Source organism: Ranitomeya imitator, chromosome 10 (genome assembly GCF_032444005.1).
Source record: "Ranitomeya imitator isolate aRanImi1 chromosome 10, aRanImi1.pri, whole genome shotgun sequence".
Classification (NCBI taxonomy): domain Eukaryota; kingdom Metazoa; phylum Chordata; class Amphibia; order Anura; family Dendrobatidae; genus Ranitomeya; species Ranitomeya imitator.
Window position 1 is genome coordinate 92,172,620 of NC_091291.1, and position 144,179 is coordinate 92,316,798.

Genomic DNA, 144,179 nt, shown 5'->3' on the forward strand with positions numbered 1-144,179 from the left:
ATGCGCAGTGCGCCGGCCGGCACCGGGAGAATTTTTGGGGTCTCGGCTGCCGGGGGTAGCCGAGACCCCAAAGAGCATGATCGGGGTCGGTATTACCGACCCCTGTTTTGCGATCGCCGGTAATTAACTGTTTACCGGCAACCGCAAAAAAAAAAAAAAAAGTAAAGTGTAATTCTCTGTCCTCTGATGTGATCGCACATCAGAGGACAGAGAAATAGGGGGATTCGGGGACCCTAGCATACTCACCTAGGTCCCTGGATCCTCTTGCTGCTCCTCCTGGCCGCCGGCAGCAGAACATGGCGGACGCATGCCCAGTGCGCCCGCCATCTGTCTCCATCTGCCGGCCGGCAGGAGAACAGCAGTTGGGGCTAAAATTAGGGTTAGGGCTAGGGGTAGGGTTAGGGCTAGGGGTATGGTTAGGGGTAGGGTTAGGGGTAGGGTTAGGGGTAGGGTTAGGGGTAGGGTTAGGGGTAGGGTTAGGGGTAGGGTTAGGGGTAGGGCTAGGGTTAGGGCTAGGGTTGGGGCTAAATTTAGGGTTAGGGTTGGGGCTAAATTTAGGGTTAGGGTTGGGGCTAAACTTAGGGTTAGGCTTCTTTCACACTTACGTCGGTACGGGGCCGTCGCAATGCGTCGGCCCGACATACCGACGCACGTTGTGAAAATTGTGCACAACGTGCGCAGCAGCTGTAGTTTTTCAACACATCCGCTGCCCAATCTATGTCCTGGGGATGAGGGGGCGGAGTTACGGCCACGCATGCGCTGTCAGAAATGGCGGATGCGATGTACAAAAAAACGTTTCATTGAACGTTTTTTTGTGCCGACGCTCCGCCAAAACACAACTGATCCAGTGCACGACGGACGCGACGTGTGGCCATCCGTCACGATCCGTCGGCAATACAAGTCTATGGGCAAAAAACGCATCCTGCGGGCACATTTGCAGGATCCGTTTCTTGTCCAAAACGACGGATTGCGACGGAATGCCAAACGACGCAAGTGTGAAAGTAGCCCTAGGGCTAGGGTTAGGGTTGGGGCTAAAGTTAGGGCTAGGGTTGGGGCTAAAGTTAGGGTTAGAGCTGGGATTAGGGTTAGGGTTTGGATTAGGGTTGGTATTAGGGTTAGGGTTGGCATTAGGGTTACGCTTGGGATTAGGGTTAAGGTTAGGGTTGTGATTAGGGGTGTATTGGGATTAGGGTTAGGTTTGAGGTTAGGGTTGAGATTAGGATTAGGGGTGTGTTGGATTTAAGGTTTTGATTAGGGTTATGGTTAGGGTTGACATTAGGGTTGTTTTGGGGTAAGGGTTGTGATTATGGTTAGGGTTAGTGATTAGGATTATGGATGAGGTTGGGATTAGGGTTAGGGGTGTGTTGGGGTTAGGGTTGGAGCTAGAATTGGGGGGTTTCCACTGTTTAGGTACATCAGGGGGTCTCCAAACACCACAGCCAATTTTGCGCTCAAAAAGTCAAATGGTGCTCCCTCCCTTCTGAGCTCTGCCGTGCGCCCAAACAGTGGGTTACCCCCACATATGGGGCATCAGCGTACTCGGGATAAATTGGACAACAACTTCTGGGGTCCAATTTCTCTTGTTACCCTTGTGAAAATAAAAACTTGGGGGCTACAAAATCTTTTTTGTGAAAAAAAAAAATATTTTTTATTTTCACGACTCTGCATTCTAAACTTCTGTGAAGCACTTGGGCATTCAAAGTTCTCACCACACACCTAGATAAGTTCCTTGGGGGGTCTAGTTTCCAAAATGGGGTCACTTGTGGGGGGTTACTACAGTTTAGGTACATCAGGGGCTCTGCAATCGCAACATAATGCCCACAGACCATTCTATCAAAGTCTGCATTCCAAAACGGCGCTCCTTCCTTCCGAGCTCTGCCGTGCGCCCAAACAGTGGTTTACCCCCACATGTGGGGTACCAGCATACTCAGGACAAATTGGACAACAACTATTGCAGTCCAATTTCTCTTGTTACCCTTGTGAAAATAAAAATATGGTGGCTAAAAAATCTTTTTTGTGGAAAAAAAAAATATTTTTTATTTTCACGGCTCTGCATTATAAACTTCTGTGAAGCACTTGGGCATTCAAGGTTCTCACCACACATCTAGATAAGTTCCATGGGGGGTCTAGTTTCCAAAATGGGGTCACTTGTGGGGGATTTCTACTGTTTAGGCACATCAGGGGCTCTCCAAACGCGACATGGCGTCCGATCTCAATTCCAGCCAATTCTACATTGAAAAAGTAAAACGGCACTCTTTCTCTTCCAAGCTCTGCGGTGCGCCCAAACAGTGGTTTACCCCCACATATTGGGTATCGACGTACTCAGGAGAAATTGCACAACAACTTAAGTGGTCTAATTTCTCCTGTTACCCTTGTGAAAAAAAAAATTTGTGGGCAAAAGATCATTTTTGTAGCAAAAATGCAATTTCTTTTTTTCACGGCTCTACGTTATAAACTTCTGTGAAGCACATGGGGGTTCAAAGTGCTCGCCACACATCTAGATAAGTTCCTTAAGGGGTCTAGTTTCCAAAATGGTGTCACTTGTGGGGGGTTTCCACTGTTTAGGCACATCAGGGGCTCTCCAAACGCGACATGGCGTCCAATCTCAATTCCAGCCAATTCTACATTGAAAAAGTAAAACGGCACTCCTTCTCTTCCAAGCTCTGCGGTGCGCCCTAACAGTTGTTTACCCCCACATATTGGGTATCAGCGTACTCAGGAGAAATTGCACAACAACGTTTGTGGTCTAATTTCTCCTGTTACCCTTGTGAAAATAAAAATTTGTGGGCAAAAAGATCATTTTTGTGTAAATAAAAGCGATTTTTTATTTTCACGGCTCTACGTTATAAACTTCTGTGAAGCACTTGGGGGTTCAAAGTGCTCACCACACATCTAGATAAGTTCCTTAAGGGGTCTAATTTCCAAAATGGTGTCACTTGTGGGGAGTTTCCACTGTTTAGGCACATCAGGGGCTCTCTAAATGTGACATAGCGTCCGATCTCAATTCCAGCCAATTCTGCATTGAAAAAGTCAAACGGCGCTCCTTCACTTCTAAGTTCTGCGGTGCACCCTAACAGTGGTTTACCCCCACATATGGGGTATTGGCGTATTCAGGAGAAATTGCATAACAAAATTTATGGTTACATTTCTGTTTTTACACTTGTGAAAATAAAAAAAATGGTTCTGAATTAAGATGTTTGCAAAAAAAAGTTAAATGTTCATTTTTTCCTTCCACATTGTTTCAGTTCCTGTGAAGCACGTAAAGGGTTAATAAACTTCTTGAATGTGGTTTTGACAACCTTGAGGGGTGTAGTTTTTAGAATGGTGTCACACTTCATTATTTTCTATCATATAGACCCCTCAAAATGACTTCAAATGTGATGTGGTCCCTAAAAGAAAATGGTGTTGTAAAAATGAGAAATTGCTGGTCAACTTTTAACCCTAATAACTCCCTAACAAAAATAAATTTTGTTTCCAAAATTGTGCTGATGTAAAGTAGACATGTGGGAAATGTTATTTATTAACTATTTTTCATGACATATCTCTCTGATTTAAGGGCATAAAAATACAAAGTTTGAAAATTGCAAAATTTTAAAAATTTTCGCCATATTTCCGTTTTTTTCATAAATAATCGCAAGTAATATCGAAGAAATGTTACCACTAACATGAAGTGCAATATGTCACGAAAAAACAATCTCAGAATCAGCGGGATCCGTTGAAGCGTTCCAGAGTTATAACCTCATAAATTGACAGTGGTCAGAATTGCAAAAATTGGCCTGGTCATTAAGTACCAAATTGGCTCTGTCATTAAGGGGTTAAACCATATTTTCTTTATTTTCTTTGCTGCAATGTTTATTCCTTATAACACAAAATACTAATAAAAAAACAACAAATCTAGAGATCCCTGTATCAGGAAAAAGTAAAATTAGGAATTTTAGCCTTTCATTAGAAAGTATCATATACATGTTAGGATTTTTTATTAGTTTAGATTTGATTTGTAAATAACAATTAGTAATGAAACGTTGCAGTCGTCATATTGGCCACTAGATGTCAGTATCAGATACACATGTTACAGACTTTTAAACCGCGATTACAATTTTTAAGGTTATGATATTATGTGTTTAAAATGTATGAATTGTGGAGCCCTAGAAAAAATATCTATGCAAAAGAAAATTTAAAAATATTCTTTAACAAAATGCAAATCCTTTTGCCGAAACCCGGGATCGAACCAGGGACCTTTAGATCTTCAGTCTAACGCTCTCCCAACTGAGCTATTTCGGCTGATGGAGGTCTACAATATTCAACGGTGTTAATTGAGGTTCAGAAGAGTTTCAGAAAAGACAATTATTTTTATATCATCAGTAGTTCTGAAGATTTATCATCCTGGTGGAAAAACAGTAAGTTATAGTAGCATATTGAAAGTGATACAATAGTGGACAAGTCGGGGTATAGATAGTCACAATTTATTACAAGACCTTTTTATTATATTTAGAACAGACTAAAATACTAAATTTTACTGTACAGAGAAACACCTTCAAGAGGACCTGTCCCAAGGTCAGAACTGGCCAGTTTTTGCACTTATTTTATTCCCACTGATCCCTTGAGTTTACCACTTTTTAGTTTTTTTACAATTCTCCATACAGTTCCTGAGATACGGGCATTTTTATTTAGTGATCATGTTTATGTCTTTTACAAGGAGCCGTTACTTGCAGGGTAATAATGTAATAAAGAGTAAAGGGTAATAAAGCTGAAGAACCTCATGGCATAAAAGAACTGATGTCAGAAGTGGGATTCGAACCCACGCCTCCAGAGGAGACTGCGACCTGAACGCAGCGCCTTAGACCGCTCGGCCATCCTGACTTTGCTGATTTCTCTTTATTATTAACTGTTTGTGAACCAGATGGTAGAAAGATGATCATTGCTTTGGGTGTATAACAATGTATCATAATTTATTTTTATTATTGATCATTAACCCTTTAGTGACAGAGACACGTTTGAGCTTAATGACCAAGCCCAATTTTTCCAATGTGACAAGTGTCACTTTATGCGTTAATAACTCTGCAATGTTTCAACATATCACAATCATTTTGCAAGTGTCTGTTTCTGACATATTGTCCTTTACGTTAGCAGTAAATTTAGGTCAACATGTTTTTAGCCTTTTTCTGAAAATATCTATAGTTTTGTGTCTAAAATTAGACATTTTAACACTTAACTGTTTTTATCCTTAAGCTAGATAGTCACATCACACAAAATCTATCTATATAATCGTCTAATGGGTACTTCCGTCTGTCTGTCTGTCACGGAAATCCCGCGTCGCTGATTGGTCGCAGCCGCAGCCCGGCCGAGAATTAGTCCCTCCCTACTTCCGTCCAGTCAGTGCCCGGCGCCCGCTCTATACCCCCCTCCAGTCAGTGCTCACACAGGTTTAATGGCAACGTTAACGGTCCGCATAACGCACTCCGTTAACGCTGCTATTAACCCTGTGTGACCAACTTTTTACTATTGATGCTGTCTATGCAGCATCAATAGTAAAAATTCTAATGTTAAAAATAATTAAAAAAAACAAACCTGCTGTTCTCACCTTCAGTCAACCGCCGATGCGCATGCGGCAGCCGCCAGCTTCCGTTCCCAGAGATGCATTGCAAAATTACCCAGAAGACTTAGCGGTCTCACAAGACCGCTAAGTCATCAGGGTAATTTCGCAATTCATCTCTGGTAACGGAAGCTGGCGGCAGCCACATGCGCATCGGGACAGCTTCGCTGAACGCCGGAGGGTGAGTATATAACTATTTTTTTTTAAATTATTTTTGCTATATACTACGTGGGCTGTGTTATACACTGCCTGGCTGCTATTTACTGCATGGGCTGTGTTATATACTGTGTGGGCTGTGCTATATATTATGTGGGCTGTGTTATATATTGCGTGCCTGCTATATACTATGTGGGCAGTGTTATATACTATGTGGGCAGTGTTATATACTGCGTTGGCTGTGTTACATACTGCGTGGCCTGTTGTGAATTCTGTGGCCAAGCTCCCTCCTGTGGTCGAGAGTGGTACTTCGGCTGGTTCTGTCTATGAGCTTCCTTTGGTGGATGAGAGTGGTACTGCGGCTTCTGAGTTTCCTTCCTCAGGTGATGAGGTTAAGTCGTTAGGTGCTGCTCTATTTAACTCCACCTGGTGCTTTGATCCTGGCCTGCTATATTGGTTTTCTTGCTTGCTGGAAGCTCTGAGACGCAGAGGGAGCACCTCCGTACCGTTAGTCGGTGCGGAGGGTCTTTTTGCCCCTCTGCGTGGTTGTTTGTAGGTTTTTGTGTTGACCGCAAAGTGATCTTTCCTATCCTCGGTCTATTCAGTAAGTCGAGCCTCACTTTGCTAACTCTATTTCATCTCTGTGTTTGTATTTTCATCTTTACTCACAGTCATTATATGTGGGGGGCTGCCTTTTCCTTTGGGGAATTTCTCTGAGGCAAGGTAGGCTTATTTTTCTATCTTCAGGGCTAGTTAGTTTCTCAGGCTGTGCCGAGTTGCATAGGGAGCGTTAGGCGCAATCCACGGCTACCTCTAGTGTGGTGTGATAGGATTAGGGATTGTGGTCAGCAGAGTTCCCACGTCTCAGAGCTCGTCCTTTGTTTTTGGTATTTGTCAGGTCACTTTGTGTGCTCTGAACTTCAATGTCCATTGTGGTTCTGAATTACCTGTTCATAACAGTACTGGAGGCCCAAAGTACTAATGCTTCTCAATAGAGGGAAAAGAGAAGTTCTGAGACCATTTTTTTTTCTTTGCACTGTGTTCTGTCTTTCTTTTCCCCTTTACATCAGGGTGGTTCAGAACACAGGTGTGGACATGGACATTCAAGGTCTGTTCTCTTTGATGGATAATCTCGCTATAAATGTACAGAATATTCAAGATTTAGTGGTTCAGAATCCTATGTTAGAACCTAAAATTCCTATTCCTGAGTTATTTTCTGGAGATAGAGCTAAGTTTTTGAATTTTAAAAATAATTGTAAACTATTTCTGGCTTTGAAACCCCGCTCCTCTGGTGACCCAGTTCAACAAGTTAAGATCATTATTTCTTTATTACGTGGCGACCCTCAAGACTGGGCATTTTCCCTTGCGCCAGGAGATCCTGCATTATGTGATATTGATGCGTTTTTTCTGGCGCTCGGATTGCTGTACGACGAACCTAATTCAGTGGATCAGGCAGAGAAAAATTTGCTGGCTCTGTGTCAGGGTCAGGATGAGATAGAGATTTATTGTCAGAAGTTTAGAAAGTGGTCCGTGCTCACTCAATGGAATGAATGTGCGCTGGCAGCTATTTTCAGAAAGGGTCTCTCTGAAGCCCTTAAGGATGTCATGGTGGGATTTCCTATGCCTGCTGGTCTGAATGAGTCTATGTCTTTGGCCATTCAGATCGGTCGACGCTTGCGCGAGCGTAAATCTGTGCACCATTTGGCGGTATTATCTGAGCATAAACCTGAGCCTATGCAGTGCGATAGGACTTTGACCAGAGCTGAAAGGCAAGAACACAGATGTCAGAATGGGCTGTGTTTCTACTGTGGTGATTCCACTCATGCTATCTCCGATTGTCCTAAGCGCACTAAGCGGATCGCTAGGTCTACCACCATTGGTACAGTACAGTCGAAATTTCTTTTGTCCGTTACTTTGATCTGCTCTTTGTCTTCCTATTCTGTCATGGCATTTGTGGATTCAGGCGCTGCTCTGAATTTGATGGACTTGGAGTTTGCTAGGCGCTGTGGGTTTGTCTTGGAGCCCTTGCAGTGTCCTATTCCATTGAGAGGAATTGATGCTACGCCTTTGGCCAAGAATAAGCCTCAGTATTGGACCCAGCTGACCATGTGCATGGCTCCTGCGCACCAGGAGGATATTCACTTTCTGGTGTTGCATAATCTGCATGATGTGGTCGTGTTGGGGTTGCCATGGCTACAAGTCCATAACCCAGTATTAGATTGGAAATCAATGTCTGTGTCCAGCTGGGGCTGTCAGGGGGTACATGGTGATGTTCCATTTCTGTCTATTTCATCATCCACCCCTTCTGAGGTCCCAGAGTTCTTGTCTGATTACCGGGATGTATTCGATGAGCCCAAGTCCAATGCCCTACCTCCGCATAGGGATTGTGATTGTGCTATCGATTTGATTCCTGGTAGTAAGTTTCCTAAGGGTCGACTGTTTAATTTATCTGTACCTGAGCATGCCGCTATGCGGAGTTACGTGAAGGAGTCTTTGGAGAAGGGTCATATTCGCCCGTCATCGTCGCCATTGGGAGCGGGGTTCTTTTTTGTGGCCAAGAAGGATGGTTCGCTGAGACCTTGTATTGATTACCGCCTTCTAAATAAAATCACGGTCAAATTTCAGTACCCCTTGCCGCTGCTGTCTGATTTGTTTGCTCGGATTAAGGGGGCTAGTTGGTTCACCAAGATAGATCTTCGTGGTGCGTATAATCTTGTGCGTATTAAACGGGGCGATGAATGGAAAACAGCATTTAATACGCCCGAAGGCCATTTTGAGTACCTGGTTATGCCATTCGGACTTTCTAATGCTCCATCAGTGTTTCAGTCCTTAATGCATGACATCTTCCGAGAGTACCTGGATAAATTCCTGATTGTATACTTGGATGATATTTTGGTCTTCTCGGATGATTGGGAGTCTCATGTGAAGCAGGTCAGAATGGTGTTCCAGGTCCTGCGTGCTAATTCTTTGTTTGTGAAGGGGTCAAAGTGTCTCTTTGGCGTTCAGAAGATTTCATTTTTGGGGTTCATTTTTTCTCCTTCTACTATCGAGATGGACCCTGTTAAAGTTCAGGCCATTTATGATTGGACTCAGCCAACATCTCTGAAGAGTCTGCAGAAGTTCCTGGGCTTTGCTAATTTTTATCGTCGCTTCATCGCTAATTTTTCTAGTATTGCTAAACCGTTGACTGATTTAACCAAGAAGGGTGCTGATGTGGTCAATTGGTCTTCTGCTGCTGTGGAAGCTTTTCAGGAGTTGAAGCGTCGTTTTTCTTCTGCCCCTGTGTTGTGCCAACCAGATGTTTCGCTTCCGTTCCAGGTCGAGGTTGATGCTTCCGAAATTGGAGCAGGGGCTGTTTTGTCGCAGAGAAGTTCTGATTGCTCGGTGATGAAACCATGCGCCTTCTTTTCCAGGAAATTTTCGCCTCCTGAGCGAAATTATGATGTTGGCAATCGAGAGTTGCTAGCCATGAAGTGGGCATTCGAGGAGTGGCGTCATTGGCTTGAAGGAGCTAAGCATCGCGTGGTGGTCTTGACTGATCACAAAAACTTGACTTATCTCGAGTCTGCCAAACGGTTGAATCCTAGACAGGCTCGTTGGTCGCTGTTTTTCTCCCGTTTTGACTTTGTGGTTTCGTACTTTCCGGGCTCTAAAAATGTGAAGGCGGATGCCCTGTCTAGGAGTTTTGTGCCCGATTCTCCAGGTTTGCCTGAACCGGCGGGTATTCTCAAAGAGGGGGTAATTTTGTCTGCCATCTCCCCTGATTTGCGGCGGGTGCTGCAAAAATTTCAGGCTAATAGACCTGACTGTTGCCCAGCGGAGAAACTGTTTGTCCCTGATAGGTGGACGAATAAAGTTATCTCTGAGGTTCATTGTTCGGTGTTGGCTGGTCATCCTGGAATCTTTGGTACCAGAGATTTGGTGGCTAGATCCTTTTGGTGGCCGTCTCTGTCGCGGGATGTGCATTCTTTTGCGCAGTCCTGTGGGATTTGTGCTCGGGCTAAGCCCTGCTGTTCTCGTGCCAGTGGGTTGCTTTTGCCCTTGCCGGTCCCGAAGAGGCCTTGGACACATATCTCTATGGATTTTATTTCGGATCTCCCCGTCTCTCAAAGAATGTCGGTCATTTGGGTGGTTTGTGATCGCTTCTCTAAGATGGTCCATTTGGTACCCTTGTCTAAATTGCCTTCCTCCTCTGATTTGGTGCCGTTGTTTTTCCAGCATGTGGTTCGTTTACATGGCATTCCAGAGAACATCGTTTCTGACAGAGGTTCCCAGTTTGTTTTGAGGTTTTGGCGAGCCTTTTGTGCTAGGATGTGCATTGATTTGTCTTTTTCCTCGGCTTTCCATCCTCAGACAAATGGCCAGGCTGAACGAACCAATCAGACCTTGGAAACATATCTGAGATGTTTTGTTTCTGCTGATCAGGATGATTGGGTGTCCTTTTTGCCGTTGGCTGAGTTCGCCCTTAATAATCGGGCCAGCTCGGCTACTTTGGTTTCGCCGTTTTTCTGCAATTCTGGGTTCCACCCTCGTTTCTCTTCAGGGCAGGTTGAGTCTTCGGACTGTCCTGGTGTGGATACTGTGGTTGATAGGTTGCAGCAGATTTGGACTCATGTAGTGGACAATCTGACTTTGTCCCAGGAGAAGGCTCAACGTTTCGCTAACCGCAGGCGCTGTGTGGGTCCCCGACTTCGTGTTGGGGATTTGGTTTGGTTGTCATCTCGTTATATTCCTATGAAGGTTTCCTCTCCTAAATTTAAGCCTCGTTTCATTGGTCCATATAGGATTTCTGAGGTTCTTAATCCTGTGTCTTTTCGTTTGACTCTTCCAGCTTCTTTTTCCATCCATAACGTGTTCCATAGGTCATTGTTGCGGAGATACGTGGCACCTGTGGTTTCATCTATTGATCCTCCTGCTCCGGTTTTGGTTGAAGGGGAGTTGGAGTATATAGTGGAGAAGATTTTGGATTCTCGTGTTTCGAGACGAAAACTCCAGTATCTGGTTAAGTGGAAAGGTTATGGTCAGGAAGATAATTCCTGGGTCTTTGCCTCTGATGTCCATGCTGCCGATCTGGTTCGTGCCTTTCATGTGGCTCATCCTGGTCGGCCTGGGGGCTCTGGTGAGGGTTCGGTGACCCCTCCTCAAGGGGGGGGTACTGTTGTGAATTCTGTGGCCAAGCTCCCTCCTGTGGTCGAGAGTGGTACTTCGGCTGGTTCTGTCTATGAGCTTCCTTTGGTGGATGAGAGTGGTACTGCGGCTTCTGAGTTTCCTTCCTCAGGTGATGAGGTTAAGTCGTTAGGTGCTGCTCTATTTAACTCCACCTGGTGCTTTGATCCTGGCCTCCAGTCAATGTTCTAGTATTGGTCTTGCTTCCTCCTGGATCGTTCCTGTGGCCTGTCTATCCTGCATAAGCTAAGTTTTGCTTGTGTTATTTTTGTTTGCTATTTTTTCTGTCCAGCTTGCTATATTGGTTTTTCTTGCTTGCTGGAAGCTCTGAGACGCAGAGGGAGCACCTCCGTACCGTTAGTTGGTGCGGAGGGTCTTTTTGCCCCTCTGCGTGGTTGTTTGTAGGTTTTTGTGTTGACCGCAAAGTGATCTTTCCTATCCTCGGTCTATTCAGTAAGTCGGGCCTCACTTTGCTAACTCTATTTCATCTTTGTGTTTGTATTTTCATCTTTACTCACAGTCATTATATGTGGGGGGCTGCCTTTTCCTTTGGGGAATTTCTCTGAGGCAAGGTAGGCTTATTTTTCTATCTTCAGGGCTAGTTAGTTTCTCAGACTGTGCCGAGTTGCATAGGGAGCGTTAGGCGCAATCCACGGCTACCTCTAGTGTGGTGTGATAGGATTAGGGATTGCGGTCAGCAGAGTTCCCACGTCTCAGAGCTCGTCCTTTGTTTTTGGTATTTGTCATGTCATTTTGTGTGCTCTGAACTTCAATGTCCATTGTGGTTCTGAATTACCTGTTTATAACAGTGGCCACTGTTATATACTTCATGGCCACTGTTATATACTGAGTGGCCACTGTTATATACTGCGTGGCCTGTGTTATATACTGCGTGACCTGTGTTATGTACTGTGTGGCCTGTGTTATATACTGCGTGGGCTGTGCTATAAACTGCGTGGCCTGTGTTACATACTGCGTGGCTTGTGCTATATACTGCGTGGGCTGTGCTATATACTGCGTGGGCTGTGTTATATACTGCGTGGCTGTGTTATATACTGCTTGCCCTGTGTTATTTAATGCGTGGCTGTGTTATATACTGCGTGGGCTGTGCTATATTTTACTTGGGCTGTGTTATATATTGTGTGGGCTGTGTTTTATACTGCGTGGGCTGTGCTACATGCTGTGTGTGCTGTGTTATATACTGTGTGGGCTGTGTTATATACTGCGTGGGCTGTGTTTTATATTACGTGGGCTGTGTTATATACTGCATGGGCTGTGCTAAATGCTGCATGTGCTGTGTTATATGCTGCATGTGCTGTGTTATATACTGCGTAGGCTGTGTTATATGCTGCGTGTGCTGTGCTATATATTACATGGGCTGTGTTATATACTATGTGGCTTTGTTATATACTGCGTGTCTTGTGTTATATACTGTGTGGGCTGTGCTATATTTTATGTGGGCTGTGTTATATATTGCGTTGGCTGTGTTTTATACTGCGTGGACTGTGCTATATGATGCGTGTGCTGTATTATATACTGCGTGGGCTGTGTTATATACTGTGTGGGCTGTGTTTTATATTACGTGTGCTGTGATATATACGGCGTGGGCTGTGTTATATAATGCGTGGGCTGTGTTTTATATTACGTGGGCTGTGTTATATACTGCATGTGCTGTGCTAAATTTCACATGTGCTGTGTTATATGCTGCATGTGCTGTGTTATATACTGCGTGGGCTGTGTTATATGCTGCATGTGCTGTGCTATATATTACGTGGGCTGTGTTATATACTACGTGGCTGTGTTATATATTACGTGGGCTGTGTCAAAATAGTCAATAAATAACATTTCCCATATATCTATCTTACTTTCTATGTCTATTTCTGCATCATTTTTGTAAACCTCACGAGACCGCTAAGTCATCAGGGTAATTTCGCAATTCATCTCTGGTAACGGAAGCTGGCGGCAGCCACACGCGCATCCGGACAGCTTCGCTGAACGCCGGAGGGTGAGTATATAACTATTTTTTATTTTAATTATTTTTGCTATATACTACGTGGGCTGTGTTATACACTGCCTGGCTGCTATTTACTGCGTGGGCTGTGTTATATACTGTGTGGGCTGTGCTATAATTTATGCGGACTGTGTTATATATTGCGTGGCTGCTATATACTATGTGGGCAGTGTTATATACTATGTGGGCAGTGTTATATACTGCATTGGCTTTGTTACATACTGCGTGGCCACTGTTATATACTACGTGGCCACTGTTATATACTGCGTGGCCACTGTTATATACTGCGTGGCCTGTGTTATATACTACGTGACCTGTGTTATGTAATGTGTGGCCTGTGTTTTATACTGCATGGGCTCTGCTATATACTGCGTGGGCTGTGTTATATACTGCGTGGCTGTGTTATATAATGCGTGCCCTGTGTTATTTACTGCGTGGCTGTGTTATATACTGCGTGGGCTGTGCTATATTTTACTTGGGCTGTGTTATATACTGCGTGGTCTGTGCTATATTTTACTTGGGCTGTGTTATATATTGCGTGAACTGTGCTTTATACTGCATGGGCTGTGCTATATGCTGCATGTGCTGTGTTATATACTGTGTGGGCTGTGTTATATACTGTGTGGGCTGTGTTTTATATTATGTGGGCTGTGTTATATACTGCATGGGCTGTGTTATATACTATGTGGCTGTGTTATATACTGCGTGCCCTGTGTTATATACTGCGTGGGCTGTGTTATATGCTGCGTGTGCTGTGCTATATATTACATGGGCTGTGTTATATACCATGTGGCTATGTTATATACTGCGTGCCCTGTGTTATATACTGCGTGGGCTGTGCTATATTTTATGTGGGCTGTGTTATATATTGCATTGGCTGTGTTTTATACTGCGTGTGCTGTGTTATATACTGCGTGGGCTTTGTTATATACTGTGTGGGCTGTGTTTTATATTACGTGTGCTGTGATATATACGGGGTGGGCTGTGTTATATACTGCGTGGGCTGTGTTTTATATTACGTGGGCTGTGTTATATACTGCATGTGCTGTGCTAAATTCTGCATGTGCTGTGTTATATGCTGCGTGTGCTGTGTTATATGCTGCGTGGGCTGTGTTATATGCTGCATGTGCTGTGCTATATATTACGTGGGCTGTGTTATATACTACGTGGCTGTGTTATATATTACGTGGGCTGTGTCAAAATAGTCAATAAATAAAATTTCCCATATTTCTATTTTACTTTCTATGTCTATTTCTGCATCATTTTTGTAAACCTCTTTTTATTTTGTTTAGAAGTTAGAAGGGATAAACGTTTGCAGCAAATTTTCATTCTTTTTTCAAGAACTATTATTACTTTAATATTGATTTTGAATCCCTTACAGGCTAAGCTAATTTTGAGTTTAGTGACAAGAAAGCATCTTTGAGGAGACAATGTTTTCCTCTAGCAAAATGGCGCCGGCGGCTCCTGCGCTGTAGCATTTGTTGGCAATCCGATAGATGCTATTGTGCAGGCACTGTCAGCACCATTTTGACAGTTTTTTTTCTGAATAAATTTATATCACCAAATAAAATAAATAAGTGGACATTATACATGCAATCATGTTACAGCGCAAGTGCCGCCAGCGCTATGTTGATGAAGATAATTTTTTTCCCCCCACAATAATATATGACTAAATCATAAATAAATACATGCATATTATCCATTGTACCATCCTACAGCGCCAGCGCCTGCATGATGAATCTACTTTTTTCTTTTCTAGACAATATTCTATCCAGTATGTAAAATAGGGGGCAGGTCACTGCAGGATCACTGACCTGTCATAAGCCCATACAGATGCAAATGTAAGCATAGAATCACATAAAGCCCCACCCACACACCTCCCACAGCCCCACCCACACACCTCCCACAGCCCCACCCACACACCTCTCACAGCCCCGCCACGGCCCCGCCACAGGCCGCCACAGAGCACGAGGATCTCATTAACTGAAAGCTGCAAATAAAGATAAACAACAACCACAAGACAGATTTCATCACCCAGATATCATTGTAATCAGTATAACTGCGCCAACATGACAGTGTCTGTAGGTTACTGTGCACAAACCTGCTGACAGATTCACTTTAAACCAACTTGTTGCGCCACACAAAATAGTTAATAAATAACATTTCCCATATGTGTACTTTTTGTCAGCATAATTTCTCAAACCTCCTTTTATTTTATTAGAATGTTAGAGACGTCAAAATTTAGCAGCAAGATTTCATTTTCTTCTCAAGAAAATTTCCAAGTCCTATTTTTTACAGATCTATTCAGTTTTGAAGTGACTGTGAGGGGCCTATAGGAAAACCCCCCAGTAGTGATACTATGTGAAAAACTGCAAAATGGCTGTTAGTAAATGTGTTAACCCTTCATTTCGGGTTCATCAGTTTTGGGTTTTGTATTCGGTACCAGAACTGTACCCGAGCTTTCTCCTTACGGGTCACTGCTGTATCACTAGAAACTATATTTGATTATTTTAATTTTAAACTGTAATTATTAATGTAATAAAACAGACACACGGATGGAATACAGATCCGAATGATTGAGTTTTCTGGGTGAAAATAGGATGAATATTCATACGCTCATCTGAACCCGACCTTACGGTAAGTATTCGGATTAATTACTTTTTCAGGCTATTATAGTGATGTCGTTTCCTAATAAGGGTTTTTGTTTTCTTGAATTTTTTGTGCAGGAAAATATATTTGACACTAAATAGCATTTATTGCTCATCTGATTGATCTAATGCCTGATGATATATTTTTGTTACATATTATTTCTCTCAAGAGACATCCTGAGCAGCTAAACCAGTCCCCAAAGTTGGCATTTTGGCAGAATTCCTGAGGGTCCTTGGGGCAAATTTGAAATGTCCTGAATTTTTCTTTTCAAAATAGACTCTGGAAACATCAAATAGTTTTCAGCTTGTCAAAAAAACTCATACTTGGCTGGTTTACTAGCAGGGTCCGAGCCACGATCCAGAATAGTCAGACTGTCTGGTCCTTGGTGGCTTCTCCCAGCCTGCTGCCCGGGGTTTACTTGTTCCCTCGCTGCTCCAGTCTCTATAGCGCCTGCTGCCCTTAGACATCAGAGATCAGAGAATGGATCCTTGTTCCATCATTGCATTCACCTGTATCTTCCTCCATGATACAGATACAGTTGAAAGTGTGATACCGGGCAGGGGGGCTGGGCACTGGCAGTGGACTCCCGACTCACAGGCCTGATAGCAGACACGTAGTTTACCACTATTACTGGTACACCACTGAATTCACGCTAAAAACTTGCTCACACAATGCTTTCACCAAACAAAAAGGAAAATGCAGTAAAACTCCTGCGTTTTTCTATATTTTTTAAAATTTGCAACAATAAAATGCTTTGGGAACACATCATGTAAACACAGCCTTATACTTTATTTTTATGATATTCAAATTAGTAAAGGAATTAACCCCTTACCGGCATCGGACGTACTACGTCTGATGCCGGCTCCCCTGCTTTGATGCAGGGCTCCGCGGTGAGCCCGCATCAAAGCCGGGACATGTCAGCTGTTTTGAACAGCTGACATGTGCCCGTAATAGGCGCAGGCAGAATCGCGATCTGCCCGCACCTATTAACTAGTTAAATGCCGCTGTCAAATGCAGACAGCGGCATTTAACTACTGCTTCCGGCCGGGCGGCCGGAAATGACGTCATCGCCGACCCCCGTCACATGATCGGGGGTCGGCGATGCTTGCATATTGTAACCATAGAGGTCCCAGAGACCTCTATGGTTACTGATCGTCGGTGGCTGTGAGCGCCACCCTGTGGACGGCGCTCACAGCACACCTCCATTTCTGCTACATAGCAGCGATCAGCAGATCGCTGCTATGTAGCAGAGCCTCCCATGGAGGCAATTGAAGCATGGCAAAAGTTAAAAAAACAAGTTTAAAAAAATGTGAAAAAAAAAAACATAAAAGTTTAAATCACCCCCCTTTCGCCCCAATCAAAATAAATCAATAAAAAAAATATCAAATCTACGCATATTTGGTATCGCCGCACCCAGAATCGCCCGATCTATCAATTAAAAAAAAGTATTAACCTGATCGCTAAACAGCGTAGCGGGAAAAAAATTTGAAACGCCAGAATTACGTTTTTTTGGTCGCTGCGACATTGCATTAAAATGCAATAACGGGCGATCAAAAGAAAGTATCTGCACCGAAATGCTATCATTAAAAACGTCATCTCAGCTCGCAAAAAATAAGCCCTCAACCGACCCCAGATCATGAAAAATGGAGACGCTACAAGTATCCGAAAATGGCGCAATTTTTTTTTTTTTTTAGCAAAGTTTGGAATTTTTTTCACCACTTAGATAAAAAATAACCTAGTCATGTTAGGTGTCTATGAACTCGCACTGACCTGGAGAATCATAATGGCAGGTCATTTTTAGCATTTAGTGAACCTAGCAAAAAAGCCAAACAAAAAACCAATGTGGGATTGCACTTTTTTTTGCAATTTCACCGCACTTGGAATTTTTTTCCCGTTTTCTAGTACACGACATGCTAAAACCAATGATGTCGTTCAAAAGTACAACTCGTCCAGCAAAAAATAAGCCCTCACATGGCCAAATTGACGGAAAAATAAAAAAGTTATGGCTCTGGGAAGGAGGGGAGCGAAAAACGAACACGGAAAAATGAAAAATCCCCCGGTCATGAAGGGGTTAAACCATATTTTCTTTGTTTTCTTTGCTGCGATGTTTATTCCTTATAACACAAAATACTAATTAAAAAAAACAACAAATCTAGACATCCCTGTATCAGGAAAAAGTAAAATTAGGAATTTTAGCCTTTCATTAGAAAGTATCACATACATGTTAGGATTTTTTATTAGTTTAGATTTGATTTGTAAATAACAATTAGTAATTAAACGTTGCAGTCGTCATATTGGCCACTTGATGTCAGTATCACATACACATGTTACAGACTTTTAAACCGCGATTACAATTTATAAGGTTATGATTAGTGTTGAGCATTCCGATACCGCAGGTATCGGGTATCGGCCGATACTTGCGGTATCGGAATTCCGATACCGAGATCCGATACTTTTGTGGTATCGGGTATCGGTATCGGATCAATAGGGATGTGTAAAATAAAGAATTAAAATAAAAAATATTGATATGCTCACCTCTGCGGCGACCCCTGGACATCACGCTGGTAACAGGCCGGCTTCTTTGTTTAAAATGAGCGCCTTCAGGACCTGCGAATGACGTCGCGGGTTCTGATTGGTCGCGTGCCGCCCATGTGACCGGCACACGACCAATCAGAAGCCGTGACGTCATTCTCATTCACAAAACTCCTAATTCTCGGAATTAAGGACCTGCGAATGACGTCGCGGCTTCTGATTGGTCGCGTGCCGGTCACATGGGCGGCACGCGACCAATCAGAACCCGCGACGTCATTCGCAGGTCCTGAAGGCGCTCATTTTAAACAAAGAAGCCGGCCGGTTACCAGCGTGATGTCCAGGGGCCGCTGGAGAGGTGAATATATCAATATTTTTTATTTTAATTCTTTATTTTACACATCCCTATGGATCCCAGGGCCTGAAGGAGAGTTTACTCTCCTTCAGACCCTAGGAACCATGAGAATACCTTCCGATACTTGATGTCCCATTGACTTGTATTGGTATCGGATATCGGTATCGGCGATATCCGATATTTTTCGGGTATCGGCCGATACTATCCGATACCGATACTTTCAAGTATCGGACGGTATCGCTCAACACTAGTTATGATATTATGTGTTTAAAATGTATGAATTGTGGAGCCCTAGAAAAAATATCTATGCAAAAGAACACGTAAAAATATTCTTTAACAAAATACCAATCCTTATGCCGAAACCCGGGATCAAACCAGGGACCTTTAGATCTTCAGTCTAACGCTCTCCCAACTGAGCTGTTTCGGCTGATGGCGGTCTACAATATTCAACGGTGTGAACTGAGGTTCAGAAGAGTTTAAGAAAAGACAATTATTTGAATATCATCAGTAGTTCTGAAGATTAATTGTCCTAGTGGAAAAACAGTAAGTTATAGTAGGATATTGAAAGTGATACAATAGTGGACAAGTCGGGGTATAGATAGTAACAATTTATTACAAGACGTTTTTATTATATTTAGAACAGACTAAAATACTAAATTTTACTGTACAGAGAAACGCCTTCAAGAGGACCTGCCCCAAGGTCAGAACTGGCCAGTTTTTGCACTTATTTTATTCCCACTGTTCCCTTGAGTTTACTACTTTTTAGCTTTTTTACAATTCTCCATACAGTACTTGAGATATGGGCATTTTTATTTAGTGATCATGTTTATGTCTTTTACAAGGAGGTGTTACTTGCAGGGTAATAATGTAATAAAGAGTAAAGGGTAATAAAGCTGAAGAGGTTCTTCAGCTTTATTACCCTTTCTGCCATGAGGTTCATGGCAGAAAAAGAACTGATGTCAGAAGTGGGATTTGAACCCACGCCTCCAGAGGAGACTGCGACCTGAACGCAGCGCCTTAGACCGCTCGGCCATCCTGACTTCACTGATTTTTCTTTATTATTAACTGTTTGTGAACCAGATGGTAGAAAGATGATCATTTCTTTGGATGTACAGCAATGTATCATAATTTATTTTTATTATTGATCATTAACCCTTTAGTGACAGAGCCACTTTTGAGCTTAATGACCAAGCCCAATTTTTCCAATGTGACAAGTGTCACTTTATGGGTTAATAACTCTGCAATGTTTCAACATATCACAATCATTTTGCAAGTGTCTGTTTCTGACATATTGTCCTTTACGTTAGCAGTAAATTTAGGTCAACATGTTTTTAGCCTTTTTCTGAAAATATCTATAGTTTTGTGTCTAAAATGTTGGGAAATTAGACATTTTAACACTTTAACTGTTTTTATCCCTAAGCCAGATAGTCACATCACACAAAATCTATCTATATAATCGTCTAAAGGGTACTTCCGTCTGTCTGTCACGGAAATCCCGCGTCGCTGATTGGTCGCAGCCGCAGCCCGGCTGAGAATTAGTCCCTCCCTACTTCCGTCCAGTCAGTGCCCGGCGCCCGCTCTATACCCCTCTCCAGTCAGCGCTCACACAGGGTTAATGGCAATGTTAACGGTCCGCATAACGCACTTCGTTAACGCTGCTATTAACCCTGTGTGACCAACTTTTTACTATTGATGCTGTCTATGCAGCATCAATAGTAAAAAATCTAATGTTAAAAATAATTAAAAAAAACCTTCTGTTCTCACCTTCAGTCAACCGCCGATGCGCATGCGGCAGCCACCAGCTTCCGTTCCTAGAGATGCATTGCAAAATTACCCAGAAGACTTAGCGATCTCACGAGACCACTAAGTCATCAGGGTAATTTCGCAGTTCATCTCTGGTAACGGAAGCTGGCGGCAGCCACACGCGCATCAGGACAGCTTCGCTGAACGCCGGAGGGTGAGTATATAACTATTTTTTATTTTAATTATTTTTGCTATATACTATGTGGGCTGTGTTATACACTGCCTGGCTGCTATTTACTGCATGGGCTGTGTTATATACTGTGTGGGCTGTGCTATAAATTATGCGGGCTGTGTTATATATTGCGTGGATGCTATATACTATGTGGGCAGTGTTATATACTACGTGGGCAGTGTTATATACTGCGTGGCCACTGTTATATACTGCGTTGCCACTGTTATATACTGCGTGGCCTGTGTTATATACTGCGTGACCTGTGTTATGTACTGTGTGGCCTGTGTCATATACTGCGTGGTCTGTGCTATATACTGCGTGGCCTGTGTTATATACTGCGTGGCTTGTGCTATATACTGCGTGGGCTGTGTTATATACTGCGTGGGCTGTGTTATATACTGCGTGGCTGTGTTATATACTGCGTGCCCTGTGTTATTTACTGCGTGGCTGTGTTATATACTGCATGGGCTGTGCTATAGTTTACTTGGGCTGTGTTATATATTGCGTGGGCTGTGTTTTATATTACGTGGGCTGTGTTTTATACTGCATGGGCAGTGCTAAATGCTGCATGTGCTGTGTTATATGCTGCATGTGCTGTGTTATATACTGCGTGGGCTGTTATATGCTGCGTGTGCTGTGATATATATTATATGGGCTGTGTTATATACTATGTGGCTGTGTTATATACTGCGTGCCATGTGTTATATACTGCGTGGGCTGTGCTATATTTTATGTGGGCTGTGTTATATATTGCGTGTGCTGTGTTTTATACTGCGTGGGCTGTGCTATATGCTGCATGTGCTGTGTTATATACTGCGTGGGCTGTGTTATATACTGTGTGGGCTGTGTTTTATATTACGTATGCTGTGATATATACGGCGTGGGCTGTGTTATATACTGCGTGGGCTGTGTTTTATATTACGTGGGCTGTGTTATTTACTGCATGGGCTGTGCTAAATTCTGCATGTGCTGTGTTATATGCTGCGTGTGCTGTGTTATATACTGCGTGGGCTATGTTATATGCTCCATGTGCTGTGCTATATATTACGTGGGCTGTGTTATATACTACGTGGCTGTGTTATATATTACGTGGGCTGTGTCAAAATAGTCAATAAATAACATTTCCCATATTTCTATTTTACTTTCTATGTCTATTTCTGCATCATTTTTGTAAACCTTACGAGACCGTAAGTCTCAGGGTAATTTCGCAATTCATCTCTGGTAACGGAAGCTGGCAGCAGCCACACGCGCATCGGGACAGCTTCGCTGAACGCCGGAGGGTGAGTATATTTTTTATTTTAATTATTTTTGCTTTATACTACATGGGCTGTGTTATACACTGCCTGGCTGCTATTTACTGCGTGGTCTGTGTTATATACTGTGTGGGCTGTGCTATAAATTATGCGGGCTGTGTTTTATATTGCGTGGCTGCTATATACTATGTGGGCAGTGGTATATACTATGTGGGCAGTGTTATATACTGCGTTGGCTGTGTTACATACTGCGTGGCCACTGTTATATACTACGTGGCCACTGTTATATACTGCGTGGCCACTGTTATATACTGCGTGGCCTGTGTTATATACTGCATGGGCTGTGCTATATACTGCGTGGCCTGTGTTAAATACTGCGTGGCTTGTGCTATATACTGTGTGGGCTGTGTTATATACTGCGTGGGCTGTGTTATATTCTGCGTGGCTGTGTTATATACTGCGTGCCCTGTGTTAATTACTGCGTGGCTGTGTTATATACTGCGTGGGCTGTGCTATATTTTACTTGGGCTGTGTTATATATTGCGTTGGCTGTGTTTTATACTGCGTGGGCTGTGCTATATGCTGCATGTGCTGTGTTATATACTGTGTGGGATGTGTTATATACTGCGTGGGCTGTTTTATATTATGTGGGCTGTGTTATATACTGCATGGGCTGTGCTAAATGCTGCATGTGCTGTGTTATATGCTGCATGTGCTGTGTTATATACTGCGTGGGCTGTATTATATGATGCGTTTGCTGTGCTATATATTACATGGGCTGTGTTATATACTATGTGGCTGTGTTATATATTGCGTGCCCTGTGTTATATACTGCGTGGGCTGTGCTATATTTTATCTGGGCTGTGTTATATATTGCATTGGCTGTGTTTTATATTGCGTGGGCTGTGCTATATGCTGCGTGTGCTGTGTTATATACTGCGTGGGCTGTGTTATATACTGTGTGGGATGTGTTTTATATTACGTGTGCTGTGATATATACGGCGTGGGCTGTGTTATATACTGTGTGGGCTGTGTTTTATATTACGTGGGCTATGTTATATACTGCATGTGCTGTGCTAAATTCTGCATGTGCTGTGTTATATGCTGCATGTGCTGTGTTATATACTGCGTGGGCTGTGTTATATGCTGCATGTGCTGTGCTATATATTACGTGGGCTGTGTTATATTCTACGTGGCTGTGTTATATATTACGTGGGCTGTGTCAAAATAGTCAATAAATAACATTTCCCATATTTCTATTTTGGTTTCTATGTCTATTTCTGCATCATTTTTGTAAACCTCTTTTTATTTTGTTTAGAAGTTAGAAGGGATAAACGTTTGCAGCAAATTTTCATTCTTTTTTCAAGAACTATTATTACTTTATTATTGATTTTGAGTCCCTTACAGGCTAAGCTAATTTTGAGTTTAGTGACAAGAAAGGATCTTTGAGGAGACAATTTTTTCCTCTAGCAAAATGGTGCCGGCGGCTCCTGCGCTGTAGCATTTGTTGGCAATCCGATAGATGCTATTGTGCAGGCACTGTCAGCACCATTTTGACAGTTTTTTTTCTGAATAAATTTATATCACCAAATAAAATAAATAAGTGGACATTATACATGCAATCATGCTACAGCGCAAGTGCCGCCAGCGCTATGTTGATGAAGATAATTTTTTCCCCCCACAATAATATATGACTAAATCATAAATAAATACATGCATATTATCCATTGTACCATAATACAGCGCCAGCGCCTGCATGATGAATCTACTTTTTTCTTTTCTAGACAATATTCTATCCAGTATGTAAAATAGGGGGCAGGTCACTGCAGGATCACTGACCTGTCATAAGCCCATACAGATGCAAATGTAAGCATAGAATCACATAAAGCCCCACCCACACACCTCCCACAGCCCCGCCCACACACCTCCCACAGCCCCACCCACACACCTCCCACAGCCCCGCCACAGGCCGCCACAGAGAACGAGGATCTCATTAACTGAAAGTTGCAAATAAAGATTAAACAACAACCACAAGACAGATTTCATCACCCAGATATCATTGTAATCAGTATAACTGCACTGACCTGACAGTATCTGTAGTTTACTGTGCACAATCCTGCTGACCGATTCACTTTAAACCAACTTGTTGCGCCACACAAAATAGTTAATAAATAACATTTCCCATATGTGTACTTTTTTTCAGCATTATTTCTCAAACCTCCTTTTATTTTGTTAGAATGTTAGAGACGTCAAAATTTAGCAGCAAGATTTCATTTTCTTCTCAAGAAAATTTCCAAGTCCTATTTTTTACAGATCTATTCAGTTTTGAAGTGACTGTGAGGAGCCTATAGGAAAACCCCCAGTAGTGATACCATGTGAAAAACTTCAAAATGGCTGTTAGTAAATGTGTTAACCCTTCATTTCAGGTTCATCAGTTTTGGATTTTGTATCCGGTACCAGAACTGCACCCGAGCTCTCTCACTCCTTACGGGTCACTGCTGTATCACTAGAAACTGTATTTGATTATTTTAATTTTAAACTGTTAATGTATAATTATGAATGTAATAAAACAGACACACGGATGGAATACAGATCCGAATGATTGAGTTTTCTGGGTGAAAATATGATGAATATTCATACGCTCATCTGAACCCGGCCTTACACTAAGTATTCGGATTAATTACTTTTTCAGGCTATTATAGTGATGGCGTTTCCTAATAAGGGTTTTTTGTTTTCTTGTAGTTTTTGTGCAGGAAAATATATTTGACACTAAATAGCATTTATTGCTCATCTGATTGATCTAATGCCTGATGATATATTTTTGCTACATATTATTTCTCGCAAGACACATTCTGAGCAGCTAAACCAGTCCCCAAAGTAGGCATTTTTGCAGAATTCCTGAGGATCCTTGGGGCAAATTTGAAATGTCCTGAATTTTTCCTTTCAAAATAGACTCTGGAAACATCAAATAGTTTTCAGCGTGTCAAAAAAAAACTCATGCTTGGCTAGTTTACTAGCAGGGACTGAGCCACGATCCAGAATAGTCAGACTGTCAGGTCCTTGGCGGCTTCTCCCAGCCTGCTGCCCGGGGTTTACTTGTTCCCTCGCTGCTCCAGTCTCTATAGCGCCTGCTGCCCTTATACATCAGAGATCAGAGAATGGATCCTTGTTCCATCATTGCATTCACCTGTATCTTCCTCCATGATACAGATACAGTTGAAAGTGTGATACCGGGCAGGGGGGCTGGGCACTGGCAGTGGACTTCTGACTAGGGTTGAGCGACTTTTCTTTTTATAGGATCAGGTCGGGTTTCACGAAACCCGACTTTTTCAAAAGTCGGGTCGAGTGAAATCGGCCGATCCTATAGAAAAGTCGAGGTCGGGGTCGGCCGAAACACGAAACCCAATGCAGTGCATTGGGTTTCTAATGGTTCCCAGGGTCTGAAGGAGAGGAAACTCTCCTTCAGCCCCTGGGATTCATATTTAAGTGTAAAATAAAGAATCAAAATAAAAAATATTGATATACTTTCCCTCGGACGCACCCTGGTTCTCACCGGCAGCGTTCCTTCCTAAGAATGAGCGCCTGAAGGACCTTCGATGACGTCGCGGCTTGTGATTGGTTGCTTGAGCGGTCACATGGGCGTCACGAGACCAATCACAAGCCGCGACATCATCTAAGGTCCTTCAGGTGCTCATTCTTAGGAAGGAAGGCTGCGGGTTAGAACCAGGGCGCGTCCGAGGGTGAGTATATACCTATTAGGAATATACTCACCCTCGGACGTGCCCTCGGACGCTTCCTTCCTAAGAATTAGCGCCTGAAGGACCTTAGATGACGTCGCGGCTTGTGATTGGTCGCGTGACCGCCCATGTGACCGCTCACGCGACCAATCACAAGCCACGACGTCATCGAAGGCCCTTCAGGCGCTCATTCTTAGGAAGGAAGGCTGCCGGTGAGCACCAGGGCGCGTCCGAGGGTGAGTATTTCAATATTTTTTTATTTTTATTTTTTATTTTACACTTAAATATGAATTCCGATACCGATTCCCGATATCTTAAACATATCGAAACTTGGTATCGGAATTCCGATTCCAGATAAGAAGATCGCCGACCTCATGGCCGACCCCATACAGGGGTCAGGTCGGGTTTCATGAAACCCGACTTTGCCAAAAGTCGGCGACTTCTGAATCTGGCCGACCCGTTTCGCTCAACCCTACTCCTGACTCACAGGCCTGATAGCAGACACATAGTTTGCCACTATTACTGGTACACCACTGAATTCACGCTAAGAACTTGCTCACACAATGAATTCACCAAACAAAAAGGAAAATGCAGTAAAACTCCTGCGTTTTACTATATTTTTTTAAATTTGCAACAATAAAATGCTTTGGGAACGCATCATGTAAACACAGCCTTATACTTTATTTTTATGATATTCAAATTAGTAAAGTAATTAAACCATATTTTCTTTATTTTCTTTGCTGCAATGTTTATTCCTTATAACACAAAATACTAATTAAAAAAAACAACAAATCTAGACATCCCTGTATCAGGAAAAAGTAAAATTAGGAATTTTAGCCTTTCATTAGAAAGTATCATATACATGTTAGGATTTTTATTAGTTTAGATTTAATTTGTAAATAACAATTAGTAATGAAACGTTGCAGTCGTCATATTGGCCACTTGATGTCAGTATCAGATACACAAGTTACAGACTTACCACGATTACAATTTTTAAGGTTATGATATTATTTGTTTAAAATCTATGAATTTTGGAGCCCTAGAAAAAATATCTATGCAAAAGAACACGTAAAAATATTCTTTAACAAAATACCAATCATTATGGCAAAACCCAGGATCAAACCAGCAACCTTTAGATCTTCAATCTAACACTCTCCCAACTGAGCTATTTCAGCTGATGATGGTCTATAAGATTCAACAGTGTGAACTGAGGTTCAGAAGAGTTTCAGAAAAGACAATTATTTTAATATCATCAGTAGTTCTGAACTTCTGAAGATTAATTGTCCTGGTGGAAAAACAGTAAGTTATAGTAGCATACTGAAAGTGATACAATAGTGGACAAGTCGGGGTATAGATACTCGAAATTTATTACAAGACCTTTTTATTATATTTAGAACAGACTAAAATACTAAATTTTACTGTACAGAGAAACACCTTCAAGGGTACCTGTCCCAAGGTCAGAACTGGCCAGTTTTTGCACTTATTTTATTCCCACTGTTCCCTTGAGTTTACCACTTTTTTGCTTTTTTACAATTCTCCATACAGTTCCTGAGATATGGGCATTTTTATTTACTGATCATGTTTATGTCTTTTACAAGGGGGCATTACTTGCAGGGTAATAATGCAGAGCAGCCTAAAGACACGCCGACAGAGAACCCTGTGAGCCACGCACCTTTGTAAAGGACATTAAAATAAGAACTAAACATAAAGATCCCAGATCTCTGGAACTGCATGGCAGATTAAAAAAAAAGATAAATAATGAGAGGAGCAGCGGAAATAAAACAAGGGGGAAAATACGGAAACTTTTGACCTGGTGATAGGTCATCTTTAACCCCTTCATCCCCCAAGCAACTTTTTAACTTCATGACCAGGCCACATTTTACCATTCTGACCAGTGTCACATTATCAGTTAATAACTTTTGAGCGCTTCAATGGATCTCGATGATTCTGAGATATTTTTTCATGACATATTGTACTTCATGATAGTGATAAAATTTCTGCTGGGTCAGCTGATGTGGGTGGCGACCACTCCCACCATCCTTCAAGAGGTCACCTGATGCATCAGCTGACTGTCGGTGTTAGATCATTCTGCAGTGACCAAGCTGGGAGAAGGAGCTTGCTGGGAGCAGTTGTTCTTCAGCTGAGTCCGGTGAATCTGGTGTTTTATTCCTTCTGTGCTTTGCAGCAGTGAGCTAAGTGTTGTTTTCCTTTACCTTGTCTGCCATACCTTCCCTTTGTGTTTTGTTAGTGTAGCGGTTGGACCAGTGTCCTCACTTGCCAATTCCTAACTTAGGGATATGTGCAGGGCAAGCGAGGGTTAAGTATCCTGCTCGGCGACAGGTTGAAAGAACCTGTATAGGGATGTCAGGGAGATCAGGGCACATCCTTAGGAGAGTGCAGGAGGTGTCCATTTCCCCGTTCCCTGTCGCAGGGCCCACCATTGTAATTGTGTCCCCAGTGTTCCCTTGTTTGTTGTGCTGTTGGTGACTGACCTACGGTTGGGTCGTTTCATACCGGGTCAGCCACTTTCCTGACATTAACATTAACTCTGCCTTAGATTTTCTACCAAGATATTAACTCCTTGTAGAAGAGTCGATAATACAATCAGCAGTCCTGGAATTTATAGTGTACTAGCTGAAGAGCCCTGCATTGCCCAGGCACAGAAACAAACTGTGGTTACTTATAACAAATTATAATGATTATCCTCCATCCCATAGTCCCGTGCCCATATTCCCATCATACATATCCTCCATCCCATAGTCCCATGCCCATATTCCCATCATACATATCCTTCATTTCATAGTCCCGTGTCCATATTACCAACAGATATATCCTTCATCTTATAGTCCTGTGCCCATATACCCATCACATATCCTCCATCCCTCAGTTCTTTGCCCATCTACCCATTATGACATCATCTTCGCCATGGCAACCATTCTGACATTATCGTTGCCATGGCTATCTATTATGACATCATCATCACCATGGCAACCATTATAACATAACTGTCACCATTGCAACCTATTATGACATCATTGTTGCCATGGCAACCATTATGATATCATCTTCGCCATGGCAACCTTTATGATATCATCATCGCCATGGCAACCTTTATGACATCATCATCGCCATGGCAACCATTATGACATCATCATCGATACACACAAATACACACATACACAGATACGCTCATTTTTATATATATAGATACATAAATGACAATCACTGGCAAAGTAAAAGAAACTCACTCTTAGTACAAACATTACACTTAACATAATGGAGACCATTTTGTTTTAAGAAAAAAAGATGTTTTAAGAAAAAAAAATAATGTTTTTCTGATCCACCCCAGATGGGACTCGAACCCACAATCCCTGGCTTAGGAGGCCAGTGCCTTATCCATTAGGCCACTGGGGCTTAGCGGTGATTGATTGACCACATTACCTGGACTTCTTTACACCAGACACCGAGCTCCATAGGAGACTGGTGGGAAAGGTCGGTCAGGTTCCCTTTAGATTACATTACCACCAAACACATTATACTTATGAACTGTTAGGTGTTTAGTGCAGAAATTATCCAATTCCTGTGTGTTCCTTATCTATGAAAAGCTGATCTATCTTTGAGGTTACATTAGCTACAGGTGTTAGCGCACATAACTGCACTCTAAGATAAGGAATGTGATCAGACAGGTCGTGATTATCCACAAGGTATGGGGTCTGATCGCAGTATGGAAAGGGTTAGACTTTGTGATATTCTCATTACGGTGTACTATATAAACGGCAGGGGTAGGGTTAAAGGTGTCACACAAATAAATATTATTTAGCTTTCAATTCCTTAGGTGTCTGTAAGAAACCATTGTAGGCTGAAATTAGTTAAAGGAGAGTTAGACAAAAGAGCTGAAGGTTCCTGGTATTGCTGCTTACAAATATAAATTCCATTATGTAATGTAACATGAATAAATCAGTAACAGGAGAGAAGCTGAAGAACCTCATGGCAGAAAAAACTGATGTCAGAAGTGGGATTTGAACCCACGCCTCCAGAGGAGACTGCGACCTGAACGCAGCGCCTTAGACCGCTCGGCCATCCTGACTTCACTGATTTCCCTCTATTAACTGTTTGTGAACCAGGTGGCAGAAAGATCAGCAGTGCTTTTGAGGTATAGCAATGTATCATAATTTATTTTCATTATTGATAATTAACCCTTTAGTGACAGAGCCACTTTTGAGCTTAATGACCAAGCCCAATTTTTCCAATGTGACAAGTGTCACTTTATGCATTAATAACTCTGCAATGTTTCAACATATCACAATCATTTTGCAAGTGTCTGTTTCTGACATATTGTCCTTTACATTAGCAGTAAATTTAGGTCAACATGTTTTTAGCCTTTTTCTGAAAATATCTATAGTTTTGTGTCTACAATTTTGGGAAATTAGACATTTTAACACTTTAACTGTTTTTATCCTTAAGCCAGATAGTCACATCACACAAAATCTATCTATACAGGTCCTTCTAAAAAAATTAGCATATAGTGTTAAATTTCATTATTTACCATAATGTAATGATTACAATTAACCGTTCATATATTATAGATTCATTATCCACCAACTGAAATTTGTCAGGTCTTTTATTGTTTTAATAATGATGATTTTGGCATACAACTCCTGATAACCCAAAAAACCTGTCTCAATAAATTAGCATATCAAGAAAAGGTTCTCTAAACGACCTATTACCCTAATCTTCTGAATCAACTAATTAACTCTAAACACATGCAAAAGATACCTGAGGCTTTTATAAACTCCCTGCCTGGTTCATTACTCAAAACCCCCATCATGGGTAAGACTAGCGACCTGACAGATGTCAAGAAGGCCATCATTGACACCCTCAAGCAAGAGGGTAAGACCCAGAAAGAAATTTCTCAACAAATAGGCTGTTCCCAGAGTGCTGTATCAAGGCACCTCAATGGTAAGTCTGTTGGAAGGAAACAATGTGGCAGAAAACGCTGTACAACGAGAAGAGGAGACCGGACCCTGAGGAAGATTGTGGAGAAGGACCGATTCCAGACCTTGGGGAACCTGAGGAAGCAGTGGACTGAGTCTGGTGTGGAAACATCCAGAGCCACCGTGCACAGGCGTATGCAGGAAATGGGCTACAGGTGCCGCATTCCCCAGGTAAAGCCACTTTTGAACCATAAACAGCGGCAGAGGCGCCTGACCTGGGCTACAGAGAAGCAGCACTGGACTGTTGCTAAGTGGTCCCAAGTACTTTTTTCTGTTGAAAGCAAATTTTGCATGTCATTCGGAAATCAAGGTGCCAGAGTCTGGAGGAAGACTGGGGAGAAAGAAATGCCAAAATGCCTGAAGTCCAGTGTCAAGTACCCACAGTCAGTGATGGTGTGGGGTGCCATGTCAGCTGCTGGTGTTGGTCCACTGTGTTTCATCAAGGGCAGGGTCAATGCAGCTAGCTATCAGGAGATTTTGGAGCACTTCATGCTTCCATCGGCTGAAATGCTTTATGGAGATGAAGATTTCATTTTTCAGCACGACCTGGCACCTGCTCACAGTGCCAAAACCACTGGTAAATGGTTTACTGACCATGGTATTACTGTGCTCAATTGGCCTGCCAACTCTCCTGACCTGAACCCCATAGAGAATCTGTGGGATATTGTGAAGAGAAAGTTGAGAGACGCAAGACCCAACACTCTGGATGAGCTTAAGGCCACTATTGAAGCATCCTGGGCCTCCATAACATCTCAGCAGTGTCACAGGCTGATTGCCTCCATGCCACGCCGCATTGAAGCAGCCATTTCTGCCAAAGGATTCCCGACCAAGTACTGAGTGCATAACTGAACATTATTATTTGATGGTTTTTTTGTTTGTTATTAAAAAACACTTTTATTTGATTGGATGGGTGAAATATGCTAATTTATTGAGACAGGTTTTTTGGGTTATCAGGAGTTGTATGCCAAAATCATCAGTATTAAAACAATAAAAGACCTGACAAATTTCAGTTGGTGGATAATGAATCTATAATATATGAAAGTTTAATTGTAATCATTACATTATGGTAAATAATGAAATTTAACACTATATGCTAATTTTTTGAGAAGGACCTGTATAATCGTCTAAAGGGTACTTCCGTCTGTTTGTCTGTCACGGAAATCCCGCGTCGCTGATTGGTCGCAGCCGCAGCCCGGCCGAGAATTAGTCCCTCCCTACTTCCGTCCAGTCAGTGCCCGGTGCCCGCTTCATACTCCCCTCCAGTCAGCGCTCACACAGGGTTATTGGCAACGTTAACGGTCCGCATAACGCACTTCGTTAATGCTGCTATTAACCCTGTGTGACCAACTTTTTACTATTGATGCTGCCTATGCAGCATCAATAGTAAAAAAATCTAATGTTAAAAATAATAATTAAAAGAACCCTGCTGTTCTCACCTTCTGTCAACCGCCGATGCGCACGTGACTGCCGCCAGCTTCTGTTCCCAGAGATGCATTGCGAAATTACCCAGAAGACTTAGCGGTCTCGCTAAGTCTCGGTTATATACTGCGTTGACTGTGTTATATACTGCGTGGCCACTGTTATATACTGCATGGCCACTGTTATATACTGCGTGGCCTGTGTTATATACTGCGTGGCCTGTGTTATATACTGCGTGGGCTGTGCTATATACTGCGTGGCCTGTGTTATATACTGCGTGGCCTGTGTTATATACTGTGTGGGCTTTGTTATATAGCGTGTCCATGAACATGTCCATGCTTAACTTTCCACCCACCTCTCATCTAACGCTCTCCTTGACAACCTCCAATCTGGCTTCCGCCCCCACCACTCCACGGAAACTGCCCTGACAATAATTACTAATGACTTAGTAACAGCCAAAGCTAACAGACAGTTCTCCATCCTCCTCCTTCTTGACCTGTCTTCTGCTTTCGACACAGTCGATCACTGCCTACTGCTACAGATTCTTTCTTCCCTTGGCATCAAAGACCTTGCCCTGTCCTGTATTGCCTCATACTTATCCAACCATACATTTAGCGTTTCCCACTCCCACACTACCTCCTCATCCCGCCCTCTCTCTGTTGGAGTCCCCCAACTCTCTGTCCTAGGGCCCCTACTTTTTTCCATCTATACCCTTAACCTAGGACAACTCATAAAGTCCCATGGCTTCCAGTACCACCTGTATGCAGACGACTCTCAGATCTACCTCTCTGGCCCAGATGTCACCTCCCTGCTGTCCAGAATCCCAAAGTGTCTGTCAGCCATATCCTACTTCTTCAACTCTCGCTTCCTAAATCTCAATGTAGAAAAAAACGAATTCATCATCTTTCCCCCACCTCACGTATCCCCCCTATACGATCTTTCTATTATGGTAAACGGCTTCACGCTCTCTCCCGCACCTGAAATCTGCTGCCTCGGGGTAACTCTCGACTCTGCCCTGTCCTTCAAACCTCACATTCAAGCTCTTGCCACCTCCTGTCGCCTCCAACTCAAAAATATTGCCAGAATCCGTTCCTTCCTCAGCCCACAATCTACCAAAACTCTTGTGCATGCGCTCATCATCTCCCACCTCGATTACTGCAACACCCTCCTCTGTGGCCTCGCAGCTAACTCTCTTGCACCACTCCAGTCTGTCCTCAACTCTGGAGTGGACATTATACATGCAATCATGCTATAACGCAAGTGCCGCCAGCGCTATGTTGATGAAGATAATTTTTTTTTCCCCCACAATAATATATGACAAATCATGAATAAATACATGCATATTATCCATTGCACCATCCTACAGTGCCGGCGCCTGTGTGATGAATGTACTTTTTTCTTTTCTAGACAACATTCTATGCAGTATGCAAAATAGGGGGCAGGTTACTGCAGGATCACTGACCTGTCATAAGCCCATACAGATGCAAATGTAAGCATAGAATCACATAAAGCTCCACCCACACACCTCCCAAAGCCCCGCCCACAGCCCCGCCACAGCTCCGCCACTGGCCGCCGCAGGCCGCCACAGAGCACGATGATCTCATTAACTGAAAGTTGCAAAGATTTTGAATGGTTAACCTTGTCCAATATTGTTTATTTGATTAGTTAGTTGCAAATAAAGATTAAACAACAACCACAAGACAGATTTCATCACCCAGATATCATTGGTCAAAATAGACTCTGGAAACATCAAATAGTTTTCAGCGTGTCAAAAAAACTCATGCTTGGCTGGTTTACTAGCAGGGACCGAGCCACGATCCAGAATAGTCAGACTGTCAGGTCCTTGGCAGCTTCTCCCAGCCTGCTGCCCGGGGTTTACTTGTTCCCTCGCTGCTCCAGTCTCTATAGCGCCTGCTGCGCTTAGACATCAGAGATCAGAGAATGGATCCTTGTTCCATCATTGCATTCACCTGTATCTTCCTCCATGATACAGATACAGTTGAAAGTGTGATACCGGGCAGGGGGACTGGCACTGGCAGTGGACTCCCGACTCACAGGCCTGATAGCAGACATGTAGTTTGCCACTATTACTGGTAAACCACTAAATTCACGCTAAGATCTCCCCTGACGAAGCCTGGTCCGCCGGGTGATACGCGTGGGGCATCACATCACCAGGTGGTACTTATATGGGAGGTTTCTCCCGTTTATATTGTGTGTCTCAGTTATACTATTATCAGTAGTGTAGCTACTGGGGGGGCAGAGGGGGCCGTCACCCCGGGCCCTGTCACATGAAGGGGCCCACTGAGAGCCGACACTGCCACTTCCGTGATGAGGCACAATACAGCACAGGAGGAGAGCAGTAAAATACCTGCTCCCCTGCCTGACGGAGATTCTGCACGCTGGCAGCACAGTGACCAGTTGTAAATCTCCCTCCTGCACTGTATTGTGCTGACCGACCTCAGGAGCTTCTCCCAGGCTGCAGGTTTCTTCCCTCCTGTGCACGCTGGGACTGACTCAGGGCAGCATGCTGGGTCCTAGTGCCCACCTACCTACATTTCACTCACTCAGACACTTCCTGGTCCTGCTGCAAACGTCATTGGTAAGTGGGGATAAAATGCATTAAATTGATAGGCATGTCATAGTCCCTGGGGGGTAAATGTGAAAGGATGGGGTGTTGTGGGGGCTTAGGTGGGGGAGGGGGACAGGGCACTGGGGCATGAATGTGAGAAGATAAGGGTATTGTGAGGGCTGAGGTGCGTGAGGGGGCGACAGGCACTGGGGGCTGATTATTAGATGGTTACCAGATTAAATGCACTCCATCACGTAATAGTTGTTCTCTAGGATGGGGAGGTAGGGGGCTTATTATACTTACCAGCTGGGTAAGCCATAAGCTACATCACATTTAAGCATCACTCCAGCATTTTTTTTTTATTTGATTGCTGGAATGGCGCGTTAAGGGTATGTGCACATATTGTGGATTTGGCTGCGGATTCGCAGCAGTTTTCCATGCGTTGTACAGTACCATGTAAACCTATGGAAAACAAAATCCGCAGTGCACATGCTATGGAAAATACCGTGCGGAAACGCAGCAGTTTATTTTCCGCCGCATGTCAATTCTTTGTGTGGATTTCGCAGCGTTTTACACCTATTCCTTAATAGGAATCTGGAGGTGTAAAACCGCAGCAGCGTTTGCTGTAGAGAAGATATGAATAATTGTGTTTAAAATAAAGATCTATGTGCCCCCCGCCCTCCCACCCCCTGTGCCCCCCCCCCGCTGTTCTGAAAATACTCACCCGGCTCGCTCGCTGGTTGGCGCTGCTTCCTGTTCTGGCCGCATCTTCTCCTGTATGCGGTCACGTGGGGCCGCTCATTTACAGTAATGAATATGCGGCTCCACCCCTATGGGAGGTGGAGCAGCATATTTTTGACTATAAATGAGCGGTACCACGTGACCGCTGATACAGTAGAAGATGCGGCCAGAACAGGAAGCAGCGCCATCCAGCGAGGGAGCCGGGTGAGTATTTTCAGAACAGCGGGGGGGCGCACATGGGGTGGGAGGGCGGGGGGCACATAGATCTTTATTTTAAACACATTTATTCATATCTTCTCTACAGCAAACGCTGCTGCAGGGAAGATATGAATCGCGGCTTCAGCACCAGTGGGGGGGACAGCGCTTAATGTAGTGCTGTCTCCTGCACGGCACATGGACTGCACACGGACAACGCCCGTGTGCGGTACGTGTTTTACACGGACCCATTGACTTTAATGGGTCCGTGTAATACGTGCGCTCCCACGAACACTGACATGTCTCCGTATTTGGCACACGGAGACACGATCCGCAAAAAATCAATGATATCTGAACAGATGCATTGATTTTAATGTGTCTACGTGTGTCAGTGGCTCCGGTACGTGAGGAAACTGTCACCTCACGTACCGGAGCCACTGACGTGTGAAACCGGCCTATAAGGGAGCAGTTAGCTTATTATACTGTGTACAGGGGAATTGTGGGGGACATCATACTGTATGTACAGGAGCTGTGGGCCCATCATACTATGTATAGGGGAGCTATGAAGGCATTATACCGTGCATAGGTGAGCTGTTGGCCCATTATACTGTATATAGGTGAGCTCTGGGGGGTATTATACTTTCTATAGCGGAGCTCTGTCAGCATAAAACTGTGGGGCTCATCGTACTGTGTATAGGGGAGCTGTGGGCTGATCATACTGTGTAGAGGGGAGCAGTGGGGCTCATCATACTATGTATAGGGGAGCAGTGGTGACATACTGTATATAGAGGAGCTGTGGGATCATCATATTGTGTATAGGGGAGCTGTGGGGGCATTATACTGTGTATAGGGAAGCTGTGGGCTCATCATACTGTGTATAGGGGAGCAGTGGTGACATCATACTGTCTATAGGGGGGCTGTGGGTTCAAAATATTGTGTATAGGGGAGCTGTGGGGTAATTATACTGTGCATAAGAAAGCTGTGGGCCCACCATACTGTGTATAGTCAAGCTGTACACGGAGGCTACTTAGGGGACATTATTAAATGTTAAGTGGGAACTTAAACATTATTGTTTTATGGGCACTCAGAGTACTGAGACCATCAAAATTTCATGTGTGGTATTATTACTTTTTAGGGACAAAATGTGGAGGGCAGTAGCACAGGGCATTAATGTTTTCTAGGGGTGAATTTTATTATCTAGAGAGCACAAAAGAGTCATTATTACTATGTAAGGGGCACAGTGGTGGCATTACTATGTGGGGCGGCATCATTATTGTACCACACAGCAGGTGCTGTAGGACACATACGGCAGCAGCGGCTCCGTATTGGGGTATCAGCAGAATGAGGAGTTTGTGCAGGTTGGGGATAGATGGGGATGGGGCTGGAAATGTGAGAAGTCTGATGTGTCATCATAATTTCTGCAGACGAGTCCTGGGTGGAGAAGTTGTCATGTCGGTCTGGGCCAGATGGGAAAGGCGAGAAAAGTGAACGATTCCATCAGAAAGAACGTTATCTGTAAGTTATTATCTATAACACTGTGCTGTGATCTCTTATATGGTCTGTAGGACTGGTATCTACAAATATATGGTCCTCATATAATAGTATCAGTGTTTATTTTTGTATATAGATGTATTTTCAGTCACAGTGCGGTCAACTGCTGATATTCCCCTATGCTCACAATTAGGGTGCACCATGTAGCTGTAGTCAGGGGTACCTCGTTAGGGGCCCACTCAGATTTTTCGCCCCCCCTAAGCTGAAACCCTAGCTACGCCTCTGACTATTATGTATAGGTGACCTATCAGTTTGCCTTTTTGGCTCGTTGCTGTCTAGTGATTGTTTTGGAGAGTTCTTTGTGCCTGCTATGGCTTGCTTGCTTGGTGCCGTGGTTGCGGCCGTGTGAGCTATTTTTTGCACCGTCCTATTGCTACTATATCTTTGCGCAACACCCCATGAGCCATTAGGTTTTTCTTGGGTTACTTTATTATACTGAGTCATTATATTTGTTTCCTGTGTGTTCTTGATGGTGTCTACATGTTTTTAATTATGTTTTTATTGTCTATGTTGTGTGTTTTGATCTGTTAATAAAATCAGCCTATGTCATTTTTTACATTTATTCATTGGATGGTGTGCATTTTTGTACAGTAATGCTTTTTCTTTTGGCTTATACGCTAAGAACTTGCTCACACAATGCATTCCCAAACAAAAAGGAAAATGCAGTAAAACTCCTGCGTTTTTCTATATTTTTTAAATTTGCAACAATAAAATGCTTTGGGAACACATCATGTGAACACAGCCTTATAATTTATTTTTATGATATTCAAATTAGTAAAGTAATTAAACCATATTTTCTTTATTTTCTTTGCTGCAAAGTTTATTCCTTATAACACAAAATACTAATAAAAAAACAACAAATCTAGAGATCCCTGTATCAGGAAAAAGTAAAATTAGGAATTTTAGCCTTTCATTAGAAAGTATATCCATGTTAGGATTTTTTATTAGTTTAGATTTAATTTGTAAATAACAATTAGTAATGAAACGTTGCAGTCGTCATATTGGCCACTTGATGTCAGTATCAGATACACATGTTACAGACTTTTAAACCGCGATTACAATTTTTAAGGTTATCATATTATGTGTTTAAAATGTATGAATTGTGGAGCCCTAGAAAAAATATCTATGCAAAAGAAAATTTAAAAATATTCTTTAACAAAATACCAATCCTTATGCCGAAACCCAGGATCAAACGGGATCTTCAGTCTAACGCTCTCCCAACTGAGCTATTTCGGCTGATGGTGGTCTGCAATATTCAACGGTGTTAATTGAGGTTCAGAAGAGTTTCAGAAAAGACAATTATTTTTATATCATCAGTAGTTCTGAAGATTTATCGTCCTGGTGGAAAAACAGTAAGTTATAGTAACATATTGAAAGTGATACAATAGTGGACAAGTCGGGGTATAGATAGTCACAATTTATTACAAGACCTTTTTATTATATTTAGAACAGACTAAAATACTAAATTTTACTGTACAGAGAAACGTCTTCAAGAGGACCTGTCCCAAGGTCAGAACTGGCCAGTTTTTGCACTTATTTTAGTCCCACTGTTCCCTTGAGTTTACTACTTTTTAGCTTTTTTACAATTCTCCATACAGTTCCTGAGATACGGGCATTTTTATTTAGTGATCATGTTTATGTCTTTTACAAGGAGGCGTTACTTGCAGGGTAATAATGTAATAAAGAGTAAAGGGGAATAAAGCTGAAGAACCTCATGGCAGAAAAAGAAGTGATGTCAGAAGTGGGATTCGAACCCACGCCTCCAGAGGAGACTGCGACCTGAACGCAGCGCCTTAGACCGCTCGGCCATCCTGACTTCATTGTGTTCTCTATACTATTAACTGTCTGTGAACCAGATGGTAGAAAGATGATCATTGCTTTTGATGTATAGCAATGTATCATAATTTATTTTCATTATTGATCATTAACCCTTTAGTGACAGAGACACTTTTGAGCTTAATGACCAAGCCCAATTTTTCCAATGTGACAAGTGTCACTTTATGCGTTAATAACTCTGCAATGTTTCAACATATCACAATCATTTTGCAAGTGTCTGTTTCTGACATATTGTCCTTTACGTTAGCAGTAAATTTAGGTCAACGTGTTTTTAGCCTTTTTCTGAAAATATCTATAGTTTTGTGTCTAAAATTTTGGGAAATTAGACATTTTAACACTTTAACTGTTTTTATCCTTAAGCCAGATAGTCACATCACACAAAATCTATCTATATAATCGTCTAAAGGGTACTTCCGTCTGTCTGTCTGTCACGGAAATCCCGCATCGCTGATTGGTCGCAGCCGCAACTCGGCCAAGAATTAGTCCCTCCCTACTTCCGTTCAGTCAGTGCCCGTTGCCCGCTCTATACTCCCCTCCAGTCAGTGCTCACACAGGGTTAATGGCAACGTTAACGGTCCGCATAACGCACTTCGTTAACGCTGCTATTAACCCTGTGTGACCAACTTTTTACTATTGATGCTGTCTATGCAGCATCAATAGTAAAAAATTTAATGTTAAAAATAATTTAAAAAAAACAAACCTGCTGTTCTCACCTTCAGTCAACTGCCGATGCGCATGCGGCAGCCGCCAGCTTCCGTTCCCAGAGATGCATTGCAAAATTACCCAGAAGACTTAGCGGTCTAATGAGACCGCTAAGTCATCAGGGTAATTTCGCAATTCATCTCTGGTAACGGAAGCTGGCGGCAGCCACACGCGCATCAGGACAGCTTCGCTGAACGCCGGAGGGTGAGTATATAACTATTTTTTATTTTAATTATTTTTTCTATATACTACATGGGCTGTGTTATACACTGCCTGGCTGCTATTTACTGCATGGGCTGTGTTATATACTGTGTGGGCTGTGCTATAAATTATGCGGGCTGTGTTATATATTGCGTCGCTGCTATATACTATGTGGGCAGTGTTATATACTACGTGAGCAGTGTTATACACTGCGTTGGCTGTGTTACATACTGTGTGGCCACTGTTATATACTACGTGGCCACTGTTATATACTGCGTGGCCACTGTTATATACTGCGTGGCCTGTGTTATATACTGCGTGGGCTGTGCTATATACTGCGTGGCCTGTGTTATATACTGCGTGGCTTGTGCTATATACTGCGTGGGCTGTGTTATATACTGCGTGGGCTGTGTTATATACTGCGTGGCTGTGTTATATACTGCGTGCCCTGTGTTATTTACTGCGTGGCTGTGTTATATACTGCGTGGGCTGAGCTATATTTTACTTGGGCTTTGTTATATGTTGCGTGGGCTGTGTTTTATACTGCGTGGGCTGTGCTATATGCTGTGTGTGCTGTGTTTTATACTGCGTGGGCTGTGCTATATGCTGCATGTGCTGTGTTATATACTGTGTGGGCTGTGTTATATACTGTGTGGGCTGTGTTTTATATTATGTGGGCTGTGTTATATACTGCATGGGCTATGCTAAATGCTGCATGTGCTGTATTATATGCTGCATGTGCTGTGTTATATACTGCGTGGGCTGTGTTATATGCTGCGTGTGCTGTGCTATATATTACATGGGCTGTGATATATACCACGTGGCTGTGTTATATACTGTGTGCCCTGTGTTATATACTGCGTGGTTGTGTTATATACTGGATGGGCTGTGCTATATTTTATGTGGGCTGTGTTATATATTGCGTTGGCTGTGTTTTATACTGCGTGGGCTGGCTATATGCTGCATGTGCTGTGTTATATACTGCGTGGGCTGTGTTATATACTGTGTGGGCTGTGTTTTATATTACGTGTGCTGAGATATATACGGCGTGGGCTGTGTTATATACTGCATGGGCTGTGTTTTATATTACGTGGGCTGTGTTATATACTGCATGGGCTGTGCTAAATTCTGCATGTGCTGTGTTATATGCTGCGTGTGCTGTGTTATATACTGTACTGCGTGGGCAGTGTTATATGCTGCATGTGCTGTGCTATATATTACGTGGGCTGTGTTATATACTACGTGGCTGTGTTATATATTATGTGGGCTGTGTCAAAATAGTCAATAAATAACATTTCCCATATTTCTATTTTACTTTCTATGTCTATTTCTGCATCATTTTTGTAAACCTCTTTTTATTTTGTTTAGAAGTTAGAAGGGATAAACGTTTGCAGCAAATTTTCATTCTTTTTCAAGAACTATTATTACGGTACTTTAATATTGATTTTGAATCCCTTACAGGCTAAGCTAATTTTGAGCTTAGTTACAAGAAAGCATCTTTGAGGAGACAATTTTTTCCCTCTAGCAAAATGGCGCCGGCGGCTCCTGCACAGCAGCATTTGTTGGCGATCCGATAGATGCTACTGTGCAGGCACTGTCGGCACCATTTTGACAGAGTTTTTTTTCTGAATAAATTTATATCACCAAATAAAATAAATAAGTGGACATTATACATGCAATCATGCTACAGCGCAAGTGCTGCCGGCGCTATGTTGATGAAGATAATTTTGTTCCCCCACAATAATATATGACCAAATCATGAAAAAATACATGCATATTATCCATTGTATTATCCTACAGCGCCAGCGCCTGTTTGATGAATGTACTTTTTTTTCTAAACAATATTCTATCAAGTATGTAAAATAGGGGGCAGGTTACTGAAGGATCACTGACCTGTCATAAGCCCATACAGATGCAAATGTAAGCATAGAATCACTTAAAGCCCCACCCACACACCTCCCACAGCCCCGCCCACAGCCCCGCCACAGAGCACGGGGATCTCATTAACTGAAAGTTGCAAATAAAGATTAAACAACAACCACAAGATGGATTTCATCACCCAGGTGTCATTGTAATCAGTATAATGGCGCTGACCTGACAGTGTCTGTAGGTTACTATGCACAATCCTGCTGACAGATTCACTTTAAACCAGCTTGTCACACCACACAAAAAAGTTAATAAATAACATTTCCCATATCTGTACTTTTTGTCAGCATAATTTCTCAAACCTCCTTTTATTTTGTTAGAATGTTAGAAATGTCAAAATTTAGCAGCAAGATTTCATTTTCTTCTCAAGAAAATTTCCAAGTCCTATTTTTTGCAGATCTGTTCAGTTTTGAAGTGACTGTGAGGGGCCTATAGGAAAACCCCCAGTAGTGATACCATGTGAAAAACTGCAAAATGGCTGTTAGTAAATGTGTTAACCCTTCATTTCGGGTTCCTCAGTTTTGGATTTTGTATCCGGTACCAGAACTGTACCCGAGCTCTCTCTCTCCTTACGGGTCACTGCTGTATCACTAGAAACTGTATTTGATTATTTTAATTTTAAACTGTTAATGTGAAATTATTAATGTAATAAAACAGACACACAGATGGAATACAGATCCGAATGTTTGAGTTTTCTGGGTGAAAATAGGATGAATATTCATTTGCTCATCTGAACCCGGCCTTACACTAAGTATTCGGATTAATTACTTTCTCAGGCTATTTATAGTGACGTCGTTTCCTAATAAGGGTTTTTTCTTTTCTTGTAGTTTTTGTTCAGGAAAATATATTTGACACTAAATAGCATTTATTGCTCATCTGATTGATCTAATGCCTGATGATATATTTTTGTTACATATTATTTCTCGCAAGAGACATTCTGAGCAGTAAAACCAGTCCCCAAAGTTGGCATTTTGGCAGAATTCCTGAGGGTCCTTGGGGCAAATTTAAAATGTCCTGAATTTTTCCTTTCAAAATAGACTCTGGAAACATCAAATAGTTTTCAGCTTGTCAAAAAAACTCATGCTTGGCTGGTTTACTAGCAGGGACCGAGCCACGATCCAGAATAGTCAGACTGTCAGGTCCTTGGCGGCTTCTCCCAGCCTGCTGCCCGGGGTTTACTTGTTCCCTCGCTGCTCCAGTCTCTATAGCGCCTGCTGCCCTTATACATCAGAGATCAGAGAATGGATCCTTGTTCCATCATTGCATTCGCCTGTATCTTCCTCTATGATACAGATACAGTTGACAGTGTGATACCGGGCAGGGGGGATGGGCACTGGCAGTGGACTCCCGACTCACAGGCCTGATAGCAGACATGTAGTTTGCCACTATTACTGGTACACCACTGAATTCACGCTAAGAACTTGCTCACACAATGCTTTCACCAAACAAAAAGGAAAATGCAGTAAAACTCCTGCGTTTTACTATATTTTTTTAAAATTTGCAACAATAAAATGCTTTGGGAACACATCATGTAAACACAGCCTTATACTTTATTTTTATGATATTCAAATTAGTAAAGTAATTAAACCATATTTTCTTTGTTTTCTTTGCTGCGATGTTTATTCCTTATAACACAAAATACTAATAAAAAAACATCAAATCTAGAGATCCCTGTATCAGGAAAAAGTAAAATGAGGAATTTTAGCCTTTCATTAGAAACTATCATATACATGTTAGGATATTTTATTAGTTTGGATTTGATTTGTAAATAACAATTAGTAATGAAACGTTGCAGTTATTATATTGGCCACTTGATGTCAGTATCACATACACATGTTACAGACTTTTAAAACAACAATTACAATTTTTAAGATTATAAGTTCATGCTAAAAACATACAACTCTGCCCTTCACCTCTCCAAACAAACCTATTTCAACACCCTCATCACCTCACTGTCCAATAATCTTAAACGTCTCTTTGACACTTTCCAGTCTCTACTCAACCCAAGAGTGCAGGCCCCAACCACGGATCTCCGCGCTGACGATCTGGCCAATTACTTCAAAGAAAAAATTGACCACATTCGACAAGAAATCATCTCCCAATCTCTTCATAGCATGCACGGTCCTCCCTCCCCCACTGCATCTAGTTCACTCTCTGATTTTGAACCAGTTACAGAAGAATTAATCAGGCTCCTTGCATCTTCTTGCCCAACCACTTGCACCAGTGACCCTATTCCGTCACATCTCCTCCAGTCCCTTTCCCCTGCTGTGACCTCTCACCTAACAAAAATATTCAACCTTTCTCTCACTTCTGGTATTTTTCCATCCTCATTTAAGCATGCCATCATACCTCCATTACTTAAAAAACCATCCCTCGATCAAAACTGTGCCGCTAATTATAGACCTGTCTCTAATCTTCCCTTCATCTCTAAACTCCTCGAGCGCCTGGTCCACTCCCGTCTTACCCGCTATCTCTCAGATAACTCTCTTCTCGACCCTCTTCAATCTGGTTTCCGCTCTTTACACTCTACTGAAACTGCCCTCACTAAAGTCTCTAATGACCTACTAACAGCTAAATCTAATGGTCATTACTCCATGCTAATTCTCTTGGATCTCTCTGCAGCATTCAATACTGTGGATCATCAGCTCCTCCTCACTATGCTCCGCTCCATCGGCCTCAAGGACACCGTTCTCTCCTGGTTCTCCTCCTATCTCTCTGACAGATCCTTCACTGTATGTTTTGCTGGTTCCTCCTCCTCTCACCTTCCCCTTACTGTTGGGGTTCCTCAAGGATCAGTCCTAGGCCTCCTCCTCCTCTTCTTTGTATTCTGCCCCTATTGGACAAACAATCAGTAGATTTGGTTTCCAGTACCATCTCTATGCTGATTACACCCAATAATACACTTCTTCTCCTGTTATCACGCCGACCTTTTTAGTAAACACCAGTGATTGTCTTACCGCTGTCTCGAACATCATGTCCTCCCTCTATCTGAAACTGAACCTGTCAAAATCTGAACTCCTCGTGTTTTCTCCCTCTATTAACCTACCTTTGCCTGACATTGCCATCTCCGTGTGCGGGTCCATCATTACTCCAAAGCAACATGCCCGCTGCCTTGGGGTCATCCTTGATTCTGACCTTTCATTCACCCCCCACATCCGATCACTGGCTCGCTCTTCTTATCTGCATCTCAAAAACATTTCTAGAATTCGCCCTTTTCTTACTTTCGACTCTGCAAAAACTCTTACTGTTTCACTTATTCATTCTCGTTTGGACTATTGTAACTCTTTACTAATCGGCCTCCCTCTTACAAAACTTTCCCCTCTCCAATCTGTCCTGAATGCTGCAGCCAGGATCATTTTCCTCATCAACTGTTACACCGATGCCTCTACCTTGTGCCAGTCGTTACACTGGTTACCCATCCACTCAAGAATCCAGTACAATACTACTACCCTCATCCACAAAGCTCTCCATGGCTCAGCACCACCCTACATCTCCTCTCTGGTCTCAGTCTACCACCCTACCCGTGCCCTCCGCTCCGCTAATAACCTCAGGTTAGCATCCTCAATAATCAGAACCTCTCACTCCCGTCTCCAAGACTTTACACGTGCTGCGCCGATTCTTTGGAATGCACTACTTAGGTTAATACGATTAATCCTCAATCCCCACAGTTTTAAGCGTGCCCTAAAAACTCATTTGTTCAGATTGGCCTACCACCTCAACGCATTAACCTAACTTATCCCTGTGTGGCCCATTCAAAAAAACAAAAACATAATCAGGTTCCTCGCAACACGTTCTCATACACTTTATGCAGTTATTAGCCCTCTGTGTCTGTATACTTAGGCAGTTAACTGGTTCATGCAGCTTTACATGAACACCCGAGCCTTACACTATGGCTGATCCAAACAACGAAAGCAATTGTTACCATCCACCTCTCGTGTCTCCCCTTTTCCTCATAGATTGTAAGCTTGCGAGCAGGGCCCTCATTCCTCCTGGTATCTATTTTGAACTGTGATTTCTGTTATGCTGTAATGTCTATTGTCTGTCCAAGTCCCCTCTATTAGTTGTAAAGCACTGCGGAATATGTTGGCGCTATAGAAATAAAATTATTAATATATTATTATTATTTAAAATGTATGAATTGTGGAGCCCTAGAAAAAATATCTATGGAAAAGAAATTTTAAAAATATTTTTTAACAAAATACCTATCGTTATGCCGAAACCCGGGATCTTTAGATCTTCAGTCTAACGCTCTCCCAACTGAGCTATTTCGGCTGATGGTGGTCTACAATATTCAACAGTGTGAACTGAGGTTCAGAAAAGTTTCAAAAAAGAAAATTATTTTTATAAAAAACAGTAAGTTATAGTAGCATACTGAAAGTGATACAATAGTGGACAAGTCAGGGTATAGATAGTCACAGTTTGTTACAAGACCTTTTTATTATATTTAGAACAGACTAAAATACTAAATTTTACTGTACAGAGAAACGCCTTCAAGAGGACCTGTCCCAAGGTCAGAACTGGCCAGTTTTTGCACTTATTTTATTCCCACTGTTCCCTTGAGTTTACCACTTTTTTGCTTTTTTACAATTCACCATACAGTTCCTGAGATATGGGCATTTTCATTTAGTGATCATGTTTATGTCTTTTACAAGGAGGCGTTACTTGCAGGGTAATAATACAGAGCAGCCTAAAGACACGCCGACAGAGAACCCTGTGAGCCACGCACCTTTGTAAAGGACATTAAAATAAGAACTAAACATAAAGATCCCAGATCTCTGGAACTGCATGGCAGATTAAAAAAAAAGATAAATAATGAGAGGAGCAGTGGAAATAAAACAAGGGGCAAAAACTGGAATCTTTTGACCTGGTGATAGGTCATCTTTAACCCCTTCATCCCCCAAGCAACTTTTCAACTTCATGACCAGGCCACATTTTACAATTCTGACCAGTGTCACTTTATGAGTAAATAACTTTTGAGCGCTTCAATGGATCCTGGTGATTCTGAGATATTTTTTCGTGACATATTATACTTCATGATAGTGATAAAATTTCTGCTGGGTCAGCTGATGTGGGTGGCGACCACTCCCACCATCCTTCAAGAGGTCACCTGATGCATCAGCTGACTGTCGGAGTTAGTTCATTCTGCAGTGACCAAGCTGGGAGAAGGAGCTTGCTGGGAGCAGTTGTTCTTCAGCTGAGTCCGGTGAATCTGGTGTTTTATTCCTGCTGTGCTTTGCAGCAGTGAGCTTAGTGTTGTTTTCCTTTACGTTGTCTGTCACACCTTCCCTTTGTGTTTTATTAGTGCAGCGGTTGGACCAGTGTCCTCACTTGCCAATTCCTAACTTAGGGATATGTGCAGGGCAAGCGAGGGCTTAAGTATCCTGCTCGGCGACGGGTTGAAAGAACCTGTATAGGGACGTCAGGGAGATCAGGGCACATCCATAGGAGAGTGCAGGAGGTGTCCATTTCCCCGTTCCCTATCGCTGCACCCACCATTGTAATTGTGTCCCCAGTGTTCCCTTGTTTGTTGTGCTGTTGGTACTCGCTCTCTTGATGCCTGTCGGTACACATGGGTTATTATACCCGCTGAACTTCTTGGGGAGGTGACTGCTGTGCATGCCCTGCTGGTTTTACACGGAATGTATGTGTTCACTTATAGCACTACGCTCCTGTATTTGTGCTGGGACATTCAGGGTTACTGTGCCTGTCCTACTTTGTACTATCTGGGGAATAGGAGTTTTTGGCTATTTTGAGCCTTATGCCTCATCTGGTTGCAATTATTTGAGTATGATTATTGCAGGTGCATTACCTATGGCTGTGGGCCTCACTTCTAGTTCATCCTGAGCTCCCGCACTATACTGCATGTATTGATCTCTACCATAGCATTTTGTTGTGTGCTTTGTATGACGTATTTGCGTTGTTTTTTGACATTACGTATGGTGAAATATATGCTGTCCATATAGTATAGTTAGGAGCATTTGCACATTTATGTCTGTCACCATTATTATTGTGTCTCCCCTTTTACGTGTGTACAGGCATATGCCATTCTCTAGGCATTAGTTCCAATGTGTTTTTAGATGTTTTTAATGTTCTTCTTTTTTCCTGTGTTATACTTTAATAAAGCTGTGTTTTGGAATAAATTTTGCTGACTGGTGATCGCCCATTTTATATGGCCTGTGCTTTTTTCTTTCTTTTTCTGCATATTCCCATCATACATATCCTTCATCCCATAGTTCCCTGCCCATATACCCATTATGACATCATCTTTGCCATGGCAATCTATTATGACATTATCGTCACCATGGCAACCTTTATGACATAACTGTCACCATTGCAACCTATAATGACATCATTGTCGCCATGGCAACCATTATGATATCATCTTTACCATGGCAGTCTTTATGATATCATCATCGCCATGGCACTATTATGACATCATGACATCATCGTCGATATACACACAAATACACACATACACACATACACAGATACACTCATTTTTATATATAGATACATAAATGACAATCACTGGCAAAGTAAAAGAAACTCACTCTTAGTACAAATATTACACTTAATATAATGGAGACCATAAAGAAATGTTTTAAGAAAAAAAAAAGTGATGCTTTTCTGAACCACCCCAGATGGGACTCGAACCCACAATCCCTGGCTTAGGAGGCCAGTGCCTTATCCATTAGGCCACTGGGGCTTATGGCATTTATTTGCACACATAACGTGGACTGTGTGTTTGCTCCAGGGACCGAGCTCCACAGGAGACTGGTGGGAAAGGTCGGTCAGGTTCCTTTTAGATTACATTACCACCAAACACATTATACTTATGAACTGTTAGGTGTTTAGTGCAGAAATTATCCAATTCCTGTGTGTTCCTTATCTATGAAAAGCTGATCTATCTTTGAGGTTACATTAGCTACAGGTGTTAGCGCACATAACTGCACTCTAAGATAAGGAATGGGATCAGACAGGTCGTGATTATCCACAAGGTATGGGGTCGGATCGCAGTATAGAAAGGGTTAGACTTGGTGATATTCTCATTACGGTGTACTATATAAACGGCAGAGATAGGGTTAAAGTTGTCACACAAATAAATAATTATTTAGCTTTCAATTCATTAGGTGCCTGTAAGAAACCATTGTAGGCTGAAATTAGTTAAAGGAGAGTTAGACAGAAGAGCTGAAGGTTCCTGGTATTGCTGCTTACAAATATAAATTCCATTATGTAATGTAACATGAATTAATCAGTAACAGGAGAGAAGCTGAAGAACCTCATGGCAGAAAAAACTGATGTCAGAAGTGGGATTTGAACCCACGCCTCCAGAGGAGACTGCGACCTGAACGCAGCGCCTTAGACCGCTCGGCCATCCTGACTTTGCTGGTTGTTTTCTATTAACTGTTTGTGAACCAGATGGCAGAAAGATGATCATTGCTTGTGATGTATAGAAATGTATCATAATTTATTTTTTATTATTGATCATTAACCCTTTAGTGACAGAGCCACTTTTGAGCTTAATGATGAAGCCCAATTTTTCCAGTCACTTTATGCGTTAATAACTCTGCAATGTTTCAACATATCACAATCATTTTGCGAGTGTCTGTTTATGACATATTGTCCTTTACGTTAGCAGTAAATTTAGGTCAACACGTTTTTAGCCTTTTTCTGAAAATATCTATAGTTTGGTGTCTAAATTTTGGGAAATTAGCAATTTTTAACACTTTAACTGTTTTTATCCTTAAGCCAGATAGTCACATCACACAAAATAGTCAATAAATAACAATTCCCATATTTCTATTTTACTTTCTATGTCTATTTCTGCATCATTTTTGTAAACCTCTTTTTGTTTTGTTTAGATGTTAGAAGGGTTAAACGTTTGCAGGAAAATTTTCATTCTTTTTCAAAAACTATTATTATTTTAATATTGATTTTGAATCCCTTACAGGCTAAGCTAATTTTGAGCTTAGTGAACAGAAAGCATCTTTGAGGAGACAATTTTTTTTCCTCTGGCAAAATGGCGCCAGCGGCTCCTGCGCAAAAGCATCTGTTGGCGATCCGATAGATGCTACTTTGCAGGCACTGTCGGCACCATTTTGACAGAGAATTTTTTTTCTGAATAAATTTATATCACCAAATAAAATAAATAAGTGGACATTATACATGCAATCATGCTACAGCACATGTATGTGTATGTTGATGAAGATATTTTTTTTCCCCCATAATAATATATGACTAAATCATAAATAAATACATGCATATTATCCATTGTACCATCCTACAGTGCAGGCGTCACATATAGCCCCACCCACAGCCCCACCCACAGCCCCACCCACAGCCCCACCCACAGCCCCGCCCACAGCCCCGCCACAGAGCACGAGGATCTCGTTAACTGAAAGCTGCAACTAAAGATTAAACAACAACCACAAGACGGATTTTATCACCCAGGTGTCATTGTAATCTGTATATCTGCGCTGACCTGACAGTGTCTGTAGGTTACTGTGCACAATCCTGCTGACAGGTTCTCTTTAAACCAGCTTGTCGCACCACACAAAAAAGTTAATAAATAACATTTCCCATATCTGTACTTTTTGTCAGCATTATTTCTCAAACCTCCTTTTATTTTGTTAGAATGTTAGAAACGTCAAAATTTAGCAGCAAGATTTCATTTTCTTTTTAAGAAAATTTCCAAGTCCTATTACTTCCAGATCTGTTCAGTTTTGAAGTGACTGTGAGGGGCCTATAGGAAACCCCCCAGTAGTGATACCATGTGAAAAACTGCAAAATGGCTGTTAGTAAATGTGTTAACCGTTCATTTCAGGTTCATCAGTTTTGGGTTTTGTATCCGGTACCAGAACTGTACCCGAGCTCTCTCTCTCCTTACGGGTCACCTCTGTATCACCAGAAACTGTATTTGATTATTTTAATTTTAAACTGTTAATGTGTAATTATTAATGTAATAAAACAGGCACACGGATGGAATACAGATCCGAATGTTTGAGTTTTCTGGATGAAAATAGGATGAATTTTCATTTGCTCATCTGAACCCGGCCTTACACTAAGTATTTGGATTAATTACTTTTTCAGGCTATTTATAGTGATGTCGTTTCCTAATAAGGGTTTTTTGTTTTCTTGTAGTTTTTGTGCAAAAAAATATATTTGACACTAAATAGCATTTATTGCTCATCTGATTGATCTAATGCCTGATGATATATTTTTGTTACATATTATTTCTCGCAAGAGACATTCTGAGCAGCAAAACCAGTCCCCAAAGTTGGCATTTTGGCAGAATTCCTGAGGGTCCTTGGGGCAAATTTGAAATGCCCTGAATTTTTCCTTTAAAAATAGACTCTGGAAACATCAAATAGTTTTTAGCGTGTCAAAAAAAACTCATGCTTGGCTGGTTTACTAGCAGGGACCGAGCCACGATCCAGAATAGTCAGACTGTCAGGTCCTTGGCGGCTTCTCCCAGCCTGCTGCCCGGGGTTTACTTGTTCCCTCGCTGCTCCAGTCTCTATAGCGCCTGCTGCCCTTATACATCAGAGATCAGAGAATGGATCCTTGTTCCATCATTGCATTCGCCTCTATCTTCCTCCATGATACAGATACAGCTCATAGTGTGATACCGGGCAGGGGGGCTGGCACTGGCAGTGGACTCCCGACTCACAGGCCTGATAGCAGACATGTAGTTTGCCACTATTACTGGTACACCACTGAATTCACGCTAAGAACTTGCTCACACAATGCTTTCAACAAACAAAAAGGAAAATGCAGTAAAACTGAGTTTTACTATATTTTTTAAAATTTGCAACAATAAAATGCTTTGGGAACACATCATGTGGACACAGCCTTATACTTTATTTTTATGATATTCTAATTAGTAAAGTAATTAAACCATATTTTCTTTGTTTTCTTTGCTGCGATGTTTATTCCTTATAACACAAAATACTAATGAAAAAAAAACAACAAATCTAGAGATCCCTGTATCAGGAAAAAGTAAAATTAGGAATTTTAGCCTTTCATTAGAAAGTATCATATACATGTTAGGATTTTTTATTAGTTCAGATTTGATTTGTAAATAACAATTAGTAATGAAACGTTGCAGTCGTCATATTGGCCACTTGATGTCAGTATCAGATACACATGTTACAGACTTTTAAACCACGATTTCAATTTTTAAGATTATGATATTATTTGTTTAAAATCTATGAATTGTGGAGCCCTAGAAAGCGTAATTCCTCACCAAATTACCAATCCTTATGCCGAAACCCGGGATCTTCAGTCTAACGCTCTCCCAACTGAGCTGTTTCGGCTGATGGTGGTCTACAATATACTACAGTGTGAACTGAGGTTCAGAAGAGTTTCAGAAAAGAAAATTATTTTTATATCATCAGTAGTTCTGAACTTCTGAAGATTAATTGTCCTAGTGGAAAAACAGTAAGTTATAGTGGCATACTGAAAGTGATACAATAGTGGACAAGTCGGGGTATAGATAGTCGAAATTTGTTACAAGATCTTTTTATTATATTTAGAACAGACTAAAATACTAAATTTTACTGTACAGAGAAACGCCTTCAAGAGGACCTGCCCCAAGGTCAGAACTGGCCAGTTTTTGCGCTTATTTTATTCCCACTGTTCCCTTGAGTTTACCACTTTTTTGCTTTTTTACAATTCACCATACAGTTCCTGAGATATGGGCATTTTTATTTACTGATCATGTTTATGTTTTTTACAAGGAGGCGTTACTTGCAGGGTAATAATGCAGAGCAGCCTAAAGACACGCCGACAGAGAACCCTGTGAGCCACGCACCTTTGTAAAGGACATTAAAATAAGCACTAAACATAAAGATCCCAGATCTCTGGAACTGCATGGCAGATTAAAAAAATATATAAATAATGAGAGGAGCAGCGGAAATAAAACAAGGGGCAAAAACTGGAAACTTTTGACCAGGTGATAGGTCATCTTTAACCCCTTCATCCCCCAAGCAACTTTTCAACTTCATGACCAGGCCACATTTTACAATTCTGACCAGTGTCACATTATGAGTAAATAACTCAAAAATTTCCAAGTCCTATTATTTCCAGATCTATTCAGTTTTGAGGGGCCCTATAGGAAAACCCCCAGTAGTGATACCATGTGAAAAACTGCAAAATGGCTGTTAGTAAATGTGTTAACCGTTAATTTCGGGTTCATCAGTTTTGGGTTTTGTATTCGGTACCAGAACTATACCCGAGCTCTCTCTCTCCTTACGGGTCACCGCTGATTCACCAGAAACTGTATTTGATTATTTTAATTTTAAACTGTTAATGTGTAATTATGAATGTAATAAAACAGACACACAGATGGAATACAGATCCGAATGATTGAGTTTTCTGGATGAAAATATGATGAATATTCATACGCTCATCTGAACCCGGCCTTACACTAAGTATTCGGATTAATTACTTTCTCAGGCTATTATAGTGACGTCGGCATTTTGGCAGAATTCCTGAGGGAAGTGAATGAATACCATTTGACTTTAGGAGCTCAACATTGTCTGGAATCATTAGCATGCCACACCAACAGTTTAAACACCCCACAAGTGACTCCATTTTGGAAACTAGTTGCCTCAAGTAATGTACATAGATATGTGGTGAGTACCTTGAACCCCCAGGTGCCATGAAAATAAAAAGTCACATTTTTACCACAAAAATGTTCTTTTAGCCACAATTTTTTTTATTTTCACAAGGTTAATAGGAGACAATGGACCCCAAAATTTCTCCTGAGTATGCAGATTCCCCATATGTAGGGGAAAACTACTGTTTGGTTGCACAGCAGGGCTTAGAAAGGTTATGCCAAATAAAGATTTAAAATGGTAAATATTATTAATTACATAAATATAAACAAACGGAGAGAAACAATACAAAAAGCTGCCACTACAAAGTCATGTCCTCAGTACAAACAAAGGCCTATGTAGCTTTAGGTAATAATAGCTACCACGAAGTAATGATATATCCATACATTTAACCATCAAGAAACATTAGCACCTGGAACAATATATTCTATCCTAAATGCAAAGTGTAGTACATACCATAAATATCTAGACTCACAGGTGCTAATGTTTCTTGATGGTTAAATGTATGGATATATCATTACTTCGTGGTAGCTATTATTACCTAAAGCTACATTTATGTAATTAATAAAATTTACCATTTTAAATCTTTATTTGGCATATGCTTCCGTAGTTTGTAGGAGTATATATATTGGAAGTGCCTTGGTTAGACCTATATATTTTAGGGCTTAGAAAGGAATGAGTCACTTTTGGAATGGATGCTTTGATGGAATGTTCTGTTAGTGTCATGTCGTGTTTGGAGAGCCCCTGATCTTCCCCACATGTGACTCCATGTTGGAAACTAGTCCCCTTAAGAAATTTATCTTGACATGTGGTGAACAACTTGAACACACAAGTGCTTAACAGTATTTTACAACATTGACCTGTGACAATGGAAAAAATATATTTTTCCCATAAAAATGTCATTTTAGCCCAAAATTGTTTCATTTTCACACAGATAGCAGGAGAATATTGACCACAAAATTTGTTTTGCCATTTTTCCTGAGTACACCAATGTCCCACATGTGGTCAAAAACTACTTTTGAGGCACAGCACAAAGCTCAGAAGGGAAGAAGCACCATATTGGATTTCAGATTTTACTGGAATGGTTTGAGCAGGGGCGTAACAACTGCGGTCGCAGGGGTCGCAGCTGCGACTGGGCCCGAGTGTTTAAGGGCCCACCCAGTCCAGCAAACAAGCAGACAAGTCACGCACCCTGCTAACCACGCCCACAGCTTCCCCAGACTTCCAGCAGTGTGAGGCGAGTGGGCGTTTCCATGAAGGACATGTGACCTAGCAGATGGGTTGGGCGTGTCACTGAAGCTTGACAGAGATGGAAGGCAGCAGCTGGTGAGTGAAGTGGCTGTAAAGTGCTGATGTGCTGCTTAAACCTGACACAGGCGCGTACACACACACCTGTTCTGTGTACAGAGGGCCTGTGATGAGGTCACAGGAGGGGAGGAGTCAGGGGTCACATGATCAGTGTCCTCAGTGTATGCAGGACTCTGCTGTGCTTGATTGTCATGGTGCTGAATGAGGGGATGTTTATGTGTGGGGTCAGGAGGGGTTTACAGTGTGGATGTAACAGAGCCATGTGTGTACAAGGTGTACAGAGCGGAGCCGTGTATGTGTGTAGTGGAGCAATGTGTACAAGGTGTACGGAGCGGAGTCAGTTGTGTACGAGGTGTACAAAGCTGAGCCGAGGGTGAAAGAGGTGAGCGGAGTCGTGTATGTATGGGGTGTATGGAGTGGTGCTGCGTGTTTATGAGGTGTATGGAGCGGAGCCGCATGTGTATGGGGTGGACGGAGCGGAGAAGCGTGTGTATGGAGTGTACAAAGCGGAGCTGTGTGTGTGAGGTGTACGGAGCAGATCCGCGGGTGTAAGGAGCGGAGCCGCGTGTGTACAAGGTGTAAGGAGCAGAGCCGCGTGTGTACAAGGTGTACGGAGCAGAGCCGCATGTGTGCAAGGTGTAAGGAGCAGAGCCGCGTGTGTACAAGGTGTACGGAGCAGAGCCGCGTGTGTGCAAGGTGTACGGAGCAGAGCCACGTGTGTGCTAGGTGTAAGGAGCAGAGCCGCGTGTGTACAAGGTGTACGGAGCAGAGCCGCGTGTGTGCAAGGTGTAAGGAGCAGAGCCGCGTGTGTGCAAGGTGTATGGAGCAGAGCCGCGTGTGTACAAGGTGTACGGAGCAGAGCCGCGTGTGTACGGGGTTCTCGGAGCGAAGCCGTGTGTGCAAGGTGTACGGAGCAGAGCCGCATGTGTACAAGGTGTACGGAGCAGAGCCGTGTGTGTACGGGGTTCTCAGAGTGAAGCCGTGTGTGTACGGGCTGTAAATTTCCGAGTCGGGAAGAATGGTACACGGCTGTGGGCAGAGCCCAGCATGTGCACTGTGGGGGAGTATTGCGTGTACTCGCCAGCGTCAGAATGTGCAGTGTGCATGCTCCGGAGCCAACCAGTACACCCAATACACCCCCACACTGCACAGGTCCAGAAATGACGCACTGCAGCATCATACCAGGAAGAAACAGCACACAGATTTCAAACGATGGGAGTGCGCTTGGAATTAGAGCGAGGGAGGAAATGAACGCCCAGAGTGTCTGCACTTCCGAAGACATCGCCCTAATTAGTATAGAGACATGTTAGTTATAAAATCATTTTTCTCAGCAATTACAGGGCAGTATTAGGTCAGACTATACAACATTGCAACAAAACTATAGCGTGCAAAATGAATAGGGAAAATGTGAATTTCGGTGGGAAATATTTTGGCGCGGGGGGCCCATTTGAAAGTTCGCATCGGGGCGCCTCACTTTGTAGTTACGCCACTGAGTTTGAGGGTACCATGTGAAATTGAAGTTCCAGAAAAGCAGAACCACACATATGATACCCCATTTTACAAACTATACCTAAATGAATTCATCTAGCTGTGTAGTGATCATCTTAACACCACAAATATGTCACAGAATTTTATACTATTGGGCAGTGGAGAAAAAATAATTATATTTTTACAGCAAAAAGTTAGTTTTAACCCCAGATTTTACATTTTCACTATGGGAAAATGGGTAAAAATGACACCAAAATTTGTGACACGGCAAGACTCGGTAGAGAATAGTTTGCGGATTCGATATACAGAACCCCTGAGTACTAGAAGAGCAAAATCCCCCCTCAAGTGACCCCCATTTTGGAAATTGCATTCCTCTACAGATGTATTGACAATTTTTACTCCATGGGTGTTTTCCAGAAACAAGCAACAGTGGATGTTACTAAGTGAAAACTGCCTTTGTAGTACCCATGACGTTATAGTACCCAGTACGTTGTAGTGTCCATTAGGGTTGAGTGAAACGGATCGTTCATTTTCAAAAGTCGCTGACTTTTGGCAAAGTCGGGTTTCATGAAACCCGACCCCTGTGTGGGGTCGGCCATGTGGTGAGAGAGAGAGAGAGAGAGAGAGAAGGAAAAAAAAAATATATATATATATATATATATATATATATATTTCCCATTGACTTTGCATTGGGTTTCGTGTTTCGGTCGATCGTCGACTTTTTGCCATAGTCCGCCGATTTCACTAGACTCGACTTTTGAGATAGTCGGGTTTCGTGAAACCCGACTCGACCCTAAAAAAGTCAAGGTCGCTCAACCCTAGTGTCCATCTTATGCTTCTGGCTTTTTTGTGAATTGATTTGAAGCTTTTATTGGGATCATTTTACATAACTTTTTGGATCACGTTTATCCTGCGCTCTACGCTGAGCATTTACTTTAGCTTTATCATTGCTGGTTGTCAAAAATGGGGGGGAACCCCACAACATTTTTAAATTATTTATTTATGTTTGATAACCAGCCAGGATACAGTTGACAGCTGAGAGTTGCAGCCCGCATTTGTCAGTTTTGCATGCTGGTTATCAAAAATAGAAAGATCCCAAGTTATTTTTTTTTAAATTAATGTATTTATAGTGCAGGCACCAGGTGATGAATACTCCCATTAGCTGTGCCTGCTCTCACTGTTATTAGTGGCAGCAGGTGTAGGCTGATGGGAGCAGTAATCTTACCGCTGGTGTTTCTGCATGACGATATGGCAAACATCTGAAGTTTTGAACACCAAAACATGACATGTGTTCATTGCGGACCCCAAACTTTACTGTGTGTAAATTTATGGCAAGCAAAAATGGCAGCACTCATGCGGCAAATGTCTTACCCACAAGTCTTAGTATGGGTGCTAATGGAAACAGGATGAAATCTTCACCCATCAGAATTATTTATTATGTTACAAATGGGAACACTGAGGCATTATTAGAAATCTGTGATAAAACCAATAAGCTAGACTTTTTTGGCAGGAATCATTTTGTATTTTTCCCAGTTTTGGAGAAGATCCATTGTAATCTGCAGATGGGGATCTCAGTACATATTTGTAAGGAAAGATAATCTATCTAGTCTGCTGATGGGCTGCAGCATTCCCTTGACAAGCAATGTAACCAGATCCCCAGGTAACACAGTGAACAAAGAGAAGTTGCGCTCGTGTGAGATTTTAGTTTTTTTCTTCTTTTATTCTGTACACTTGGAGCATTGAAAAGGGGATAACATAACAGATGAAAAAAATTTTTATCAACCACCCCAGATGGGACTCGAACCCACAATCCCTGGCTTAGGAGGCCAGTGCCTTATCCATTAGGCCACTGGGGCTTAGTGGTGATTGATTGACCACATTACCTGGACTTTTTTTTACACCAGAGACCGAGCTGCACAGGAGACTGGTGGGAAAGGTCGGTCAGGTTCCTTTTAGATTACATTACCACCAAATACATAACACTTATGAAATGTTGGGTACTTAGTGCACAAATTGGCTAATTCCTGTGTTTCCCCTAGCTATGAAAAGCTGATCTATCTTAGAGGTGGGTCACTAACTTGTAGCACTAGCTGTGGACCATCCAGATACACCTTAGTCTGACCATACTGATATCTAGTGGCCAATGTGACAACTGCAATATTTCATTGCAAAGAGATTTTTTTTTATCTTAGCTGATATTCCTTTATTCTTTTAATACCACACAGGGATTGGTTTATGTTGTTTACCCTAACGTAGTGAAACGTTCCATGTCTATATTCCCGTCGTCCATTAGCGACAGGTGTTAGCGCACATAACTGCACTCTAAACTAAGGAATGTGATCAGACAGATCGTTATTGTCCACACAAGGTATGGGGTCGGATCGCAGTATAGAAAGGGTTAGGCTTTGTGATATTCTCATTATGGAATACCATATAAATGGCAGAGATAGAGATAAAGGTGTCACACAAATAAATATTAATTTAACTTTCCATTCCTTAGGTGCCTGTAAGAAGCCATTGCAGGCTGAAATTAGTTAAGAGTGTTAGACAGAAGAGCTGAAGGTTCCTGGTATTGCTGCTTACAAACATAAATTCTATAGAAGATCTCAGTGTTACATGTAATGTAACATGTACTAATCAATAACAGGAGAGAAGCTGAACAATCTCATGGCATAAAAGAACTGATGTCAGAAGTGGGATTCAAACCCACGCCTCCAGCGGAGACTGCGACCTGAACGCAGCGCCTTAGACCGCTCGGCCATCCTGACTATTGTAGATGAGTCTCACTTAACTCTTTCCAAAGCAGATAGCAGAAAGTTGATCACCGCTTGTGATTAATAGAAATGTATCATAATTTATTTTTATTAATGATCTTTAACCCCTTAAGTGACAGAGCCACTTTTTAGCTTAATGGCCAAGCCCAATTTTGCCAGTCACTTTATGCAGTAATAACTCTGGAATATTTCAACATATCCCAATCATTTTGCAAGTATCTATTTGTGACATATTGTCCTTTATGTTAGCGGTAAATTTAGGTGAATATGTTTTTAGCTTTTTTTTTTCTGAAAATAGCTAAAGTTTTGTGAAAATTTGGGGAAATTAGCAATTTTAACACATTCATTGCATTTATCCTTAAAGCAGATAGTCACCCCACACAAATAATGAATACCATTTCCCATATGTCTATTTTATTTTCTATGTCTATTTCTGCATCATTTTTTAAACCTCCTTTTATATTTTTTAGATGTTAGAAGGGTTAAACTTTTGCAGAAAATTTTCATTCTTTTTCAAGAACATTTACAAATAATCCTATTTTATAAAGACCCATTCAGTTTTGAAGTGACTTTGAGGGGCCTTTATTTTAGAAAATCCCCAAAAGTGATACCCCTTGAGTGATTCTACTTTTAGTGTTTGGATTGGCAATGACAACCACAGAGGGCTCCAACAGACGTCTGGTTTTCATGCCGACCCATAGGTGACCTGCAATCATGTGACGGGGTCACGATAGGTGGGATTAGTGATACGCCCAGGGCCGCCATCAGGGCATGACGGCCGTGACTGGCGTATGGGGCCCGGTGAGCAGAGGGGGCCCCATAGAGCGGCTATCCGGGGGCCCAAGGAATTACGCTGGACAGAGATGGGGCAGAGTGCTGGGAAGAGATGGGGCAGAGTGCTGGGAAGAGATGGGGCAGAGTGCTGGACAGAGATGGGGCAGAGTGCTGGACAGAGATGGGGCAGAGTGCTGGACAGAGATGGGGCAGAGTGCTGGACAGAGATGGGGCAGAGTGCTGGACAGAGATGGGGCAGAGTGCTGGACACAGGGGCAAAACGCTGGACAGAGATGGGGCAGAGTGCTGGGAAGAGATGGGGCAGAGTGCTGGGAAGAGATGGGGCAGAGTGCTGGACAGAGATGGGGCAGAGCGCTGGACAGAGATGGGGCAGAGTGCTAGACAGAGATGGGGCAGAGTGCTGGGAAGAGATGGGGCAGAGTGCTGGACAGAGATGGGGCAGAGTGCTGGACAGAGATGGGGCAGAGTGCTGGACAGAGATGGGGCAGAGTGCTGGACAGAGATGGGGCAGAGTGCTGGGCAGAGTGCTGGGAAGAGATGGGGCAGAGTGCTGGGCAGAGATGGGGCAGAGTGCTGGGCAGAGTGCTGGGAAGAGATGGGGCTGAGTGCTGGACAGAGATGGGGCAGAGTGCTGGACAGAGATGGGGCAGAGTGCTGGACAGAGATGGGGCAGAGTGCTGGACAGAGATGGGGGAGAGCGCTGGACAGAGATGGGGCAGAGCGCTGGACAGAGATGGGGCAGAGCGCTGGACACAGATGGAGCAGGATTGGACACAGATGGGGCAGAGTGCTGAACACAGATGGGGCAGAGTGCTGGACACAGATGGGGCAGGATTGGAAACAGATGGGGCAGAGTGCTGGACACAGATGGGGCAGAGTGCTGGACACAGATGGGGCAGGATTGGAAACAGATGGGGCAGAATGGAGACAGATGGGGCAGGATTGGAGACAGATGGGGCAGGATGGATACGATGGGGCAGGATGGGGAGATCATATGGGGCAGAATGGATACTCATGAGGGCAGGATGGGAGAACATATGGCTGGAGCCTGCAATGAGACACACGGGGGCTAGGATGGCGAATATTACCATAGGGGCTAATTAAGGGATATTATTATTGCAGTGATGTATTTATTTTATTTTTTGAGTATACTGTTTTAAATGGGGGGAGGTCCTGTTACTGTGCAGAGTGATACTATGTCACCTTCTTTATGTGGTGTAATGTAGAGGCTGTGAAAATTAAGTAATGTATTCTGCAAGTGGAACTCGAGATAACTGTGTTATTTCCTGCAGAGACGAGTCCTGGCTGGAAGAAATGATGGCGGTCTGTGCTGGATGAAAGATGAAGGACTTCACCTAGAGACGTCACTGGTGAGTCAGTGTTAACTATACACTGACACTATACACTGTATACTATATACAGAGCTCCTGTGTATAATGTCACCGGTGATCACTGTATTACCTGTACACATACACTGCTTACTAATTACAGATCTCCTGTGTATAATGGCACTGATGGTGATAGTATTGTGGTTGTTTTTTTTTTATTACTGATCAGTATTGTAGTATTCAGTCACTATGTGGTGGTAATATGCGGTCTGGTCATGGTGTTATGGTATTTGTTCCTTGTATTTTATATTATTCGATCACTGTGGTGGTAATATGTCATCTGGTCATAGTGTTGTGGTATTTGTTCCTTGTATGTAGTATTATAGGTCATTTTAAAAATTGAAAAATAAATAAAAATATACCTAAATTGTATTGCATATTTTAACAAATATTTAGTAGGTTACAGTACAGTAGGGCCCGGCCAAAAGTGTCTACCGTGTTCTGGTGGCGGCTTAAAAAATCTTTTGGCCAAAACAAAAGCTGCCAGCTATATGTGTGATCTGGTGATGGGAACTGTTAATGTGTGATAGGTGAGAAGTGGAGATTTTCCAAGAGATAGCGGTGGGACTGTGGACAGTTCGAGGGGTGGAGCCTGGAGGCGGGGCTGGGGTGGAGCCTGGGCGGAGTCTCAAGGGGGCCCTGAAAATTTTGCCAGTATGGGGCCCCAAAATTTCTAGTGGCAGCCCTGGATACGCCTCCTGTAAGCGCAACTTATATGCCGCTGTCAGAGAGTGGGTGGATCACTATTCCACCCGTGGCTGTTGCAGGCACATGTCAGCTGTATAGATCAGCTGTCATGTGCCCGGAAAGGTGTGGACTCAACGCAGAAGCCCACACCAAACAGCGGGAGTGCGACATGTGCGTACTATTACGCCACATGTCGGAAAGGGGTTAATCCTCATCATCTTGAAAGAGCAGCAGAGAGAAATCAGACCCTTCATTGATAATAATAATAATAATCTTTATTTATATAGCGCCAACATATTCCGCAGCACTTTACAGTTTAACAGTATCAAACACAACAGACAATACAATAATTAAAGCGAAATAAGATGACCCTGCTCGTGAGAGCTTACAATCTACAATAAGGTGGGGGAGATACAAAGCACAGGTGTGTATTTACATGATGTATTTACAATGATGGTCCAGCCATCATCAGGGGGTGGGGGATAGATGGGGATACTGAATGGGCTACACACACACACAAGCATAAAATGAGTTTGATTAGTGAACGTGGTAGGCCGCTCTGAACAAATATGTTCTGAGTGAGCGCCTAAAACTATGAAAATTGTGGATGGTCCTAATATCTTGGGGTAGAGCATTCCAGAGGATTGGCGCAGCACGGGAGAAGTCTTGGAGTCAGGAGTGGGAGGTACGGATTAGTGCAGAGGTTAGTCGAAAGTCATTTGCAGAGCGCAGCGGTCAGTTAGGCCGATAGACAGAAATGAGGGAGTAGATGTAAGGGGGTGCTGCACTGTGAAGAGCTTTGTGGGTGAGAACAAGTACTTTGAATTGTATCCTGTAATGAATGGGTAGCCAGTGTAACGACTGGCGAAGAGCGGACGCGTCTGAGTAACGATTAGCCATATGGACGACCCTGGCTGCTGCATTAAGGATGGACTGGAGAGGGGAAAGTCGAGGGAGGGGGAGGCCAATTAATAGAGCACTGCAGTAGTCCAGGCGGGAGTGGATCAGGGCGACAGTGAGGGTTTTTGTTGTTTCCATGGTGAGAAAAGGGCGGATTCTAGAGATGTTCTTTAGGTGTAAGCGGCAAGAGTGGGCAAGAGATTGTATATGGGAGGTGAAGGAGAGATCAGAGTCAAACATAACACCCAGACAGCGCGCCTGCTGCCGGGGTGTTATTATGGTGCCACCCACGGAGAGGGAAATGTCAGATTTAGGGCCCCTTTCCATTTGTGAGGAAAACGGACGAGTGCAATCCGATAAAAAATCGGATTGCACTCGGACCAATGTTAATCAATATGTGACACTCCATTTGCGATTTTTTTCCCAGCCGAAATCGGACTGAGAAAAATCTGTGTCGGCTGAGAAAAAAATCGCAGCATGCTGCGTATTGCTGAGATTCTCGGACGAGACTCGCCAATGCAAGTCAATGGGTGCGAGAGAAAAAATGCACAGCACTCGCACCATGCGAGTGCTGTCCGATTTTTACGCACCCGTGTCCTTAGAAAAGCCGGCAATTCAGCGCAGAGTACAGTAAAATCACACTGACAGGTTAGATGAGAGTAGATATATACACATAGAATAGGTATATATACATATATATATGTCAGGGAGACACCTATATATATATATATGTTTATATTTAATGCAGCGCGAGATAGCTTTAAAGCTGGTAATTCAATTACCGGCTTTTGCTTTCTCCTTCACAAACCCGACATGATATGAGACCTGGTTTACATACAGTAAACCATCTCATATCACCCCTTTTTTTTGCATATTCCACACTACTAATGTTAGTAGTGTGTATATGCAAAATTTGGGCGTTCTAGCTATTATATTTAAGGGCATAAATGGCGGAAAAAATTGGCGTGGGCTCCCGAACAATTTTCTCAGCCAGAGTAGTAAAGCCAGTGACTGAGGGCAGATATTAATAGCCTGGAGAGGGTCCATGGTTATTGGCCCCCCCCCTGGCTAAAAACATCTGCCCCCAGCCACCCCAGAAAAGGCACATCTGGAAGATGCGTCTATTCTGGCACTTGGCCACTCTCTTCCCATTCCCGTGTAGCGGTGGGATATGGGGTAATGAAGGGTTAATGCCACCTTGCTATTGTAAGGTGACATTAAGCCAGATTAATAATGGAGAGGCGTCAATTATGACACCTATCCATTATTATTCCAATTGAAAGAAAGGGTTAAAAAAATACACACACACATTATTAAAAATTATTTTAATGAAATAAAAACAAAGGTTGTTGTAATTTTTTATTTAACGCCCAATCCACTCAGTGAAGACCCTCGTTCTGTGACAAAAAAAAAAAATAATAAACCAACAATATACTTACCTTCCACAGATCTGTAAAGTCCAACGATGTAAATCCTTCTGAAGGGGTTAAAACATTTTGCAGCCAGGAGCTTTGCTAATGCAATGCTACTCCTCGCTGCAAAACCCCGGGGAATGAGTCTAAATATAGATCAATGAGCTATATTTAGCTTCATTTGCGGTGAGGCACCCTCTGCTGGCTGTTCATAGATCGTGGGAACTTTCCTTGAAGCTCCCAGGCTTTCTAGGAAAGTTCCCACGATCTATGAACAGCCAGCAGAGGGCGCCTCACCGCAAATGAAGCTAAATATAGCTCATTGATCTATATTTAGACTCATTCTCCGGGGTTTTGCAGCGAGGAGTAGCATTGCATTAGCAAAGCTCCTGGCTGCAAAATGTTTTAACCCCTTCAGAAGGATTTACATCGTTGGACTTTACAGATCTGTGGAAGGTAAGTATATTGTTGGTTTATTATTTTTTTTTTTGTCACAGAACGAGGATCTTCACTGAGTGGATTGGGCGTTAAATAAAAAATTACAACAACCTTTGTTTTTATTTCATTAAAATAATTTTTAATAATGTGTGTTTGTATTTTTTTAACCCTTTCTTTCAATTGGATTAATAATGGATAGGTGTCATAATTGACGCCTCTCCATTATTAATTAGGCTTAATGTCACCTTACAATTGCAAGGTGGCATTAACCCTTCATTACCCCATATCCCACCGCTACACGGGAATGGGAAGAGAGTGGCCAAGTGCCAGAATAGGCGCATCTTCCAGATGTGCCTTTTCTGGGGTGGCTGGGGGCAGGTGTTTTTAGCCAGGGGGGGCCAATAACCATGGACCCTCTCCAGGCTATTAATATCTGCCCTCAGTCACTGGCTTTACTACTCTGGCGGAGAAAATTGTGCGGGAGCCCACGCCAATTTTTTCCGCCATTTAACCCTTAAATATAATAGCTAGAACGCCCAAATTTTGCATATACACACTACTAACATTAGTAGTGTGGAATATGCAAAAAAAAGGGTGATATGAGATGGTTTACTGCATGTAAACCAGGTCTCATATCATGTCGGGTTTGTGAAGGAGAAAGCAAAAGCCGGTAATTGAATTACCAGCTTTAAAGCTATCTAGCGCTGCATTAAATATAAATATATATATATAGGTGTCTCCCTGACATATATATATATGTATATATACCTATTCTGTGTGTATATATCTACTCTAATCTAACCTGTCACTGTGATTTTACTGTACTCTGCGCTGAATTACCGGCTTTTCAAAGGAGACCCGTGCGTAAAAATCGGACAGCAATACGGATGTCATACGGATGTTGCGATAAAAAAATCGCATGACACTCGCATGACACTCGCATGGCACTCGCATGGCACTCGCAGACGTTACATCCGTTTTTTCGGTCCGTAAATCGGACCGTTTTTTTCTCACACAAGTGGAAAGGGGCCCTTAGGGAGGTTAGTAGATGGTGGGAGCAGAAGAAGTTCAGTTTTGGAGAGGTTGAGTTTCAGATAGAGAGCTGACATGATGTTGGAGACTGCGGACAGTCAGTGGTATTCTGTAATACAGCAGGAGTAAAGCCAGGGGATGACGTATATAGTTGTGTGTCATCAGCACAAAGAAGGTACTGAAAGCCAAATCTGCTGATGGTCTGTCCAATTGGGGCCAATTTTGATCACCATGAAAAGGTGTTACAGGTTTAATTATGTGGTTATTTTATTTATTACAGAACAGTGGAAGCTGTGATTTTTTTTGTACTTTTTCACTAAGCTGCGGGGGGCTGCCTGTTATGTTTTCTGGTGTGTAAGTGTCAGAGAATTACACCAGTACACAGACATTGTGGCAGCAATAAGCCTTAGGAGCAGGGGTGTGCAGAGAAGTCATGGGGCCCCATAGGAGAAGTTCTAATTGAACCCCCCACAAATTAAAACATCATGGTAACAGAAGAGCACATCTTACAGATTTGCAGCTCTTACAAAGTAATTGTGCCCCTATTGAAGCCCCTTAATGCTCTCACTCTTTAAGATACTCCTTACATGACCTCCATAAAGTATGATTCCAACAAAAGTACCCCAATCACAGTAAGATACCCCCACAGTTTATTCCTCCACAGCACATGTCCCACGCACAGTATAATGACCCTACATTAACCCACAAAGTATGATACCCCCAGAGTGACCACAACGCAGTATTATGATACTCACATTCCGGCAAACACAGTATGATGGCCCCGATACATTGTGCCTCACAATATAATTGCCTCGCCCAGCCCTCAATACAGTATGATGGCCTTGTATATAGTATATTAGCCATCCATAGAGTATAGTGGCCCCCACAGCCCTTCACACAATATGATGGCCCCCACACAACCCTCCACGCTGTATAATGGCCCATGCACATATACTGTACATTAAATATTATATTATATAAGTAACAATTAGTAATGAAATGTTGCAGTTGTCATAATGGCCACTAGGTGTCAGTATCTGATGCACATTTTCTGTAAACCACAGTTGCTATTTTTAATATTGTAATATTATGTGTCTTTATTATCTCCGAATCATGGAGTCCTGGAAGAAAATCAATGCAAAAGAAAATGTAAAAACATTTTTTATAAAAGGACTCTCCTTATGCCAAAACCCGGGATCGAACCAGGGACCTTTAGATCTTCAGTCTAACACTCTCCCAACTGAGCTATTTTGGCTGGTCTTTGCTTGTGTCCTTGATCAGTGTAAATGGCTGCCTAGAAAAGTTCCTATCAATAAAAATTATGTTTTTGTATCACCAGCAGTTCTAAAGATTAATCATTTTCCTATTGGTAATATAGAAAGTTATAGTTGCATAATGAAAGTGATACAACAGTGGACAAGTCGGGATATAAAGAGCCACAATTTGTTAGAAGACTTTTTTATTGTATTTAGAACAGACTGGCCAGAACCGAACTGGCCAGTTTTTACACTTATTTTATTCCCACCGCTTCCCTGAATGTACTGTTTTTTTTTCTAAATTCACCATACAGGTCCTGAGATAAGGGCATTTTTATTTAGTTATAATTTTTATTTCTTTTACAAGGTGGTGTTACTCACAGGGTCATAATGCAGAGCAGCCTAAAGACACGCCGACAGAGAATCCTGTGAGCCACGCACCTTTATAAAGGAAACAAAAATTAGCACTAAACAAAAAAGGTCCATATCTCTTGAACCATATGGCAAATTAAAAAAAACTGTTATTCACAATTGTTAAATGATGCACAACACATTTTTTTGCAAATTCCTGAAATTACACTTGTCAGAAATGCAAAAAAAAAACAACCCAAAAATAAAAGGATTTTGTTGTGCTCCGACTCCTCCAATCTTTAGGTTCTGAAACAGGAAATATCATTGCCAGCTATGTTTGCTCTCATGATTTTTACATCATTTAGACCCCATGTCCCCCTCTTCCCCCTTCCCACAGGAGAAGCTATAAGGCCGGGATCACACATGTGAGAAATACGTCCAAGTCTCGCATGGTAATACCCGGCACTGCCGCCGTCTCTCTGGAGCGGAGCGTGTGGCTGCATGTATTGCTATGCGGCCACACTCTCCGCTCCTGAGTGACAATGGCAATTCCCGGTATTACCATGCGAGACGCGGATGTATTTCTCGCATGTGTGATCCCAGCCTTAGAGCTAAATCCAGGGTGGGGCTGAAACTTGGCATGTGGCATAATTTTATAGGGCATCTGTGAAGAAAATTGGAGGCATAATTCCATGTCAATCATCTGTATACTATTAGGCATGGAATTAATAAAAATCTTGCAGCATATGATGTGGTAACATGACACCTGGCCAGCTTCAGACAAAGGAATTCACACCCTGCTAGCTAGTAGGTATGCAACCTTCTACATGAAGACCCCCTGTAGATCCGAGCCATGTGGCCTGTGTGCATTGTTCAGCCAGCTAGGATTTCATAAAGGAAATGGAAATACTATACATCCTAGCTGTACATCGCTTATATTTCCAAGATCCCCAGAAAAGGGCAAGCTCCTGCCTGGGTCTTAATATATTCTAACAAGCACGGGAAGGAGATATATAGGAGAGCCACTAGCAGCTAGGTAGCAAAATTGTGTTTAGTTTCTATGAGTAGCAGGGGCCTGGTCGGATCCGATGGCACCAGTGTAGGGGGGTGGTGCTGTTATGGACAGTAAGGAACATGCTGCCACTTTAAGAAACAGCACCCCCTTGTCTGGTGTGATGGAATGTTCTATTCCCCCCTGCAATAGACTGTGTGAATGAACTGCCCTGTGCTGAGAGGAGGGGTTGAGCCTTTAGAGTGTGTGAGCAAAAGCTGCTTCAGAGAACGTCTGTGCTTGTAGCTGTGAAAGAGGACCCACAGCCTGGGACAGAGTGGACTTGTGAAATTGGACACTCTTCTGGTGCAGCAAGGGTGGCTGTCCTGTGCTAGTTTGAGAAGCCATGAAGATACTGAGAAAGGGATTTACAGTTTCCAGGAGCACCTCCCAGACCCAGAAACAAGGAGAAGACCATGTTTCATGGAGCTTGCAAAGAACTGTGCGCACCACTGTACTAGACTGTTGGGGCCCCCCGAAACTGGATCTGAGTCCCCACCATCACCATGAGTTTGTTCCTGTTTTGTGCACATGTCAGGGCCTAGTGTAGGCTTCAACAGACAGAACACGGCAGCCATGTGGCCTGCTTAGAGAGGCAAGGGAGGCTTTACATAGAGTAGCATCATTCTTTGTTTATTGTTTGCATTTGCTTGTGTACGTATATTGATTCTGTAATAGTTGGAGCACCGTGCTATTTGACGGCCGAGCTAAAGAATACAACTCTTGTAAATTATCTTTTGCCATTGCATACCCCTGTTTGCACCTTCCTCTTCCATTTCATTCCTTGCCTTCCAATAAATTTACCCTTTGTTGTTTGCACCTCATCTTGTGTACGGTAGTCTCTCTACACCGTGGTGGTTCCCCGGCAATCGCTTCAAGTAGCACTGCGAGAAGGGTACTGTCACCAAGATGGAGGCAGCAGACAGCAACGGCGGGAAAGGTAATGTTAATTGGGATACGTGGGCATTGGTGGAACCCCTGCAAGGATACTCCCTATGGGCACCATATTTAGTGTGCCACCAAAGTTTGACGGCAATAATATGCCACTGTCCGACTGGGTGTCCTGGCTGCAAAGCACCCTGAAGATTTATAACATCAGCCCAGACCTTGAAGTGGACATTGCTTTAACTGCCCTAGAGGGAGAATCCCTTAGAAATGTCTGCCTACAACCAGAACTCACCCGTAATACCCTGAAGGAGCTAGTGAAGTTTCTGGAAGAGATCTATGGTGAGACTGCTAGCGCAGGACAACTTTGTGCTCAATTTTTCTCTAGGCTGCAGCGGGACGAAGAAGAAATTTCCCAGTATGCAACAGCACTGCAAGAAGAGTTAGCGGAGGTGCAGAGAAATGAGTTGGATGGACTTGGCGGCATGGGCTCTAAAGACTGGATACTCATTCATTCTGGGACTGCACAGCACATCCTTGAGGCAAGCACTGTCAGAAAGGGTCTGGGCAGATCCGGGTCTTACATTTCATCAAATCCTGGCGGAAACAGTGGCCCGAAGAAAAGAAGATAGCTACGTGTCTGGCGTCATGCGTGTCTAGGACACCAATACCAGAGGGGACCCAAACCATCAGGAAGTGCTGGTCCAGGTGGTGCACGACTTACAGCAGTCCCTTGTCAACGTGCAAGAGAAACTGACCCAGGTGGAGCAAAGAGTGGGGGAACTAAAGCAGTCTGACCCATCATACTCATGCAACTATTCTTTGGCCCGACGATATAAGATCAGTGGGAGCAAGCCCCCTCCCATCAGGCATCAGAGGCACGAGGACAGGCTCAAGGTGCTCCCTGGCGAGGTAGAGGCATCCAATGCTGGGAATGTGGAGGATGGGGGCACATTGCTAGAGACTGTCAGAATTACGCTCAAGGCCAGCGGAAGTCGCCGTTAAACTACCAACCCCCGCAGTAGTGTGGCTCACTGCGGGGGAGGCACGGAGAGAGGCCTCTCCGTATCATAACAAACACTTGATTGCTGGGTATCCCATCCTACGTGCTGAATTCGAGGGTGTTCTAGTGGATTGGTTGATAGATACCAGTCACAAGTGATGACAATGCCAGAAACATATTTCAAGCAGCATTTCCAGGCCCTGGCCAAGCCAGAAAAAGAGACATTGATCTGGTTGTTTGCTGCCAACCAACAACTGATCCCGGTCACAGGGGTCATGTGAATGAATATTCGAATCTGTGGGAAAGAAGTGGGGAGAAAAGGTATCCTGCTAGTCCCTGAGCCTATCAAAGAAGATGTGCCTGTAGTACTGGGAATGAATATCCTACCTGAACTCGATCAGATTATGTTTACCAAGTGGTGACCCAGATATTGGAAGAAGGCTACTACGCATAAGCCTACTCAAGAAGCCCTTCAACGACTTATCCACGTCTGTGGAACACAGAAGAGTGTGCCATCTTATCAGACAGTAGGGGTCATCAGGGCTCCTGGTAAAAAGCCTGGATCCTGCCTCCTGAGTGAGAAACTATATTACACCTACCAGTGGGGACTTATCGCAACCTCGATGGATTGGAAGTAATTGTTCAGCCTATGGTAGGCGGAGGCGTGGACCAAGAAGTCATGATAGTTTGTACGATAGCTGTGGTCCAGCGAGGACACGTCCCCATAAAAGCTTTGAATGTGGGCCCCGCGGAGGTCACCTTGCCATGAGGGACAGATCTGGCCCTGGTCTACCTACATAAGGGTAAAGTGGTGAGTCAGAAGGAGATGTCATATCGCCGATAGAAGGTGCGGGGTGGACCCTAACAGTTGCTGCGGGGGCAGAAGAGATACCATCCATCCCCTTTTGGCCCCTCTCTGTAAACCCGTGACACCTGCATTTTCAGCTCATTTGCATAACAATTAAACAGTACATTTCTCTAAAACGTAAACCCAATTTTCTAAATTAATAGCATGGGTGTAATCAGAATTGCAGGGCCTTTATATAGATGACATTAGTTTTGGGTTTAAAACCCTGATACAAGGATCCCTTTTCAGAGCAATTTTCCAGAATTCAATGTAATTATTTATAAGAATCCTGGTAACGGTAAGATGCCGTTTGGCATTAAAACTGCTTTGGCAATTCCTTTTGGTGATTTTCCTCTCTGTAAGGGCAGTCCCACATGTCCAGATAATTCCGGCACCGGAAAAATCGGTACCGGAATTATCCGTGTCCGTGTGCTGGTGCGTTTCTGTGGTACATCAGTGTGGCACACGAGCGGCACACGTGTGCCGCCCGTGTGCCCACTGGGTACCACACGCACCGTGCCGGAGTCAGCGCTAAAGTTTAGCGCTGTCCCCGGCATCGTGCTGAAGCCCCATTCATATGAATAATAGTGTTTAAAATAAAGATCTATCTGCCCAACCGCCCTCCCACCCCCTGTGCACCCCCCCCGCTGTTCTGAAAATACTCACCAAGCTCCCTCGTTGGCTGTCGCTGCTTCCTCTCCTGGCCGCATCTTCTCCTATATGCGGTCACGTGGGGCCGCCGATTACAGTAATGAATATGCGGCTCCGCATATTCATTATTGTAATCGGCGGCCCCACGTGACCGCATACAGGAGAAGATGCGGCCAGGAGAGGAAGCAGCGACAGCCAACGAGGGAGCCAGGTGAGTATTTTCAGAACAGCGGGGGGGGGGGGGCGCACAGGGGGTGGGAGGGCAATGGGCAGATAGATCTTTATTTAAAACACTATTATTCATATCTTCCCTGCAGCAAACGCTGCTGCAGGGAACATATGAATGGCGGCTTCAGCACCAGTGGGGGGGAAAGCGCTTAATGTAGCGCTGTCTCCTGCACGGCACACGGACTGCACACGGACAGTGTCCGTGTGCAGTACGTGTTTTACACGGACCCATTGACTTTAATGGGTCCGTGTAATACGTGCGCTCCCACGAACACTGACATGTCTCCGTGTTTGGCACACGGAGACACAGTCCGCAAAAAATCAATGACATCTGAACAGATGCATTGATTTTTATGTGTGTACGTGTGTCAGTGGCTCCGGTATGTGAGGAAACTGTCACCTCACGTACCGGAGCCACTGATGTGTGAAACCGGCCTAAATCTACGAAAAGAAAAATGGCAGCAATCATGGGGCCAATGTCTCACCCATATGTCTAAGTCTGGGTGCTAATAGAAGCAGGATGAAATCTTCACCCATCAGAATTATATCTTGCAAAGAGGAAATTAGAAATCTGTGATGAATCTGACTAAATAGATTTTTCTTGAAGGAAAATTTGGGATTCTTCCTAGCTTGTGGGAGTAGAAGTGACGTTGGTTCAGGAGGTAAGTATAATTTTTTCTTTTTTTCTGTACACTTGGAGCATTAATAAAAGGTTTTCCAGTAGCGGACAGCACCTTTCAACCACTGAACCGTCCAACCTTACATTTTCTAGCAATGTATTAACTCCTTGTGGAAGAGTTGATAATACAATGAGCAGTACTACAATTTATAGTGTATGAATAACAATCACTGGCAAAATTCACAAAACTTACTCTTAGTACAAACATACGTTAACCATTAACATAATGGAGACCATAAAGAAATGTAGGAAGAAAAATAAATTAAAAAAATGTTAAAAGAAAATGTTTATGAACCACCCCAGATGGGACTCGAACCCACAATCCCTGGCTTAGGAGGCCAGTGCCTTATCCATTAGGCCACTGGGGCTTAGCGGTGGTGAGTCACACACATTACATTATTTTTTTTACATTACATCAATCAGTTGCACTATTGAAAGCAGAATCCCATTTGCTGCTGCTCCTAAGAAGGTGTGATTGAATTCTCTGAAAAGGGTAGATGGAAAGAGAAAGGAAATGATATAAATGTCATCACATTTGGGAAAATGCTCTCAATAAAACGAATATCATGAAAAAAAGTATTTTAAACAAGAAGTTCATTGTGAATCTCTAAACTTTCTTTTATAAGTACAGTGCTGCGAATTGTAAGGTTCTGCTGTCCTGACATGGGAGTCACTGCAGGAGCTTGACTGATATACACAGCCGAGCTCCTGTAGTAACAGCCAGGATCCATCTTCTCACTGATTGCAGCAGTTTAACCCCACATATGCCACTGTTAATAGGGACAGAATCACAGGATTTTGGTATACGGAGAGCACCCAATCTGTCAGCCCATCAATGGTTTATTGGGTGTTGATGGGCTTCTACGGCAAATGGATGCCTGACAGTAGCGTCTGTGTCTCCCGTATGTTACATCAGAATTGTGGGTCTGACAGGCTACTTGTCAGTCTCATACTGACCAGACAAAGTAGTGTTGTGCACGACAACTGAGTGACATTGCAGCAAATTGCATACAACCAATATCGCTCACTTAGAACATTATCCCTGCCGGCCGCGACCGATCAGCGACATTGGTCGCGCACTGTGTTTAAATCCTGCGCCAATCAGTGAAGTGTGGTTCAAATCCTGTGCCAATTCGTGGCCGGACTGTTTTTCTAAATTTCATTTGCTCTGAGGATTTTTTCTAGAACTTCACAATCAAACGACCAAAAAATCACTACATAATCACAATGTATAAAAGTGGTGATATTTATTTATAAGTCTTTAAAATATTTGTAGTGCTGATCTCCAGGCTCAACTGGCCCACCATGGGATGAGGAGTCATCTGGTAGGACCCTAGTCGGGACATTATGATAGTAACTGTGTCCTACGTCATTCCTGCCTACCTCAGTAGCTAGTCTGTGTACAACCGACTTACTGCACTTTGTAAATTAGAAAAAAGTTACCCTGAGCGTATTGTCCGACCGCTGCTCAATACATCCCTGCCGAGTGCTGCACTTCGCTTTTCTGGCCGCCCCATAGATGGTAAATGGAGCAGACCCCCATCAATCAATAGAAGGTGAATAGTTGATCATTTGTTTTCACTGAAGAACTTTTTTATTGTAAATCATAGTTCTACATCCCAATTATGGTGTGGATACAGCACATGTGCAGGAGCTTCCGGTATTATACAGTCGATGTTCCACTATACCGTGGATAACGTCTAAGCGTTACTTAGTTACATACGTTGAAAAAGGACCTTGGTCCATCAAGTTTAACCATTGTTAATTGCATGTAGCTGTAGTGTGGCTCCAAGAGTCAGCTCCAGCTGTGAACCATCCAGATACACCTTAGTCTGACCATACTGATCTCTACTGGCCAATGTGACAACTGCAATATTTCATTGCAAATTGATTTTTTTTCAGTTAATATTTCTTTATTATTTTAATACCACGCACAAATTGGTTTATGGTGTTTATGTAATGAAATGCTGTATAGCTATATTCCTGTCCATTAGCTACAGGTGTTAGAGCACATATAACTGCACTCTAAAATAAGGAATGTGATCAGACAAGTCGTGATTGTCGACACAAGGTATGGGGTCTGATCGCAGTAGAGAAAGGATTAGACTTTGTGATATTCTCATTATGGTGTACTATATAAACGGCAGGGATAGGGGTAAAGGTGTTGTCACTAGTGTTGAGCATTCCGATACTGGAAATATCAGGTATCGGACGATATTCGCTGTATCGGAATTCCGATACCGAGTTCCAATACTTTTGCGATATCGGATACCGGAATCGGAAGTTCCTATAGTGCAATGATGCACTATAATGGAGTGTGGGCAGTGCGTGGGCGGAGACTGCGTGTGTGTGCGGTCGGGGTCTGTGTGTGACCGTGGGGCTCTGTGCGGGCCTGCCGGGGGTCTTTGCCGGCCTGACAGGGCTCTGTGTGGCATGCTGGGGCTCTGTGCGGCCTGCCGGGGCTCTGTGCGGCCTGCTGGGGCTCTATGCGGGCTGCTGGGGCTCTATGCTGGCCTGCCGGGGCTCTATGCGGGCCTGCTGGGGCTCTATGCGGGCCTGCCGGGGCTCTATGCGGGCCTGCTGGGGCTCTATACAGGCTGCTGGGGCTCTGTGCGGGCTGCCGGGGCTCTGTGCGGCCTGCAGGGGCTCTGTACGGGCCTGCCGGGGCTCTGTGTGGCCTGCTGAGGCTCTATGCGGGCAGCCGGGGCTCTATGCAGGCTGACTGGGCTCTATGCGGGCTGCCGGGGCTCTGTGCGGGACTGCTGGGGCTCTGCGCGTGTGTGCAGGCATCGTCCGATGGGACTTTTAGTCCCATCGGACGATGTCTGCTACACTGACAGTGATTGACACATTCGCCAATGATGGGACAGAAGTAGTCCCATCATCCGGCTAATGTGTTGAATGAAAAAAAAAACACACATACTACATACATACTACATACATACTGCATACAGTACATTCATACATTACATACAATACATAAAGTACAGACCAAAAGTTTGGACACACCTTCTCATTTAAAGATTTTTCTGCATTTTCATGACTATGAAAATTGTACATTCACACTGAAGGCATCAAAACTATGAATTAACACATGTGGAATTATATACTTAACAAAAAAGTGTGAAACAACTGAAAATATGTCTTATATTCTAGGTTCTTCAAAGTAGCCACCTTTTCCATTTATGACTGCTTTGCACACTCTTGGCATTCTCTTGATGAGCTTCAAGAGGTAGTCCCAGGGAATGGTTTTCATTTCACAGGTGTGCCCTGTCAGGTTTAATAAGTGGGATTTCTTGCCTTATAAATGGGGTTGGGACCATGAGTTGTGTTGTGCAGAAGTCTGGTGGATACACGGCTGATAGTCCTACTGAATAGACTGTTAGAATTTGTATTATGGCAAGAAAAAAGCAGCTAAGTAAAGGAAAATGAGTGGACATCATTACTTTAAGAATTGAAGGTCAGTCAGTCCGAAAAATTGGGAAAACTTTGAGGGTATGTGCACAAGTCCGGATTTTTAGTGTTTTTTTTTGCGGAATTTCGCAATAGAAACGCTATAAAATCACTAAAAAAACGCAAACATTATGCATCCTATCATTTAGAATGCATTCCGCATTTTTTGTGCATATGTTTGCGTTTCTTTCCGCAAAAAAAACTGCATGCCGCAAAAAAAACGGACATGTTCATTATTTTTGCGGATTTCCCATCAATTTGGAGTGTCCGGAAAAAAACGCAAAAAATCTGCAAAAAATCCGCACAAAAACGCGTCAAAAATGTGCACATTCCGCACAAAATCCGTGCTAACAAAGCACGCGGATTTCTGGCAGAATTTTCAGGATTTTGTCAGGAAAAAATCCTGACGTGTGCACATAGCCTGAAAGTGTTCCAAAGTGCAGTGGCAAAAACCATCAAGCGCTACAAAGAAACTGGCTCACATGAGGACCGCCCCAGGAAAGGAAGACCAAGAGTCACCTCTACTTCTGAGGATAAGTTTATCCGAGTCACCAGCCTCAGAAATTGCAGGTTAACAGCAGCTCAGATTAGAGACCAGGTCAATGCCACACAGAGTTCTAGCAGCAGATAAATCTCTACAACAACTGTTAAGAGGAGACTTTGTGCAGCAGGCCTTCATGGTAAAATAGCTGCTAGGAAAGCAATGCTAAGGATTGGCAACAAACAGAAGAGACATGTTTGGGCTAAAGAACACAAGGAATGGACATTAGGCCAGTGGAAATCTGTGCTTTGGTCTGATGAGTCCAAATTTGAGATCTTTGGTTGTCTTTGTGCGACGCAGAAAAGGTGAACGGATGGACTCTACATGCCTCGTTTCCAGCGTGAAGCATGGAGGAGGAGGTGTGATGGTGTGGGGGTGCTTTGCTGGTGACACTGTTGGGGATTTATTCAAAATTGAAGGCATACTGAACCAGCATGGCTACCACAGCATCTTGCAGCGGCATGCTATTCCATCCGGTTTGCGTTTAGTTGGATCATCATTTATTTTTCAACAGGACAATGACCCCAAACACACCTCCAGGCTGTGTAAGGGCTATTTGACAAAGAAGGAGAGTGATGGGGTGCTACGCCAGATGACCTGGCCTCCACAGTCACCAGACCTGAACCCAATCGAGATGGTTTGGGGTGAGCTGGACCGCAGAGTGAAGGCAAAAGGGCCAACAAGTGCTAAGCATCTCTGGGAACTCCTTCAAGAATGTTGGAAGACCATTTCCGGTGACTACCTCTTGAAGCTCATCAAGAGAATGCCAAGAGTGTGCAAAGCAGTCATCAAAGCTAAAGGTGGCTACTTTGAAGAACCTAGAATATAAGACAAAATTTCAGTTGTTTCACACTTTTTTGTTAAGTATATAATTCCACGTGTGTTAATTCATAGTTTTGATGCCTTCAGTGTGAATGTACATTTTTCATAGTCATGAAAATACAGAAAAATCTTTAAATGAGAAGGTGTGTCCAAACTTTTGGTCTGTACTGTAGATATAGCCATACAGTACATTAAACAGAGTACATACTCACCATTACTTGTCACTTTGTTCCCCGAAGCCAGTGTCATCTGTAAAAAAGAATAAAATAGCAAACAACCAATATACTCCCTGTCCGCAGAAATCCACGAGTGTCCCACGACGATCTCCTTTGGAGAACGGCAGCATCAGCTGATGCGACCGCTCTCTAGGGGCTCCAGGAACACAATGACAAGAGGAAGGTATTCTTCCGCACTGTATTCCTCCGCCGCTGTAAAAAAAATAGTCCCTAGTCTCACTTTTGGCATTGCTGTGTGAGAAATTTTCCCACGCAGCAATTGCCATTAAGTGAGACTTTGTCATAAGGTAACCTCTCAGTGATGCACTGCAGGAGCCATTGTCTCCTGTCAGTGTGTCACTGAGGGTCCTATAGAGCAGTGACATCACCCGATGTACTGTTCTATAGGGGAGATCGTCGTGGGACACTCGTTATTAATCGGACGATGCCTGCACACACGCACAGAGCTCCGGCAGCCCACATAGAGCCCCGGCAGTCCACACAGAGCCCCGGCAGGCCACACAGAGCCCCGGCAGGCTGCACAGAGCCCCAGCAGGCAGCACAGAGCCCCGAAAGGCAGCACAGAGCCCCGGCAGGCCACACAGAGCCCCGAAGGCAGCACAGAGCCCCGGCAGGCCCGTGCAGAGCCCCGGCAGGCTGCACAGAGCCCCGGCAGGCAGCACAGAGCCCCGGCAGGCAGCACAGAGCCCCGGCAGGTCGCATAGAGCGCCGGCAGGCCCACATAGAGCCCCGGCAGGCCCATACAGAGCCCCAGCAGGCCCACGCAGACCCCGCCCGCACACACAGACATGCACAGTGTCTGCCTACGCACCGCCCACACTCTTCCCCCCTCCGAAACAGGATGTAGAAGAACAGAAAGGGCTTTATTTACATTCCAATATATGTGTCCCATTGACTTGCATTGGTATGTGTATCGGTATCGGCGATATCTGATATTTTTTGGATATCGGCCAAACCAATCTGATACCGATACTTCTGGATATCGTAAGGTATCGCTCAACACTAGTTGTCACTCAAATAATTGCTTATTTAATTTTCAATTCCTTTCTATTCCCTGCAAGAAACCATTGTAGGCTGAAATTAAGGGAGTGTTAGCTAGAAGAGGTGAAGTTTCCTGGTATTGCTGTGTTACAATATCATTTCTATAGAAGATCTCAGTTTTATTATGTAATGTAACATGTACTATTAAAGGGAACCTGTCATCTGATTTGGCGGGACCAGTTTTGGGTCATATGGGCGGAGTTTTCAGGTGTTTGATTCACCCTTTCCTTACCCGCTGGCTGCATGCTGGCCGCAATATTGGATTGAAGTTCATTCTCTGTCCTCCGTAGTACACGCCTGTGCAAGGTAATCTTGCTTTGCGCAGGCGTGTACTACGGAGGACAGAGAATGAACTTCAATCCAATATTGCGGCCAGCATGCAGCCAGCGGGTAAGGAAAGGGTGAATCAAACACCTGAAAACTCCGCCCATATGACCCAAAACTGGTCCCGCCAAATTCAGGTGACAGGTTCCCTTTAAGTTACAGGAGAGAAGCTGTACAATCTCATGACATAAAAGAACTGATGTCAGAAGTGGGATTTGAACTGCGACCAGGGGAGACTGCGACCTGAACACAGCGCCTTAGACCACTCGGCCATCCTGACTTCTTTTCATGACTCTGAATTAACTGTTTGTAAACCAGACAGCAGAAAGAAGATCATTGCTTGTGATGTATAGAAATGTATCATAATTTATTTTTATTATTGATCTTTAACCCTGTAGTGACAGAGCCAATTTTGAGCTTAATGGTTATATTTTCTTTCTGGTGCGTGTCAGAGCATTACACCTGTACACACACAATGTGGCAGCAATAAGCCATAGGAGCAGGGGTTTACATAGAAATCATGGGGACAAATAGGAGAAGTTCTAATTGGCCCCCACAAATAAAAAATATTATACATCATGGTAACATAAGAGCACATCTCACAGATTTGCAGCCCTTACAAAGTAATTATGCACCTATTGAAGACCCTTAATGCTCTCGCTCACTAATATTCTCATTACATGGCCTCCATTAAGTATGATTCCAACAAAAGTACCCCAATCACAGTGAGATACCCCCCAGAGTGAATTCCTCCACAGTAAACTTCCCACGCACAGTGTAATGACCCTACAGTTACCCCACAAAGTATGATACCCGCAAAGTGACCCCTACACAGTATTATGGTAGTCACATTCCTCCAAACCCAGTATGATAGCCCCGACACATTTGTGCCTCACAATATAATTGCCTCGCACATCCCTCAATACAGTATGATGGCCTCGTATACAGTATATTAGCCATCCATAGAGTATAGTGGCCCCCACAGCCCTTCACACAGTATGATGGCCCCCACACATCCCTCCATGCTGCGTAATGGCCCGGGCACATATACAATTCGCGGCCAAGACTGCACCTGTCGCTGATTGGTCGCGGTTGGCTGACTGTGACCAATCAGCGATATTGGGGAGGGGTTTAAACACTGCTTCACTTTTCACTATTGATGCTGCCTATGCAGCATCAATAGTAAAAACATATAATGTTAAAAATAATAATAAAGAAAACATTATATTCTCACCTTCCGCCATCTCCACCAGCCTTTACCGCTCCTTGCGACGGTCCGGTCCCAAGTATGCATTGCGGCAATGACCCCAGATGATGTAGCGGTCTCGCGAGACCGCTACATCATCACGGGTTATTGCCACAATGCATTACTGGGAACGGAGCATCGCGAGGAGCATTGCTAAAGGCCTGGGCTGGATCCGGGGCTGCCGGAAGGTGAGTATATAATTAATTTTAATTCTTTTTTCACAGGGATATGGTGCCCACATTGCTATATACTATGTGGGCTGTGCTATATACTGTGTGGGCTGTGTTATACACTACATGGGCTGTGTTATATGCTGCATGGCCTGTGTTATATACTACATTGGCTGTGTTATATATTATGTGGGCTGTAATATACAGTGGGGCAAAAAAGTATTTAGTCAGTCAGCAATAGTGCAAGTTCCACCACTTAAAAAGATGAGAGGCGTCTGTAATTTACATCATAGGTAGACCTCAACTATGGGAGACAAACTGAGAAAGAAAATCCAGAAAATCACATTGTCTGTTTTTTTAATCATTTTATTTGCATATTATGGTGGAAAATAAGTATTTGGTCAGAAACAAACAATCAAGATTTCTGGCTCTCACAGACCTGTAACTTCTTCTTTAAGAGTCTCCTCTTTCCTCCACTCATTACCTGTAGTAATGGCACCTGTTTAAACTTGTTATCAGTATAAAAAGACACCTGTGCACACCCTCAAACAGTCTGACTCCAAACTCCACTATGGTGAAGACCAAAGAGCTGTCAAAGGACACCAGAAACAAAATTGTAGCCCTGCACCAGGCTGGGAAGACTGAATCTGCAATAGCCAACCAGCTTGGAGTGAAGAAATCAACAGTGGGAGCAATAATTAGAAAATGGAAGACATACAAGACCACTGATAATCTCCCTCGATCTGGGGCTCCACGCAAAATCCCACCCCGTGGGGTCAGAATGATCACAAGAACGGTGAGCAAAAATCCCAGAACCACGCGGGGGGACCTAGTGAATGAACTGCAGAGAGCTGGGACCAATGTAACAAGGCCTACCATAAGTAACACACTACGCCACCATGGAGTCAGATCCTGCAGTGCCAGACGTATCCCACTGCTTAAGCCAGTACATGTCCGGGCCCGTCTGAAGTTTGCTAGAGAGCATTTGGATGATCCAGAGGAGTTTTGGGAGAATGTCCTATGGTCTGATGAAACCAAACTGGAACTGTTTGGTAGAAACACAACTTGTCGTGTTTGGAGGAAAAAGAATACTGAGTTGCATCCATCAAACACCATACCTACTGTAAAGCATGGTGGTGGAAACATCATGCTTTGGGGCTGTTTCTCTGCAAAGGGGCCAGGACGACTGATCCGGGTACATGAAAGAATGAATGGGGCCATGTATCGTGAGATTTTGAGTGCAAACCTCCTTCCATCAGCAAGGGCATTGAAGATGAAACGTGGCTGGGTCTTTCAACATGACAATGATCCAAAGCACACCGCCAGGGCAACGAAGGAGTGGCTTCGTAAGAAGCATTTCAAGGTCCAGGAGTGGCCTAGCTAGTCTCCAGATCTCAACCCTATAGAAAACCTTTGGAGGGAGTTGAAAGTCCGTGTTGCCAAGCGAAAAGCCAAAAACATCACTGCTCTAGAGGAGATCTGCATGGAGGAATGGGCCAACATACCAACAACAGTGTGTGGCAACCTTGTGAAGACTTACAGAAAACGTTTGACCTCTGTCATTGCCAACAAAGGATATATTACAAAGTATTGAGATTAAATTTTGTTTCTGACCAAATACTTATTTTCCACCATAATATGCAAATAAAATGATAAAAAAACAGACAATGTGATTTTCTGGATTTTTTTTTCTCAATTTGTCTCCCATAGTTGAGGTCTACCTATGATGTAAATTACAGACGCCTCTCATCTTTTTAAGTGGTGGAACTTGCACTATTGCTGACTGACTAAATACTTTTTTTGCCCCACTGTATATTACATGGGCTGTGTTATATACTGCACGGGCTGTGTTATATACTGTGTGGGCTGTGTTATATACTACGTGAGCTGTGTTATATACTGCATTGCCTGTGTAATATACTACATGGGCTGTGTTATAGACTATGTGGGCTGTGTTATACACTACGTTGGCTGTGTTATATACTACCTAACTCTGCTTTATACTTTTTGGGCTGTGCTATATACTACGTGGCTGTGCAAAATAGTACGTGGCTGTGCTATACACTACGTGGCTCTGTTATATACCACGTGGCCTGTCTTCCATACTGCATGGGATTGGCTATATACTGAATAGGCTGTGCTCTATACTACGTGGGCTGTGTTATATACTATGTGGGCTATGTTATATACTGCGTGGGCTGTGCTATATATTTTGTGGGCTGTGCTATTTACTATGTGGGCTGGGACATATACCACGTGGTTGTGCTATATACTACGTGGGCTGTGTTATATGCTATGTGGGCTGTGCTATGTGGGCTGTCAGACTCTTTCGCCCGGGGCCATCAAAAACCTGGAGCTGGCCCTGGCTTCACTAATTGGTAGCGCCCAGCCGCAAACAATAAGCGACAGAGGCAGTCCGGCTGCAAATTAGCATGGGATTTGCACCACGCTTTGCTAATTCGTCACGCCCGGTCAGCCGAATCCTTTGTATTCATTGTATTATTATGAAATCTTCATAAATAAACTACATACATATTCTAGAATACCCAATGCGTTAGAATCGGGCCACTATCCACTATTATTTAAATAACAATTAGCAATGAAATGTTGCAGATGTCATAATGGCCACTAGGTGTCAGTATCTGACGCACAAGTTACAGATTTTTAAACCACAATTGCTGTTTTTATGATTGTAATATTATGTGTCTTTATTATCTCCAAATCATGGAGTCCTGGAAGAAAATCAATGCAAAAGAAAATGTAATAACATTCCTTATAAAGTAATGCTCCTTATACCAAAACCCGGGATCGAACCAGGGACCTTTAGATCTTCAGTCTAACGCTCTCCCAACTGAGCTTTTTCAGCTGGTATTTTCTTGCATTCTTGATCAGTGTAGACTGAGACCTAGAAAAGTTCCAACAAATGAAAATTATATTTTTGTATCACCAGCAGTTGTAAAGGTTAATAATATTCCTATTGGTAATATAGAAACTTATAGTAGCATATAGGGTTGAGCGAAACGGATCGTTCATTTTCAAAAGTCGCTGACTTTTGGCAAAGTCGGGTTTCATGAAACCCGACCCCTTTGTGGGGTCGGCCATGCGGTATGCGACTTTCGCGCCAAAGTCGCGTTTCAATGATGCGAAAAGCGCCATTTCTCAGCCAATGAAGGTGGACGCAGAGTGTGGGCAGCGTGATGACATAGGTCCTGGTCCCCACCATCTTAGAGAAGGGCATTGCAGTGATTGGCTTGCTGTCTGCGGCGTCACAGGGGCTATAAAGGGGCGTTCCCGCCGACCGCCATCTTACTGCTGCTGATCTGAGCCTAGGGAGAGGTTGCTGCCGCTTCGTCAGAAGCAGGGATAGCGTTAGGAAGGGTCCATTAACCACCAAACCGCTTGTGCTGTAGCGATTTCCACTGTCCAAACCACCTTTTGTTTGCAGGGACAGTGGAAGCTACATTTTTTTTTCCTCAGCGCTGTAGCTCATTGGGCTGCCCTAGACGGCTCCCTGATAGCTGCATTGCTGTGTGTGCGCTGCTGTGCAAACCAACTGCTTTTTTCAAAGCACAAATCCTGTTGTTCCTTCCTTTCTGCACATCTATCTTGTTTGTTTGTCCACACTTTTTATTTAATTTGTGCATCAGTCCACTCCTTATTGCTGCCTGCCATACCTGGCTGAGATTACTGCAGGGAGATAGTAATTGTAGGACAGTCCCTGCTGTTTTTTTTTATTTTTTTTATTCTCCCTAAAAAAATAATTTGTGGGAGATTAAGATTGGCATTTCTGCTAGAGTGCCATCCCTGTGTGTGCCATCTCTCTCACACAGTGGGCCATAGAAAGCATTTTTATTTTTCTGTTTTTTTTTGTGGGGTTTATAAATTCTCCCTGATAAAAAAAAACAGTGGGAGATTAATATTGGCCTTTGGGCTTGTGTGCCAGTCCTGAGTGTGCCATCTCACTCTCAAATAGTGGGCCATAGAAAGCCTATATTTTTTTATTTGGTTTCTAAATTCTCCCTAGAAAAATAAAAAAAATCAGTGGGAGATTAATATTGGCCTTTGGGCTTGTGTGCCAGTCCTGGGTGTGCCATCTCTCTCTCTCAAATAGTGGGCCATAGAAAGCCAATTTTTTTTTATTTGGTTTCTAAATTCTCCCTGAAAAAAATAAAAAAAATCAGTGGGAGATTAATAATTGGCCTTTCTGCTTGTGTGCCATTCCTGACTCCTGGGTGTGCCATCTCTGTCTCTCAAATAGTGGGCCATAGAAAGCCTATTTTTTTTATTTGGTTTCTAAATTCTCCCTGAAAAAATCATTTTTTTTATTTGGTTTCTAAAGTCTCCCTGTAAAAATAAAAAAAAATCAGTGGGAGATTAATATTGGCCTTTCTGCTTGTGTGCCATTCCTGACTCCTGGGTGTGTCATTTCTGTCTCTCAAATAGTGGGCCATAGAAAGCCTATTTTTTTTTTATTTGGTTTCTAAATTCTCCCTGAAAAAATCATTTTTTTAATTTTGTTTCTAAATTCTCCTTGAAAAAATCATTTTTTTAAATTTGATTTCTAAAGTCTCCCTGTAAAAATAAAAAAAAATCAGTGGGAGATTAATATTGGCCTTTCTGCTTGTGTGCCATTACTGACTCCTGGGTGTGCCACCTCTGTCTCTCAAATAGTGGGCCATAGAAAGCCTATTTTTTTTTTATTTGGTTTCTAAATTCTCCCTGAAAAAAAAAAAAAAAAAAATCAGTGGGAGATTAATATTGGCCTTTCTGCTTGTGTGCCAGTCTTGACTCCTGGGTGTGCCATCTCTCTCTCAAATAGTGTGCCGTAGAAAGACTTTTTTTTTTATTTGGTTTCTAAATTCTCCCTGAAAAAAATCATTTTTTTAAATTTTGTTTCTAAATTCTCCTTGAAAAAATATTTTTTTTTGTTTGGTTTCTAAAGTCTCCCTGTAAAATTTAAAAAAAAATCAGTGGGAGATTAATATTGGCCTTTCTGCTTGTGTGCCACTCCTGACTCCTGGGTGTGCCATCTCTCTCTCTCAAAAAGTGGGCCATAGAAAGCCTATTTTTTTTTTTATTTGGTTTCTAAATTCTCCCAGAAAAAATAAAACAAAATCAGTGGGAGATTAATATTGGCCTTTCTGCTTGTGTGCCAGTCTTGACTCCTGGGTGTGCCATCTCTCTCTCTCAAATAGTGTGCCATAGAAGGCCTATTTTTTTTTTTATTTGGTTTCTAAATTCTCCCTTAAAAAATCATTTTTTTTTTGGTTTCTAAATTCTCCCTGAAAAAATAAAAAAAAATCAGTGGGAGATTAATATTGGCCTTTCTGCTTGTGTGCCATTCCTGACTCCTGGGTGTGCCATCTCTGTCTCTCAAATAGTGGGCCATAGAAAGCCTATTTTTTTTTATTTGGTTTCTAAATTCTCCCTGAAAAAATCATTTTTTTTTATTTTGTTTCTAAATTCTCCTTGAAAAAAATCATTTTTTAAAATTTGATTTCTAAAGTCTCCCTGTAAAAATAAAAAAAATCAGTGGGAGATTAATATTGGCCTTTCTGCTTGTGTGCCATTCCTGACTCCTGGGTGTGCCATCTCTGTCTCTCAAATAGTGGGCCATAGAAAGCCTATTTTTTTTTATTTGGTTTCTAAATTCTCCCTGAAAAAATAAAAAAAATCAGTGGGAGATTAATATTGGCTTTTCTGCTTGTGTGCCAGTCTTGACTCCTGGGTGTGCCATCTCTCTCTCTCAAATAGTGTGCCATAGAAAGCCTTTTTTTAATTTGGTTTCTAAATTCTCCCTGAAAAAATAATTTTTTTTTTTGGTTTCTAAATTCTCCCTGAAAAAAATCATTTTTTTAATTTGGTTTCTAAAGTCTCCCTGTAAAAATAAAAAAAAATCAGTGGGAGATTAATATTGGCCTTTCTGCTTGTGTGCCATTCCTGACTCCTGGGTGTGCCATCTCTGTCTCTCAAATAGTGGGCCATAGAAAGCCTATTTTTTTTATTTGGTTTCTAAATTCTCCCTGAAAAAATCATTTTTTTAAAATTTTGTTTCTAAATTGTCCTTGAAAAAAATCATTTTTTTTGTTTGGTTTCTAAAGTCTCCCTGTAAAAATAAAAAAAAAATCAGTGGGAGATTAATATTGGCCTTTCTGCTTGTGTGCCATTCCTGACTCCTGGGTGTGCCATCTCTGTCTCTCAAATAGTGGGCCATAGAAAGCCTATTTTTTTTTTTATTTGGTTTCTAAATTCTCCCTGAAAAAATAAAAAAAATCAGTGGGAGATTAATATTGGCCTTTCTGCTTGTGTGCCAGTCTTGACTCCTGGGTGTGCCATCTCTCTCTCTCAAATAGTGTGCCATAGAAGGCCTATTTTTTTTTTATTTGGTTTCTAAATTCTCCCTGAAAAAATCATTTTTTTTTTTGGTTTCTAAATTCTCCCTGAAAAAATCATTTTTTTAAATTTGGTTTCTAAAGTCTCCCTGTAAAAATAAAAAAAAATCAGTGGGAGATTAATATTGGCCTTTCTGCTTGTGTGCCATTCCTGACTCCTGGGTGTGCCATCTCTCTCTCTCAAATAGTGGGCCATAGAAAGCCTATTTTTTTTTTATTTGGTTTCTAAATTCTCCCTGAAAAAATCATTTTTTTAATTTGGTTTCTAAAGTCTCCCTGTAAAAATAAAAAAAAATCAGTGGGAGATTAATATTGGCCTTTCTGCTTGTGTGCCATTCCTGACTCCTGGGTGTGCCATCTCTGTCTCTCAAATAGTGGGCCATAGAAAGCCTATTTTTTTTTTATTTGGTTTCTAAATTCTCCCTGAAAAAATAAAAAAAAATCAGTGGGAGATTAATATTGGCCTTTCTGCTTGTGTGCCAGTCTTGACTCCTGGGTGTGCCATCTCTCTCTCTCAAATAGTGTGCCATAGAAAGCCTTTTTTTTTTTGGTTTCTAAATTCTCCTTGAAAAAATAATTTTTTTTGTTTGGTTTCTAAAGTCTCCCTGTAAAAATAAAAAAAAAATCAGTGGGAGATTAATATTGGCCTTTCTGCTTGTGTGCCACTCCTGACTCCTGGGTGTGCCATTTCTCTCTCTCAAATAGTGGGCCATAGAAAGCCTATTTTTTTTTTTATTTGGTTTCTAAATTCTCCCAGAAAAAATAAAAAAAAATCAGTGGGAGATTAATATTGGCCTTTCTGCTTGTGTGCTAGTCTTGACTCCTGGGTGTGCCATCAATCTCTCTCAAATAGTGTGCCATAGAAGGCCTATTTTTTTTTATTTGGTTTCTAAATTCTCCCTTAAAAATAATTTTTTTTTGGTTTCTAAATTCTCCCTGAAAAAATCATTTTTTTAAATTTGGTTTCTAAAGTCTCCCTGTAAAAATAAAAAAAAATCAGTGGGAGATTAATATTGGCCTTTCTGCTTGTGTGCCATTCCTGACTCCTGGGTGTGCCATCAATCTCTCTCAAATAGTGGGCCATAGAAGGCCTATTTTTTTTTATTTGGTTTCTAAATTCTCCCTGAAAAAATCATTTTTTTTTATTTTGTTTCTAAATTCTCCTTGAAAAAAATCATTTTTTTAAATTTGATTTCTAAAGTCTCCCTGTAAAAATAAAAAAAATCAGTGGGAGATTAATATTGGCCTTTCTGCTTGTGTGCCATTCCTGACTCCTGGGTGTGCCATCTCTGTCTCTCAAATAGTGGGCCATAGAAAGCCTATTTTTTTTTATTTGGTTTCTAAATTCTCCCTGAAAAAATCATTTTTTTTAAATTTTGTTTCTAAATTGTCCTTGAAAAAAATCATTTTTTTTGTTTGGTTTCTAAAGTCTCCATGAAAAAATAAAAAAAAAAATCAGTGGGAGATTAATATTGGCCTTTCTGCTTGTGTGCCATTCCTGACTCCTGGGTGTGCCATCTCTGTCTCTCAAATAGTGGGCCATAGAAAGCCTATTTTTTTTATTTGGTTTCTAAATTCTCCCTGAAAAAATCATTTTTTTAAAATTTTGTTTCTAAATTGTCCTTGAAAAAAATCATTTTTTTTGTTTGGTTTCTAAAGTCTCCCTGTAAAAATAAAAAAAAAATCAGTGGGAGATTAATATTGGCCTTTCTGCTTGTGTACCATTTCTGACTCCTGGGTGTGCCATCTCTGTCTCTCAAATAGTGGGCCATAGAAAGCCTATTTTTTTTATTTGGTTTCTAAATTCTCCCTGAAAAAATAAAAAAAATCAGTGGGAGATTAATATTGGCTTTTCTGCTTGTGTGCTAGTCTTGACTCCTGGGTGTGCCATCTCTCTCTCTCAAATAGTGTGCCATATAAAGCCTTTTTTTAATTTGGTTTCTAAATTCTCCCTGAAAAAATAATTTTTTTTTTTGGTTTCTAAATTCTCCCTGAAAAAAATCTTTTTTTTTATTTGGTTTCTAAAGTCTCCCTGTAAAAATAAAAAAAAATCAGTGGGAGATTAATATTGGCCTTTCTGCTTGTGTGCCATTCCTGACTCCTGGGTGTGCCATCTCTGTCTCTCAAATAGTGGGCCATAGAAAGCCTATTTTTTTTATTTGGTTTCTAAATTCTCCCTGAAAAAATCATTTTTTTAAAATTTTGTTTCTAAATTGTCCTTGAAAAAAATCATTTTTTTTGTTTGGTTTCTAAAGTCTCCCTGTAAAAATAAAAAAAAAATCAGTGGGAGATTAATATTGGCCTTTCTGCTTGTGTGCCATTCCTGACTCCTGGGTGTGCCATCTCTGTCTCTCAAATAGTGGGCCATAGAAAGCCTATTTTTTTTTTATTTGGTTTCTAAATTCTCCCTGAAAAAATAAAAAAAATCAGTGGGAGATTAATATTGGCCTTTCTGCTTGTGTGCCAGTCTTGACTCCTGGGTGTGCCATCTCTCTCTCTCAAATAGTGTGCCATAGAAGGCCTATTTTTTTTTTATTTGGTTTCTAAATTCTCCCTGAAAAAATCATTTTTTTTTTTTGTTTCTAAATTCTCCCTGAAAAAATCATTTTTTTAAATTTGGTTTCTAAAGTCTCCCTGTAAAAATAAAAAAAAATCAGTGGGAGATTAATATTGGCCTTTCTGCTTGTGTGCCATTCCTGACTCCTGGGTGTGCCATCTCTCTCTCTCAAATAGTGGGCCATAGAAAGCCTATTTTTTTTTATTTGGTTTCTAAATTCTCCCTGAAAAAAATCATTTTTTTAATTTGGTTTCTAAAGTCTCCCTGTAAAAATAAAAAAAAATCAGTGGGAGATTAATATTGGCCTTTCTGCTTGTGTGCCATTCCTGACTCCTGGGTGTGCCATCTCTGTCTCTCAAATAGTGGGCCATAGAAAGCCTATTTTTTTTTATTTGGTTTCTAAATTCTCCCTGAAAAAATCATTTTTTTTATTTTGTTTCTAAATTCTCCTTGAAAAAAATCATTTTTTTAAATTTGATTTCTAAAGTCTCCCTGTAAAAATAAAAAAAATCAGTGGGAGATTAATATTGGCCTTTCTGCTTGTGTGCCATTCCTGACTCCTGGGTGTGCCATCTCTGTCTCTCAAATAGTGGGCCATAGAAAGCCTATTTTTTTTTATTTGGTTTCTAAATTCTCCCTGAAAAAATCATTTTTTTTAATTTTGTTTCTAAATTGTCCTTGAAAAAAATCTTTTTTTTTGTTTGGTTTCTAAAGTCTCCCTGTAAAAATAAAAAAAAAAATCAGTGGGAGATTAATATTGGCCTTTCTGCTTGTGTGCCATTCCTGACTCCTGGGTGTGCCATCTCTGTCTCTCAAATAGTGGGCCATAGAAAGCCTATTTTTTTTATTTGGTTTCTAAATTCTCCCTGAAAAAATCATTTTTTTAAAATTTTGTTTCTAAATTGTCCTTGAAAAAATTCATTTTTTTTGTTTGGTTTCTAAAATCTCCCTGTAAAAATAAAAAAAAAAATCAGTGGGAGATTAATATTGGCCTTTCTGCTTGTGTACCATTTCTGACTCCTGGGTGTGCCATCTCTGTCTCTCAAATAGTGGGCCATAGAAAGCCTATTTTTTTTTATTTGGTTTCTAAATTCTCCCTGAAAAAATAAAAAAAATCAGTGGGAGATTAATATTGGCCTTTCTGCTTGTGTGCCAGTCTTGACTCCTGGGTGTGCCATCTCTCTCTCTCAAATAGTGTGCCATAGAAAGCCTTTTTTTTTTTTGGTTTCTAAATTCTCCTTGAAAAAATAATTTTTTTTGTTTGGTTTCTAAAGTCTCCCTGTAAAAATAAAAAAAAATCAGTGGGAGATTAATATTGGCCTTTCTGCTTGTGTGCCACTCCTGACTCCTGGGTGTGCCATTTCTCTCTCTCAAATAGTGGGCCATAGAAAGCCTATTTTTTTTTATTTGGTTTCTAAATTCTCCCAGAAAAAATAAAAAAAAATCAGTGGGAGATTAATATTGGCCTTTCTGCTTGTGTGCTAGTCTTGACTCCTGGGTGTGCCATCAATCTCTCTCAAATAGTGTGCCATAGAAGGCCTATTTTTTTTTATTTGGTTTCTAAATTCTCCCTTAAAAAATCATTTTTTTTGGTTTCTAAATTCTCCCTGAAAAAAATCATTTTTTTAAATTTGGTTTCTAAAGTCTCCCTGTAAAAATAAAAAAAAATCAGTGGGAGATTAATATTGGCCTTTCTGCTTGTGTGCCATTCCTGACTCCTGGGTGTGCCATCAATCTCTCTCAAATAGTGGGCCATAGAAAGCCTATTTTTTTTATTTGGTTTCTAAATTCTCCCTGAAAAAATCATTTTTTTTTATTTTGTTTCTAAATTCTCCTTGAAAAAAATCATTTTTTTAAATTTGATTTCTAAAGTCTCCCTGTAAAAATAAAAAAAATCAGTGGGAGATTAATATTGGCCTTTCTGCTTGTGTGCCATTCCTGACTCCTGGGTGTGCCATCTCTGTCTCTCAAATAGTGGGCCATAGAAAGCCTATTTTTTTTTATTTGGTTTCTAAATTCTCCCTGAAAAAAATCATTTTTTTTAAATTTTGTTTCTAAATTGTCCTTGAAAAAAATCATTTTTTTTGTTTGGTTTCTAAAGTCTCCCTGTAAAAATAAAAAAAAAATCAGTGGGAGATTAATATTGGCCTTTCTGCTTGTGTGCCATTCCTGGCTCCTGGGTGTGTCATCTCTGTCTCTCAAATAGTGGGCCATAGAAAGCCTATTTTTTTTATTTGGTTTCTAAATTCTCACTGAAAAAATCATTTTTTAAAAATTTTGTTTCTAAATTGTCCTTGAAAAAAATCATTTTTTTTGTTTGGTTTCTAAAGTCTCCCTGTAAAAATAAAAAAAATATCAGTGGGAGATTTATATTGGCCTTTCTGCTTGTGTGCCATTTCTGACTCCTGGGTGTGCCATCTCTGTCTCTCAAATAGTGGGCCATAGAAAGCCTATTTTTTTTTATTTGGTTTCTAAATTCTCCCTGAAAAAATAAAAAAAATCAGTGGGAGATTAATATTGGCCTTTCTGCTTGTGTGCCAGTTTTGACTCCTGGGTGTGCCATCTCTCTCTCTCAAATAGTGTGCCATAGAAGGCCTATTTTTTTTTTTATTTGGTTTCTAAATTCTCCCTGAAAAAATCATTTTTTTTTGGTTTCTAAATTCTCCCTGAAAAAATCATTTTTTTAAATTTGGTTTCTAAAGTCTCCCTGTAAAAATTAAAAAAAATCAGTGGGAGATTAATATTGGCCTTTCTGCTTGTGTGCCATTCCTGACTCCTGGGTGTGCCATCTCTCTCTCTCAAATAGTGGGCCATAGAAAGCCTATTTTTTTTTTATTTGGTTTCTAAATTCTCCCTGAAAAAATCATTTTTTTAATTTGGTTTCTAAAGTCTCCCTGTAAAAATAAAAAAAAATCAGTGGGAGATTAATATTGGCCTTTCTGCTTGTGTGCCATTCCTGACTTCTGGGTGTGCCATCTCTGTCTCTCAAATAGTGGGCCATAGAAAGCCTATTTTTTTTTTATTTGGTTTCTAAATTCTCCCTGAAAAAATAAAAAAAATCAGTGGGAGATTAATATTGGCCTTTCTGCTTGTGTGCCAGTCTTGACTCCTGGGTGTGCCATCTCTCTCTCTCTCAAATAGTGTGCCTTAGAAAGCCTTTTTTTTTTTTGGTTTCTAAATTCTCCCTGATAAAAATCAATTTTTTTAATTTGGTTTCTAAAGTCTCCCTGTAAAAATAAAAAAAAAATCAGTGGGAGATTACTATTGGCCTTTTTGCTTGTGTGCCATTCCTGACTCCTGGGTGTGCCATCTCTGTCTCTCAAATAGTGGGCCATAGAAAGCCTATTTTTTTTTAATTTGGTTTCTAAATTCTCCCTGAAAAAAATCATTTTTTTTAATTTGGTTTCTAAAGTCTCCCTGTAAAAATAAAAAAAAATCAGTGGGAGATTAATATTGGCCTTTTTGCTTGTGTGCCATTCCTGACTCCTGGGTGTGCCATCTCTGTCTCTCAAATAGTGGGCCATAGAAAGCCTATTTTTTTTTATTTGGTTTCTAAATTCTCCCTGAAAAAATCATTTTTTTTAATTTGGTTTCTAAAGTCTCCCTGTAAAAATAAAAAAAAATCAGTGGGAGATTAATATTGGCCTTTTTGATTGTGTGCCATTCCTGACTCCTGGGTGTGCCATCTCTGTCTCTCAAATAGTGGGCCATAGAAAGCCTATTTTTTTTTTATTTGGTTTCTAAATTCTCCCTGAAAAAATAATTTTTTTAATTTTGTTTCTAAATTCTCCTTGAAAAAATCATTTTTTTAAATTTGATTTCTAAAGTCTCCCTGTAAAAATAAAAAAAAATCAGTGGGAGATTAATATTGGCCTTTCTGCTTGTGTGCCATTCCTGACTCCTGGGTGTGCCATCTCTGTCTCTCAAATAGTGGGCCATAGAAAGCCTATTTTTTTTTAATTTGGTTTCTAAATTCTCCCTGAAAAAAAAAAAAAAATCAGTGGTAGATTAATATTGGCCTTTCTGCTTGTGTGCCAGTCTCGACTCCTGGGTGTGCCATCTCTCTCTCAAATAGTGTGCCGTAGAAAGACGTTTTTTTTATTTGGTTTCTAAATTCTCCCTGAAAAAATCATTTTTTTTTATTTTGTTTCTAAATTCTCCTTGAAAAAATCATTTGTTTTGTTTGGTTTCTAAAGTCTCCCTGTAAAAATAAAAAAACATCAGTGGGAGATTAATATTGGCCTTTCTGCTTGTGTGCCACTCCTGACTCCTGGGTGTGCCATTTCTCTCTCTCAAATAGTGGGCCATAGAAAGCCTATTTTTTTTTATTTGGTTTCTAAATTCTCCCTGAAAAAATAAAAAAAAATCAGTGGGAGATTAATATTGGCCTTTCTGCTTGTGTGCTAGTCTTGACTCCTGGGTGTGCCATCAATCTCTCTCAAATAGTGTGCCATAGAAGGCCTATTTTTTTTTTTTTGGTTTCTAAATTCTCCCTTAAAAAATCATTTTTTTTTGGTTTCTAAATTCTCCCTGAAAAAATCATTTTTTTAAATTTGGTTTCTAAAGTCTCCCTGTAAAAATAAAAAAAAATCAGTGGGAGATTAATATTGGCCTTTCTGCTTGTGTGCCATTCCTGACTCCTGGGTGTGCCATCTCTGTCTCTCAAATAGTGGGCCATAGAAAGCCTATTTTTTTTTATTTGGTTTCTAAATTTTCGCTGAAAAAATCATTTTTTTTTATTTTGTTTCTAAATTCTCCCTGAAAAAAATCATTTTTTTAAATTTGATTTCTAAAGTCTCCCTGTAAAAATAAAAAAAATCAGTGGGAGATTAATATTGGCCTTTCTGCTTGTGTGCCATTCCTGACTCCTGGGTGTGCCATCTCTGTCTCTCAAATAGTGGGCCATAGAAAGCCTATTTTTTTTTAATTTGGTTTCTAAATTCTCCCAGAAAAAATAATTTTTTTTGTTTGGTTTCTAAAGTCTCCCTGTAAAAATAAAAACAAATCAGTGGGAGATTAATATTGGCCTTTCTGCTTGTGTGCCACTCCTGACTCCTGGGTGTGCCATTTCTCTCTCTCAAATAGTGGGCCATAGAAAGCCTATTTTTTTTTATTTGGTTTCTAAATTCTCCCAGAAAAAATTAAAAAAAATCAGTGGGAGATTAATATTGGCCTTACTGCTTGTGTGCCAGTCTTGACTCCTGGGTGTGCCATCTCTCTCTCTCAAATAGTGTGCCACAGAAGGCCTATTTTTTTTATTTGGTTTCTAAATTCTCCCTGAAAAATTCATTTTTTTTTAGTTTCTAAATTCTCCCTGAAAAAATCATTTTTTTAAAATTTGGTTTCTAAAGTCTCCCTGTAAAAATAAAAAAAAATCAGTGGGAGATTAATATTGGCCTTTCTGCTTGTGTGCCATTCCTGACTCCTGGGTGTGCCATCTCTGTCTCTCAAATAGTGGGCCATAGAAAGCCTATTTTTTTTTAATTTGGTTTCTAAATTCTCCCAGAAAAAATATTTTTTTTTGTTTGGTTTCTAAAGTCTCCCTGTAAAAATAAAAAAAAATCAGTGGGAGATTAATATTGGCCTTTCTGCTTGTGTGCCACTCCTGACTCCTGGGTGTGCCATTTCTCTCTCTCAAATAGTGGGCCATAGAAAGCCTATTTTTTTTTTATTTGGTTTCTAAATTCTCCCAGAAAAAATTTAAAAAAATCAGTGGGAGATTAATATTGGCCTTTCTGCTTGTGTGCTAGTCTTGACTCCTGGGTGTGCCATCAATCTCTCTCAAATGGTGTGCCATAGAAGGCCTATTTTTTTTTTATTTGGTTTCTAAATTCTCCCTTAAAAAATCATTTTTTTTTGGTTTCTAAATTCTCCCTGAAAAAATCATTTTTTTAAATTTGGTTTCTAAAGTCTCCCTGTAAAAATAAAAAAAAATCAGTGGGAGATTAATATTGGCCTTTCTGCTTGTGTGCCATTCCTTACTCCTGTGAGTGCCATCTCTGTCTCTCAAATAGTGGGCCATAGAAAGCCTATTTTTTTTATTTGGTTTCTAAATTCTCCCTGAAAAAATCATTTTTTTTATTTTGTTTCTAAATTCTCCTTGAAAAAAATCATTTTTTTAAATTTGATTTCTAAAGTCTCCCTGTAAAAATAAAAAAAATCAGTGGGAGATTAATATTGGCCTTTCTGCTTGTGTGCCAGTCTTGACTCCTGGGTGTGCCATCTCTCTCTCTCAAATAGTGTGCCATAGAAGGCCTATTTTTTTTTTATTTGGTTTCTAAATTCTCCCTGAAAAAATCATTTTTTTTTTAGTTTCTAAATTCTCCCTGAAAAAATCATTTTTTAAAAATTTGGTTTCTAAAGTCTCCCTGTAAAAATAAAAAAAAATCAGTGGGAGATTAATATTGGCCTTTCTGCTTGTGTGCCATTCCTGACTCCTGGGTGTGTCATCTCTGTCTCTCAAATTGTGGGCCATAGAAAACCTATTTTTTTTTATTTGGTTTCAAAATTGTCCCTGAAAAAATCATTTTTTTAATTTTGTTTCTAAATTCTCCTTGAAAAAATCATTTTTTTAAATTTGATTTCTAAAGTCTCCCTGTAAAAATAAAAAAAAATCAGTGGGAGATTAATATTGGCCTTTCTGCTTGTGTGCCATTCCTGACTCCTGGGTGTGCCATCTCTGTCTCTCAAATAGTGGGCCATAGAAAGCCTATTTTTTTTTAATTTGGTTTCTAAATTCTCCCTGAAAAAAAAAAAAAATCAGTGGTAGATTAATATTGGCCTTTCTGCTTGTGTGCCAGTCTCGACTCCTGGGTGTGCCATCTCTCTCTCTCAAATAGTGTGCCATAGAAGGCCTATTTTTTTTATTTCGTTTCTAAATTCTCCCTGAAAAAATCATTTTTTTTTAGTTTCTAAATTCTCCCTGAAAAAATCATTTTTTTAAAATTTGGTTTCTAAAGTCTCACTGTAAAAATAAAAAAAAATCAGTGGGAGATTAATATTGGCCTTTCTGCTTGTGTGCCATTCCTGACTCCTGGGTGTGTCATCTCTGTCTCTCAAATAGTGGGCCATAGAAAACCTATTTTTTTTTTATTTGGTTTCTAAATTGTCCCTGAAAAAAATCATTTTTTTAATTTTGTTTCTAAATTCTCCTTGAAAAAATCATTTTTTTAAATTTGATTTCTAAAGTCTCCCTGTAAAAATAAAAAAAAATCAGTGGGAGATTAATATTGGCCTTTCTGCTTGTGTGCCATTCCTGACTCCTGGGTGTGCCATCTCTGTCTCTCAAATAGTGGGCCATAGAAAGCCTATTTTTTTTAATTTGGTTTCTAAATTCTCCCTGAAAAAAAAAAAAAAATCAGTGGTAGATTAATATTGGCCTTTCTGCTTGTGTGCCAGTCTCGACTCCTGGGTGTGCCATCTCTCTCTCAAATAGTGTGCCGTAGAAAGACGTTTTTTTTATTTGGTTTCTAAATTCTCCCTGAAAAAAATCATTTTTTTTAATTTTGTTTCTAAATTCTCCTTGAAAAAATCATTTGTTTTGTTTGGTTTCTAAAGTCTCCCTGTAAAAATAAAAAAAAATCAGTGGGAGATTAATATTGGCCTTTCTGCTTGTGTGCCACTCCTGACTCCTGGGTGTGCCATTTCTCTCTCTCAAATAGTGGGCCATAGAAAGCCTATTTTTTTTATTTGGTTTCTAAATTCTCCCTGAAAAAATAAAAAAAAATCAGTGGGAGATTAATATTGGCCTTTCTGCTTGTGTGCTAGTCTTGACTCCTGGGTGTGCCATCAATCTCTCTCAAATAGTGTGCCATAGAAGGCCTATTTTTTTTTTTTGGTTTCTAAATTCTCCCTTAAAAAATCATTTTTTTTTGGTTTCTAAATTCTCCCTGAAAAAATCATTTTTTTAAATTTGGTTTCTAAAGTCTCCCTGTAAAAATAAAAAAAAATCAGTGGGAGATTAATATTGGCCTTTCTGCTTGTGTGCCATTCCTGACTCCTGGGTGTGCCATCTCTGTCTCTCAAATAGTGGGCCATAGAAAGCCTATTTTTTTTTATTTGGTTTCTAAATTTTCCCTGAAAAAATCATTTTTTTTTATTTTGTTTCTAAATTCTCCCAGAAAAAATAATTTTTTTTGTTTGGTTTCTAAAGTCTCCCTGTAAAAATAAAAACAAATCAGTGGGAGATTAATATTGGCCTTTCTGCTTGTGTGCCACTCCTGACTCCTGGGTGTGCCATTTCTCTCTCTCAAATAGTGGGCCATAGAAAGCCTATTTTTTTTTTATTTGGTTTCTAAATTCTCCCAGAAAAAATTAAAAAAAATCAGTGGGAGATTAATATTGGCCTTTCTGCTTGTGTGCCAGTCTTGACTCCTGGGTGTGCCATCTCTCTCTCTCAAATAGTGTGCCATAGAAGGCCTATTTTTTTTATTTGGTTTCTAAATTCTCCCTGAAAAATTCATTTTTTTTTTAGTTTCTAAATTCTCCCTGAAAAAATCATTTTTTTAAAATTTGGTTTCTAAAGTCTCCCTGTAAAAATAAAAAAAAATCAGTGGGAGATTATTATTGGCCTTTCTGCTTGTGTGCCATTCCTGACTCCTGGGTGTGCCATCTCTGTCTCTCAAATAGTGGGCCATAAAAAGCCTATTTTTTTTTAATTTGGTTTCTAAATTCTCCCAGAAAAAATAATTTTTTTGTTTGGTTTCTAAAGTCTCCCTGTAAAAATAAAAAAAAATCAGTGGGAGATTAATATTGGCCTTTCTGCTTGTGTGCCACTCCTGACTCCTGGGTGTGCCATTTCTCTCTCTCAAATAGTGGGCCATAGAAAGCCTATTTTTTTTTTATTTGGTTTCTAAATTCTCCCTGAAAAAATAATTTTTTTAATTTTGTTTCTAAATTCTCCTTGAAAAAATCATTTTTTTAAATTTGATTTCTAAAGTCTCCCTGTAAAAATAAAAAAAAATCAGTGGGAGATTAATATTGGCCTTTCTGCTTGTGTGCCATTCCTGACTCCTGGGTGTGCCATCTCTGTCTCTCAAATAGTGGGCCATAGAAAGCCTATTTTTTTTTAATTTGGTTTCTAAATTCTCCCTGAAAAAAAAAAAAAAAATCAGTGGTAGATTAATATTGGCCTTTCTGCTTGTGTGCCAGTCTCGACTCCTGGGTGTGCCATCTCTCTCTCAAATAGTGTGCCGTAGAAAGACGTTTTTTTTATTTGGTTTCTAAATTCTCCCTGAAAAAATCATTTTTTTTTATTTTGTTTCTAAATTCTCCTTGAAAAAATCATTTGTTTTGTTTGGTTTCTAAAGTCTCCCTGTAAAAATAAAAAAACATCAGTGGGAGATTAATATTGGCCTTTCTGCTTGTGTGCCACTCCTGACTCCTGGGTGTGCCATTTCTCTCTCTCAAATAGTGGGCCATAGAAAGCCTATTTTTTTTTATTTGGTTTCTAAATTCTCCCTGAAAAAATAAAAAAAAATCAGTGGGAGATTAATATTGGCCTTTCTGCTTGTGTGCTAGTCTTGACTCCTGGGTGTGCCATCAATCTCTCTCAAATAGTGTGCCATAGAAGGCCTATTTTTTTTTTATTTGGTATCTAAATTCTCCCTTAAAAAATCTTTTTTTTTTGGTTTCTAAATTCTCCCTGAAAAAATCATTTTTTAAAATTTGGTTTCTAAAGTCTCCCTGTAAAAATAAAAAAAAATCAGTGGGAGATTAATATTGGCCTTTCTGCTTGTGTGCCATTCCTGACTCCTGGGTGTGCCATCTCTGTCTCTCAAATAGTGGGCCATAGAAAGCATATTTTTTTTATTTGGTTTCTAAATTTTCCCTGAAAAAATCATTTTTTTTAATTTTGTTTCTAAATTCTCCTTGAAAAAAATCATTTTTTTAAATTTGGTTTCTAAAGTCTCCCTGTAAAAATAAAAAAAAAATCAGTGGGAGATTAATATTGGCCTTTCTGCTTGTGTGCCATTCCTGACTCCTGGGTGTGCCATCTCTGTCTCTCAAATAGTGGGCCATAGAAAGCCTATTTTTTTCTTTATTTGGTTTCTAAATTCTCCCTGAAAAAAATCATTTTTTTTATTTTGTTTCTAAATTCTCCTTGAAAAAAATCATTTTTTTAAATTTGATTTCTAAAGTCTCCCTGTAAAAATAAAAAAAAATCAGTGGGAGATTAATATTGGCCTTTCTGCTTGTGTGCCATTCCTGACTCCTGGGTGTTAGGACTGGCGGAACGCACCATGTACAAGATGAAATGGAACTAGGTGCGTTCGCAGTCCGAGGTCCACCGTGCAGGTAAAAACCCTGCTGCTAGTAAGACGGACTATATGGCGGTACTATAAGTATACATGCACGGGTTAACTGCACCCTGCGTGAAGGAAGCGATCCTGTTGCGTCAAAGGACCGCGGTACCGCACATAGAGCGCGAGCAATAAGTCAGCGAACTCAACCCCAACTAGGATTGAAGTCCGATTAGACACTTGCTGGCACAACACCGCAACTAAATAATAATATAAAGGCACAAGAGTGCGTGCGGTGCCGCAGAGACGGACGCCACTAACCACCCAGGCTTGGGTTAGGAAAGCGCAGAGCAAGCGCACGGCGCCGTACAGGCGGACACAGCAACTGGTAGCTGTAATGTGTGTTACGTGCTGTTGGATAAGTCGGGCGCTAGATAGCAAACATAAACCTTCCGCGAACAGACATTCAATAGGGAGGGTATTTAAAGAGCGACTTTCACTCACAACACACACACATATTTACAAGACAATACTAGCGCATGGCCGTGCGGTCATGCGCAGTTTATATAGCTGCAGCACAGGAAACAGCTACAGAAGTTTTGCCCTTTCAGGACCTGCCAAAAGGACCAATGGGATGTGCTGCAGTACCTGAGCATGTGACCCTCGATCTCCAACAGGAGATCTTGCCCTGGGCATGCTCAGTGTGTGCAAATAAGGACTTAGATCCAGAAACGTCCACTCACCGCTGCCCAGCACTGGCTTCAATGGCAGAAGCAGGAAAAGCAGCAGTAACTCTTCGCACAGAGTCAGACTGAGCGAGACGCTGGGATCGACGTCCCTGCTGAGCAGACTCCACTGCGGCTGGAGGAGAATGGGAGACTGCAGCGGAGACGGATCGAGATTCCCCCTGTGCAGCAGAGGAAACTCGACTCCTAACATGGCCCCCCCCCTCCTTGGGCGTCGCTACGTTCGAAGGCAGCAATGAGCTACGGGGCCCGAATGTGCTCAAAAGGCTCCCAGGACCTGTCCTCGGGGCCATAACCCTTCCAGTCTACCAAATAAAATTTTTTGCCACGTACCACCTTGCACCCCAAAATAGCGTTCACCTCATAATCGTCCGTAAACGAACCCGATGTCCCAGCAAATGACTCGGAGAACCGGGACATATACACAGGTTTCAAGAGGGACACATGAAAGGTGTCGGTGATACCCAGGCGTGGCGGAAGGGCCAAACGATAGACCACAGGATTAACCTGCTCGAGGACCTTGAATGGGCCCAAGTAGCGAGGAGCAAATTTAGTGGACTCAACTCGCAGCCTGATGTTACGGGCGGAGAGCCACACCAAGTCGCCAGGAGCAAAGGTCGGAGCGGGGCGCCGATGAGCATCGGCGGAGGACCTCATTCTCTCCTTAGAGGCCCGAATGGCATCCTGAGTGCAGTACCAAATATCCCGTGCCTCCACAGCCCAGTCTGCCACCCTGGAGTCCGCGGAAGACACGGGCATAGGCACAGGTACCCGTGGATGCTGACCATAGTTGAGGAGGAATGGGGTTTGTCCAGTGGAGTCGGCTACGGCATTGTTCAGTGCAAACTCTGCCCATGATAGCAAGGATGCCCAGTCATCCTGCCTGGCTGAAACAAAATGTCGCAGGTATGTGATCAAGGTCTGGTCGGCCCTCTCTACCAACCCATTCGTCTCGGGATGATATGCGGAAGAGAGATTTAACTCAATGCTGAGAAGACAACAAAGCTCTCTCCAGAACCGAGACGCAAACTGGGGACCCCGGTCACTGACAATTTTGTCTGGCATGCCGTGTAGGCGGAAGATGTGTCTTATGAACAACGCTGCCAAAGCCCGTGCAGAAGGTAACCGTGGGAGCGGCACCAAATGCACCATTTTCGAGAAATGATTGGTAATAACCCAAATGACGGTACAGCCGCGAGACTTGGGCAAACCCACTACAAAGTCCATCCCGACCATCTCCCAGGGCCTGTCTGCCACCGGCAAGGGATAGAGTAACCCAGATGGCCGTTGTCGAGGAGACTTATTTTTGGCGCATGAGACACACGCCAGAACATAATCTCTGACATCTCGGACCATATGCGGCCACCAGTACATCCTCGCCAGTAGCTCAGATGTCCTCTTTGTCCCAAAGTGTCCACCCACTCTGTATGAATGAGCCCAAGAGAGAACCTCCGGTCGCAAATTAATGGGCGCAAAAGTCTTGCCCGGAGGCACAGACTCTAGCGAAACTGGCGCTACGGTTCTCAGGCTCTCGGAAGGGACAATAAGCCGAGGCTCCTCTTCCTCCTCCTCAGTTGACATAAGGGAGCGAGAGAGAGCGTCAGCACGGATATTCTTCTCCCCGGCGAGAAAATGAAGGGAAAAGTGGAACCGGGAGAAGAACAGGGACCATCTGGCCTGGCGAGAATTTAGCCGCTGGGCTGTCTGCAAATAGACCAAATTTTTGTGGTCCGTGTAAACTTGGAAGGGAAACCGCGCACCTTCCAGAAGGTGTCTCCACTCCGAAAAGGCCAACTTCATTGCTAGCAACTCCCTGTCCCCGATGGAGTAGTTTCTCTCCGCTGGGGTGAAGGTCTTAGAGAAGAAGAAGCATGGATGCTTCCGACCTTGAGCATCCTTTTGATAGAGGACTGCTCCAGCACCAACGGACGAGGCATCCACCTCCATTAGGAATGGCTTATCCGCATCGGGACGATGTAAGATAGGAGCGCTAGCAAAGTGGGACTTAATAGAAGTGAAGGCCTTGGAGACCTCTTCCGACCACAATTTGGGATTCGCTCCCTTCTTGGTGAGGGCTACCAAGGGAGCTACCAGAGTTGAGAAGTGGGGAATGAACTGGCGGTAATAGTTTATGAACCCCATAAAGCGCTGCACCGCTTTAAGAGAATGGGGCTCTTGCCAGTCGATCACAGCCTGTAGTTTGGCAGGATCCATAGCCAATCCCTGGGCGGAGATGATATAGCCCAGGAAAGGTAAAGACTCCTGCTCAAACATACACTTCTCCAACTTTGCATAAAGAGAGTTTGCCCGTAGGAGGTCGAAGACTCTGCCAACATCTCTCCGGTGGGAGTCAATATCTGGAGAAAAGATGAGAATATCATCCAGATAGACTACAACTGAGGTGGAAAGCATATCCCGGAAGATGTCGTTGACAAAGTCTTGGAAAATGGCTGGGGCATTACAGAGCCCGAAGGGCATTACCAGATACTCATAGTGCCCATCTCTGGTGTTAAACGCCGTTTTCCATTCGTCCCCCTCACGGATGCGAATCAGGTTGTAAGCACCCCGCAGATCTAGTTTAGTAAACACCCTTGCTCCCCGAAGCCTATCGAAAAGCTCAGATATCAAGGGCAAAGGATACTTGTTCTTAACGGTGATAGCGTTAAGACCCCTGTAGTCTATGCATGGACGTAGTTCCCCATTCTTCTTCTGCACAAAAAAGAACCCTGCCCCAGCAGGTGACACCGACTTCCTGATGAACCCTCTTGCCAGATTCTCTTGAATGTACTGAGACATTGCCTCCGTCTCCGGGAGAGATAATGGATAGACTCGACCTCGGGGAGGCTCAGCACCAGGCAAGAGATCAATAGGATAGTCATAGGGGCAATGGGGCGGAAGGGTCTCCGCCGCCTTTTTGGAGAACACGTCTGCATAAGACCAATATTGCTTGGGGAGAGAGGATAGATCTGCGGGTACCTCTGTAGTAGCAACCTGAACGCACTCTCGGTGACACCTACCCCCACAAGATTCACCCCATCCCAGAATTCTGCCTGAGGACCACTCGATGTGAGGAGAGTGGTACCGTAGCCAAGGTATCCCCAACAGGACCTCATCAATTCCCTCAGGAATGATGAGCAGAGATATAATCTCCTGATGGGATGGCGACATGGACAGAGTAAAAGGGATGGTCTGATGTGTTATCTGTGAGGGCAGTGTCGACCCATTCACCACTCGTACCGTTACTGGTTGAGGTAGCATAACCAGGGGTATTGCATGACGTTGGGCGAAGGCAGAAGACATAAAATTGCCCTCCGCCCCAGAATCCACGCAGAGCTCTACCAAGTGGGAGGATGAGCCTAATGTTATTGTCCCCTTAAAGGACAATTTGGAGGCAATCGTCGCCGTGTCTAGTGTACCTCCACCTACTACCACTAGACGCTGACGTTTCCTCGTCCGCTGGGAACATCTGGTGGCAAGATGTCCTGACTGCTGGAACACATGACAAACCTGGAGTGCACGAGCGGTCCGGGACTTAGATCCCGCTCGTGACACTACCATAAGCTCATGGGACTCAGGGGCCTGGACTGGAGATTCCAAAGGTTTGGCGAAGGTGGGAGCCAGCCGAAACCTCTGCCTACACTGGGCTCGCTCTAACCTCCGCTCGTGAGAACGGAGGTCAATACGAGTGGATACTGTTATTAACCCTTGTCAGGCTGCATAATTTTACAACCTTAACAGGCTGCATAGGTACAATTGTACCTTCACATATACCTCCACTGTGGGAAGACTTTACTTGGTTTCAGAAACTAAAGTTCATTCAGCTACAAATGTTATGCTGATATCTATTGTTCAGTGTTGTTACTGGTCACTTATGTTGCTGTCAATTAAGTTAATTCAAACTGGGAGTGACTTCTACTTGTCTTCCTGCCTCCCTCCTCTCATTAGCCATTTTGCTGTTCATCTCATTGCTGTGAGCACACATTTCTAGGCTTGTGAAGTCTTCAATTTCTTGGAAACGAAGGTAGGAAAGTCTCACAGCATCTAACAGCCAGTTATACCTTTATTCTCATTATGTGGGGACAGAACAGTCAAATTGTCTTTCAGCCTGGACTTGGCTTACATATATTTTGTATGAAACTTATCACTATAGGTATAATTTTTATACGAAAAATGGATAATAATTAGTATCTACATATTGTTTTACGATGTTTTATTTATATTCAGCACAAAATACGAAGCCAAAATTCATCTAGCAAGTCATCATGAGTGATAGTAATGCTGGATCTAGTTTCCGCCATAATCCAAGAAAACGTGTTTGCAGGTTAGTATAATTTTGTGAAAAGCCAATAATGTAGTATTTCGGACAATTATTTATTTTACATTTTTTCATATTTACAGATTTACGTCTGACGAAATAATGCGAATGCTAGAAGAATCTGATTCTGAGCATGAGGATGAACCATATGTTCCATCTGATGATGAAAACTATGTACCACAAGTGGATGTTACTGAAGAAGATTCAGACATTGAACAAGAAATGGTCATAGAGCATGAAAATGAATACGAATCAGACGAAAGTGTTGAGGATGATTCTGTGCCTCAAAGTGCAGGCGACATTTGGACTGCTAAGGATGAAACTCAATGGTGCAGTAATCCACTGCCAAATGCACAAACAAAATCTCGTAATGTCCTACGACAAAGAGGTGGCCCTGCAGCAATCAGCAACCTATATACAGCAAAAGAGCTATTCAAGTCCATCATGACTCCCGAGATGTGTGACATCATATTACAGGAAACGAATCGAAAGGCCAAGAGAGTTTGTGATGCTTACAACAACGAACTGGTACAACGTTTTCCTGATTCTTCCAAACGGCCACCACAAAAAACATTCAAGCAATTTACTGAAACTGAACTTCATGCATTTTTGGGCATACTGATTGCTGCTGGTGTGCACAGAGCCAACAAAGAGAATCTGGAGGAAATGTGGAATGTTGCTGCTCTGCCTCTTATACGTGCAGCCATGTCTCGTGACCGCTTCAAGATGATACTCAGATTTATCAGGTTTGACAACGAAAATACACGTGCAGAACGTGTGCAAACAGATAAAGCTGCACCAATACGGGACATCTGGACAATGCTGAACAGTAATCTGGAGAGAGCCTACAAGCCATATCATTGTATCACCGTCGACGAGCAATTATTTCCATTTAGAGGTCATACTAAATTTACCCAGTATATACCTTCAAAACCAGCTAAATATGGCATAAAGATTTTCTGGGCTTGTGACTCATCAAATGCCTACCCTTTACAAGGTCAGCTCTACACTGGGAAACCAACTGATGGTCCTCGACAAGTAAACATTGGAGAACGAACAGTATTGGACCTAGTGAGCTCGTATAAAGGCTCTGGAAGAAATGTCACCACCGATAACTTCTTTACAACCATGGAACTAGCTAAGGTATTGAACTCCTGGAACATGACACTAGTTGGTACAGTGAGAAAAAACAAAAGGTTCCTACCTAACAACATGCAGCCTGCCAAAGAAAGGCCTGTATACTCGACAAATTTTGCCTACAATCATGATGCAACAGTCTGTTCATATGTACCAAAGAAGAACAAATCAGTCGTGCTTCTATCATCTATGCACATGACGGGAGAAGTTGAAGAGACACTAGCAGCCAAGCCAGAGATAATAAAATACTACAACATAACAAAAGGTGGCGTTGATGTTATGGATAAAATGTTGGGAGAGTACACTGTGAAACGACGAACATCATGTTGGACTTTGGCATTTTTCTACAATATGATTGATGTCAGTGGGTTAGCATCCTACATCATCTACAGAGAACACAATCCAAGCTTCAGGGCAAAGGATCAACAAAGAAAGTTCCTGAAAGATCTCGCAAATCAGCTGTGTATGATTGCAATTGAAGATCGTAGTACAAACAAAATGATAATGAGAAACCATTTTCTTCGAGGTGCAGTAGAAATGGTGCTTGGACGATGCATTGTGGTAGCATCGCAGCCAGCAGCTGGCCCCAAAATACCTCATGGTAGTCGTGGACCCTCCCCTGTTGTTGGTAGTTGCTATGTCTGCAGAGACCTGAGGCGAAAACAACGCAAGACTAGAAAGTCTTGTGTGGTTTGTGTGAAACCCATTTGCGATGAACACTCTGTAGCAAAGCCAACATGCATTACTTGCAAAGAAAATCAATAAAAAAAAGTTTCTTACATTTTCTTTTATAATGTAAATGAACAGTTTTTTACTTGTTTATAATAGTTAAATAGCATTATCATTAAAAAAAAATTTATGCTTTTTCCCTTGCATTATCTTCATTCAAAATATATGAGGTACATTTGTACCTATGCAGCTTGTTATGGATGCAAAAAGATCTCGACCCCTTATCTCGGAAGCGGGTGGAGATATTTTATTGAAATTTGGCCAATATATTCTGGACCAAAAATGTAGAGATGTCACGAAATTTCAGCCCTCTACGTCTTTTCAAAAAAAAGTTATTGCAATTTTAAAACGGAATAGTTACAATTGTACCTATTCAGCCGGATAAGGGTTAATTCCTCCAGTGTGGCGGGAATCTCCCTAGTGGCCAGAGCGTCCTTAACGTGGTCAGCCAGCCCCCTCCAAAATATAGGAATAAGGGCTGTATCCGACCACTCCAGCTCAGATGCTAGGGTGCGGAAGTGTACGGCAAAATGGCTGACCAAGGACGAGCCCTGAGTCAATGCCAACAGTTGGAGCGCCGTATCATGGGTGACACGAGGTCCTAAAAAGACCTGTTTCAGAGTGCTCAGGAATAACGGAGCACTCTGCACCACATGATCGCCACGCTCCCACAGCGGCGTAGCCCACTGCAACGCCCTGTCCGACAGGAGAGACACGATAAACCCCACCTTTGCCCGCTCTGTAGGGAAACGAGAGGCCAGAAGCTCGAGATGTACAGAGCACTGACTCACGAAACCCCTACAAGACTTACTGTCACCAGAAAATTTCTCTGGTAGCGGGAGGCGAGATAGAGTCGGAACAGGGGTGGCAGTGGACAAGGTAGCTGCCGCCACGCTAGCAGCCTGAACAGCGACAGTAGTGACATTCACAGCTGAGGTTGAACGCTCTAGAGCCGCCAACCTTCCCTCCAGCTGCTGGATGTACCGCTGTAAACGCTGATTGTCCGCCATTTACTAGCCAGACCTTGGCGCTAGTATTATGTTAGGACTGGCGGAACGCACCAAGTACAAGATGAAATGGAACTAGGTGCGTTCGCAGTCCGAGGTCCACCGTGCAGGTAAAAACCCTGCTGCTAGTAAGACGGACTATATGGCGGTACTATAAGTATACACGCACGGGTTAACTGCACCCTGCGTGAAGGAAGCGATCCTGTTGTGTCACAGGACCGCGGTACCGCACATAGAGCGCAAGCAATAAGTCAGCGAACTCAACCCCAACTAGGATTGAAGTCCGATTAGACACTTGCTGGCACAACACCGCAACTGGGTGTGTAAGGAAACTAAATAATAATATAAAGGCACAAGAGTGCGTGCGGTGCCGCACAGACGGACGCCACTAACCACCCAGGCTTGGGTCAGGAAAGCGCAGAGCAAGCGCACGGCGCCGTACAGGCGGACACAGCAACTGGTAGCTGTAATGTGTGTTACGTGCTGTTGGATAAGTCGGGCGCTAGATAGCAAACATACACGTTCGGCGAACAGACATTCAATAGGGAGGGTATTTAAAGAGCGACTTTCACTCACAACACACACACATACTTACAAGACAATACTAGCGCATGGCCGTGCGGTCATGTGCAGTTTATATAGCTGCAGCACAGGAAACAGCTACAGAAGTTTTGCCCTTTCAGGACCTGCCAAAAGGACCAATGGGATGTGCTGCAGTACCTGAGCATGTGACCCTCGATCTCCAACAGGAGATCTTGCCCTGGGCATGCTCAGTGTGTGCAAATAAGGACTTAGATCCAGAAACGTCCACTCGCCGCTGCCCAGCACTGGCTTCAATGGCAGAAGCAGGAAAAGCAGCAGTAACTCTTCGCACAGAGTCAGACTGAGCGAGACGCTGGGATCGACGTCGCTGCTGAGCAGACTCCACTGCGGCTGGAGGAGAATGGGAGACCGCAGCGGAGACGGATCGAGATTCCCCCTGTGCAGCAGAGGAAACTCGACTCCTAACACTGGGTGTGCCATCTCTGTCTCTCAAATAGTGGGCCATAGAAAGCCTATTTTTTTTTTATTTGGTTTTTAAATTCTCCCTGAAAAAATCATTTTTTTTTTATTTTGTTTCTAAATTCTCATTGAAAAAATCATTTTTTTTAATTTGGTTTCTAAAGTCTCCCTATAAAAATTAAAAAAAAATCAGTGGGAGATTAATATTGGCCTTTCTGCTTGTGTGCCATTCCTGACTCCTGGGTGTGCCATCTCTGTCTCTCAAATAGTGGGCCATAGAAAGCCTATTTTTTTTTATTTGGTTTCTAAATTCTCCCTGAAAAAATCATTTTTTTTATTTTGTTTCTAAATTCTCCTTAAAAAAATCATTTTTTTTAATTTGGTTTCTAAAGTCTCCCTGTAGAAATAAAAAAAAATCAGTGGGAGATTAATATTGACCTTTCTGCTTGTGTGCCATTCCTGACTCCTGGGTGTGCCATCTCTGTCTCTCAATAGAAAGCCTATTTTTTTTTAATTTGGTTTCTAAATTCTCCCTGAAAAAAATAAAAAAAAATCAGTGGGAGATTAATATTGGCCTTTCTGCTTGTGTGCCAGTCTTGACTCCTGGGTGTGCCATCTGTCTCTCTCAAATTGTGTGCCATAGAAAGCCTTTTTTTTTTTTATTTGGTTTCTAAATTCTCCCTGAAAAAATATTTTTTTTTTTTGGTTTCTAAATTCTCCCTGAAAAAATCATTTTTTTAAATTTGGTTTTTAAAGTCTCCCTGTAAAAATAAAACAAAATCAGTGGGAGATTAATATTTGCCTTTTTGCTTGTGTGCCATTCCTGACTCCTGGGTGTGCCATCTCTGTCTCTCAAATAGTGGGCCATAGAAAGCCTATTTTTTTTATTTGGTTTCTAAATTCTCCCTGAAAAAATCATTTTTTTTATTTTGTTTCTAAATTTTCCTTGAAAAAATCATTTTTTTTATTTGGTTTCTAAAGTCTCCCTGTAAAAATAAAAAAAAATCAGTGGGAGATTAATATTGGCCTTTCTGCTTGTGTGCCATTCCTGACTCCTGGGTGTGCCATCTCTGTCTCTCAAATAGTGGGCCATAGAAAGCCTATTTTTGTATTTGGTTTCTAAATTCTCCCTGAAAAAATCATTTTTTTTTAATTTTGTTTCTAAATTCTCCTTGAAAAAAAAATCATTTTTTTTGTTTGGTTTCTAAAGTCTCCCTGTAAAAATAAAAAAAAATCAGTGGGAGATTAATATTGGCCTTTCTGCTTGTGTGCCATTCCTGACTCCTGGGTGTGCCATCTCTGTCTCTCAAATAGTGGGCCATAGAAAGCCTATTTTTTTTTATTTGGTTTCTAAATTCTCCCTTAAAAAATAAAAAAAAATCAGTGGGAGATTAATATTGGCCTTTCTGCTTGTGTGCCAGTCTTGACTCCTGGGTGTGCCATCTCTCTCTCTCAAATAGTGTGCCATAGAAAGCCTATTTTTTTTTTAATTTGGTTTCTAAATTCTCCCTGAAAAAATCATTTTTTTTTATTTTGTTTCTAAATTTTCCTTGAAAAAATCATTTTTTTAAATTTGGTTTCTAAAGTCTCCCTGTAAAAATAAAAAAAAATCAGTGGGAGATTAATATTGGCCTTTCTGATTGTGTGCCATTCCTGACTCCTGGGTGTGCCATCTCTGTCTCTCAAATAGTGGGCCATAGAAAGCCTATTTTTTTTATTATTTGGTTTCTAAATTCTCCCTGAAAAAATAAAAAAAAATCAGTGGGAGATTAATATTGGCCTTTCTGCTTGTGTGCCAGTCTTGACTCCTGGATGTGCCATCTCTCTCTCTCAAATAGTGTGCATAGAAAGCCTTTTTTTTTATTTGGTTTCTAATTTCTCCCTGAAAAAATCATTATTTTTTTTTGGTTTCTAAATTCTCCCTGAAAAAATAATTTTTTTTAATTTGGTTTCTAAAGTCTCACTGTAAAAATTAAAAAAAATCAGTGGGAGATTAATATTGGCCTTTCTGCTTGTGTACCGTTCCTGACTCCTGGGTGTGCCATCTCTGTCTCTCAAATAGTGGGCTGTTATGATCTGGTAATTCAGTACCACAATGGACATAGAAGTCAGAGCACCTACAGTGACCTGACAATAACCCAAAAATATAGAACGTGCTCTGAGACGTGGAAACTCTGCTGACCGCAATCCCTAATCCTCTCCAACACACACTAGAAGCAGCCGTGGATTGCGCCTAACGCTCCCTATGCAACTCGGCACAGCCTGAGAAACTAGCTAGCCTGAAGATAGAAAATAAGCCTACCTTGCCTCAGAGAAATACCCCAAAGGAAAAGGCAGCCCCCACATATAATGACTGTGAGTTAAGATGAAAAAACAAACGTAGAGATGAAATAGATTTAGCAAAGTGAGGCCCGACTTTCTGAACAGAGCGAGGATAGGAAAGGTAACTTTGCGGTCAACACAAAACCCTACAAACAACCACGCAAAGGGGGGCAAAAAGACCCTCCGTACCGAACTAACGGCACGGAGGTACACCCTCTGCGTCCCAGAGCTTCCAGCAAGCAAGAAAAAACAAATAAGCAATGCTGGACAGAAAAAACAGCAAACAAAATAGCAAAAGCGGAACTTAGCTATGCAGAGCAGCAGGCCACAGGAACGATCCAGGAGGAGACAGGTCCAATACTAGAATATTGACTGGAAGCCAGGATCAAAGCACTAGGTGGAGTTAAATAGAGCAGCACCTAACGACTTCACCACATCACCTGAGGAAGGAAACTCAGAAGCCGCAGTACCACTCTCCTCCACCAACGGAAGCTCACAGAGAGAATCAGCCGAAGTACCACTTGTGACCACAGGAGGGAGCTCTGCCACAGAATTCACAACAGTACCCCCCCCTTGAGGAGGGGTCACCGAACCCTCACCAGAGCCCCCAGGATGACCAGGATGAGCCATATGAAAGGCACGAACAAGATCGAGAGCATGGACATCAGAGGCAAAGACCCAGGAATTATCTTCCTGAGCATAACCCTTCCACTTAACCAGATACTGGAGTTTCCGTCTTGAAACACGAGAATCCAAAATTTTCTCCACAATATACTCCAACTCCCCCTCCACCAAATCCGGGGCAGGAGGATCAACAGATGGAACCACAAGTGCCACGTATCTCCGCAACAATGACCTATGGAATACGTTATGAATGGAAAAAGAATCTGGAAGGGTCAGACGAAAAGACACAGGATTAAGAACCTCAGAAATCCTATATGGACCAATGAAACAAGGTTTAAACTTAGGAGAGGAAACCTTCATAGGAATATGACGAGAAGATAACCAAACCAAATCCCCAACACGAAGTCGGGGACCCACACAGCGTCTGCGATTAGCGAAACGTTGAGCCTTCTCCTGGGACAAGGTCAAATTGTCCACTACATGAGTCCAAATCTGCTGCAACCTGTCCACCACAGTATCCACACCAGGACAGTCCGAAGACTCAACCTGCCCTGAAGAGAAACGAGGATGGAACCCAGAGTTGCAGAAAAACGGCGAAACCAAGGTAGCCGAGCTGGCCCGATTATTAAGGGCAAACTCAGCCAAAGGCAAAAAGGACACCCAGTCATCCTGATCAGCAGAAACAAAGCATGTCAGATATGTTTCCAAGGTCTGATTGGTTCGTTCAGTCTGGCCATTAGTCTGAGGATGGAAAGCCGAGGAAAAAGACAAGTCAATGCCCATCCTAGCACAAAAGGCTCGCCAAAACCTCGAAACAAACTGGGAACCTCTGTCAGAAACGATATTCTCTGGAATGCCATGTAAACGAACCACATGCTGGAAGAACAATAGCACCAAATCAGAGGAGGAAGGTAATTTAGACAAGGGTACCAAATGGACCATCTTAGAGAAGCGATCACAAACCACCCAAATGACTGACATTTTTTGAGAGACGGGAAGATCTGAAATAAAATCCATAGAGATATGTGTCCAAGGCCTCTTCGGGACCGGCAAGGGCAAAAGCAACCCACTGGCACGAGAACAGCAGGGCTTAGCCCGAGCACAAATCCCACAGGACTGCACAAAAGAACGCACATCCCGCGACAGAGATGGCCACCAAAAGGATCTAGCCACTAACTCTCTGGTACCAAAGATTCCAGGATGACCAGCCAACACCGAACAATGAACCTCAGAGATAACTTTATTCGTCCACCTATCAGGGACAAACAGTCTCTCCGCTGGGCAACGATCAGGTTTATTAGCCTGAAATTTTTGCAGCACCCGCCGCAAATCAGGGGAGATGGCAGACACAATTACTCCCTCTTTGAGAATACCCGCCGGCTCAGATAAACCCAGAGAGTCGGGCACAAAACTCCTAGACAGAGCATCTGCCTTCACATTTTTAGAGCCCGGAAGGTAAGAAATCACAAAGTCAAAACGGGCAAAAAACAGCGACCAACGAGCCTGTCTAGGATTCAACCGCTTGGCAGACTCGAGATAAGTCAAGTTCTTATGATCAGTCAAGACCACCACGCGATGCTTAGCTCCTTCAAGCCAATGACGCCACTCCTCGAATGCCCACTTCATGGCCAGCAACTCTCGATTGCCAACATCATAATTTCGCTCAGCAGGCGAAAACTTCCTGGAAAAGAAGGCGCATGGTTTCATCACCGAGCAATCAGAACTTCTCTATGACAAAACAGCCCCTGCTCCAATCTCAGAAGCATCAACCTCGACCTGGAAAGGAAGCGAAACATCTGGTTGACACAACACAGGGGCAGAAGAAAAACGACGCTTCAACTCTTGAAAAGCTTCCACAGCAGCAGAAGACCAATTGACCACATCAACACCCTTCTTGGTCAAATCGGTCAATGGTTTAGCAATTCTAGAAAAATTGCAGATGAAGCGACGATAAAAATTAGCAAAGCCCAGGAACTTTTGCAGACTTTTCAGAGATGTCGGCTGAGTCCAATCATGGATGGCTTGGACCTTAACAGGGTCCATCTCGATAGTAGAAGGGGAGAAGATGAACCCCAAAAATGAAACCTTCTGAACACCAAAGAGACACTTTGATCCCTTCACAAACAAAGAATTAGCACGCAGGACCTGAAACACCGTTCTGACCTGCTTCACATGAGACTCCCAATCATCCGAGAAGATCAAAATGTCATCCAATAACACAATCAGGAATTTATCCAGGTACTCTCGGAAGATGTCATGCATAAAGGACTGAAACACTGATGGAGCATTGGCAAGTCCGAATGGCATTACTAAATACTCAAAATGGCCCTCGGGCGTATTAAATGCAGTTTTCCATTCATCGCCTCGCTTAATACGCACAAGATTATACGCACCACGAAGATCTATCTTGGTGAACCAACTAGCCCCCTTAATCCGAGCAAACAAATCAGATAACAACGGCAAAGGGTACTGAAATTTAACCGTGATCTTATTAAGAAGGCGGTAATCTATACAAGGTCTCAGCGAACCATCCTTCTTGGCCACAAAAAAGAACCCTGCTCCTAATGGCGACGATGACGGGCGAATATGCCCCTTCTCCAAGGACTCCTTCACGTAACTCCGCATAGCGGCGTGCTCAGGCACAGATAAATTAAACAGTCGACCCTTTGGGAATTTATTACCAGGAATCAAATCGATAGCACAATCACAATCCCTATGCGGAGGTAGGGTATCGGACTTGGGCTCATCAAATACATCCCGGTAATCAGACAAGAACCCTGGAACCTCAGAAGTGGTGGATGACGAAATAGACAGAAATGGGACATCACCATGTACCCCCTGACCACCCCAGCTGGACACAGACATGGATTTCCAATCTAATACTGGATTATGGACTTGTAGCCATGGCAACCCCAACACGACCACATCATGCAGATTATGCAACACCAGAAAGCGAATAACCTCCTGACGTGCAGGAGCCATGCACATGGTCAGCTGGGTCCAGTACTGAGGCTTATTCTTGGCCAAAGGCGTAGCATCAATTCCTCTCAATGGAATAGGACACTGCAAGGGCTCCAAGAAAAACTCACAACGCCTAGCATACTCCAAGTCCATCAAATTCAGGGCAGCGCCTGAATCCACAAATGCCATGACAGAATAAGATGACAAAGAGCAGATCAAGGTAACGGACAAAAGAAATTTTGACTGTACCGTACCAATGGTGGCAGACCTAGCGAACCGCTTAGTGCGCTTAGGACAATCAGAGATAGCATGAGTGGAATCACCACAGTAGAAACACAGCCCATTCAGACGTCTGTGTTCTTGCCGTTCAACTCTGGTCAAAGTCCTATCGCACTGCATAGGCTCAGGTTTATGCTCAGGTAATACCGCCAAATGGTGCACAGATTTACGCTCACGCAAGCATCGACCGATCTGAATGGCCAGAGACATAGACTCATTCAGACCAGCAGGCATAGGAAATCCCACCATGACATCTTTAAGGGATTCAGAGAGACCCTTTCTGAAAATAGCTGCGAGTGCACCTTCATTCCATTGAGTGAGTACGGACCACTTTATAAATTTCTGACAATATACCTCTATCTCATCCTGACCCTGACACAGAGCCAGCAAATTTTTCTCTGCCTGATCCACTGAATTAGGTTCATCCCACAGCAATCCGAGCGCCAGGAAAAACGCATCGATATTACTTAATGCAGGATCTCCTGACGCAAGAGAAAATGCCCAGTCCTGAGGGTCGCCACGTAAAAAAGAAATAATGATCCTAACTTGTTGAACTGGGTCACCAGTGGAGCGAGGTTTCAAAGCCAGAAATAGTTTACAATTATTCTTGAAACTCAGAAATTTAGTTCTATCTCCAAAAAACAAATCAGGAATAGGAATTCTTGGTTCTAACATAGAATTCTGAACCACAAAGTCTTGAATATTTTGTACTCTTGCCGTGAGCTGATCCACACATGAAGACAGACCTTTAATGTCCATCGCTACACCTGTGTTCTGAACCACCCAAATGTCTAGGGGAAAAAAAAGGCAAAACACAGTGCAGAGAAAAAAAAATGGTCTCAGAACTTCTTTTTTCCCTCTATTGAGAATCATTAGTATTTTGGCTTCCAGTACTGTTATGATCTGGTAATTCAGTACCACAATGGACATAGAAGTCAGAGCACCTACAGTGACCTGACAATAACCCAAAAATATAGAACGAGCTCTGAGACATGGAAACTCTGCTGACCGCAATCCCTAATCCTCTCCAACACACACTAGAGGCAGCCGTGGATTGCGCCTAACGCTCCCTATGCAACTCGGCACAGCCTGAGAAACTAGCTAGCCTGAAGATAGAAAATAAGCCTACCTTGCCTCAGAGAAATACCCCAAAGGAAAAGGCAGCCCCCACATATAATGACTGTGAGTTAAGATGAAAAAACAAACGTAGAGATGAAATAGATTTAGCAAAGTGAGGCCCGACTTTCTGAACAGAGCGAGGATAGGAAAGGTAACTTTGCGGTCAACACAAAACCCTACAAACAACCACGCAAAGGGGGGCACAAAGACCCTCCGTACCGAACTAACGGCACGGAGGTACACCCTCTGCGTCCCAGAGCTTCCAGCAAGCAAGAAAAAACAAATAAGCAATGCTGGACAGAAAAAACAGCAAACAAAATAGCAAAAGCGGAACTTAGCTATGCAGAGCAGCAGGCCACAGGAACGATCCAGGAGGAGACAGGTCCAATACTAGAACATTGACTGGAAGCCAGGATCAAAGCACTAGGTGGAGTTAAATAGAGCAGCACCTAACGACTTCACCACATCACCTGAGGAAGGAAACTCAGAAGCCGCAGTACCACTCTCCTCCACCAACGGAAGCTCACAGAGAGAATCAGCCGAAGTACCACTTGTGACCACAGGAGGGAGCTCTGCCACAGAATTCACAACAGTGGGCCATAGAAAGCCTATTTTTTTTTTATTTGGTTTCTAAATTCTCCCTGAAAAAAAAAAAAAAATCAGTGGGAGATTAATATTGGCCTTTCTGCTTGTGTGCCAGTCTTGACTCCTGGGTGTGCCATCTCTCTCTCTCTCAAATAGTGGGCCATAGAAAGCCTATTTTTTTTTTATTTGGTTTCTAAATTCTCCCTGAAAAAATAAAAAAAAATCAGTGGGAGATTAATATTGGCCTGTCTGCTTGTGTGCCAGTCTTGACTCCTGGGTGTGCCATCTCTCTCTCTCTCAAATAGTGGGCCATAGAAAGCCTATTTTTTTTTAATTTGTTTTCTAAATTCTCCCTGAAAAAATAAAAAAAAATCAGTGGGAGATTAATATTGGCCTTTCTGCTTGTGTGCCAGTCTTGACTCCTGGGTGTGCCATCTCTCTCTCAAATAGTGTGCCATAGAAAGCCTATTTTTTTTTAATTTTGTTTCTAAATTCTCCCTGAAAAAATCTTTTTTTTTAATTTGGTTTCTAAATTCTCCCTGAAAAAAAAAAAAGTGGGAGATTAATATTGACATTTGTGCTTGAGTGACAGTCCTGCGTGTGTGGCATCTCTCTTATTTGTTGCCACCGAAAACAGAGTGTGTAACATTGTGCCTGATATACCTTGCCGTCTCACCCACCTGTAAAGGGATATCTAAATCATGCTGAAGTTATAGCTCACCGTGTAAGTTGTTTGACAGCAACAAATATCGTTACTTTAGTTAAGTTTTTAAAACAATGAGGAAGTCTGGTGGAAGAGGTCGTGGCCGTGGGTGTTCATTGTCAGCTGGTAATGATGGTAGTGGTAGTGGAGCATCAGGTGGTCGTGGGAAAAAAAATATTGCACCTAAGTCTGGAGCTGTGGAGCCAGGTTCGTCGTCTGGCTACAGAAGGCCTCGAACGCTCCCTTTTCTGGGAGTAGGAAAACCGCTTTTAAAGCCGGAGCAGCAAGAGCAAGTTTTGGCTTACCTTGCTGACTCAGCCTCTAGCTCTTTTGCCTCCTCTTTTGAAACTGGTAAATGTAAAAGCAGCGCGTCGTTAGTGGATGTTCACGGTCAGGGACAAGTCGCTTCCTTGTCCTCTTCAGCAAAAACAACAACAGAGAAGGATGCAACAGGCGACACAACGGGTTACTCCATGGAGCTCTTTACACATACCGTCCCTGGCTTAGAAAGTGAAACAGTTAACAGGCCTTGCCCATTACAAGTTGAATCTGACATGGAGTGCACTGATGCACAGCCACAGCCAGACTACTATGCTGGTCCTTTGACTCAGACCACAACATTGCCCTCGCAGGGTACTGATCCAGAATCAGACCCTGATGAGACTATGTTGCCCCATCACGAACGCTCTACCACCGACTTACACGGTGACACAGACGAAGTTGCGCACGAGCTAGAAGAGGAGGTTATAGATGACCCAGTTGTTGACCCCGATTGGCAGCCATTGGGGGAACAGGGTGCAGGCGGCAGTAGTTCTGAAGTGGAGGAGGAGGGGCCGCAGCAGGCATCAACATCGCAACAGGTTCCATCTGCCGGGCCCGTAGATGGGACAAAACGCGTGGCAAAGCCAAAACCTGTTGGAGGACAGCGTGGCCATCCGGTTAAAGCTCAGTCTGCAATGCCTGAAAAGGGATCCGAGGCTCGAAAGAGTGCAGTCTGGCATTTTTTTAAACAACATCCAATTGATCAGCGCAAAGTCATCTGTCAAAAGTGTTCAACTATCTTAAGCAGAGGTCAGAATCTGAAAAGTCTCAATACAAGTTGCATGCATAGACACTTAACCACCATGCATTTGCAAGCCTGGACTAACTACCAAACGTCCCTTAAGGTTGTAGCACCCTCGGCCATTGAAGCTAGTCAGCAACGCTACATCCCTGCCGTCACTGTAAGGCCACCATTTTCCGCACCACCTGCAGTATCTGAGCAGGTTTCTTTGCCAGGCCAAAGCAGTCAGGGTCAGGGAATCACCAGTTTCGTAGTAGGAAACACTGCATGTAGGGCACCGGCGGAAACAATACCGTCTCCAACCGTCTCTCATTCTGCCATGTCCACCGGCACACCCGCTAGTTCCACGATCTCCAGCTCTCCGGTCCAGCTCACCCTACATGAGACTCTGGTTAGAAAAAAGGAAATACTTATCCTTGCATCTGCGGACACAGGGCTTGAACGCCCACATAGCTAGACTAATCTCGTTAGAGATGATACCCTACCGGTTAGTTGAAAGTGAAGCTTTCAAAGCCCTGATGGACTACGCTGAACCACGCTACGAGCTACCCAGTTGACACTTCTTTTCGAGAAAAGCCATCCCAGCCCTCCACCAGCATGTTAAAGAGCACATAGTCCATGCACTCAGGCAATCTGTGAGTACAAAGGTGCACCTGACAACAGATGCATGGACCAGTAGGCATGGCCAGGGGCGTTACGTGTCCATCACGGCACACTGGGTGAATGTGGTGGATGCAGGGTCCACAGGGGACATCAATTTCGGGACAGTTCTGCTTAGCCCACGGTCTAGGAAACAGTTGGCTGTAGGTGTTCGCACCCCCTCCTCCTCCTCCTCCTCCTCGTTCTTCTGCAGAAGCGAGAGCTCGTCCACAGACCGCAGTCGGCAAACCACTCCATCCGCAGCTGCCACTGTTGCACACCAGTTGTCCCATTATGGGCCAGCTAGTGGCAAGCGTCAGCAGGCTGTATTGGCTATGAAGTGTTTGGGCGACAACAGACACACAGCGGAAGTTCTGTCCGAGTTCTTGCAGACAGAAACGCAGTCGTGGCTGGGCACAGTAGATCTTGAGGCAGGCAAGGTAGTGCGTGATAACGGAAGGAATTTCATGGCTGCCATCTCCCTTTCCCAACTGAAACACATTCCTTGCCTGGCTCACACCTTAAACCTGGTGGTGTAGTGCTTCCTGAAAAGTTATCCGGGGTTATCCTGCCTGCTCCTGAAAGTGCGCGGACTTTGCTCACATATCCGCCGTTCGCCCGTACACTCCAGCCGTATGCAGACCTATCAGCGGTCTTTGAACCTTCCCCAGCATCGCCTAATCATAGACGTTGCAACAAGGTGGAACTCACCACTGCACATGCTTCAGAGACTGTGCGAACAGAGGCGGGCTGTTATGTTTTTGTGGGAGGATACACATACACGGGCAGGCAGTAGGATGGCAGACATGGAGTTGTCAGGTGTGCAGTGGTCGAAGATACAAGACATGTGTCAAGTCCTTCAGTGTTTTGAGGAATGCACACAGCTGGTTAGTGCAGACAACGCCATAATAAGCATGAGCATCCCCCTAATGCGTCTGCTGATGCAAAGTTTGACGCACATAAAGGAGCAGGCATCTGCAGCCGAGGAAGAGGAAAGCCTTGATGACAGTCAGCCATTGTCTGGTCAGGGCAGTGTACAGGACGAGGTAGTGGGCGAACAGGAGGAGGAGCACAAGGAGGATGATGGGGATGAGTATTTTGTTAATGAGGAAGCTTCTCCGGGGCCACTGGAAATTGGTGGCGTGTCAAGGCTGGGTTCTGGTTTTTTCAGGGACATAGATTTGCCTGAAACTGCCCCTCAACCAAGCACAACCGCAGATTTGACAACTGGAACTTTGGCACACATGGCGGATTATGCCTTACGTATCCTCAAAAGGGACACACGCATTACGAAAATGATGAACGATGACGATTACTGGTTGGCCTGCCTCCTTGATCCTCGCTATAAAGGCAAATTGCAAAATATTATGCCACATGAGAACTTAGAACTAATATTAGCAACCAAACAATCAACTCTTGTTGACCGTTTGCTTCAGACATTCCCAGCACACAGCGCCCGTGATCGTTCTCACACGAGCTGCAGGGGGCAGCAGACCAGAAGTGTTAGAGGTGCAGAAATCAGAAGTGGCGTTGGACAGAGGGGTTTTCTGACCAGGTTGTGGAGTGATTTTGCTATGACCGCAGACAGGACAGATACTGCTGCATCAATTCAAAGTGACAGGAGACAACATTTGTCCAGAATGGTTACTAACTATTTTTCATCCCTTATCGATGTTCTACCTCAACCATCATTCCCATTTGATTACTGGGCATCCAAATTAGACACCTGGCCAGAATTGGCAGAATATGCATTGCAGGAGCTTGCTTGCCCGGCAGCTAGTGTCCTATCAGAAAGAGTATTCAGTGCTGCAGGTTCAATATTAACCGAAAAAAGGACTCGTCTGGCTACCCAAAATGTTGATGATCTAACCTTCATTAAAATGAACCACAACTGGATTTCGAATTCTTTTGCCCTACCTTGCCCGGCCGACACCTAGCTTTCCTATGAAAAGGTATTGCCTATGGACTACTCTGAATGACTTTACCAATCTCGTAATTTGCAGCAGCTGATTGTCCAGCATACGACATGTTTACACCTCCCTAAATGGCCAAACTCCCCACACGGGGCCGTGGTATCGCCACTTGGCGCAAGCACCCGTGAGAGTGCTGTTTGTCTGAAGAGGTGGGTGTGCCCGCTTTTGGTCGACGGCACTGCCACTGGGTCCCTCATAGTACAATAAAGTGTCTCTGGCGGTGGTGGTGCACACCCAACGTCAGACACACTGTTGTAACATGAGGGGCCCTGGGCCTGTACCGCCGGCCACAAGAGAGTTCCCCCACCCCCAGCTCAAACATTGCTCTACCACTTGCACAATTATCTCTCACAGTTCCACCAATGTTTAGTCTATGCGCTGACATCCGTAAATTCCTGCCACTGACAATACCATTGTGTTGACATGTATGATGGTACTTAACATAGTCAGGGGCAGTGTCCTATATTTACCCAAGTAAATACTTTGTGCCAAATTACTAGGTCTGAAACTACGCAGAGGAGCCCACCCCTGTACCTAATGATTGCACCCTTTTGTGTTTTCGTTTTGTTGTAATGCGAGACATTAACATGTATTTATTGTTTGGGACTACTAACTGACAGACACTCATTACAATCGCCTCCGCTGACAACACCAATGCTGCCTGTGTACCCCTGCAAGAGAATTCAAAGTGTCTACAGCCAAATTTTAGTATGTTAGGCCTACTACGCCTGTCTGCGGTCCCTCCTTCCACTATGCCTCCACTGACCAGACCACTGCTGCCCGTGCACCCCTGGAACCAATTTTAAAGTGTCTACAGCCCAATTTTATTATGTTAGGCCTTCGAAGCCTGTCTGCGGTCCCTCCTTCCACTATGCCTCCACTGACCAGACCACTGCTGCCCGTGCACCCCTGGAACCAATAATAAAGTGCCTACAGCCCAATTTTATTATGTTAGGCCTTCGAAGCCTGTCTGCGGTCCCTCCTTCCACTAGGTCTCCACTGACCAGACCACTGCTGCCCGTGTACCCCTGGAACCAATTATAAAGTGCCTACAGCCCAATTTTATTATGTTAGGCCTTCGAAGCCTGTCTGCAGTCCCTCCTTCCACTAGGCCTCCACTGACCTGTCTACTGCTGCCCGTGTACCCCTGGAACCAATTATAAAGTGCCTACAGCCCAATTTTATTATGTTAGGCCTTCGAAGCCTGTCTGCGGTCCCTCCTTCCACAAGGCCTCCACTGACCTGTCTACTGCTGCCCGTGTACCCCTGGAACCAATTATAAAGTGCCTACAGCCCAATTTTATTATTTTAGGCCTTCGAAGCCTGTCTGCGGTCCCTCCTTCCACTATGCCTCCACTGACCAGACCACTGCTGCCCGTGCACACCTGGATCCAATTATAAAGTGCCTACAGCCCAATTTTATTATGTTAGGCCTTCGAAGCCTGTCTGCGGTCCCTCCTTCCACTAGGTCTCCACTGACCAGACCACTGCTGCCCGTGCACCCCTGGAACCAATTATAAAGTGCCTACAGCCCAATTTTATTATGTTAGGCCTTCGAAGCCTGTCTGCGGTCCCTCCTTCCACTAGGTCTCCACTGACCAGACCACTGCTGCCCGTGTACCCCTGGAACCAATTATAAAGTGCCTACAGCCCAATTTTATTATGTTAGGCCTTCGTAGCCTGTCTGCGGTCCCTCCTTCCACTATGCCTCCACTGACCAGACCACTGCTGCCCGTGCACCCCTGGAACCAATTATAAAGTGCCTACAGCCCAATTTTATTATGTTAGGCCTTCGAAGCCTGTCTGCGGTCCCTCCTTCCACTAGGTCTCCACTGACCAGACCACTGCTGCCCGTGCACCCCTGGAACCAATTATAAAGTGCCTACAGCCCAATTTTATTCTGTTAGGCCTTTGAAGCCTGTCTGCGGTCTCTCCTTCCACTAGGTCTCCACTGATCAGACCACTGCTGCCCGTGTACCCCTGGAACCAATTATAAAATGCCTACACCCCAATTGTATTATGTTAGGCCTTCAAAGCCTGTCTGCGGTCCTTCCTTCCACTAGGTCTCCACTGACCAGACCACTGCTGCCCGTGCACCCCTGGAACCAATTATAAAGTGCCTACAGCCAAATTGTATTATGTTAGGCCTTCGAAGCCTGTCTGCGGTCCCTCCTTCTACTATGCCTCCACTGACCAGACCACTGCTGCCCGTGCACTCCTGGAACCAATTATAAAGTGCCTACAGCCCAATTTTATTATGTTAGGCCTTCGAAGCCTGTCTGCGGTCCCTCCTTCCAATAGTTCTCCACTGACCAGACCAATGCTGGCCGTGTACCCCTGGAACCCAGCTGAAAGTGCATGGAGCCTACTTTTTTTCTTTGTTTTATATTTATAAAGCCCAGATGAACTACTCTGTACCACGATTCAAGCTACCCAGTCGTCACTTCTTTTGCGATAAAAGCCAGCCCAGCCCTCCACCGGCATGAAAAATTCAGCATTGTCATAGCACTCAGGCAATCAAACAGAAAGGTGCACCTGACAAGAGACGCATGGACCAGTAGGCATGTCCACAAAAAGTTACGTGTCCATTACGGCGCACTGGGTTAATGTGTTGGATGCATGGTCCACAGGGGACAGCCTACAAAGTCTGTCTGCAGTCCCTAATTCAAATTGTCCTCCGTTGACCACACCACTGCTGCCCGTGAACCCCTGGAACCAATTTTAAAGTGCCTACAGACAAATTTTGTTATGTTAGGCCTACTACGACTGTTTGTGGTCCCTCCTTCCAATACTCCTCCACTGACCACACCACTGCTGCCTGTGTACTCCTGGAACCTATTTTTAATTGCATAGAGCATCCTTTTTTTAATAGTAGGCGTACAAAGTCTGTCTGTGGTCCATAATTGAAATAGTCCTCCACTGACCAGACCAATGCTGCCTGTGTACCCCTGTAACCTTTTTTAAACTGCATTGAGCCACGTTTTTGGTTTAAGGCCTACTACCTGTGTCTGTCAGCGCCACTCAATACAGCTGTCCTCCTTTGAAAAAAGCTGAGCGTCAATAGTCTGGTTTGCAGCCTCTAGGAATTAGAAAACTGCATTGGGGCTACTACTTCGGTATTGCCTACTAACGGTGTCTGCCGCTCCAAGGTGTTCCCCAGGTTTCCTCGCCATTGCTTCGATCTTCCGACTCTCGTTTAGTAGTTGTTGCAAACTACACTGCATTAGGCCTACAAATTGGGTATGGGGTGTAGAGACGGTGTGTTCCACTCCAAGGTGTTCCCCAGGTTTCCTCGCCATTGCTTCAATCTTCCGACTCTCGTTTAGTAGTTGTAGAAAACTACACTGCATTAGGCCTGCACATTGGGTATGGGGTGTAGAGACGGTGTGTTCCACTCCAAGGTGTTCCCCAGGTTTCGTCTACATTGCTTCGGTCTTCCGACTCTCGTTTAGTAGTTGTAGAAAACTACACTGCATTAGGCCTACAAATTGGGTATGGGGTGTAGAGACGGTGTGTTCCACTCCAAGGTGTTCCCCAGGTTTCCTCTCCATTGCTTCGGTCTTCCGACTCTCGTTTAGTAGTTGTTGCAAACTACACTGCATTAGGCCTACAAATTGGGTATGGGGTGTAGAGACGGTGTGTTCCACTCCAAGGTGTTCCCCAGGTTTCCTCGCGATTGCTTCGGTCTTCCGACTCTCGTTTAGTAGTTGTTGCAAACTACACTGCATTAGGCCTGCACATTGGGTATGGGGTGTAGAGACGGTGTGTTCCACTCCAAGGTGTTCCCCAGGTTTCCTCGCCATTGCTTCGGTCTTCCGACTCTCGTTTAGTAGTTGTTGCAAACTACACTGCATTAGGCCTACAAATTGGGTATGGGGTGTAGAGACGGTGTGTTCCACTCCAAGGTGTTCCCCAGGTTTCCTCTCCATTGCTTCGATCTTCCGACTCTCGTTTAGTAGTTGTAGAAAAATACACTGCATTAGGCCTGCACATTGGGTATGGGGTGTAGAGACGGTGTGTTCCACTCCAAGGTGTTCCCCAGGTTTCCTCTCCATTGCTTCGATCTTCCGACTCTCGTTTAGTAGTTGTAGAAAACTACACTGCATTAGGCCTGCACATTGGGTATGGGGTGTAGAGACGGTGTGTTCCACTCCAAGGTGTTCCCCAGGTTTCCTCGCCATTGCTTCGGTCTTCCGACTCTCGTTTAGTAGTTGTTGCAAACTACACTGCATTAGGCCTGCACATTGGGTATGGGGTGTAGAGACGGTGTGTTCCACTCCAAGGTGTTCCCCAGGTTTCGTCTACATTGCTTCGGTCTTCCGACTTTCGTTTAGTAGTTGTTGCAAACTACACTGCATTAGGCCTGCAAATTGGGTATGGGGTGTAGAGACGATGTGTTCCACTCCAAGGTGTTCCCCAGGTTTCCTCGCCATTGCTTCGGTCTTCCGACTCTCGTTTAGTAGTTGTTGCAAACTACACTGCATTAGGCCTGCACATTGGGTATGGGGTGTAGAGACGGTGTGTTCCACTCCAAGGTGTTCCCCAGGTTTCCTCGCCATTGCTTCGGTCTTCCGACTCTCGTTTAGTAGTTGTAGAAAACTACACTGCATTAGGTCTACAAATTGGGTATGGGGTGTAGAGACGGTGTGTTCCACTCCAAGGTGTTCCCCAGGTTTCCTCACCATTGCTTCGGTCTTCCGACTCTCGTTTAGTAGTTGTAGAAAACTACACTGCATTAGGCCTACAAATTGGGTATGGGGTGTAGAGACGGTGTGTTCCACTCCAAGGTATTCCCCAGGTTTCCTCTCCATTGCTTCGATCTTCCGACTCTCGTTTAGTAGTTGTAGAAAACTACACTGCATTAGGCCTGCACACTGGGTATGGGGTGTAGAGACGGTGTGTTCCACTCCAAGGTGTTCCCCAGGTTTCCTCACCATTGCTTCGGTCTTCCGACTCTCGTTTAGTAGTTGTAGAAAACTACACTGCATTAGGCCTACAAATTGGGTATGGGGTGTAGAGACGGTGTGTTCCACTCCAAGGTGTTCCTCAGGTTTCCTCTCCATTGCTTCGATCTTCCGACTCTCATTTAGTAGTTGTAGAAAACTACACTGCATTAGGCCTGCACATTGGGTATGGGGTGTAGAGACGGTGTGTTCCACTCCAAGGTGTTCCCCAGGTTTCCTCGCCATTGCTTCGGTCTTCCGACTCTCGTTTAGTAGTTGTTGCAAACTACACTGCATTAGGCCTGCACATTGGGTATGGGGTGTAGAGACGGTGTGTTCCACTCCAAGGTGTTCCCCAGGTTTCGTCTACATTGCTTCGGTCTTCCGACTCTCGTTTAGTAGTTGTTGCAAACTACACTGCATTAGGCCTGCAAATTGGGTATGGGGTGTAGAGACGATGTGTTCCACTCCAAGGTGTTCCCCAGGTTTCCTCGCCATTGCTTCGGTCTTCCGACTCTCGTTTAGTAGTTGTTGCAAACTACACTGCATTAGGCCTGCACATTGGGTATGGGGTGTAGAGATGGTGTGTTCCACTCCAAGGTGTTCCCCAGGTTTCCTCGCCATTGCTTCGGTCTTCCGACTCTCGTTTAGTAGTTGTAGAAAACTACACTGCATTAGGTCTACAAATTGGGTATGGGGTGTAGAGACGGTGTGTTCCACTCCAAGGTGTTCCCCAGGTTTCCTCACCATTGCTTCGGTCTTCCGACTCTCGTTTAGTAGTTGTAGAAAACTACACTGCATTAGGCCTACAAATTGGGTATGGGGTGTAGAGACGGTGTGTTCCACTCCAAGGTATTCCCCAGGTTTCCTCTCCATTGCTTCGATCTTCCGACTCTCGTTTAGTAGTTGTAGAAAACTACACTGCATTAGGCCTGCACATTGGGTATGGGGTGTAGAGACGGTGTGTTCCACTCCAAGGTGTTCCCCAGGTTTCCTCACCATTGCTTCGGTCTTCCGACTCTCGTTTAGTAGTTGTAGAAAACTACACTGCATTAGGTCTACAAATTAGGTATGGGGTGTAGAGACGGTGTGTTCCACTCCAAGGTATTCTCCAGGTTTCCTCTCCATTGCTTCGATCTTCCGACTCTCGTTTAGTTTTTGTAGAAAACTACACTGCATTAGGCCTGCACATTGGGTATGGGGTGTAGAGACGGTGTGTTCCACTCCAAGGTGTTCCCCAGGTTTTCTCGCCATTGCTTCGGTCTTCCAACTCTCGTTTAGTAGTTGTTGCAAACTACACTGCATTAGGCCTACAAATTGGGTATGGGGTGTAGAGACGGTGTGTTCCACTCCAAGGTGTTCCCCAGGTTTCCTCTCCATTGCTTCAGTCTTCCGACTCTCGTTTAGTAGTTGTAGAAAACTACACTGCATTAGGCCTACAAATTGGGTATGGGGTGTAGAGACTGTGTGTTCCACTCCAAGGTGTTCCCCAGGTTTCCTCGCCATTGCTTCGGTCTTCCGACTCTCGTTTAGTAGTTGTTGCAAACTACACTGCATTAGGCCTACAAATTGGGTATGGGGTGTAGAGACGGTGTGTTCCACTCCAAGGTGTTCCCCAGGTTTCCTCGCCATTGCTTCGGTCTTCCGACTCTCGTTTAGTAGTTGTAGAAAACTACACTGCATTAGGCCTACAAATTGGGTATGGGGTGTAGAGACGGTGTGTTCCACTCCAAGGTGTTCCCCAGGTTTCCTCGCCATTGCTTCGGTCTTCCGACTCTCGTTTAGTAGTTGTTGCAAACTACACTGCATTAGGCCTACTAGTTGGGTTGGGGCCTTCTATCTGTGTCTGCCGCTCCTTGCTGTTCTCCTACAGTGAACAAAGCTGTGCCGCCTGTTTACTACTCTTGCCAATTTTGAACTGCATTTAGACTACTTACAGATTTGGGCCTACTCTCTGTGTCAGCCTCTCATTCCAGTTGTCCTCCACTGAACAAAACAATGCCCCCTGGTTAGTCCTGTTACCAATTTTGAACTGCATTTAGCCCACTTTATTCTTTGGGCCTACATCTGTGTTTCCTCCTCATCCTGACCATTGCCCAGCCAGTGATAGATGAGTCTGCTGGTACACTGACCCAAAACGCAACATTCCCCGTGCACGCTACACTGCAAGATTGTGAACCTGCTGAAAGTCATGTCCCCCTTCCCGCATACCATACCACATTACACGGGGACAAAGAGGAAGGTGCAGATGAAGGTGCAGTTTCCTTCATCAGGTGGGGGGAGGAATACTCGTTGGCGACGTCACTGGCACAGGGCCTCTCATAGTACGCAAAAGTGTTGCTGCCGGTGGGAGGCGCCCCCGCCGTGCAAACACACCGCTGTACTTTGAGGGGCCCTGTGCCAGTGCTAATGCCAACAAGTGGGCCCCCCCCCTGCTTGCTCAGGATCACAGCACATGCAAAGTTGAAATACTTACCTCTCCCTGCTCCACTGCCGTGACGTGGTCCAGATGTCCTTTGCCCACTAATTGCTTGAACCAGCCCTACCCCCCACAACTTTATCCAAATGACCCCCAATTTCAAATGCCTTACAATTATTATAAGCTAAATTACGACTGACAAGCTTCAGTAGCAAGAATGGATGTTTTTGCCAATACAATGGCCTCTGTACATGTTTTCCTGGCCTCTACTCACTGCCGACTATGCTCCCCCATTGACTTGCATTGGGTTTCGTGTTTCGGTCGATCCCCGACTTTTCGCGATAATCGGCCGATTCCACTCGACTCGACTTTTGAGATAGTCGGGTTTCGTGAAACCCGGCTCGACTCTAAAAAGGTCAAGGTCACTCAACTCTAGTAGCATATTGAATGTGATACAACAGTGGAACAGACAGAGTATAAAGAACCACTCTTTGTTACAAGCAGCGTCGGACTGGAGCAGCTTGGGCACATCAGAGAAAATCATTCTTGGGGCCCACTATGTAGCTACATAGAAATAGATGCAAGACCACCAATTGTGCGGTAAAAAGCACTAATATCAGGGCGCTAATATCAGGGTATAACATAAGGTAGTTCATGTCTTAATTATGTAGCAGGGGTTGGGGCAGCCCCCTCACAGAATATAATTTAGCCCCCTCACAGAATATAATTTAGCCCCCTCATAAAATATAACGCAGTCCCCTCTCATAGAATATAATGCAGCACCGAACAAAATATAATGCAACCCCCTCAGGTATAATGCAGTCCCCACCATAGAATATAATGTAGCACCCTCATAGGGTATAATGCAGCCCCCCTCATTTCGTATAATGCAGCCACCACAGAATATAATGTAGTCAACTGAGAGAATGCAGCCCCATCACAGAATATAATGCAGCCCCCCATAGAGTATACTGTAGCCCCCTCACATAGTATGATGTAGCCCCCCATAATATAATGTAGTCCCCTGAGAATAATGCAGTCCCCCACAGAATATAATGTAGCCCCCTCATAAAGTGTAATGCAGCCCCTCTCCACCCCATCATTGTCCTCATCACCACCTCCATCATTGCCTTCTCCCCCACCACCCCTATCATTCTCCCCCACCACCTCCATCATTGCCCATTCCACCACCTGCATAATTGCCACCTTCCCCACCATCATTGTCCATTTCATCACCTCCATCATCACCTCCATAATTGCTTCACCCCACCACCATCATTGCCCATCACCTCCATCATTGCCCATCACCTCCATCATTGCCTCCCCCACCACCATCATTGCCCATCACCTCCATCCTTGCCTCCCCACCATCATTGCCTATCACCTCCATCATTGCCTTCCCCTCCATCATTGCCCATCACTTCCATCATTGCCTCCCCTCACCTCCATCATTGCCTCCAAACCACCACCATCATTGCCCATCACCTCCATCATTGTCTTCCCCCACCATCATTGCCCTTCACCTCCATCATTGTCTCCCCCTACCATTATCATTGTCCTTCACCACACACACAGCTCACCAACACACACACATGCAGGCATACACACACACAGCTCACCAACACACACACACAGGCACAGGCACACAGCTCACCTCCCTGCAGCGGCCGCTAACCCCAGCAGCTTCTTCCTCGCTGGATTCCTGGAAGCTTTCTGACTGAGACAGCAGCACGCTGGATGATGACGTCATCCAGCTGGGCTGTCTCTGACAGGAAGCAGGACTCCGGGAGGTGAGTTGCTCTGTGAGTCTGTGTGCCTGCATGTGTGTGTGTGTGTGCTGTGTGCTGTGTGTGTGTGCTGTGTGTGTGTTACTTTGTGAGTGTGTGTGTGGTGCGGCTTTACATGCGGGCAGTGTTAGCTGCACCCTGCGGCTAACGCTGCCCGCTATTAAAAAGAAATGGTATTCACTCCTCTCCACGCCCAAAGGGGCGTTGGGAAGCATGAATATGTATTTTGCTTTAGCAGCAGGGACAGGAGGATCCTGTCTCCAGCTGCTGCTACTGGCACAGGTCGGGCCCCCTTGACTCAGGGGCCCTATAGCCACTGGCTGGGGGCCCCTGGAGCAGTAGGGGGCCCTAGGCAGCTGCTGGCCAGTGTGCCAGCAGGTGTCAGTACCAGGGCCCACCGGAGAATCCTCCGGTTCTCCGGTGGGCCAGTCCGAGCCTGGTTTCAAGACATTTTATTGTATTTAGTACAGACCAAATACTACATTTTACTGTACAGGGAAACATCTTCAAGTGAACCTGTCCCAAGGTCAGAACTGGCCTGTTTTTGCACTTATTTTATTCCCACGGCTCCCCTGAATTTATTGTTTTTTTTTCTAAATTCACCATACAGGTCCTGAGATATGGGTGTTTTTATTTAGTTATAATTTTTATTTATTTTACAAGGGGGCATGGCCAACAGTGTAATAATGCAGAGCAGCCAAAAGACACGCCCACTGAGAACCCTGTGAGCCAGACCCCTTTAGAAAGCACATAAAAATTTGCATTAAAGAAAAAAGCCCATACCTCTTGAACCATATGGCAAATAAAAAAAAAAGTCATTCACAATTGTTAAATGATACACGACACATTTTTTGTAAGTTCCTGAAATTACACCTCTTGTCAGAAATGCAATAAAAAAACCAAACAAAACTAAAATGATTTTTTGTGCACCAACTCCTCAAATCTGGTTTGAGCCCCATCTAATCAATAACTGTAGAGAATCTGTATAATTTCATGAAATGGCGATGTCAGAATTGGGATTTGAACCCACGCCTCCAAGAGCGTGAATGCAGCGCCTTAGACCGCTCGGCCATCCTGACGTCTTGTGGATTTTTTTCTTAAAGAAGTTGTCCACTACTATAAAGTTTTTTTTTTTCCATAAATCTTGCTATTATGTGCCACTGAAAACATCTACTGTTTTTATTTCAGCAATATTACCTGTTATCATGCTGTAGCAGCACATCTTTAGTGCTGGATCCAGCTCTCATGGGGTTAATCGACAACTTCCTTTCTCCTTAGTTATTGTGGTCTAATACTACAAGTTCCATGATGCATTGCACTCTCCTGTAACTCCGCACCAGGCATACCCACTCCAAAACACACCCAAACCCCTCCCTCCTCTCCCTCCTCTCTGTTCAGGCTGATGAGGAGAAGTCACATCTTGGTCACAAGCTGAAAGCAGCATCAACCAAGAATTGCACAACCATGGTGATCAAGCTTTGAGCTTTTTTTCTTTCTCATCTATTTCATAGTATAGTTTAGTATACATATATGATATACTGTAAGATCTCAGTGCGTATATGTCTTAGATATGTAAATTACACAGTACATGTGTGGTTATATATGTCCATCTACATACACTTGTGTGCATGTATATATTATGTGTGTTCTTATTTTACACTATTTGTGCTCATATACAGGCACAGTCCGGCCGCAAATTGGCCCCCCACTACTTCTGTCCAGTCAGTGCCCCCTCCATACTCCCCTCCAGTCAGCGCCCACTGCTGCGTTTCTCCGTGGCATAACGCGGTGTAACGCAGTCCTTTAATGCTGTCATTAGTCGTCTAAGTGTGTCCAATTTTTACTATTGATGCTGCCTATGCAGCATCAATAATAAAAACATATGGTGTTAAAAGTAATACAAAAAAAAAATTACATTATATTCTCACCTTCCGCGTCAGCCTTTCACACTACTCGCGATGATCCGGTCCAAATAATGCATTGCGGCAATGCCCGAACATGACGTAGCGTTCTTGCGTGACTGCTACATCATCACGTGTTATGGCCGCAAGGCATTACTGGCAACGGAACGTCACGACATGGCCTGGATGCGGGGGACACCGGAAGGTGAGTATATAACTATTTTTCATTTTATTTCTTTTTTTTAAACAGGGATATGGTGCCCACATTGCAATATACTACGTGGGCTTTGTTATATACTACGTGGGCTGTATTATATACTACATACATATTCTAGAGTACTCGATGCGTTACAATCTGGACAACATCTAGTAAATCTTATTCACACAGTGTTTCCCAGTTGAAAACAAAATGGCAAAATACTAGGCAGAAACATGTGTTAACGCTGTGATAAAGTGCATAGTGCTAATGAGGTGATACATATAGTGCTTACTCATGTGGGTATGGTGCCCGCTGAGTACGTAGCTCCAACGCACATTTCGCAATATTTGCTTCTTCGGGAGGCTTGTGTACTGCTGCTTCAGATTGTTGTGTCATCACTAGTGTTGAGCATTCCGATACTGCAAATATCGGGTATCGGCCGATATTCGCTGTATCGGAATTCCGATACCAAGTTCTGATATTTTTGCGATATCAGAAGTCGGAATCGGAAGTTCCTATAGTGCAATTATGCAGTATAATGAAGTGTGGGCGGTGCGTGGGCGGAGACTGGGTGTGTGCACGGGCGGGGTTTGTGCGTGTCTGTGGGGCTCTCTGCGTGTGTGCCGGGGCTCTATGCGGCATACGGGGTCTCTGTGAGGCTTGCGGGGTGTCTCTGCAGCGGGTGGGGTGTCTCGGCGGCGGACGTGGTCTCTGTGCAGCGGGCATGATCTCTGTGCAGCGAGCGGGTTCTCTGTGGGGTGTGCGGGGCTCTATGCGGTGTGCGGGGTCTCTGTACAGCTTGCGGGGTGTCTCTGCGGCGGGTGGGGTGTCTCTGCATGGCGTACGGGGTCTCTGTGGACTGTGGCATGTCTCTGTGCGGGGTGTCTCAGTGCGGGCATCGTCCGATGGGACTACAAGTCCCATCAGATGATGACTACTACACTGACCGTGATTGACACATTAGCCAATGATGGGACAGTAGTAGTCCCATCATCCGGCTAATGTGTTGAATGAAAAAAAAAAATACTCCATACATACTCCATATAGTACATACATGACATACAGTACATTAAACATAGAGTTCATACTCACCATTACTTGTCATTTTGATCCCCGAAGCCAGTGTCATCTGTAAAAAAGGTGAAAAAAACAAACAACCAATATACTCCCTGTCCACAGAAATCCATGAGTGTCCCACGACGATCTCCCGTGGAGAACAGCAGCAACAGCTGTTGCAACCGCTCTCCAGGGGCCCCAGAAACACAATGACGGGAGGAAGGGATTCCTCCGACGCTGTGAAAAAAATAGTCCCTAGCCTCACTTATGGCATTGCTGCATGAGAAATTTTCCCACGCAGCAATTGCCATAAAGTAAGACTTTGAACTTTAGTAACCTCAGTGATGCACTGCAGGAGCCATTGTCTCCTGTCAGTGTGTCACTGAGGGTCCTATAGAGCAGTGACATCACCCGATGTCACTGTTCTATAGGGGAGATCGTCGTGGGACGCTCGTTATTAATTGGAGTACGGCGGACAGGTAGTATACGGTTTCTTATTTTACGTTTTTTTGCAGGCGCTGAAGTATGGTAAGTATGGTTAAATGAAGATTATTAAAATACTTTTTCCGAATGTCTGCGTGTTTTATTAACCCTTTCTTACTATTGGATTAATAATGGATAGGCGTCTTATTGACGCCTCTCCGTTATTAACCCGGTTTAATGTCACCTTACAATAGCAAGGTGACATTAACCCCTTATTACCCCATATCCCACCGCTACACGGGAGTGGGAAGAGAGGGGCTAAGTGCCGGAATTGGCGCATCTTACAGATGCGCAATTTCTGGGGCACCTGCGGACTGGTATTTGTAGCCGGGGAGGGGCCAATATCCATGGCCCCTCTCTAGGCTATGAATATCAGCCCGCAGCTGTCTGCGTAGCCTTTCTGGCTATAAAATATAGGGGGATCCCACATCATTTTTTGGGGGACCCCTATTTTAATAGCCAGTAAAGGCTACGCAGAAAGCTGCAGGCTGGTATTCATAGCAGGCTACAAATATTGGCCCCCAGCCGTCGGGCTTTCCCCCACTGGCGCAGAAAATTGTGCGGGAGCCCACGCCATTTTTTTTCCACTTTCTTTTTTTTTTTGTAAATTCAGCGCTCATTAAGGCCTCTTTCACTCTTGCGTCGGTACAGGTCCGTCGCTATGCGTCGGGCCGACGAACCGACGCACGTTGTGAAATTTTTGCATGACGTGGGCAGCGGATGCAGTTTTCCAATGCATCCGCTGCCCATTCTGAAGTCCGGGGAGGAGGGGGCGGAGTTTCTGCCGTGCACGCGCGTTAGAAAATGGTGGGCGCGACGGCCAAAAAAAGTTCACTTGAACGTTTTTTTTCGTGCCGTCGGTCCGCCAAAACACGACAGATCCGTTGCACGACGGACGCGACGTTTGGCCATCTGTCGCGATCCATCACTAATACAAGTCCTTTTTTTTGGAAGTGTTTGGAGTGTGAGCTGAGCGTAAGTGTGAACGGCGGTAAGTGTGATTTGTGATTCAGTGATGAGGTATTTGGAAAGCCTTTAACAAATACCTGTGTGAATTGGTGTGAGTTGCTGAATTGGGAGTAGCTATATTCATAAGGGGTTAACTTAGGGTGGTGGTTCATAATTAAGGATTTATAAGGGGCAACTGTTTGGGGCTCCAGTCCTTTTTGGAAGTGCATTTGGACAGCAAGGTAGATTGCTGTTAGGCCGGTTTCACACGTCAGTGGCTCCGGTACGTGAGGTGACAGTTTCCTCACGTACCGGAGCCACTGACACACGTACACACATTAAAATCAATGCATCTGTGCAGATGTCATTGATTTTTTGCGGACCGTGTCTCCATGTGCCAAACACGGAGACATGTCAGTGTTCGTGGGAGCGCACGTATTACACGGACCCATTAAAGTCAGTGGGTCCGTGTAAAACATGTACCGCACACGGACGTTGTCTGTGTGCAGTCCGTGTGCCGTGCAGGAGACAGCGCTACATTAAACGCTGTCCCCCTCACTGGTGCTGAATCCGCCATTCATATCTTCCCTGCAGCAGCGTTTGCTGTAGGGAAGATATGAATAATTGTGTGTAAAATAAAGATCTATGTGCCCCCCTCCCACCCCCTGTGCGCCCCCCGCTGTTCTTAAAATACTCACCTGGCTCCCTCGGTGGCTGGCGCTGCTTCCTGTCCTGGCTGCATCTTCTCCTGTATACGGTGACAGGGGGCCGCTCATTTACAGTAATGAATATGCGGCTCCATCTCCCATAGGGGTGGAGCCGCATATTCATTACTGTAAATGAGCGGCCCCACGTGACCGCTCATACATAGTGTTGAGCATTCCGATACCGCAAGTATCGGGTATCGGCCGATATTTGCGGTATCGGAATTCCGATACTGAATTCCGATACTTCCCGCGTATCGGATACCGGAATCGGAAGTTCCCAGAATTCAAATTGAACGCAGCAGCCAATGAGGAATGAATGAAAGTGTGGGCACATCCTGTTTAGCATGGTGGGCATGTAAGTACTGGCAAGGCTTGGATTGGCTGCTGAAATGATGTCACTCTGCACTATAAAAAAGCGCTGCCGCCATTTTGCGCTCACTCTGCTGTGATTTCAGTTAGGGACAGGACGCTGTGTTCTAACTGAGGGCCAGTTGAGCTTGCTAATTGCTTTATTTTCCTTTCCAAAGGCTAATTTAGCAAAACGCTGTGTGTTCTTCACTGTTCACCTTGCTCTTGCCTTGCAGCGCTGTTTTAACAGCGTTCTGCAAGGTCTCTGTGTGTGTGTGTGTGTGCAGCTCACTCTGTAGTCTGTGTGCAGCCATATACCCGGTTGTATTCAGCTCAGGGGGGGTTCACACTGCCTCACACAGTTGTTCTTTTTTGCTCTTAGTGCAGCCTGCTGCACATTTTTTCTCAAATTTCCTATTAGTGTTTTTCCACCAGTCTCCAGCTCTATTGTGGAAAAACACTACATAGGATAACCTAGAGGGGGGTTTTTGGGCCTTGCAGCGCCGTTTACGGCTGTCTGCACGGTCTCCGTGTGAGCCCAGCTCGCCCTGTAGTCTGTGTGCAGCCATAGCCGGTTGGATTCAGCTCAGGGTTCGTTACTGGCTCATACCTTGAGAAAAATTTTCCTTTTTTTCAAATAGTGCAGCCTGTTTAAAATTTGAAAAAAAAAATTCCTATTAGTGTCTTTCCACTCGTATCCAGCTAAATAGTGGAAAAACACTATATAGGATAACCTAGAGGAGGGTTTTTTGGCCTTGCAGCGCCGTTTACGGCTGTCTGCACGGTCTCCGTGTGAGCCCAGCTCGCCCTGTAGTCTGTGTGCAGCCATAGCCGGTTGGATTCAGCTCAGGGTTCGTTACTGGCTCATACCTTGAGAAAAATTTTCCTTTTTTTGAAATAGTGCAGCCTGTTTAAAATTTGAAAAAAAAAAAATTCCTATTAGTGTCTTTCCACCAGTCTCCAGCTCAATTGTGGAAAAACACTACATAGGATAACCTAGAGGGTTTTTTTGGGGCCTTGCAGCGCCGTTTACGGCTGTCTGCACGGTCTCTGTGTGAGCGCAGCTCGCCCTGTAGTCTGTGTGCAGCCATAGCCGGTTGGATTCAGCTCAGGGTGCGTTACTGCCTCATACCTTGAAAAACAATTTCCTTTTTTTCAAATAGTGCAGCCAGTTTAAAATTTGAAAAAAAAAATTCCTATTAGTGTCTTTCCACTTGTATCCAGCTAAATAGTGGAAAAACACTATATAGGATAACCTAGAGGAGGGTTTTTTGGCCTTGCAGCGCCGTTTACGGCTGTCTGCACGGTCTCCGTGTGATTTAAACTAGCTCTGTAGCCCGATCTGCACCAAAAAAAAGGTTAAGTTCACCAAACACAACTTAACACTTGTGTAGGCCACATTTGAAAAATAATAAAGTTTAGTCCACAATTTACAACATTAGTGTTTCTTACACCTGTTAGGAGGAGCATTACAGGAATAAGCACACTAAGGCCTTAGTACTTTTCTGCTTATCTTTATCTGTCAACCAAGATGAAGAGGGCAGGGAGTAAGGCATGTGGGCGTGGGCGCGGAGCAGGGAGAGGAGCAGGGAGAGGACGTGGTGATTCTGTGCCTGCTGCGGGCGCCGGTGACTCGTCGTCACTCAGTTTCAGCAGGGAACAGTCCTTCATGCGCAGCTTTGTCGGAGAGCGCCGTGCACCGCTGCTGCGTGAAGACCAAATTGAAGCCGTTGTCGGGTGGATGGCAGCTAACGCCTCGGCATCGACTTCAGTTAGTGCCACATCCTCTCAGGCACAGAGCACTGGAGAGCAGCCATCTGTCTCTTCACCACCTGCCAAATTGGCCAGGCAGTCAGAGAGCCCAGGACAGGAGCCGTCTCTACTTCTGTTCTCTGAATCTCTTGGCTTGGAAACAGGGGGCCAGCCAAGCAGCATTGGAGAAATGGAAGAAGAGGCAGTGTGCAGTGATGCCCAACACCTTTTTCTCTCTGACTCTGAAGAGGCAGGTGGGCCAGTGCCTCCGGTGACCACAGCGCAGTACGCATCTGATGATGAAACTCAGGTGCCGCTTTCTCGTGCGTACTGTGCTGCTGAGACTACCCAGGAGGAGCAGTTGGTGGCAGAGGGTAGTGGAGATGATGAGGTCCTTGACCCATCGTGGTGTGAGGAACAGGAAGGTGGTGGGAGCAGCTCAGAGGAAGAGCTTCCTCTTACGGGCCAAAGAGGGAGAGGGAGGGGGAAGACTGCGGAGCCTGTAGCCTCCACTTTGGCACCCGTTAGGAGCCTGTCTCTTTCCAAAGCCAAAAAGGGCGCTCCCAAGACTTGCAGTGCCTGGTCCTTTTTTGACACAGTTGCAGATGACATTTGTTTTGTCAAATGCAAGCTGTGTCATCATAAAGTAAAAAGAGGGAAAAATGTCAGCAACCTCAATACCACAAATATGTGGAAACATGTGCGGACCAGGCACGCGGTGGAGTTACAGAAACACACTGAAGATGTAGGCCAACCAACAGCGGCAGCTACCACCTCTTCAGCTCGTGTTGCCTCTTCCTCCAGCTCACGCACAGCTGGTTTGGCTTCCTCCCAGAGACCTTGTGTAATTCCACCCACAGCACCACCTTCCCAGTCATCCTCACACTCCCAGTCTACTCTACAGCCATCGGTAGTACAGGCATGGGAGAAAAGGCGGGCATTCTCGGCCAACCACCCCCGAGCACAGGCTCTGAATGCAGGCATTGCCAAACTGTTGTCCCTGGAAATGCTCTCGTTCAGGCTGGTGGAGACTGACAGCTTCCGTGACTTGATGGCATTGGCAGTCCCACAGTACAAGGTGCCCAGCCGCTTTTACTTCAGCAGGCAGGCTGTCCCTGCCCTGCACAGGCATGTTGAGGCAAACATAAAACATGCACTACTGAACGCCGTCAGTAGCAAGGTCCACCTCACCACCGATGCGTGGACCAGTCAGCATGGACAGGGGCGATATGTTTCCCTCACTGCCCATTGGGTTAATGTTGTTGAGCCAGGTACAGATCGTGCGAGTGGCGCAGGACGTGTCCTGCCCACTCCAAGGATTGCAGGAATCCAGTCTGTACGCATCGACTCCTCCTCTTACACCAGTTCCTCTGATTCCTCTCTGCAGGATCCGTCACAGTCCACCCCCACATGGACCCGTGAACGTTTACCTATGACCGACATGAGCACAGCCGTGGCCAAACGTCAGCAGGCCGTCTTGAAACTAGTTTCATTGGGGCATCGAAGCCACACAGCGCAGGAGCTCTGGAATGCCATAAAGCAGGAGAGCGATGTCTGGTTACTGCCAGCGAATCTCCAGCCAGGCATGGTAGTGTGTGACAATGGCCGAAATCTGGTGGCAGCTTTGGCCCTTGGCAACCTCACTCACATCCCATGTCTGGCACATGTGCTCAATTTGGTTGTGCAGAGTTTTCTGAGGGACTATCCGGATCTTGATGCCCTGCTGCACAAGGTCCGCCTAGAGTGTGCTCACTTGCGGCGTTCCAGCTTGGCCAGATCCCGCATTGCTGCTCTGCAGCGCCGATTCCGCCTTCCGGAACACCGCATCATATGTGACCTACCTACCCGGTGGAATTCCACGTTACATATGTTGGAGCGGTTGTGTGAGCAGCAGCAAGCAGTTATGGAGTACCAGCTGCATCAGGCGCAAAGAAGTCGCAGTCAGCGCCGATCAGACTTCACAACCACAGAGTGGGCCACTATGAAGGACGTCTGCCAGGTTTTGCGTCCTTTTGATTATTCCACGCGGATGGCAAGTGCAGATGATGCACTAGTCAGCATGACTGTCCCCCTTATCTGCCTGCTTCAGCAAACTTTGCAAGGGTTAAGGGATGATGTGGTGGAAGAGGTGGAGGATGAGGAGTCACCTTTTCCATCAGCTTCTGGAGAGTCAGCGCCACGTGGTTCCTCAAAAAGGGGTACGCAGGGGCCAATTTGTGAGGAGGATGAGGAGGAGTCAATGGAGGAGGAAGAGCTCCGTCCAGAGGAGGGAGCGACACAATTGTCCAGTGGTCAGTGTGTACAGCGAGGGTGGGGTGATGACGAGCGGGCAGAGATCATGTCTCAAGCAGGGGACAGCGTTTCTGGGCCGGTTGGCACTCTGCAGCACATGGTGGATTTCATGCTGCAGTGCCTGAGAAACGACCGCCGCATCGACCACATTCTCAACATGCCTGATTATTGGGTGTTCACCCTCCTCGATCCTCGCTACCGGGACAACGTCCAAAACCTCATCCCTGCGTTGACCCGGGAGCGTAAATTGCGGGAGTACCACGACACACTGGTGAATTCCATCATCTTCTCCTGTCCAACTGAGAGGAGTGCTGCTAGTGCTTTACAAAGCAGCTCAGTGCGTCGAGGCAGTGGGGGAGGCTCTGCCCAAAGAGGGAGCAGAAGCAGTGCCTCTGCCCAAGGCAAGCCCAGTATGGCACAACTCTGGCACACTTTTGTGTGCCCGCCCCAAATGTCTACACCATCACCGGCGGCTCCAGTCAGCAGGAGGCAACGGTTCCGTCAGATGGTGACAGACTACATGGCTTGCCCTCTTACTGTACTCCCAGACGGCTCTTCCCCGTTCAAGTTTTGGGTCTCTAAGCTGGATACATGGCCAGAGCTAAGCCAGTATGCATTGGAGGTGCTGGCTTGCCCTGCGGCTAGTGTCTTATCGGAACGTGTCTTTAGTGCCGCAGGTGGTGTACTAACAGACCGTCGCATGCGACTATCCTCCGATAACGTTGACCGGCTTACTTTCCTGAAAATGAACCAGGCCTGGATCTCGCAGGAATTTGCCACTCCTCTGCCTGATTAAGTAATTGGGTGTCATCCAGGTCTCCTGCTGTGTTCATCTTTCTACCACCTGAACTGCTATTCCTGGGCTCCAACACCGCCAGTTGCGGCTCAGAAGTGCAGGCTGCACAGTAAAAACATACGACCCAGTGTTATTGGGTTTCAGTAACGTCAGCTGATCCCCAGCTGTGTAGCCGGCAATGTGTCCTGCGACCGCCACGCTGGCACAACAACCTAAATGTAAGGGAACCTGTCCCCCCCCCCAGTCGTTTGTTACTGAAAGAGCCATCTTGTGCAGCAGTAATGCTGCACAAGGAAAAGGTAGCTCTTTTTTTTTAGCTCTTTGCACACGCAGAACTTAACACTTATAAAATGTGTTCACTGATACCGTTATACCGTCCCGGAGCTGGGACTTTCCTTCGTAATGTGACGCAGCACAGCCGTCATTCCTACCCCCTTGGTGCCATGCGCTGCCTCCTCAGCGTTGTTTTAAGCTGTCACGGAGCCTGCGCTGTTCTGTTATCCCTTGGGCATGCCCTATTTGCGCTGCCTGTCTTCTGACATAATTTGGTGTCAGGCTGGCTGCGCCTGTGCGGCCGCGGTGCCCGAGATCCCGCCTCGCAGTGTCTTCTGATTGAGTCACACTGCGGGCCTGGGATCCATGGGCATGCGCAGTGCATATCTTCCCCTCGGGCTCTCGCTCATTTCCCTCCGCCTTCTTTAGACTGTGCGCCGTCAGCTGATCCCTAGCATGCCACGGCCGTGACACCGCACAGTCTGAAGAAGAGGGAAGGAGGGGAGTGAGAGTCGAGGTTATGCACTGTGCATGCCCATGGTTCCAAGGCCCGCAGTGGGATTACGTTAGATGAGACTGCGAGGTGGGATCTGGAGCAGCGTGGACGCACAGGCACTGACAGCCTGACACCAAATTATGTCAGAAGACAGGCAGCGCTAATTGGGCATGGCCAAGGGCTAACAGAACAGCGCAGGCTCCGTGACAGCTTAAAACAACGCTGAGGAGGCAGCGCACGGCATCAAGGGGATAGGAATGACAGCTGTGCTGTGTCCCATTACGAAGGAAATTCGCACCTCCGGAACGGTTTAACGGTATAAAGGGACACATTTTTAGTGTTTACTTCGGTGTTTGCAAGGAGCATAATTAAAAGAGCAACCTTTTCCTTTTGCATCCTTAGTGCTGCACAACATGGCTCTTTCAGCTACAAACGTCTTGGGGGGGGGGGGTTAAAGGTTTCCTTTCAACTTGCTCCAATCAGGCTTCGGCCTACACTCTGTTCCTCTGCTCCTCCTGCTGTCCCTGGGCTCTAACACCGCCAGTTGGTGCCTGGAAGTGCTGTGTGCACAGTCAACAGTCGCTCCTCTGTTATTGGGGTGCAGTAACGTCAGCTGATCCCCAGCTGTGTGTGCGGCAATACCTCCAGTCTGCTCCTCCTGCTGTCCCTGGGCTCTAACACCGCCAGTTGGTGCCTGGAAGTGCTGTGTGCACAGTCAACAGTCGCTCCTCTGTTATTGGGGTTCAGTAACGTCAGCTGATCCCCAGCTGTGTGTGCGGCAATACCTCCAATCTGCTCCTCCTGCTGTCCCTGGGCTCTAACACCGCCAGTTGGTGCCTGGAAGTGCTGTGTGCACAGTCAACAGTCGCTCCTCTGTTATTGGGGTTCAGTAACGTCAGCTGATCCCCAGCTGTGTATCCAGCAACGTGTCATGCGACCGCCACGCTGGCACAACTAAAATGTAAGGGGACCTGTCCCCCCCCCCCCCCTAGGCGTTTGTTACTGAAAGAGCCACCATGTGCAGCACTAATACTGCACAAGGGAAAGGTCGCTCTTGAAATTATGCTCCTTGCAAACGCTGAACTACACACTCATGTAATGTGTCCCCTCACACCGTCCAACCGTCCCGGAGGTGGGACTTTCCTTTGTAATGTGACGCAGCACAGCCGTCATTGCTACCCCCTTGGCACCGTGCGCTGCCTCCTTAGCGTTGTTTGATTCCGTCATGGACCCTGCGCTGTTATGTTATCCCTTGGCCATGCACAGTTTGCGCTGCCCGTCCTCTGACATCATTTGTTGTCGTCCTGGCTGCGCCTGTGCGTCCACGCTGCCCGAAATCACACCTCGCAGTGTCGTCTAATGTGATCCCACAGTGGGCCTGGTATCCATGGCCATGCGCAGTGCATATACTAGCCTCTCACTCCCCTTCTTCACGCTTCTTCAGACTAGGCGGCGTCAGCTGATCCCTAATAGCATGCCACGGCCGTGACGCCGCACAGTCTGAAGAAGCAGGAAGGAGGTGAGTGAGAGGCGATGATATGCACTGCGCATGCCCATGGATCCCTGGCCCGCAGTGGGACTACATTAGATGACACTGCAAGGTTGGATCTCGGGCAGCTTGGACGCACAGGCACTGCCAGCCTGACACCTACATGATGTCAGAAGACGGGCAACGCTAACTGTGCATGGCCAAGGGATAACATTACAGTGCGGGCTCCGTGACAGAACCAAACAACGTTGAGGAGGTGGTGCCCGGCACCAAGGGGGTTGGAATGACGGCTGTGCTGTGTCACATTACAAAGGAAAGTCCCAATTCCGGGATGGTTTGACGGTGTGAGGGGACACATTATATGAGTGTGTACTTCAGCGTTTGCAAGGAGCATAATTTTCGGAGCCACCATTTTCCATGTGCAGTATTACTGCTGTACAAGATGGCTCTTTCAGCAACAAATGCCTGGGGGGGGGGGTTAAAGGTTCCCTTTCAACTTGCTCCACTGCAGGCTTCGGCCTACACTCTGCTCCTCTTTGATTCCCTGGGTTTCAACACTGTCAGTTGCCACCTGGAAGTGTTGTCTACACAGAAAAAACACTAGGTGATGTGTCAGTGGGGTTCAGCACCGCCAGCTGTTCCCCTGCTGTGTAGTCGGCAACGTGTCCAGCACAAGCCACGCTGGCACAACAGAACAAAAGCTGCCACCAGTGCAGGCTTCGGCCTACACTCTGCTCCTCTCCTCCTCCTGCTGACCCTGGGCTCAAACACCGCTAGTTTTTGCCCGGAAGTGCTAGCTGCACAGAGAAAAACACCAGCCAATGTGTTAGTGGGGTTCAGCAACGCCAGCTGTTCCCCTGCTGTGTAGCCGGCAACGTGACCTGCAAACGCCATGCAGGCACAGGAACTGAAGTTAAAAGGGAACCTGGCCCCACCCCCCCAGGTGTTTCTATGTATAACAGCCACCTAGTACAGCAGTACTGCTGCATTTGTACAAGGTGGCTGACTTTTTCTCCTTGCCCACGTGGAACTCAACACGTACAAAATGTGTCTCATTGAGACCATTCCACTGTCCCTGAGGTGTGACTTTCCTTTGTAATGATACGCAGCACCCCCCTTGGTAGCGTTTCCCGTCTTTTGTCATCATGGTTAGCTGGCTGCGCCTGTGCATCCGCCCTGCTAGAAACAACGCCCCTCGTTGTCATATTTATTTTGTCAGCGAGGGTGTGGTTTATGGGCACGAGCAGTGCATATGTTCGCCTGTCTTAACTCATCTCCTTCCGCCTTCTTCAGACTGTGCGGCCTCCTGGCCGTGGTAGGCGATAAGGGATCAGCTGAGGCCGCCCAGTCTGGTGCAGGTGTAAGGACATGTGTAAGCGGCAAACCTATTTACTGCACAAGGCCACGAATCCCAGCCACGCAGTGTGATTTTTTGAAAACACACTGTGGGTCTGGGATTCATGTCCATCGCTAACCGCAACGGCCGACATGAAATGAGGTCAGAAGACAGGAAGCGCTCACAGCGCATGGCCAAGGGATCACAATAGCGCAGACTCCTGTACAGCAAATAACAACGCTCAGGAATCTGCGCCCAGTACCTAGGTGCAAATTTTGACACCTGTGCTGCGTCTCGTTAAAAAGACAAGTCACGCCTCCACAACTGTTTGACAGTATAATGGGCTAAATAGTGTACGTGTTTTAGTCAGCGTGTGCA

At 43.7% G+C, this 144,179-nt stretch overlaps 13 non-coding genes across 13 annotated transcripts; all 13 read right to left on the bottom strand.

Moving 5' to 3' along the window:
- Positions 1-4,208: 4,208 nt before the first annotated feature.
- Positions 4,209-4,281, bottom strand: TRNAF-GAA (transfer RNA phenylalanine (anticodon GAA)). Its single transcript has one exon. It is a non-coding gene; the product is annotated as a tRNA-Phe (tRNA).
- A 496-nt stretch (positions 4,282-4,777) lies between these two features.
- On the bottom strand, positions 4,778-4,860 carry TRNAL-CAG (transfer RNA leucine (anticodon CAG)). Its single transcript has one exon. It is a non-coding gene; the product is annotated as a tRNA-Leu (tRNA).
- Positions 4,861-18,813: 13,953 nt separating this feature from the next.
- TRNAF-GAA (transfer RNA phenylalanine (anticodon GAA)) lies at positions 18,814-18,886 on the bottom strand. Its single transcript has one exon. It is a non-coding gene; the product is annotated as a tRNA-Phe (tRNA).
- A 530-nt stretch (positions 18,887-19,416) lies between these two features.
- TRNAL-CAG (transfer RNA leucine (anticodon CAG)) lies at positions 19,417-19,499 on the bottom strand. The gene has a single exon. It is a non-coding gene; the product is annotated as a tRNA-Leu (tRNA).
- A 9,266-nt stretch (positions 19,500-28,765) lies between these two features.
- Positions 28,766-28,838, bottom strand: TRNAR-CCU (transfer RNA arginine (anticodon CCU)). The gene has a single exon. It is a non-coding gene; the product is annotated as a tRNA-Arg (tRNA).
- Positions 28,839-29,428: 590 nt separating this feature from the next.
- Positions 29,429-29,511, bottom strand: TRNAL-CAG (transfer RNA leucine (anticodon CAG)). The gene has a single exon. It is a non-coding gene; the product is annotated as a tRNA-Leu (tRNA).
- Positions 29,512-38,626: 9,115 nt separating this feature from the next.
- On the bottom strand, positions 38,627-38,709 carry TRNAL-CAG (transfer RNA leucine (anticodon CAG)). Its single transcript has one exon. It is a non-coding gene; the product is annotated as a tRNA-Leu (tRNA).
- Positions 38,710-48,191: 9,482 nt separating this feature from the next.
- TRNAR-CCU (transfer RNA arginine (anticodon CCU)) lies at positions 48,192-48,264 on the bottom strand. Its single transcript has one exon. It is a non-coding gene; the product is annotated as a tRNA-Arg (tRNA).
- A 593-nt stretch (positions 48,265-48,857) lies between these two features.
- Positions 48,858-48,940, bottom strand: TRNAL-CAG (transfer RNA leucine (anticodon CAG)). Its single transcript has one exon. It is a non-coding gene; the product is annotated as a tRNA-Leu (tRNA).
- An 8,815-nt stretch (positions 48,941-57,755) lies between these two features.
- On the bottom strand, positions 57,756-57,828 carry TRNAR-CCU (transfer RNA arginine (anticodon CCU)). The gene has a single exon. It is a non-coding gene; the product is annotated as a tRNA-Arg (tRNA).
- Positions 57,829-58,657: 829 nt separating this feature from the next.
- On the bottom strand, positions 58,658-58,740 carry TRNAL-CAG (transfer RNA leucine (anticodon CAG)). The gene has a single exon. It is a non-coding gene; the product is annotated as a tRNA-Leu (tRNA).
- A 7,840-nt stretch (positions 58,741-66,580) lies between these two features.
- On the bottom strand, positions 66,581-66,653 carry TRNAF-GAA (transfer RNA phenylalanine (anticodon GAA)). Its single transcript has one exon. It is a non-coding gene; the product is annotated as a tRNA-Phe (tRNA).
- Positions 66,654-72,644: 5,991 nt separating this feature from the next.
- Positions 72,645-72,717, bottom strand: TRNAR-CCU (transfer RNA arginine (anticodon CCU)). Its single transcript has one exon. It is a non-coding gene; the product is annotated as a tRNA-Arg (tRNA).
- Between the last annotated feature and the right edge of the window lie 71,462 nt (positions 72,718-144,179).